Source organism: Micropterus dolomieu, linkage group LG06 (assembly GCF_021292245.1).
Source record: "Micropterus dolomieu isolate WLL.071019.BEF.003 ecotype Adirondacks linkage group LG06, ASM2129224v1, whole genome shotgun sequence".
Lineage (NCBI taxonomy): Eukaryota > Metazoa > Chordata > Actinopteri > Centrarchiformes > Centrarchidae > Micropterus > Micropterus dolomieu.
In genome coordinates this window covers 19185983-19327668 of record NC_060155.1, presented here as the reverse complement: position 1 = coordinate 19327668, position 141686 = coordinate 19185983, and the positions used below count along the sequence as shown (strand labels likewise).

At 39.9% G+C, this 141686-nt stretch overlaps 11 protein-coding genes, 1 long non-coding RNA gene and 3 other non-coding genes across 24 annotated transcripts; 7 read left to right on the top strand and 8 right to left on the bottom strand.

The window, feature by feature from the left end:
• Positions 1–16605: 16605 nt before the first annotated feature.
• Positions 16606–18172, bottom strand: LOC123973043. Its single transcript, XR_006825522.1, has 4 exons — positions 18044–18172; positions 17748–17905; positions 17465–17556; positions 16606–17056 (listed from the first exon to the last, which is right to left on the bottom strand). It is a non-coding gene; the product is annotated as an uncharacterized LOC123973043 (long non-coding RNA).
• A 13714-nt stretch (positions 18173–31886) lies between these two features.
• rab3aa (RAB3A, member RAS oncogene family, a) lies at positions 31887–41207 on the top strand. The gene is made up of 5 exons (XM_046052589.1): positions 31887–31962; positions 33980–34204; positions 35462–35580; positions 37479–37603; positions 38259–41207. Exons 1-5 carry the CDS (start codon positions 31960–31962, stop codon positions 38447–38449), a joined length of 663 nt encoding a protein of 220 aa, XP_045908545.1. The 5' UTR covers positions 31887–31959; the 3' UTR covers positions 38450–41207.
• Positions 41208–41535: 328 nt separating this feature from the next.
• Positions 41536–43483, bottom strand: LOC123973007 (transcription factor jun-D-like). The gene has a single exon (XM_046052835.1). The coding sequence runs from the start codon at positions 43233–43235 to the stop codon at positions 42300–42302; it is 936 nt and encodes a 311-aa protein (XP_045908791.1). The 5' UTR covers positions 43236–43483; the 3' UTR covers positions 41536–42299.
• A 2297-nt stretch (positions 43484–45780) lies between these two features.
• LOC123973008 (pyroglutamyl-peptidase 1-like) lies at positions 45781–50861 on the top strand. Its single transcript, XM_046052837.1, has 5 exons — positions 45781–45998; positions 46504–46556; positions 48482–48598; positions 48727–48959; positions 49753–50861. Exons 1-5 carry the CDS (start codon positions 45938–45940, stop codon positions 49964–49966), a joined length of 678 nt encoding a protein of 225 aa, XP_045908793.1. The 5' UTR covers positions 45781–45937; the 3' UTR covers positions 49967–50861.
• Positions 50862–52755: 1894 nt separating this feature from the next.
• On the top strand, positions 52756–68264 carry LOC123973005 (regulator of nonsense transcripts 1-like). The gene is made up of 24 exons (XM_046052828.1): positions 52756–53108; positions 53693–53829; positions 54616–54705; positions 55046–55213; positions 56149–56329; positions 56964–57125; positions 57373–57457; positions 57680–57778; positions 58315–58423; positions 58934–59093; positions 59321–59439; positions 59807–59971; positions 60350–60464; positions 60753–60896; positions 61021–61234; positions 61469–61586; positions 61857–62013; positions 63046–63188; positions 63363–63537; positions 63805–63886; positions 64128–64289; positions 64388–64656; positions 64956–65075; positions 65738–68264. Exons 1-23 carry the CDS (start codon positions 52944–52946, stop codon positions 65070–65072), a joined length of 3336 nt encoding a protein of 1111 aa, XP_045908784.1. The 5' UTR covers positions 52756–52943; the 3' UTR covers positions 65073–65075; positions 65738–68264.
• Positions 64804–91515, bottom strand: LOC123973009 (ubiquitin-60S ribosomal protein L40-like). 4 transcript variants are annotated; one of them, XR_006825520.1, is made up of 10 exons: positions 91448–91501; positions 90085–90477; positions 88415–88505; positions 87947–88058; positions 87174–87260; positions 86985–87087; positions 86428–86517; positions 86317–86346; positions 77545–77642; positions 64804–64891 (listed from the first exon to the last, which is right to left on the bottom strand). XR_006825520.1 is itself a non-coding variant. In XM_046052838.1 (10 exons), the coding sequence occupies exons 5-9, from the start codon at positions 88047–88049 to the stop codon at positions 86337–86339; spliced, it is 393 nt and encodes a 130-aa protein (XP_045908794.1). In that variant the 5' UTR covers positions 88050–88058; positions 88415–88505; positions 90085–90190; positions 90297–90477; positions 91448–91501; the 3' UTR covers positions 77248–77642; positions 86317–86336. The 4 variants fall into 4 exon arrangements, 3 of the variants coding, with proteins under 3 accessions (XP_045908794.1, XP_045908795.1, XP_045908796.1); XM_046052838.1 differs by lacking the exon at positions 64804–64891 and having other exon boundaries at positions 77248–77642; positions 90085–90190; positions 90297–90477; XM_046052839.1 differs by lacking the exon at positions 64804–64891 and having other exon boundaries at positions 77248–77642; positions 88415–88500.
• LOC123973006 (homer protein homolog 3-like) lies at positions 68382–84321 on the top strand. Of its 5 annotated transcripts, none has more exons than XM_046052833.1 (11): positions 68382–69088; positions 69261–69309; positions 72974–73130; positions 74982–75113; positions 75283–75387; positions 76164–76172; positions 76660–76772; positions 79471–79642; positions 82233–82340; positions 82467–82547; positions 82695–84321. In XM_046052833.1, the coding sequence occupies exons 2-11, from the start codon at positions 69287–69289 to the stop codon at positions 82878–82880; spliced, it is 1086 nt and encodes a 361-aa protein (XP_045908789.1). In that variant the 5' UTR covers positions 68382–69088; positions 69261–69286; the 3' UTR covers positions 82881–84321. The 5 variants fall into 5 exon arrangements, with proteins under 5 accessions (XP_045908789.1, XP_045908788.1, XP_045908785.1 ...); XM_046052832.1 differs by having other exon boundaries at positions 76639–76772; positions 79486–79642; XM_046052829.1 differs by having other exon boundaries at positions 76639–76772.
• trnan-guu lies at positions 90515–90588 on the bottom strand. The gene has a single exon. It is a non-coding gene; the product is annotated as a tRNA-Asn (tRNA).
• A 1627-nt stretch (positions 91516–93142) lies between the features above and the next one.
• LOC123972483 (ceramide synthase 2-like) lies at positions 93143–100165 on the bottom strand. Of its 2 annotated transcripts, none has more exons than XM_046051998.1 (11): positions 100029–100165; positions 99276–99446; positions 97530–97647; positions 97167–97285; positions 96950–97007; positions 96712–96762; positions 95825–95917; positions 95448–95576; positions 94526–94635; positions 94241–94394; positions 93143–94071 (listed from the first exon to the last, which is right to left on the bottom strand). In XM_046051998.1, exons 2-11 carry the CDS (start codon positions 99440–99442, stop codon positions 93853–93855), a joined length of 1218 nt encoding a protein of 405 aa, XP_045907954.1. In that variant the 5' UTR covers positions 99443–99446; positions 100029–100165; the 3' UTR covers positions 93143–93852. The 2 variants fall into 2 exon arrangements, with proteins under 2 accessions (XP_045907954.1, XP_045907955.1); XM_046051999.1 differs by having other exon boundaries at positions 99276–99443; positions 100029–100132.
• On the top strand, positions 93529–93601 carry trnar-ccu. The gene has a single exon. It is a non-coding gene; the product is annotated as a tRNA-Arg (tRNA).
• trnar-ccu lies at positions 96323–96395 on the top strand. The gene has a single exon. It is a non-coding gene; the product is annotated as a tRNA-Arg (tRNA).
• Positions 100166–104980: 4815 nt separating the features above from the next.
• Positions 104981–105678, bottom strand: LOC123972898 (cortexin-1). The gene has a single exon (XM_046052652.1). It carries the CDS (start codon positions 105676–105678, stop codon positions 105403–105405), a length of 276 nt encoding a protein of 91 aa, XP_045908608.1. The 3' UTR covers positions 104981–105402.
• Positions 105679–113068: 7390 nt separating this feature from the next.
• Positions 113069–122702, bottom strand: LOC123972934 (mitochondrial import inner membrane translocase subunit TIM44-like). The gene is made up of 13 exons (XM_046052708.1): positions 122575–122702; positions 120369–120473; positions 119966–120130; positions 119767–119847; positions 119228–119377; positions 118470–118603; positions 118215–118300; positions 117870–117962; positions 117540–117664; positions 116895–116945; positions 116668–116757; positions 116317–116427; positions 113069–115917 (listed from the first exon to the last, which is right to left on the bottom strand). Exons 1-13 carry the CDS (start codon positions 122602–122604, stop codon positions 115798–115800), a joined length of 1341 nt encoding a protein of 446 aa, XP_045908664.1. The 5' UTR covers positions 122605–122702; the 3' UTR covers positions 113069–115797.
• Positions 122703–124074: 1372 nt separating this feature from the next.
• LOC123972846 (ras-related protein Rab-11B) lies at positions 124075–129477 on the top strand. Its single transcript, XM_046052556.1, has 5 exons — positions 124075–124275; positions 126446–126641; positions 127293–127486; positions 127688–127768; positions 128754–129477. Exons 1-5 carry the CDS (start codon positions 124236–124238, stop codon positions 128897–128899), a joined length of 657 nt encoding a protein of 218 aa, XP_045908512.1. The 5' UTR covers positions 124075–124235; the 3' UTR covers positions 128900–129477.
• A 789-nt stretch (positions 129478–130266) lies between these two features.
• On the bottom strand, positions 130267–135083 carry LOC123973022 (E3 ubiquitin-protein ligase MARCHF2-like). Of its 2 annotated transcripts, XM_046052857.1 has the most exons (6): positions 134947–135083; positions 134654–134867; positions 133500–133778; positions 133202–133397; positions 132217–132426; positions 130267–131543 (listed from the first exon to the last, which is right to left on the bottom strand). In XM_046052857.1, exons 3-6 carry the CDS (start codon positions 133682–133684, stop codon positions 131388–131390), a joined length of 747 nt encoding a protein of 248 aa, XP_045908813.1. In that variant the 5' UTR covers positions 133685–133778; positions 134654–134867; positions 134947–135083; the 3' UTR covers positions 130267–131387. The 2 variants fall into 2 exon arrangements, with proteins under 2 accessions (XP_045908813.1, XP_045908811.1); XM_046052855.1 differs by lacking the exon at positions 134947–135083 and having other exon boundaries at positions 134654–134938.
• Between the last annotated feature and the right edge of the window lie 6603 nt (positions 135084–141686).

Below are 141686 nucleotides of genomic sequence, written 5' to 3'. Positions count from 1 at the left end.
TTGGGCTTTTTCAGAAAAGGTTTAATTACAGCTACTTTAAAGAACTGTGGTACATAGCCTGTTGATAAAGATAGATTGATCATATCTAGTATAGAAGTGCTGACTAAGGGTAAAACATCTTTAAGCAACCTAGTCGGGATGGGGTCTAAGAGGCAGGTTGATGGTTTAGATGAAGAAATTATTGAAGTTAGTTGGTAAAGATTGAGGGAAGCAAAGCAGTCTAAACATATATCTGGTTTTACAGCTGTTTCTAAGGTTCCTGAGTTTAGAGGTAAGTCGGTGCCAGCTAAGGGCAGGTCTTGTTTCTAATAGTTAGAATTTTATCATTAAAGAATGAAGTCATGAAGTCGTAACTACTGAGAGCTATGGGAATACTTGGCTCAATAGAGCTGTGACTCTCTGTCAGCCTGGCTACTGTGCTGAAAAGAAACCTGGGGTTGTTCCAATTTTCTTTTATTAATGATGTGTAGTACGCTGCTCTGGCATTACGGAGAGCCTTCCTATAAGTTTTAAGACTATCTTACCAAAGTAAATGAGAATTTTCCAGTTTGGTGGAACACCAATTTCTCTCAAGTTATTTGCTTTAATTTGCGAGTTTCAGTATTATACCATGGAGCTAACTGCCTTTGTTTTATCATCTTCTTTTTAAGAGGGGCAACAGAGTCGAGTTTCATTCGCAGCGAGCCTGCAGCACTATCAACAAGATGATCGATTTGTGAGGGACTAAAATTATCATACTCTGTTATTTTGTGACTAGATAATGTATTTAGAGCTGATGGAATCACATACTTAAATTTAGCTACAGCACTATCAGAGAGACATCTACTATAGAAATTTTTGCCCAATGGCGTGTAGTTCAGCAATACAAACTCAAAAGTTATCAAACAGTGGTCAGATAAAAAAGGGATTCTGTGGGAACACTATTAAATGTTCAATTTCAATACCATATAACAGAACAAGGTCGAGGGTGTGGTTAAAACAGTGAGTCGGTTCATGAACACTCTGAGAGAAGCCAATTGAATCTAACAGAGAGATAAACGTAGTACTGAAGCTGTCATTCTCAACGTCCACATGAATATTAAAATCCCCTACAACAATAACTTTGTCCATTTTAAGGACTAAAGTTGACAAAAACTCTGCAAATTCAGATAAGAATTCAGAGTACAGACCAGGTGCCCGGTACACTGTAACAAATGGAATTGGTTGCATTGTGTTCCAACTTGGGTGTGAAAGACTAAGAACAAAGCTTTCAAATGAGTTAAATTTAGTTTAGGTTTAGAGCCGATTAGTAGGCTACAGTCGAAGAAAGCTACAACTCCACCTCCTCGGCCTGTGCCTCGAGGAATGTGAGTATTAATATGACTGGGAGGGGTGGATTCATTTAGGCTAACATATTCTCCATCACCCAGCCAGGTTTCAGTAAGACAAAGTAAAGTAATATTATATTAATTAATTTACTAGTACACCTTTAGAGGAGAGAGATCTGATGCTCCTATTCTTTTGCACTATTGTGGTTTTAATTTTTATGAGGTTTTTATGCACAGCTCCTCTTCTGTTTACCTTTGATTTAAATAACTTCAGTGGTCGGGGGGCAGACACCATCACTAGAGGAGCCGAGAAGTGTGTTAAACAGCGACTTTGCTACCTGGTCTTAACTCTGGACTGTCATGGATTTGGCCCACTAATAAACTTGGCCAGATTTCTAGAAATGAGAGCTGCTCCTTCCCAAGTGGGATGAATGCTGTCTCTCCGATTCAGACCAGGTCTTCCCCAGAAAGTCTGCCAATGATCTACAAAGCCCACATTGTTTGCTGGACATCACCTCGACAACCAGCGGCGAAATGATGACATGCGGCTATACACGTCATCACTGGTCAGATTTGGTAGGGGTCCAGAGAAAACTATGGTGTCTGACTTTGTTTTTGCATATGTACACACTGACTCAACATTAATCTTAGTGACCTCCGATTGGCGTATACTTAGCCAGCAGTTTCAAATAAGACTCAGTGTCGCCCACTCTGGCCACAAAGAGGCACTTAACTATGGCCGCTGGCTTTGCTAACTTCACGTTTCTCAAAATTGAGCTGCCAATGATCAGAGTTGGTTTCTCAGCGGGTGTTTCGCTGAGTGGGAAAAATCTGTCAGAAATGTGTACAGGTTAGTGGTGATCTGTGGGCTTTGAATGCTTACGATGCCTCCTTTGGACACTCACCCAGCCACCCTTTCCTGGCTGCTCAGGAGATGCCGGGGGACGGCTACCAGAGGCTAACTCAGGCCGTTCCGCACAGACTACCGGGGACTGGCTAGCTACAGTAGCTAAGGACTGATCTACCAAGGTGTGGAGCCAGACTTCTAAATCACTGAGCCTTGCCTCCATGTCTACAAATAAACTACACTTGTTACACGTACCATTACCGCTAAAGGAGGCAGAGGAGTAACTGAACATCTGACACACCGAGCAGGAGAATGTAGGAGAGCGAGAGGGAGAAGGAAAAGGAAAAGCCATCACGAGCTGCTTAGCTAAAGTTGCTAACGGCTAAGCTAAAGTACAGAAAACAACTATGAGATTAAACAGCAGTCTCTAAAAGATGGAAAGAACTGTGAGTGCTTAGGCAGAATTGCTGGAAGTGTTTAGCAAACAGCTGGTCACTGTAATGAAAAATCTAACTAATTTAACTGGTATTTAGTGAAAGCAGCAAAACACGCTACCAACACACAAGCGCTGGAGACGGAAATGAGTCAACACGCTTAGTCAGTTGAGCACACGCTTTCAATTTACAAAGACAATGGGATTCATTATTCAAGAACACAACTGCGAACAATTCTGCAGAATAAACACAAGAAGATATTGGTGAATGAGGTCAAATATTCTTACTTGACATAATTCAGTGTTTAATAATCTGTTCAAAGCTGAAGAAGGTTTAGTATGTGGGAAGTTTAGAAAATGGAAACTCCAAACACTTGAACCCAACAAGGTAGATCATTATAATAACAGCCTTGTCTGCAGTTTAGTGTCACCACAACCTTCACAGAAGTAAAAAAAAAAAATGGTGTCTGACCTCAGAGTCTCCAGTCTGCAGTGTGGACTCTCCAGAAAACCACACAGCAGCAGCACATCTGAGTCCCGCAGCTTGTTGTCACTCAGCTCCAGCTCTCTCAGATGGGAGGGGTCAGACTTCAGAGCTGAGGCCAGAGAAGCACAGCTGATGTCTGACACAGTGCAGTTCTTCAATCTGAATAAAGAATACATTATGGAGATAGTGTCATTCTGCATTTCTTTCTTTCCTACCCACTTCCCTAGGTCCCTTAGTTGCTGCTCTCCAGCAGTCCACCAAATGCTCTCTGACGTTTCTCTTTCCATTCCAGACCGTGCTACTCCCATTTGCCCTCCAATCACCTCATGCCCCTTCCCTGAGCCTCCAGCCCATCTGTCCACCTGCACCTTATTCCCTCATCAGCAGTTCATGTGCAGCTTGGATTTCCATCCTTGGTTCACCCCTTTTGATTTGTTTGCCTGTTTAGACCATAGACTGTATATAAGAAGGGGACGTAGTCATTGTGACATCACCCGTTGGTTTGTGGACAGCCATTTTAAGCCTCGATTTTGGCCGATAGGGCGCCACCATGTTGATTTTTTGGAACAAGCCACACTGGACGTGACCATTTTTGGAAGAGACAGTGGAGCCAACGGCTCTGTATGGAGGTAGCTAGCTTGCTTAGCTAGGTGCATTTGTACTTCATGTTAACTGTCATTTTAACAGAGATGATAACTTTGTCTGGTGAATGACAGTCTTAAAACTAAATGTACTCATCACAGAAGTTGAACAGCCAACTCATAAGCTTTTTCAATGGCACTGGTTAAATTTACACAGTGCCGTGGGTAGGAGTCACTCTTGCTTGATTGACAGGTTGCCATGGTAATGACTTGTCAATAACATATACTCCAGCCCTGAAGCATACTCTGACTTCTTTTTGCAACGAGAGGAGTTGCCCCCTGCTGCCCGGTTGATAGAATGCAGGTTTAAGGGACTTCCACATTGGCCTCACTTCTCAGAGTGGAAGCCTCCTGCTTGATTTGGATTGCATTCCCGGTTTTGACCTTGCCTGCCAAATGACTCTGTAAGATTTTGTAGTTATTTGATCAATAAACCCCTGAACTATGTCTGCCTTGTCATCTGCATTTGAGTCCTATTCGTGTTTCCCTGTACACACCGGCCATGACAAGAAGTCCACTTATAATCAGATGTGTTCAGCTGATCTCTGACAAACTGCAGTCCCTCAATCTGAATAAAGGATAAATGATGGAGATAAAAATCCATTTCTAATCCAAGCAGATGTGTTCATGTTTTAAATATGGAGCTCAACATTACTACTAAAATGAGTAGAGGTGTTCTTGGCCGCACAATGGTGCATGCTCTGTATTTTCCCCAGAAGAATGCCCGATGATAAGACACTTTAATGGCTAAATCTAACACCGTGTACGCCAACAAAGCCAGGGAGGCTTGTTGGCATGCATTGGTAAATTTGAAGAAATGGCCGACTTCTTGTTGGGTTTAGGGCATCGCTCCAAGAGGCTTTTTAGTACATCTGGACATGATACATGTGCCACAGAAATTTCATACATGTAGGTGAAACGTGCCACGAGGACTGCTAAGTTAAAGGTCACTTCTTGTTGCCAGCAGGTGGCGCTGTGACTATGGGTGAATATTGGAATGTACATGTGTTCAGGACTTGACCCCTGGACAAAAACTCACTGCGGATCAGATTAATTCTGTAGGAGGAGTTTGTTAAAGTATGAAGTGTGTAAATGCCAAAAATGACCATTAAATCCAATATAGTCGACTTCCTGTTGGGTGTGGGACATTGCTCTAAGAGGTTTTTTTATATGTCTGCATATGTTTCTACCACAAAAAATGTCGTATGGGGGATAATGGGGATGCTCTGTATTTTCCCACATGCATGTGCGAGACCCATAAGCTACAAAATATTTCACCGTGCCTAAATTATGTGCAAAGTTTGGTGAGTTTTTGAGCATTTTTAGGTCCCCAAAAATGAGATTAATTTGCAGAAAAAAAGAGAATGATCATGAAGTCATTTTGTGTATCATACTTTTTCGACTGAAGTTCATTATGTAGTCTTCAGTGTTTGAGAATCTAGCTATTTTTTTCATTGCCCACAAGGGGGCTATAGCGCTGCAATAACCAGACTAGTTCAAATAAAAGAAATGAACAAAATTACTTGATAAAAGATTAGTCCATTATACTGAACAAGATTCAAAGATTTTATTCAGTAAAAAGAATCAAACTTCCCATCACTACCTGGTAGACTCTGGTCAGCTGATTGTTTTGTTTTGTGGTAGGCAGTGTTGTTAACAGGGGAGTTTCAGAGCCCTCTGGTGGGCAAACTATAGAATTCTCATGACATGAGTGAAGGATCTGTCTCTCCATTTCTTTTTTAACTGTTATTAAATGACTGTTATAAACAGTGATCCAGTTTTATCTGCATTAGCTCATATTGGTCGATAATATCAGCACACCGATTGGTCGGGCTCTAGAACACACAGTACAATATGACAATATTTTTTATCCAAAAAAAGGACTTAACTTATTGCATTTGCCAAATTTATGAGGGAAGAATATAATAATTTTTTGTTTTAAACAACGTATCACAAAGCGTACAAAGCTTCCCCTAAATCAACAACTCACACAAACGTTTTAAGGGAATCTTTGATTGATTTTGTTGGCACGTCAAATTACTCATATGCAGGTTTTGCTCTGGAGAACAAAGATCTGATCTCAGTGAGGATAATAAGATGATTAAAAATACCAGGTGTAAACTCAATGGCAAGACTGCATCATCTCTTCTCCGGATAATGTATCTGGATACAGAGCTGATTTAATACCAGGTGTAAATGTGGTGAGAGAGTCCTTGAACTGACCTCAGAGTCTCCAGTCTACAGTGTGGACTCTCCAGAAAACCACACAGCAGCTTCACTCCTGAATCCTGCAGCTTGTAGTTGAGATTCAGCTGCAGCTCTCTCAGATGAGAGGGGTTGGACTTCAGAGCTGAGGCCAGAGAAGCACAGCTGATCTCTGACAAACTGCAGCAACTCAATCTGAATAAAGAATAAATTAATAAATAAATAAAGTCCTTCTCCATGGCTTCTTCAGACTTCTCCCACACCCGCTGCTTTGCCTCATTCTTCAGCAATGTAAGCTTTGAACCCTCCCCACTCAGTTTCAATGCCCCCAAACTCCACAGGGATGCCAGAAAAGCTCTGCCAAAGCTGTGAGTTGAAGATCTATCGGACAGGGACCTCCTTCAAACATTCACTGTTCCCCTCTAATACCCGTTTAGGCTTGGTCTGTCCAGAGTCTTCCCACACCCCCTGAACCAACTCACCACCAGATGGTGATCAGTTTACGGCACTGCCCTTGTCTTCATTCGAGTGTCCGAAACATGTGGCCTCAGATCAGATGACATGTTCACAAAATATATCGATCTTCGGTTTAGGGTGCTCTGGTAATACATAGACTTATGAGCATCCTTGTGTTTCAACATGGTGTCCATTATGGATAATTCATGACTTAGAAAATTTAGTGCAAGAAACAAGAAAATATGAACCAAAGTACATTTACAACTTTATGGATGGAAATTATGTATGAACAGAAATTACATTCAATTGTTAATTAAACATATCAGATTTACAATAGTAACAGAAGGTCAGTGAACTGACCTCACAGTCTCCAGTCTACAGTGTGGACTCTCCAGAAAACCACACAGCAGCTTCACTCCTGAGTCCTGTAGCTTGTTGAGACTTAGCTCCATCTCTCTCAAATAGGAGGGGTTGGACTTCAGAGCTAAGGCCAGAGAAGCACAGCTGATCTCTGACAAAGTGCAGTAACTCAATCTGAATAAAGAATAAATTATGATAAATAAGATCACTTGTGCACACAAGTTTGATACAGAGGCAAGCAAAAAATTCAGTGAGTACAAAGACAAAAGAGAAACAAATACATCTAATATCCTGCCAAGATGAGGATCCATTGGGAAAACAGAACTCACAAAAGAAGTATTTTTATCAAGTGTCTATTCAGCTTATAGAATAAATCCCTGAGTTAAAAAATTCAAACATGCAATACCCTCCAACTGCTGATTCGTGTCCAAACAGATAGACATGCTAGTCACGGACTTCCACGAGGTTCTGTGCTTAGACCAACCCCATGCACAACATGTTACAACATATGTGACCAAACACACTGAAGTGAAAAGGTTAATAACACACTTTAAGCACTATGTCTCAATAGTCCAGTGGTTAAGGCATTGCCCTGCAAATCCAAAGATCAATGCTTTGATTCCCAGTCATGGCATGTTAACTTCAATAGTAACCTGGGGAAATATTTCTGTAAACACATTTCATTTTTGATGGCCTAAACCTTCATGAAAATGTACAAAACATTGAATACACGGCAGGCAGGTCAACAACCAACAGGAAGTCGGCCATTTTGAATTGTCACATTGTCACATCTGTACCAAGTTTGACAAGTTTGATAACAGTCCCACCTTGAACGCATTCATATGCCAACATTCACTCAAAGTCATATTGTTGGTTTTTCCAAATAAATACATTGCTTACATGGAATAAATTTTAATGAGTTTAGTTGCTTCTGTGTCTTCATGTTATTTCACAACAGTGGACTACATGTCACAGAAAATATACTGTATAAACACCAGGAAGTCTACCAACTGAGTGGTATAAGATTTTCAGAGAAGAGATGACTATGTTAAATTATTTTAATTTGTGGAGAGAACCTGTCATTTCTGTCATCCTAAAGGAGAGCAAGTATAAACATATATTAGACAGATTTTAAATTTAAATCATCATTACAAAATGTAAGCATCCATCATGTTCAGGAGACTATTCCTGATGTAACCCATAGTGACTAACATGTTTTGTCCAGGGCCGCAAAAGACTAATAATAATATTAGACCCTCTCTTAATAAAAACAAAACATTAGAAAGAAAAAAAAGACAATGTTGTGTTCATCAATCAAGACTCTGACAAAGCTTCTCCCAGCGTCTGCTGGGAATATTTGGTTTTGTTCTTAGAGCGACATGGCTTTCCTGAAAAGTCAATAAAATACAAAATAGTTTAACAAAATAGTTTTGTACCACACGTTTAATTCTATCGTAACACAGAGGTCTGCCTTCCTATCGTTTTGGATCTGCTTGACATATGTGGCACATATTCAGATAAAAAAGGTTTGGGGGGCAGGGATATGGAACATGGAATGACCAATACATCTAGTTTGACTTATACTTGACATATTCATTTTATAAATCTAATGTAACTTTTGTCCTTCATGAACAGAGCCGATCTCAATGAGGATAATGAGAACACATTAAAAATACCAGTTGTAAACGCAAAGGCAAGACGAATCATTTATTCTCCGTATAATGTATCTGGACACAGAGCTCATTTTAATACCAGGTGTAAATGGGTTTAACAGTCTGAACTGACCTCAGATTCTCCAGTCTACAGTGTGGACTCTCCAGAAAACCACATAGCAGCTTCACTCCTGAATCCTGCAGCTTGTTGTGGCTCAGGTCCAGCTCTCTCAGATGGGAGGGGTTGGACTTCAGAGCTGAGGCCAGAGAAGCACAGCTGATCTCTGACAAACTGCAGTCCCTCAATCTGAATAAAGAATAAATGATGGAGATAAAAATCCATTTCTAATCCGATCAGATGCGTTCAGGTTTAAAATGTGGAGGATCAAGATACAACATTCCTTTGTTTGTCATTCAGCAAAACACAGAAATATGTAAAGCATGAACAAGATTACAATTAATATGAAATCAAACATGTTGGACTAAAAATCTGTTCATTATGTCATTACATGACCTTCTTCTGTCTTTATTTGGCAACTTAGCAGGTTTATGTCATTAAAAGGAGACTTCACATTTTTTGAAGTGTGTCTTAAAGAGGTGGTATAATGCTTTTTAGCTTTTCCCTTCTCCTTTATTGAGTTATATGTCTTTTTTTGTGCATGTAACAGATTTGCAATGTGAAAAAGCCCAAAGTCCAGCCCAAAGGGAGTTCCCATCTCCCAAAGAAAGCACTGCTCTGAACCGCTTGAAAACAGCTCATTTGTAGTCCAGCCCTTCATTTCCTTTACTTGTGGAGTCACAATGAAAACGCATCATAAAGCTTGCCAAGCAACTAGCGGGGTCAGGCACACCCTCAAACCAAGCTTGTCTGAGCGGAGGCCCTTTGGCTGGACTCGCCTTTGTTTGGTTTTCCATTGTAGAAATTTTGTACCTGTACCTGCTTCCAGGTACTTTTTTTGTATCACCTCACCTCCATGGAGGTTCCAAGCGAGCTGAGGGATACTAAAATGTAACGCGAAAACAGACAGACTGCTGATTAGTCAGAGAGAATATTCACTACACAAAAAAAAAGTGTCAATATTTCAGTGTCAACCTATTTTAACCTACACAGAGTATTTACAACTATATGGAGAGTAAACCAACTCAAAGAGTAGAGTTAAAAGTCAGTGTAAAATTCAGAAGACTTGCAGTGAAAAATTCAACTCTATAGAGTGATGATTACGCACGCCTCCAGTGTGCATGAGGGATCCGATGCTGTGCTGGTTTACTGGAGTGGAGTCACCGTCTGGTAAGTAAAGTTAACATTCCCATGTTTGCAATATCGTTAAATAATTGTTTTTCATCTCAACACAGTTTCATAGATGTCGACTGAGGACATGTTGGCAACATGTACCCTTCTGTTTGATATTGTCAAGTGGCTAGGCTATATGCTAACATGTTGCTAGCAGTTCAGAAGTTCGACATGTTCACATAGGGTTAAGATGCACCAATGTAACGTTAACATGTTAACTAACGTTACATATTTTTTCTGAATGCTGATGAGGTATGAATATGTGCTGCCTCTTGTATTGTAAAATTATATAAAGTTAATTATTGTTTATAAAAATGCAAATCGCCAGCAAAGCTGATCGCCAACGTTAGTACTTTTATATTTACTCATTTGGCAGACGCTTATTATCCAAAGCGACTTACATTTGAGGAACAACATAAAAGCATCAACAGAGCATCAACTACAGATCTACAACTGACATATATACTAGTAAGAGCTCACAGTACATATCACATCAATGGGGTAGATACCTAGGGAAGGAAGTAAGAGTTAACAAAAAGTGCAATCAATACAAGATCATTGTAGGGGATAGAAGAAGAAGAGCACAGGAAGTGCATGTTAGAGGTTAGGAGTTAGAGGTGTTATAAGAGAAAGTGTTCTCGGAAGAGATGAGTTTTCAAGAGCTTCTTGAAGTTAGAGAGGGATGCCCCTGCTCTAAATGGCGTGTGGTAGTTCATTCCACCATCGTGGTGTCACAGATGAGAATAGCTGGAACTGGGATTGCTTTGTGTGAAGGGATGGCAGAGCCAGGCGGCGTTCGTTGGAGGAGCGTAGCGGCTGAGAAGGAACGTAAGTTTGTATTATGGAGTTTAGTTAGATGGGTGCAGACCCAGTAGTCACCCTGAATGCAGCATTAGTGACTTGAATTTGATTCTGGAGGCCACAGGGAGCCAGTGGAGGTCACTGAGTAATGGAGTGACATGAGTCCTTTTGGGCTGATCAAAAACCAGACGCGCTGCTGCGTTCTGAACCATTTCTAAGGGTTTCACCGCACAAGCTGGGAGACCTGCTAGGAGGGCATTGCAATAGTTGATGCGAGAGATAACCATGGCCTGTACCAGAAGATGGGTGGCGTACTGAGTGAGGTAGGGCCTGATTTTCCTTATGTTGTATAGAGCAAAGCGGCATGACTGAGAGACAGCAGCAACATGGTCTGAAAAGGACAGCTGGTCATCAATCATGACACCCAAGTTTCTCACCACCTTGGTTGGAGTGATGGTTGCGGAGTCAGTTTGTAGTTTGATGTTATGGTGGATAGATTGCTTGGCTGGAATGACCAAGAGTTCAGTCTTAGAGAGGTTTAGTTAAAGGTGGCAAGCCTTCATCCATGCAGATATGTCTGATAGACAGTCCGTGATCCGCGCCGAGACAGTGGGATCGCCTGGCGGGAAGGATAGGTAGAGTTGCGTGTCATCTGCGTAGCAGTGGTACGAGAAGCTGTGCGAGCGAATGATTGGCCCCAGTGAGGTGGTGTAAATTGAGAAGAGAAGGGGCCCAAGCACTGAGCCTTGGGGCACCCCTGTCGAGAGGCAGTGGGAGGAGGATAATTGTCCTTGCCACAAAACTTTGTAGGAACGCCCCGAGAGGTAGGATTCGAACCACAGGAGTGCTTTACACGAGATGCCCATTGCTGAGAGAGCGGATAGCAGGATCCTGTAGTTGACTGTGTCAAAGGCAGCTGATATGTCAAGCAAGATAAGAACTGAGGATTGGGCTGCAGCTTTAGCTGACCTTAGGGCTTCTGTTACAGACCGAAGAGCCACTTCAGTAGAGTGGGCACTCTTAAAACCAGACTGACATGAATCTAGGAGGTCATTCTGTGAGAGGAATTCTGAGACCTGTTTGAATACTGCCCGATTAATAGTTTTGGATAAAAAGGTAGAAGAGACACTGGTCGATAGTTCTCAACTTGAGTTGGGTCAAGTGAGGGCTTTTTGAGCAAGGGTGTAACCTGAGCCCTTTTGAAAGTGGTCGGGAAGGTTCCTGAAGCCAGAGAAGTATTTATCACATGAGTGATTGTCGGGACCACAGTAGGAGATATGGCTTGGAGGAGATTCGTAGGAATCGGGTCCAGTGGGCATGTAGTTGGACGGCTACGGGTCAAGAGTTCTGATACTTCGCTCTCTGTGAGAGGAGTAAACAAGGAGAGTGAACAACCACTGACCTGGAAGAGCAGGGGAAAAGATGTAGTAGGACTGTTACAATGGTTGAGTTTGAGTGTTTCAAAGAATTGGCTAGTTATAGCCTCCACTTTGCCTGTGAAGAAGGCAGTAAAGGTATCAGCAGACAAGTTTGTGGGTGGTGGAGGTGGAGGAGGATTTAGTAGCGCTTTAAAAGTGGAAAATAATTTCCTTGAGTCAGTGGCACTGCTTATTCTGTCATTATAGAACGCAGTTTTGGCAGCACTGATGCTTGTTGAGAAGGGGGATCGGAGCAATTGGTAGCCCTTAAGGTCGGCGGGGTCTTTGGTTTTTCGCCATTTTCTTAGCGAAACCCCCCCCCCCCTCTCTATTAATTCTTGGTTGTTATTTTTTCCCTTTGTTTAATAGAATATGCTGCTGCGTGTTTTGTTTGGCGGGGAGCAGAAGTATGTTAGGCTGTCTGAGCTAATATTCAATGCCTTCATGACAGAGGGTTAGTTGGTACATCAGGACAAAATAATACCACAACTTTTTGCTTGGTTAATGCACATTGATTCATCATTAAAACCATTTCTTCTGAACTACCTAAGTTGATCATTGTTTCTACTGTTGTAAATTACCCATTGACTTCAGCTTCAACTCAACAGCATTTTGTGAAGACATGAGGCTTACTTCATTTAGTTAATGCTTTGATTCTCATCAAAAGGAAATGGTTTTCAAAATTTGTAACAATTTCTGTAATATTCTTTTCCTTTTACTTCAGTGCACCGAAATTTAACATACCAGAAGATAGGCAGCTACATATGAAGGCGTATGACCAGTCTGACAGAAGTTGACGCAGAGGTTTTTGAAGAAATAGTGAAGGAGTCACCTGGAACCTTCCGAGTCATGTTGGGCAATGAAGAACAAAATTCACAATTGTGTTCATATTAAACTTAAAGTTTGGGATGGGAACATTAACAGTTCCTTTTAATATGCTTGTTTTTTTTTAATATTCCTTAATGCACAGATGCTTCTCTGTCGTCATCATCATCATCATGCTCAACAGCATCTGACGATACTATCCTTCTGAAGAAGCAGCCGCTGTGGAAGGAAGTCAACCTAAAAAGCCATGCCACATAAACTATGAGGCAAAAGCGGTGGGTAGTGGACACTGTTGTTAAGTCTAATCCGGACTTTATTCCATTTGATGGGAAGTGTTTTTAATCAATTCCAGTCTTACAAATGGTTAAAACATTTCTAACTGCTTATTTGATTTCTCTTTAAAGTTGATTGAAAAAATCCTAACAACAAAGCCTGGCGGTGAACACATCATGAAAGAGTATGCAAAAACCAAATCTCTGAAAGATGCCACCAGAAGACAGATGATAAACATACTTGCCGCTGAGATGACACTAACACATGGGTAAGAATCATACATGTAGGTTATGAAGAAACATTTTTATTATTTATATAGTCACTGTCTAATTGAGTGATGGTCATCATTTAATGCATACATTAGGACATTCCACCCCTAAAAGTGTCAGAGTGATGTATGCACAGGGGACAGTTGCTCTGTTTCCGTATCTGGAAGACCCATATTCACAACATGGATATGTAAGTAAAAGGGTCCTTACAACATTAAACACATAATTGCCCTTAGAAATGTTGATAGCATATTCAGTATGCATGTATTTAATTACACAGGAACATTACTACGATCCAAAGAGTGGTTCGGGATACCTTGCATGGCGGTTGAGGACCATTGAAAGAAAAACTACAGAAGAAAGAGGTGCCTCAATTAGCAAATCTTCCAAAAGTAAGTTTACTTATCAGTTGCATACAATTTTGTTGAAATGTGTAGGCAGGAGTCAATAACATTGTGTTATGTCTTAAGATGGTGGGCCAGGCCATAGTCAACCCAGACCCTTCACCGCTGACAAAGTGTTATCTGATGAGGATGTGGAAGCAGCTATTGCAATTTTGAGACACTCTGCTGATGAAGACACTGTCCGTGAGAAGATGAAAGCTACCTTCATTTATCGTCATTCAATGGTCAACGATGAAAAGAAAGCAGCAGATGTCTTCTCAGTCTTCCTGCGGTTTCTGGACACACCAGGACTGGTAAGACCTCTTCATTAGTTGAATCACTGAAATAGCCCATGCAGCATGCAGTGTCACTTATCACTCCTTTCTGTGCACTGCATTTTTGCATTACAGATAGAACAAGATTTCAGGCTCCTATTTGGCAAGGTCACTTCCAACAAATTCTTGGAAAGGTGGCCCACCAATCTCAAAGCTAAAAGTTATAAAGGAAAGCCATGGACTAGTGCCCACCACAGAGCTCTTGGATTTAACGCACAATGCTGAGTCAGCTTCTGAAGTTGAAAATGGTATGACTGGAACTGTTTTTTTTTATTTCTGTTGTTGGTTATAAAGGTAATTGTGCCAATTTAATTATGTTAACCTGATGTTTGTGGTCTGTAGGCTAGGACAGTGACATGTCTGCCATCTTGCTGCTGCTACATCTGCTACCCCCATCTGCGCAAGGACGAAAGAGGCCCGGAAAGATGTCTGCATCTCAAGCTGTAGATCACCTCGTCAGATTCCTAAAAGTATGCTAAACAGCTGTTTAAAATATACTTTCCATTAACTAATTTTCATGCAGTTTGAGATGATCTGATCTACTGTCAGAGATTGGTCACTAAATACTGCTGTTGTGTGTGTGTTGTAGGCTGGAACCAGTGTACAGCAGCATCTAGACAACATCACTCAAAGCAGGCAGCCCTACCTTCTCGCTCAGGGACCCACAAGAAGCTGCATTCACACCTTCTCCATCGTGATTGACAAGCATGCACTTCCATGTAACGCGACCGGTTCAGTGGCCCATTATGTCTTTGGTACATAATACAGTTATCCCCTGACCAACCTTTTCACTTTCCTGCAAACGTCCATTTATAACACTGACGTTGGGAAAACAAAGGAAACTCCCAGAGTTGCAGAGTTGCGAGCAAGAATTGTGCGTTGGCATCTGGTGAGATCAAACAATGAAGTGTTTTCTTTGCAAAAGTGACCAGGGTAGACCAAACAGCCTTATAAAGCACCTTAACCTTTTGAAAGCAGACACCCCCTGTACTGGGGGCGATGGTGCTCTGGGATGATAATGATTGAAACTTTTTTTTTTCACCGTTTTAACTCTGAAACCCGCCGATGTTGTTGCTCCGAGTCTAAGCACACTGTAAAATCCGATTAGTTAACCTTACTTAAAAAAAGATTGCAAACCGATTGCACTTAAAAAACTAAGTACAGTTGAATAGGTATTGCGTGTTGTATTAACAAATCCTTGTTTAGTATAGTAAACTTACTCTTGAGTTTAAGTAACAAAAAAAAAATGTGTGTGGTGTACTTGACAATTTACTTTAGATGTACTCCTGACTTAGTATGGACTACTCAGGATAACTATTCAAACAACTAAGTAGTGCCATGTGAAGTTTACTTTGTGTGTACTCTAAACACAATTATTCAAGTTGGGCTAACTAATGTGACAATTCCTGCAACTTAGAATATCTTGTTTTTAGTTAATTGAAGAGCGATTCTGATTTACTTGTTAAAACCATGCAAACCGATTGCCTTAAAAAGACCAAGTAACTCTTACTTGTGTAAATTAAGTACTTCAAACTTTCATTTTACCTTATTCCATTTACAGTAATCAAATGACATTGAGATACAATCTCAAACACCATATGCTCACCTATATGTTCTGCAAACTCACTGTACACTTGTCACACACCAGAGAATAAGTATAAAGTATCATAAAATAGAAATATTTAACACACAACTACATTATAGTTGAAATGTATTTATTCTGTGAACTTTAACCATTGGTATTTAGTTTCCGATGTTAAAATCAAAGTCTTAAAACCTTTTGAATCTGGTATAAAGTATGCATTACCTTGACATTTGTAATTTTATTCTGATTGTATTTTATCATCTTAAAAATTATTATAGTGTGCTTGGTCCAGATAAACCTTGTTATTTCAATCACTAAAATTTTGTCACAGTATTTCCAGATTTTGAGTAATATTATTGCTAACTTTTTATAACTGGATTATTTATAGGAGTATGAATTTCTGAGAAATATACTTGATTTTACGAGTGTATAAGGTACAGAGATGTTTATTGGGAAAACACAGTCGAATCTGCACCTTAGACAGCTGATAGAAATACTAATTGGTTTCAAGCAGATTAAAATGTAAGTCATTACTATAAGTGGCCAGTACCACTTGAAGACAACATTCAGACTAAAATGATCAATGTCAAGGTATTAACGCCAACCCCAGAATATGTCTTCTCATAGAACCAGAACGCGCACACACGCTTATTACACTGCCATAAAATATACAAATAAAAATATTCTTCAAATGTACAGAGTGAAAGGGTGTGAATAACGGATTCTGTTGGACTAAATGTTTGCCTATCTGCACATATATATTGGTACCAAAATTGTTCTTCAATAATCTTTCAGTAATAATTGGCTGCCAATGTATTTGGCTGCATAAAAAGACAGACCCTGACCTTTAATTCAACATAATCCTGAACAACTGCTTTACTTTTGTAATAACAATAAAGTTCAAAGACCAATCTTGGTAAAGAATCAACAGCTGACAAGTACAAGTGACTTCCAGTTAGTGTACAAAAATGACAACAGATCTCACACATGTATGAATGACCATACACCTGCAGCCTCTAAATGTAACTTGCTGATGAACCCAGTGGCTGATATAAAACAATATGAAAGGAGTGCCTTAATTTAGTTTACAATTAAAAGCAACTGCATCCACTTTCATAAACAAATGGGATTGTATGCCAAACGTCCCTCTTGATTTTTACCATTCTAACTCAACAGGAGATTATTAAGAGTTTGAAGTTTGGGTGGGAGTTTGTTTTCTCCCAGGCCAAGCATCACTCGTTGAATGAAGTTGAATGTGTTTTTCATGGCTTTAGGGTAGTCCATGTGTAGCGCATAGGACAGCCCAAACAAGAGGCAAAGTGCTGGAGGTAGGTTCAGGAGATTGTCTATTACAATAGCTCCTTCAAGAATGATAGCGGTAGACGCTGGGTCAAGATGGAGATGATTTGGAGAGAGAGGCGCATCTTCACTAATGACAATCAGCAACCCAACAGATACCTGGGCCCAGGCCTCATCACTGTCAGAATCCTGTATACAACCAGAGAAAAACAACATTACAACAGGTAAATGTTGATAGGCATTGTCAATTGTCATCAAGTGATCTGTCCTACACCCAGCTTAAGAACATGAATAAAATTAAGCTCTGATGTCTGTCTTAATGTGAGCAAGTGGGCTTAGCATTGTTGCACTCAGCAGTGTAAGACTGTGACATGGACTGCAAAAGGAGTTAGTTGAATGGCTGCTTCATCTTTTGTTTAGGGGATTTGTGTTGTTTTTTTATCTCGACTGAATCTTAAATATGCAAAAGCTCTATTTCTCTGATTTCACAGGAGCTAGGCTAGTAGCATCACCCTGCTTGCATACATTGAACTGACACAGCATGCTGCCCATCTTTGTGATATGCAGTATGTGCTCCTTTAAGATGTGAGAACTTACAAAGTAGGTGTTGTAGAAGTTACTGGGATCATCACCAAGTAGAACAGGATGCCTTGGAGAACAAGGGTACGCACTGCTGTCACATCTGGTTTCTAGAATTGGATAGAACAAATAAATTTCAAGATTACGCAACATTCAAAAGTTACAATACAAACCCAGTTTTAAAAGTGTATATGAAAAGGTGTCACCATGTACGCTTAACAGTGCAGAGAACAGTTGCCGATTGGAGTAGGTATTTGATCTAATCCACAGCAAAATCTTAACAAGTCTGTAGTCGACTGACCCTTGAATCAATTTGCTGCACAATTTCAGCCAGTTTCTCTCCAACACTTCCTTTCTTGGACTTGAAGATTGTGACAAAGCGTGGTGTATAGCGATCAACAGCACCAAAAAAGTCATTCTCCAGGATGTTGTAGCTATCCTCTTGAACTCAGCAAACACCTACAAGACACGGGAAAAAATTTGTGAGTAAACTGTGTGTAAATTTTGGAAAACCTTTTGTTACCAGTCCTAAAACCTAAATGCACACTTCATCATTCATAGGAAAAAACAAAAAAGCATATCAATATCTGTACATACTTGTCTCTCTGTAAAAAGAGCTGGCCAGCGTTCCTTCAGGGTTTTCACTGGAGGTTCAGCCTCCACAATCTCCCATCTCCGCAGAGGGAAGGTCTGGTCCATCTTAGATACAATAACAGTTCCACTGGGGTTCCGTTTTTTCATTTCTTCAACCAGGAGCTTTCTTTCAGCCTCTAGTCTATCTTCATTCTGCCCCTCAGGGAGGTCTGGTAAGTAATTGACCTCAAACCTTTTTGGTCTTTTGAGACCTTTTGATTCCATTTCCAGGGCGCCTTTTTTCCCCCGATTTATAGCAACCTCGGCACATCCAGCTTTTCTCAGTTTAGTGCGATAGTTCCCCATTTTGTATGTCAAGCTATTCTTCCAGCCAGAGCACCCATCTGGCGAGCCTGGTTCCCTCAGGCAGGGATGTTTGCTTATGAGCGCCAGTGCTACAGAATGGCATCGTTCTTCATTTGGATAGGCATCAAATTTGTAGATTGCTTCAGCAAGCTTCTCCAAAATACCACGCTTCATGTCTCTTGGTACATTCAGGTAAGTTCGGTCTTGTAAAAACTGAAGATTAGCCTGTCTCAGTCTGAATTCCACATCGACTAAGAAGTTTGGAATGTCAAAAAACTCTGGCCATTGCTCTTGTCTTACTGAGGATGATGAGCTGATGATGACGACAGAATCTCTGTATCATCTGAGACATTTGAGGCATCAGAAATGCTGGTGGTGGAATCAGGCACCAGGGTCAGTGTCACCAATGGAATGACCTTCACAGTTGCTTTTGTAGCTGGCAAGTATCCTATGTCATCAAGGTTGCAGAGGGAATAACCAAAGTCAGGGTCTTCATACATTAGACTGAAGTCATCCTGCAGCTTGCATTTTTCTTTGACTTTTATCTTCAGCTCTTCACCGTTTCTGGTTTTCCATCCAGTGACACTTTCCGTATGTCCTCCTCATTTATGATGATTCTTAGTTTATAGCTTCCCATGGTCCTAGACAGAGTGAAGATCACTTTAGTACCCATTCCACATAATGTCATTCAGAATAATATGTAATGCTTTAGTGTCACATACACGTTGCCTTTCACCCTATAGGAAGATAAGGGGAAAACATCATTCAGTTTGGACAGATGGCTGACTGTGAGAGACCCTCCCCCACAGCAGCACAACTCATAAGCACGTAAATGTTCAACATACCATGAGGTAAAAAGCCTGCAGACTAGCAGGATTTCTGTGTTGATAACAACAATATGTGTTATTTGCTGGAACTCTGGGAGACCTGAGCAACATCCAACTGAAATGATCATATCTGCACTGTACTTTACACCGTGAACACAAGCAGAAGATGCAACCAGTACTGTACTTTGCTTGGCGTTTCGCTGATGTAGTGAGTGCTGAACATTTTCAGGGAAAGATGTGATCATAACTGACCTCACTTTATCAATCTCCACAGAAGGCTTAAAGACTGATGCAGGCCATCATCTTCTGGTGTCTTACAGCCAAGGTGTGTGCAACATTCTTGAAATTAGGAGTGTCATGCACTACCTTTTTGAAAAATGTGTGCTTCCCTTCAAAACGCATTGTCCACACATCGACTAGTGGTCCAAAGGTTTTTATAATTTGAGGGTAATGTTTAATAAAATGATTTTTTAGGACAGAGTTTGAAGGCCGGAAAGGTTTGCTGCAGTAACTCTCTATGTTCTGAGATTTTGCAATCCAGAAAGTGGATTAACTCTTCAGTAAAGTGTGATGACATTACTATTTCTAATATATCTTTTAGAAGCATCAGTATCTCCCATGCTTGGTCTCCTTCTGGGATATTATGGCCTATCATCAATGGAAGCAGCCTCAGCAGAGCCCAGTTTTCGTGGTTTTCTTAGAGATTAAGGTTTTCGGAATGATCTGTGGTTGGTCAGCTTTATCTGAGAATGTGTAAGGAAACTGCCTAATAGCCTTATTCAAAGAGTCCAAAGAAACATACTTCTTGTTCATCAAATCCTGAAGACACAGTGACATTTCTGCTGGTATTATACCCTCTAAAAAGTCATGCAGAATGTCAGGTGGAAAACCATCCACAACATGAAAGTGTTTCAAGTTTTCATTCAGTGAACACCCTCTTTTTACACCATGATGTCTGGCCATATTATGGTCATGTATAACCTCTTGCACATGTCGGTCATGGTCCTCTCTTGTCCTTGGCTGGTGTAGACTTGATCTGACCTCCTTATCCTGTATGTCATCTTGCTTACACAAAAGAGATCTGCTGCAAAACTCTCCTGGAATCCTGCCAAAGTGTGAGCCCCTAACTTGTCCGCTGCTACATACAATACCTTTAACACTTTCTGCTAGCTGTTCAACATACACGCCGTGTTCCTCAAGAGTAACAAGATCCTGAATGAGAGGAGGAAGAACTTCTGCATAGCCATGTTCTTTTACAGTCTTGACCTTACATAAAAGTGCAAGTTGTATAGAGTGAAGAGCTGACCGATATTTGGAGTCAAGATTAGCAAGTACCCAATATACTGCACATAGTTTGTGTTTTTTCTTGGATGTTCCCAGTGGATTAGTAACCTTATCCAAAATATCCTTATTGCTTAACAAAGCCTGCAACATTTTCAGTGTGGGGACATATACAACAGAACTATCTCTGTCAAGACAAAACTCTACTGGCATAACGAGAGGAAATTCTTGCTGTATATAAGACGCTCTCCTGCTAGCTGTTGATAAGGATCCTCCTGCAGAGGTGAATTTCAGCAGGACATTAGTTTGTGAAACTACATTTACAACGTCACTCACTATGGAATTATCCACATCACCACAATGCTGGTGGACTTTACTAAAGTAATGGCTGTGAAAGCAAGTGGATCTGATTGACCTGCTGAATAACTTCTTGTGTCGCACTTTCTGATATATGCAGGATTGTTTGCATTTTCAAAAACAGAGCAGCAAGGTTACATTCAAGCTGACTTTCCAAGTCTTGTATGTTACCTACAGACTTTTCAAACTCACACTCAGTGCCATCCTGTGAGGAAACATCTTTCTCCACTTCAGTCAACTGATCTTGATGTTCAATGTTTGATACTATTCCGGTTTTAAAATGTGTTGTAGCACTCCCTCTGTGTACTCTGCTTTTGTGTGCATTAAATGTTGAATATACATTGCTGTGAAAATCACAGCCTTCATATGGACACAGAACTCTTTGCTTAAGTTTTAAATGGCTGCGCAAGTGTGTGAAAAACTCTGCTTCAGTGCAGGGCTCCATGTATTCACATAATTGGCAGTGAAATACAACTGTGGGTTTACTTGCTTGTCCAATGTCTGACTGACAGTGCCAAACAGATAAATGCACTTTGAGTGCATTAAAAGATTTGAAAGTGCACAAGCAATCGTTATGAAGACATGGTATTGGCTGTTGCCGAGTAAAGCCTCCATGTTTTAGGCGATAGTGTTTTAACAACTGTCTTCTTTTGTCTGTAGAAAAAATACACTGCTTACAAGTCCACTACATCTGCAAGAAATTATTTTAAGTGAAAATTTCAGGTGTAAGTTGTAAGTGTGTGTGTATATATATATATACATATATTATTTAATATCCTCCAAAATGTTATCTACTGTTATCTCACCTCCAGTGTACTGAGGCCCACACTGACAAAGAGCCCTCAAGGCAGTTGCCACAAGCACTTCTGTAAAGGACAAAGAATGTCTTAGTTAAAAGAAAGTTCCACTTACAGTGATGTGATTTGTAGATTAAAGACACATACGTGCATAATTTACAGAATATAAGACACTCTCCTGCTAGCTGTTGATAAGGATCCTCCTGCAGAGGTGAATTTCAGTCACTCACTATGGAATTATCCACATCACCACAATGCTGAGTGATAATAAGCATTACAAAAGAATGCTTGTTTTCCAATTTAAATATAAAAACATATATTTTATATATATACAAATATTGATAAATCAGTGCATTAGCAGGATTTTATTTACATTATTTGATTTCAAGACTTTTGCAAGAGTCACAAGATAAATCGGAACCTATGAGATGATGATTTGTACAGAAAAGAAGAAAGAATAATTTATACATACACGTTTCATATATAAATAGACCAGAATGTTTCATCTATTTTACACAAGTTTAGAGAAGTGAATTCATCTGAACGATTTAGCACCTTTCATTTAAACATGCAACAATGTGTTTGAGTGTAGGATTAATGTTAAAACAACTCAAAGACATGTGAAACATGACAAAGAGACACATCTGATCTATGTTTTATATTTAAGGTGTCCCTGTAACACCCTGCAACAGACACCAATTTCAGTGACAGTTGGGAGGGAGAGCAAGAGCAAGCTAAGTGGTGGTGTGGCCCTGCAGTCCCCTCTTTGATGAAGAAGTGTAAAAAATTCTTATTAATGTTAAAAGGTTAACTTAAGTTAATATTGTGACACTTGCCAACCATCATCATGTATTCTCCACGTTTTGGCTTTGCAAAAGATTAAAGAGAATCGAGTAGTAAAGTAACTTATGTTCTCCTAATTGTCCGACCAATGTGCGCGCAAACTGTGTGTAGCCTAGTTTACAAATTGCCTTGTTTTGTGTTTCCTCTACACAACAGATGCAGCAAAATTCATTAATACATTAATTTGTAACTCGAAAATTTCTGCGTTGTTGATACCCAACATTCGACCAAAATACATCCACTGTGTCAACTCGGGGGAAAACTTAAAAATTGCTATAGCTACATTTAAAACGTGAGCATTTCTACTTTCCCTGGATGGTTGGAAAGCGCCAAAACATGCCAGAACATGTACTATGCCTGTTAGCTTGTTAATGTTTAACAAAAGTTAGCTAATATTGAGGCAGCAGACAGAAACACAAATTCACACATAAATATTAACCTAACTTGCTTGAAAACTTACCTTATTGTTCCACAAGCGATGAAATCGTTAAATTTCCAGCCAATGTGTCTGCATAGTCCGACCGGCACCACTGTGGTCCTGAGCAGGGGACTGAACGTTGGTGTCTTCTTCTGAGCATGCTCACACCCAGCCCTGATTGTTCTTAGGTTGAGTTCCAAATAGTCGCCCTAAGCAAGTTAAGATAACTTCAACAAAGTTATATTCACTCAAAACAATAAGTAAATACCTTTTTTCACCATGCAATTAAACGTTACTTTGTAAAAACCAATTAAGGAGCACACATTATTGATACCCCACTACAGCTAACTCATTTATGCAAGTTATGACAGCTATTGGAATTTACAGTGCAGGCGCCACCTTGATTATTGCGCAATGTTTTTTTGCCATTTTGTGGCCAATCCGTTGGAGATAAATAGACATGCAGGGTATCAAATGAAGGGTCTGCCCCCCATCACTGTGGGATGTTCCGTTCTAAATATACAAGCCTGTAAAGCATGGGAGTGCTTTTGGTGACAGGAATGTTGATGAATACTCCCGTTTTTATCAATATTTCAATGTTTTGTCATTTGGAAATTGGTTGTATGGACTGAAAAAGTCTTTTAAAGATATCTATCAATAAAAGTCAGCATTTTAACAATAAATATTGCCAAAAAACGGAAATTCGCCTGGTATATTTGAAAAAGTTGTATGATAACTGTTGTATTTTAGTTTATTTTCATCAGATTTACAGTTACAATTGCATTCTAGGTGTATTATTGATTGGTGTATTAAGATATTCAGTGGCATTAAAAGCTAACTCTTGATGGTTTTGATGGTTTATTGCATCAACTTATAGCTTTTTATTTACCAGGCGAGGCTAAAAATTTCAGATTTTTTCTTTGTTGCATCTCCATGTACTCTGTAAAAGTAAAATAAATATATTAATAAACAATGGATTCATATTCCTTACCTTCTGACTTTTCAAAGGAGACCAGAATTATGCATCTAGGCCAAATGGTTGAGGAGTTATTCCTGATTCATTTTGGGTTTGTAATTTTAGGTGTTTCTGGACAAAGGGGTCTGTTTTCATCAGGTTATTGTAATTCATGGACTCTGTCCTGGCAAGTCTCTTAATTTTAAATGTGGCCATGTGGGATGTTTTTCTGGCTTTAGGAAGCATCTGAACAAGTGCCATGTTAGCGGTTCATTTGAGTCTGTAGAAGAAGGTGATTTTACACCTTGTCAAAATGTTCTCGACACAAGTAATGCCACTGATGTTGATGTGTCATCTGAATATTTAGAGGCTGAGTCAGAATTATCTTCAGCAAACCTTGTAAATAGTTGTGCAGCTGTAATTTCTGATTTAAAAGCAGCAGGTGTAGGCCAAAGTTTTGTGAACTCTAGTCATTTCCATGGAAGAGATTGTTCAAGATATCCATCAGCATGCTAAAGAAACTTTAGCATTATCATCATTAAGCATCTATTTAGTGATGAAAGAGAAAAATTTTTATCAGGAAAGTTGGAAATTATACAACCAGTTGAATGTGTAATTGGCTCAAGATTTGACACAAGGCGAAATAAAAAGACTGGAACATATTATAAGATAGTTGTTCAAGATAAATTCATGTATGTTCCAATTTTATCTACGTTGGAGTCAATATTTAAAAGTCAGTATATTGCAGAAAAGTTGAAAAGTTCAGCCACTGATGACTCAAGACTAAGAGATATTTGTGATGGGTCTTTATTTAAGACTCATTTTTCAACTGAAAAGCACACAGTGCAGATCCAAATGTTGTATGATGACTTTGAGGTTGCAAATCCTCTCGGTTCCAAGCGAGGTATTCATAAACTGGGTGCAATATATTTTACCATAAGAAACTTCTCTCCGAAATAGAATTCTTTTTTGGCCAACATACAGCTGTGTGCCTTATTTCATGCACAAGATCTTAAACGCTACGGTTTTAGTGAAATTCTTGCTCCAATTGTTCGAGATATTAAAGTGTTAGAGAATGATGGTATTGAGATTCCACTATATGGTGGTCGTGGTAGTTTCATACAGGTTACAGGGGATAATTTTGGCTTACATAGCTTGTTTGGTCTGGTGGAGTCTTTCAGTGCAAGGTACTGTTGCAGGTTTTGTTTAGCTGAAAAAGATGACTTTTCAAACAGAATTCTCTGAAGATTCTTCTAAAATAGTGTTAGGCACCAAAGACGCCCACACTGCTCACTGTCAAGAAATGGCTCGCAATCTATCTCTTCCTTATGTTTTTGCTGTGAAGAGTTCATGCTTATTGAATTCATTGACATATTTTAACACAACTGAGAACTTATCAGTTGATGTGATGCATGACATTTTGGAAGGGGTGGCCCAGTACGAACTAAAGCTGTTGTTTTTGTATTTTAAAGAAGAACGCATAACACTGTGGGAGCTGAATTTGAGAATACAAAGTTTTGATTATGGATTCATGGAGATAAACAATAGGCCAGTGGCTGTGAATTTAGGTGGAGAGTCTAATGATCTGGGACTGAATGCAGTTCAATCATGGTGCTTATTGAGGAATGTTCCGCTCATCTTTGGAGATTTGGTAACCTCTACTGACCAACATTGGGGACTACTTCTTTTATTACTACAAATAATTGGCATTGTATTGTATTTAAAACATTTGATTATTGAAGATCATAAACTGTTTAAGATGTTGTATCCCCAGAAAAAACTTTTACAAAAGCACCATTTTCCTATCCATATGCATTCAGAAAATTGGACCTGTGCTTCATAGCTGGTTCATGCGCTATGAAGGTAAGCATAATTTTTTCTAGAAACAACTCAAATCATTTCAAAAATATCACCAAAACACTGGCCAAAAAACACCAGAATCATATGGCATACACTTGGCGATCTTCAATAACTTTTAGTCGGTTAGACATTGGTCCAGGAAAAATGGTGTCTTTAGAAATGGTAAAAGAAGGTTCTGGAATTGCAATGTCAATTCAACTGCCCAGTAGTTTTCAAATTATGAAAGTGAATTGGGCTAAACACAATGGGTTTGTTTACCGCCCACATCTGGTTATTTGTGGCAAAGTTGAATCCGAAATGCCTCTTTTTTTTACCAGATTGAGTCAGTTGTGATAATACATGGGAAATTGTTGCTTCTCACTTCACCTTTATTTACAGTAACTTTTCAAGAGCATTTCCATGCATATGAAGTGACTTATACCATCTGCTAGGTTACAGTCGCAGTCTGAAGCGGCTTTGATTTGGATCACACTACCTTGTTTCTTACGACCCGCCCTTCTCTGCTTCTGGCTGGTAGTTCTTACCTGGGAACTGCGCGTGTGCAACTTCCAACAAAGATTTTGTACAAGAAAGATGCATCACTCTGTAGCTCAAGAGCGAAGCATACAACACATAGTGTGAAAAAAGGAGCTCACTGATGTGCAGTATGAGAAAAATATGGTGTTTTTTGAAAATGAAACCAACCCCTAAATAAGATTTTGAATCTGAAAATGAGAATAATACCACCTCTTTAAAAAAACAGCCATATGTACATTAAAGAGTTTCTAGTGGCAGTAATCATTCCTCCTGTAGATACTGAGTGTGAAGTGGTCCCTTCCTAAAACAACTACAAAATTACTTCATAAGTTTATCTGAAACTACTATGAAGCTTCAGACTCATCAGAACTCTGCCTTTGAGTTACTATCCTCCACTGCAGCTTATTAAGGAAAGACTGACAGACACTAAATACTGACTTGATAACTGTAAACTGCTGAAGCAGAAGTGGAATTTGTCATCCATCTTGTGACATTGGAGTCAGGTTATAAGGGGATTGCTTCACAACAGTATGGACAGAAGGAATGACTAAAGACACCAAAAACTCTTTAAATGTACACGTGAACAATACAATAGTATTGAGACATATGTGTAAAAATATAAGTCTGTCCTTTAAGACAGACATCTTTCTGGTGCAGACTATTTGTTTTTTATTGCAGTCTAAAGGTCTGTGGTTTCATCTTGGAATCCTGGAAATAACTTATTTGATGTTGTTTTCATAATCATTTCTGTGACTTTCAATAAATTCAATAAGTACCTGTTTACAGATTCTAATAAGCAGAACCAAAGGAACTGTGAGTTTGAGCCTCACACAGACCTTGAATCCTGCTTTGTTGTGACCTGTTAGGCTGTTGTTTATTACTTTCAGCTCTGGTTTAATGCACACCACGTTACAGCTTCTGTGTGGGTTGTCTCTGTACCAGCAGCATGAGCTTCTAATAACATGAAGATCATCACACTTCCTAATTTCACCTTCAGTGAGCTTTACACTCATAATTTTCTTTATCTTTCCTGTCTCTTTCTCTTTGCTCAATTGGTCTACAGCCTGTTGTTATCTGCTTCAGATCTCCTCTGACTTCATTCACATCTCTCACACACTCTACAGCCTCATCAGTACTGACATCACCATCGCTGACTGATAGATGACAATGTGAGTCTGTGAAAGCTGAAAAACTGTCCTGTCAAACTTTTCATTTCTCTACTTTTCCTTAAAGTCAGTGAACTGACCTCAGAGTCTCCAGTCTACAGTTTGGACTCTCCAGTCCAGTAGACAGCAGCTCCACTCCTGAATCCTGCAGTTTGTTCTTACTCAGGTCCAGCTCTCTCAGATGGGAGGGATTGGACTTCAGAGCTGAGGCCAAAACTTCACAGTGAGTCTCTGAGAGTCCACAGTCAGAAAGTCTGTCAGGACACATAAATTTCACAATCTGTTATTATGAAAGAGGAGAGTTTATATTCACTTCATGCATTTGATGACAAAACAGTTTGACATATCTTGTTCTGTTGAACGTTTCCTCTCATACAATCTTTTTATTTGTAGAGCACTTTTCAAAAACAAGTTACAAACTGCTTACCCAAAAAACAATAATACAGAAACAATACAAGATAAAAGCAAGAAAACATTGAAAAGACTAAAATACGCATTTAAGATAAATATAAAATAAGTAAAATAGAATAAAATAAAAGGGATAAAATACAGTTAAATAAGATCGGGAAAGACTCTCCTATAAAAGTGTGTTTTAAGAAGGGACTTAAAAGAGTTCACTGACTCAGCCGACCTGATTTCTTCGGGCAGGCTGTTCCAGAGCCTCGGGGCCCTGACAGAAAACGCTCTGTCCCCTACAGTTTTCAGTCGAGACTCTGGAACAGACAACAGACCTCTGCCCGAGGATCTCAAGGTACGTGCTGGTTCGTATGGGACTAAAAGGTCAGAAATATAACAAGGCGAGAGGCCATGAAGAGCTTTAAAAATGATCAATAAAAAGTTTAAAGTCAATTCTAAAACATACTGGGAGCCAGTGTAATGAAGCTAAAATAGGAGTAATGTGGTCATATTTCTTTGTTCTGGTTAAAATCCTGGCAGCTGAGTTCTGAACAGTCTGGAGTCGATCAGTAGATTTTTGGGTTAAACAAGTGAAAAGGCTGTTGCAAAAATCCAGGCATGATGAGATGAAGGCGTGTAAAATGGTCTCGGTGTCCTTAAAAGTTAACATAGATCGAATTTTTGCTATATTTCTAAGTTGATAAAAACATGATTGAATAAGCTTTGTGGTGTGCTGCTCAAAATTTAAATTACTATCAAAACAGACACCAAGGTTCTTTGCAACAGGCTTAATGTGATTTACTAGGGAACCAGCAGATGGCAGTATTTGTTTTGCCATCTGCTGGGACCCAATGACCAGGATTTCTGTTTTGTCTGAGTTCAGCTGGAGGAACTATTTGACATCCATTTTTTAACTTCACAAAGGCAGTTGTTAAGTGAACTCAGCAATCCAGGGTCTGTGGATCTGACGAGCAAGTACATTTGTGTGTCATCAGCATAAATATGAAAAGAAATACCATGTTTGTGGATAATATGTCGAAGGGGAATCAGATACAAGGAAAACAAAATGGGTCCTAAGACCGACCCCTGAGGCACACCATATTTAACTAGACAGAACAAATAGACATTGTTGTTTACAGACACGATACAGTGAGCAGCTGTTTGGACACAATTCTTTCTAGAATCTTTTCAATAAAAGGCAGTTTTGAAATTGGTCTAAAATTTTGATGGAGGGAAACAAGGTTTCTTTAAAAGTGGGGTCACGCAAGCTGTTTTAAAATTCTCAGGGACACAACCAGTAGATAGGGAGCTGTTAAAAACAGAGATCAAATGGGGCCCAACAGAATCTATTATTTTCAGTAAAAACTTTGTAGGTATTACATCAAGTGGGCTGGAGGACACTCTCATTTGTGATACTGTTTTTAAAAGCTCAGACAAGTCGATGGGATAAAACTGGTTAAAACTCTCTTGTTGCTGGTGAGGAACCTCTGAGTAAGAGGCCGCGTGGGGTAATAGAGGCTCTGATTGACACCACCTTATTGGTAAAATAAGATAAAAACAATTCACAGTCATCATTACTTCCAGCTGAGGCACAAGGAGGGGTTGGGTTTACCAGCCGATCCACAGTCTTAAACAGAAACCTGGGATTGTGTTTATGTGTAGTAATGAGTTCAGAAAAATAGTGTGTTCTCGCATCCTTAACCATGTTATTGTAGTTAATTAATAAATCCTTCAGACTGAGGTAATGGACTTGGAGACTGGATTTTTTCCATCTGCGCTTTCCTGCATTCCCTTTTTAGGCTGCGAATGCTGTCATTTATCCAGGGTTGCTTACTAGCTTTAGACGTAGGCCTAACCTTTAGAGGAGCAGTAATATTTAGTGACGACAAGCAGATATGATTGAAGTGATCGACCAGATTGTTGGTGTTGGAATCAGACAGGTGTTGGCTTTGGCTCTGAAAGAATGCGCAAAACTTTGAAACACTTTGTTCATTAAAGATGCGAGAACACACGGCGCTTGGTGAGGCGGCATGAGTAACAGGCGAATCGCAGCTAAAAACAATACATCTGTGGTCAGATATGGTCATGTCCACCAATTCCACAGAGGAAATGCTGACACCCAGGGTAAAAACCAAGTCCAGTGTATGACCACGGTTATGTGTATCCCCTTTGACATGTTGTTTGAAGTTAAAAGAAGTGGCCATATTTAAAAAGTTAGTTGCATTAACATTGTTGGGGTCATCAACATGAATATTAAAATCGACACGAAGAACAATTCTGTCATAATTTAAAATCAGAGTAGATAAAAATTCAGGAAGTTCTGATAAAAATCCTCCAGGCGGTTTTGGGGGGCGATAAATTATAACAAATATGATAGGTTGCAGCCCTCCAACTTTAAGAGTGAGAACTTCAAAGGAGTTAAATTCATCACAGCGTACTTGATGACATTTTAAATTTTTCCTATACACGCTCACTAGCCCACCACCACGACCACTGACCCTCGGTTGACTAAAACAATCATATTTAGGCGGACACAGTTCAGCTAGCTGGCTATAGTCATTCATCTGCAACCAGGATTCAGTTAAAAACATAAAATCTAGATTTGCAGACAAGATAAAATCATTAAAGATAAAAGTCTTACTTGAAAGTGATCTCACATTGAAGAGAGCCATTTTAAATGAGTTTGTTCTGGGTGCTGGAGTTGGTGCAGTTGTCCTAATCCTTAAGAGATTACTAATATTTCTGTGTGGGATGTGCACATTTCGGTTTACTGGTCTATGCGTGATGATGACAGGAATAGAAGTCTTTGGCACAGCGCTGGGAGCAGACGGCTTTACATGCCAGCAGGTGGAGACAGTTGTTTGTGGCAGTGAGCCAGAGATCTGTTCAGTGAGCGGTGGTGTTTTAGGTACTGTACGGTTTTGAGTTACTTGCATTTTACTAGTATTTCTATTTTATGCTACTTCCTACATCTACTGCACTACGATATTGAAGGAAATCTTGTACTTTTTACTCCACTACATTTATTTGACAGCTGTAGTTATTGGGTGTTTTGCGGATTAAAAATGTTCATACAAAACGCATAATGATTTTATAAAACATATATACATATAAAGCACTGTTATAGATTGATTTACCCAAAGAATTTTAAAAAGTTTCAATTATCTACACTTTGACCAACTACAACATTAAAATTCTGCTAACATGTTTATGTATCTGTAATAGCCTAATAATAATAATAATAATAATAATAATAATCCAAAAACATATGTGGTGTCCGAACAATAATGCTGCGATGATGTGTTGAGAGGAAACCCCGCTTGACACTGTTCTTGATCATAAAAGTTTATTAAATCAAAGAGTTCAGCATCAATTACAAGCTCTGCAGTAGCTTGGAGAGTGACCCAGCCCGATGACCACTCTGTCTCTCTGTACATCAAACATAGCTTATATAGGATATGTTTAGGTATCTGTTAGGTACCATAGAGGTCAAACCCACAGAAGGGTACAGTACTATCTTGAGGTAACAAAACAAGGGGTTAGAGGTCAAATTCTATAGAAGGGTTCAGTCCCTACATAACTACCAATCACTGCTCTCCCGTAGAAGGTCACTGACCCTCTGTCTTGCTGCTACAGTGCTATTTTGAACTGTTATGAGTCAAATGCATAGGTATTGGATACTACACATAATATAACACTTTGAAAAGTGGGTGGTGATGGTGCATAGATAAGATGCTTGCCTTTGGTGGGGGAGACCTTGGTTCGATTCCCACTGTAAGACATACACCGTTGCTGTAATGTAATGAAAAGTGTTAGACAGTTATGAAGACAGTTCTTCATAATTAAACATTCTCAATGTGGGACTTACTTGTAATTGATTATTTTTATCCCTTTGTGGTATTGCAACATTTACCACTACTACATTTACTATTTATTCCTACCAGTGATTCTAAATTAAAAGTAATTTATACAATGGGTGGGGGCGGGGCTTCGTGCGAATGAGCGGACCCTCTTCTCTGATTCGTCAGCCTTCCTGCCAATCATCCTTACACTCTTCTTACGCCGGGGCTGTCGGTCAAGAGGCGCACGAGCAACTGCAGGTGCGAAGCTGGGCATTGGGCTAGGCGCTGCTGCGAAGCTGAGGACAAAACACATTTCATGGTAAACCCTGCGCTTATTTGTTATAGCGGGACCGTATTAAGTCTAACAGTTGCAGCGGATAGCATGCGTTTTATTTGTCGCTTGTCATATCCTGGATTTAGACTGTAAATTTAGTCGTAAATAAGGAAGAGTAACCTTCATTTGACATAGCTGGGATGCTTAGCTAGCTGCTGCCACCACTTAATACTGGTAACGGTCTGCTGTGTTAGCGTTAAAGGTAGCGATGCTAGCCTAATTGTACGCATTTTCAATGGCTAAAAACTGAATTGAAACTGTATTTACACCATATCTTTTACAATCATTTGATCTTTATTTTAGGTGGTAAGTAGCATAACAAACATAATGCATAACAAAACACTTGTAATTATAGATTTTTCTCCAGCTAACGTGGACCAGACTGACCATTTCAGGCATCTAACTGTTAACGTTACATATTCTCACTAGCAAGCTAACGCCAGATAAGCTCTGCTGTGGATAGTGGATGGCTGGTTTGTGCTGTTTAAATTGGGAGCGTATTATGTTCAGAAAAAGCCAGAGGGCGTTACAGGCGTTGACAGTTTGGAGTTTACTACAAGGCAAATTCTGGTCAGCCATATGGTCATTCATAACTGGCTGGCCAGCGTAACGTTAGCCTTTCACAGAGGTGCCCTGCCCTCCTGGATGGGAAAAGACAGGCAGTTTAGCTGATGCTTAGCCTGCTAAGCCCCGATACTTCCGTCCTCTTATCTTTCGTGGGGCTGAGGTGTGTGTGCCTTGCCTGAACAGTATTATTGACATGAAGTGGAAACACTCAAGGCTGTGTGAGGGTATTGGCTGGTTGTATTTACATAGCCTCTTGGCGAAACGTCTGCGTGATTTTATTAACGTTACCTTGTAAAGTTATGAGACTGTTTGGGAACCATGTGTAGTGTAACCTGGCCCCATGCAGAAGACTACATTAACATTACTTAAACCCCTCACGTGTTTATATTGTATACACAAGGCTGTTTTAAAATGGAGTATAAATACAGATTGATTTTAGTCCTGTCTGTCTGAAGAATGACCTATATCTCAGTTTTCTGTGCATTAGTCTCTTGGATCCTATTCAGATGGGCTACACAATGGTCTGTTGTTAGGAGAAGAGCAAACCACCCAGAAATGGTCAGTCCAGTAAATGAGATATTTGACAGCTGCCAGGCGCTCTTCATACATGCTCTCTGTCTTGAAGAAAGTGTGAAAATGCTATTCATTACGTGAGACTCCATTCATTAGTTTCACCTGGCTTGTTTTACATCTTTTAACCATCCACAGAATTGTTGAAATATTTTATTTTAATAATTTAAGGACTTTCTGTTATTTTGTCTGCATGTGTTTAATATCTCTGTGGTTTGAAGGTGTTGAATATAGTATTGTTTATAGCTCAGGCAAGGGACACCTAAATTTGTTGTGTCAGTCTAAAAGTAGCTTCAGAGGATGTATCTAGGTGATATCAGAGGTTTGATCTTGCTTATCTCTGTGTCAGCAGTTTCCCTTCTCAAGTGTGTTTCTTGAGTGTGCTTACAATGTGGTTTGTAAATGTATTGATCTAATAAATGGTTTAGTATCTACAGACCAATTGAAACAAATTCAGTATGAATAAAAACTAATTGACAAATGGTGTGTTATCTGTTATATATTCTAAACCTGAAAAGTGATATTTTATGAAACGGGTAAAGAAGCAGGATTTTACATGTTTCTTTTTCATTTTTACCAGTTATCTGCACCAAATGTATGCCAGTGGGAGAGGGCTCGACACAATGTCATGAAAACAGTGCCTGCACAATCTGATGGAAACAAATACAACAGCTCTTCCTTTGTACATTTATATAACGTTTAGTTTTTGCAGACACTGTCAGAGAGGCTTTGATTCAACACTGTTTGTGGTGGAGTTGTATCGGTTTATATTGTGAGGGGTTTCTATTATTTGGTCCAGCCCCCATAGATAAGAACAGACTGATTCTTCTGACTGATTTAATATGCAATCTCAATCCTTTCCTAGATGGCGTCTGCAAATGCCACATACGGCCAGAAGGAGTCCTCGGACCAGAACTTTGATTATATGTTTAAAATCCTCATCATTGGTAACAGCAGCGTAGGAAAGACTTCCTTCCTTTTCCGCTATGCAGACGACTCATTCACACCAGCCTTTGTCAGCACAGTGGGCATCGACTTCAAGGTCAAGACCATCTACAGGAACGACAAGAGGATAAAGCTGCAGATCTGGGTGAGGAAGCGAACACTTACTTGCATGCACATGTGCTGAGTCTGTCAGGTACAGATTGTCTAGTGGTTCCCAGAGCAGGTTGAGGGTTGGATGAGGGTCACAAGGGAAAAAAAAAACAAACATGAGAAATAGTTTTGGGGAGACAGTGAATCACGATCAACCCCAGGATTTTTTTCTGAACTCCTTTAAAAGTTTTGAAAAGGAATTGAAAACTCATCTTGCTTTGCTTAGTGCGGCCTTTTGTTTAATCAGTGTTCTGCATCTGGCAGCGCTGTGTTATCTAGAGTCCGATACCACAGAAGAAGTAAGGGTGTAACAGGTAGAAAAGCAAATGGCACACACTTAACACATAACAGATTTCGCAATCAGTGTTGTCTCCAGTCTGATGTGTATATTTCTCTCCATAATACAGCGGTGCAGTGCACACTCAGCGTAAAATAGACGTGGTAATAATGGTAGAACTGTTTTGTGGCAGAAGTGTTTTCACAGGATTCAAACAGTCTTTGTTCATCTCAGTGATCAATATACTGAAATACAAATGCAGGTTTCAACAACAGTGACATCACTGAAACAGTATTTAAGGCTGCGACTAAAAGATTATTTTCATTATCAAGTAATCTGCTGGTTATTTTCTCAAATAATGGTTTAGTCTATAAAATGTCAGAAAATGTCCACTCCAGTATCACATAGTCTAAAGGGACGTCTTCAAATGTTTGTCCAGTCTGCAGTCAAACACAGCTGAACTAAAGCGGTCTGTGTTATCGTGTATCTCTAATGATTACCAGCTGTTGAAATGGTCACCAGAATCACTTAATCTGCTGTGCAATGGCAGTACCCTTGAAGTATACTTAACATGAGCCATAAGGCCTGACCCTGGGACCAACTGCTTATTACATGCGACACCAGAGGAATACCTAATGCTCATGGGAGTTTGGCTGAATGTTAAACCTCGGCAATCATCAGGAGGCTTATGCACAGGTGCTTGGTGACAATGATCTGCAAGACAAGAAAATATCCATCGTTCCCAATGCTCATTTAACCCTATATATACGTGAGAATGTTTACACCACAACCTGAGGAAGATGGAAACTTTGTCATGTCCATGCAACCGTGAGTGTGCAGGTGTGTGTTGTGTGTGTTTTTTTTTTTTGTTGTTTTTTTTTTCTAGTATGTTTTCATCTATCCTGCTTTGATGATGACAAATACTCAAGAATAATTCCCCATTTAAAACCATGGTGTTCGTGTGTGTTTGTTTAGGACACTGCTGGCCAGGAGCGCTACAGGACAATCACCACAGCTTACTACAGGGGAGCCATGGGCTTCATCCTTATGTATGACATCACCAACGAGGACTCCTTCAACGCCGTTCAAGACTGGTGAGGGATGCCTGACTATGCATGTCTGTGTATTCAATGGTGGTAACTCAACAACCTTTAATCTGATATCTTTAATGTTGTTCAACTTTGCTGTTTGTGACCACAATGGTGGGACTAGAGACGTTGTGGACAGGGCAACCACACGAGTGCTCAGGAGAATCAGACAGGTTTCAAACAAGTTCTAGTTATCAAGCACTTGTGAAACAAGTGTACTGACAAATGAAAGTATAATGTCTAAAATTGTCATTTTGCTTTGTTAAATAGCATGTTTTTACACTTCTGGAAGTATCAAACTTGAATCAGAAAGTAACTGAGCAAGAGATGTTTGAATCAGATGGTTTATATTTTTAATTTCATTATTAATTTCATTAACGTTCACTTTGTTTTCGTATCCAAATTTAGATAATTATAAAAATTGACTTGTTACAAACATGTCTGGTCACTTGTTTACGCTATTTTCTGTTTAGAAGCTGTTACAAGTGGCTTTGCCATTTTTCCCTATCTTGAAATGAAATTTGTCATTTGAATGTCACATTATAACCAGTTGGAATGAGAGCTGTCAGTTCTGATGGAGTACTGTGTGCCACCTCCTCTGGTGGGAGGCTTTAACACTAGACTTCATGTTGCTCAAACACACTGCGTAAACATTCAGCACCTTCTCTGTGCATTTCCCACAAACAGCATCTCCGTACTTGAGGCATTTGTAGAACGTTTTATTGTGTTTGCACTGCGTCTCCACCATGCAGGTCATTCTCCTGCGCTCTTAGAAGAAGAATAAGATACTTTATTGTCACATACATGCATCTCTGCATTTAACCCATCCCTCAAGAGCAGTGGGCAGCCGCTGTGCAGCGAACGGGGACCAACTCCAGATTTTGTGTCAGTGTCTGGTCAATGCACTGTCCGAAGAAACCGAACATGTTTTTGATGGTGGGGGAAACCGAAGCACCCGGAGGAAACCCACACAGACACGGGGAGAACATGAAAACTCCACACAGAAAGGCTGGGACAACCGGGGTCTTAAGCCACAACCTTCTTGCTGTGAGGCCACAGTACTGTCCACTGGACCACCGTGGCGCTCTGCATTGTGAAGGGCACGTCAACGGCACAATGGCTCTTTTGATGACATCCACTCAGTGCCGTTGTAGTTATATTCTAAACACAGTCTTGAATTTAAATGCAGCATACACTTTATTGACTATTGCGTTTTATAGGCCTATTTATTAATAATAATAATGTAGAATCTGAGGTGTTAAGTAGCAAAAGAATTCTAATGATCACTTCTGCTGAACAATAAACTAAAAACAAATGCTCCACAGATCAAAAAACACATGAGAGAGCAAAACACACCTGTGTCAGAGGGAAAGACTATAGACTGGTTCATAAATGTTAATAGCCTACATTTGATAAACATAGGCCCATTATCTATCGCATTAATTACTAGTGGTTTGAAAAAAGAGAGGATATCTACTGCAGAATTTGTTTTAATGATCATGCAACCAAAAGTTATCAACCTGTACAGCATTGCTGTATTGGCTAATGAAAATTAATGCACATGGCAGTGTTTATGCATTTTTAGCTCTTGCAAATGGATGGCTGTCAGAGGATGACCCATCAGATGCAGAATCAACACATCGCTCAGTCCTGAAATCTCCACTCACTGCATTGAGCAAGTCTAATGCCTATTTTGTTGTAGACAAAAGGTGTTGGCAATAGCAAAAAAATTATGTTTATCTAAACACAATAGCCCGAAAATGACTGGAAATTTTACCTGCTGGCGAATACAGGTATAAATTAATTTTTAACAATGGTGCTAAAGATAACATTAACATCTTAAACAAGATGCTGGTGAGATTCAATCAGTCAATACAGCTCAACACCCTGTACTGTGCTAACAGGTCTACCCAGATCAAGACATACTCATGGGACAACGCCCAGGTCCTCTTGGTGGGGAACAAGTGTGATATGGAGGATGAACGAGTGGTGGCTGCAGAGAGGGGCCGGCAGCTGTCAGAACAGCTGGGTAAGTCAACTAGTGTGATATCTGGTGTTTTTCAGCTATTGGTTTATCTCCCTCTCCTGGGAGCATTAGTGAAAAGTATGCTGTTTAAAATCATGAACTATTATTCATAAAGTTTGTTCAGATGGTCAGATATTGATTCAACTGTGTTCATCTCTTTCAAAGTCCTCTTCTGTAGTTCACCTACTATATGTCATCATTAGACTTTTTAGCTTGGCACATTAGATCATTTTCACTGCGTTTGAAACTGATGTTACAACAATTCAGGCTGACTATAAATCAAAGGCAGCTATGCCAATGAGCCACACTAACACGAGTCCGAACTAGTATCATGTTAGTGTTAAAAAAGCTAGGTGTTATTTTTCTGCTCTTCCTGTTGAAACATGTTTGGGGAGTGATCTGAGTGGTCAGACTGAGTCATAGCATCATTTGCAATTTGACTGTAATTAGACTTAATTTCAATCCATTTATGAAAGAGGTTTGAGTATGATCTGAAAAGTTAAACTGAGTTGTTTTTAAGACTTATGAATAGATTTCATTTAGAAATACTTACACAAATATGATGGGAAGATTAATGAGGTGGATTAACTGGATAAGCTTCATATTGGAACAATAAGCGTACCCATATCCTCTCTGCCTTTGCTGCCCCTCCTGACAGGTTTTGAATACTTTGAAGCGAGTGCTAAAGATAACATTAACGTGAAGCAGACCTTCGAGCGGCTGGTGGACATCATCTGCGAGAGGATGACGGAGAGTCTGGACAACAATGACCCGACCGTCACTGGAGCTAAACAGGGGCCACAGCTCAACGAGCAGCCTCAGAGGTCCCATCAGGATTGTGCATGCTAAACATGACCCCCCCCCCCCCCACACACACATGCACACATGCACACACTGTCCTAAAATCCACACATGCTGTATTTTCAGTTAGTCTCTCTCTTTCTTTTTCTACGCACATACACAAGAGTATTACACACAAACACTGTCATACAGAGGCACACAACCTGGCTGCTTAGATTCTCAAACCCTCTATCTACATAAAGAGCTCCGCCCACGTGACCGGTTCTCCCCAAAGATTTGTCATTTTCTGAAAAAGCATCTTAAAGTGTTTGTTCATTTCAGTAATACAGAGATTATGTGATAGTGCTAAATTAGAGGGGTGAAGGGGTACAATCCCAAGTTGTCTTTCTTTCTCACTTGCACACGAACACACACTACTTTTCTCTTCTATGACCAGTTAGGCCAGTCAAGGCTAAGACTCCAATGGGTTTTACTCTAAAAGGCCTTGTAGGTTGCCTGATTCTGGTCTGGCATCAGGACATGCGACAGCGATTTCTCAGTTAAAAAGCTATCGATCCAATGAGTGTCGCTGGGGGAATAATGATTAGCCAATCAGTACATAACAGGGTAATAGTAATAACAAGAATGGTGACTGCTATAGAGAAGATAGAGGCTGTTCTAATTTGATTGATTGAAGCTTGAAATGGAGCGTAACAAGTTGACAGCTCAGTCTGATATCAGGCAGCTGTGAAGGAGGAATGTTGGAGGAATCCAACTCACACTCAGCATTAACAACCCAAAGCTAAGTGGATGCAAATGATTTAAAATTGTTTAACTTTTAGTCCCGTTGAAAATATGTTTGTTGCTGTGGATAGAGTTGCTGGGGGGGGTTTTTTTTTTTTTTTTTTTTTTGTTTTTGTTTTTTTTTGGGTTTTTTTATGTCTTTGACTTGGTTGGGTGTGGTTTTGAGCATGTGAAATCACCAGTCCTTCCCAGTGTTGTGATTGAGTTTCTACAGATAATTACGGTCCTTAAGTTTAGTTTGACGTCCATTTAAAAGTTGTTTTTCTTTTAATTTTAGGAATGAACATAAGAATAGCAAAGGTCATGCACATCAGTTTGCTAGTCAGTTCTCATAATTATTATTATTTATATACATTGTTGGCCCTTTCCCAGATTTTAAATTTTTGTATGTCTGTTTATATGTCAGGAGCTGCATCACCTCTGGAGGTTGCTTGATTTTAAATTCTTAGTGTTGTTTTTGTTTTGTTTTTTACTGTTTTGTATTTTTAAGACATATGACAGAATAAAAGAATATGGGATATCATTCACCTCATGGGGAAGAGTGTATAAATGTTTAAAAGTTAAATATATGCATTTTATAAAAAAATTATATATATATAATTTTGGATTCCAACCTGGGCTTAAGTGAGAAGTGCATGTGGTTGATGGTTTTTAACCGATTCTGGTTGCTGGATGGTTTTTTATTTTTATGAGCTGAATTTAAACCCCGTCTGTCCTACAGTTTCAGTACTTGGAGGTAGCAAATGCAGCTCAAGGTTTCACTTGTGAAGCCCATGGCCCCTTCTCATTGTATTAACTTTCTTTCACTGTGTACTGCGTACAATGTGCAACATGCACTCACTAGAAAGGCATGTGATTCAGTGTGAGCACTGGTATACCAGAGACCTGCCATCTTTATCAACTACCAGATAAGTCTCTTATGTCGCCTATGTAGATTATATTTTCATCTTTACTTTTGGGAGGAACTGGATGTTTTTAAGCATGTGAATACTGAGTTTTATTTCTCTCTCTCTGATGCTAAGGTTAGGGAGGTTGTCTGCTCATGTACAGTACAAAACCTTCTGTATGTCATGCATTCACAGATAAGCTGAGGCATGCTAAAATATTTTCAAAATGTAACTTATTTATTTTGTATTACTTATAACTTTATTTATTTTTGAGATCATGTTCTTCCTGTAGATTATGCATCACAATCTGCACTCTACATTTTGAGATGTTCAGTAGTATCCAATGGCTTAAACTGTCCCAGCTTTTAAATGAAAATATATTTGTGTTTACAGTGAATATAAAGCTTAAGATGCTTCCTCAAGAGGAAAGTTAAACATTCCAGTGTGAGAGTCTCTTATCATGTCAACTGTGGGAAGTTTGTTTGTCTTTTGATATCAGTTATGTAACATTTAAGACTTAGTAGTCTAAAAGCAGACTGTTCTCACAGCGCAATAGCAATTATTTATCTCCATATCCAAATATCAGCAACATACAACCCTGGTGAAGGTTTCTAGCTCACATACTGTACAAGTATAGTATAGCACCCTAATATAGTATGTATAGTTTGTATAAAGGGAATCTTAATTGATCTTTCCAAAGAGATCGCGATCCTACATTTAGAGCCAAAAAGAGCCCTTGTTTGTGTCTGCATTTGTTAGACTTGCACTAACAAGCTAGTCTGATAGTGTTTTCCTACTCTGTGCAGTAGCTTCAAAAAGGGAAAATGTTTTGGAAGGAAACTGAATACTCTGAACACTTCATTAAAGTAGTAATTGTTACTGCATTTGTTCACTTTTGACATGCTTGTTGATTTTTGTTACTTTTATTTATTGTGTTTTGCTACAGCTGTAAACTTGCAGGTGACTTAGGAACACGTATCAATCCTGTTCAGCTCTCATCCTCTTCCCTGTCATAAATGACCCTTGTAAATAGGAGTTTTCTGCCCGTCAGGTATTAGTTGTGTGAATTGTGCTGTAATTCTGTAATGCCAGATTTGCTATAATGAGGAATAAATAAACAAATTCTAAAAGCTGGAGTTTTGTGTTGGTTCAATTATTCTCAAAGGTCAGTGATTTACAAGAAGTGTACATGTGATATTTCAGAAAGGTTTGGAGTAGGTTTTACTCTACCCAGCAGAGGGCATAATGCTGCAATAATGTCTTGTTTTCTACCCTCAGAGTTGTTTGACCATCTATGGTTTGGTTTTGCTTCTCTACTGCACTTAATACAACACCCACAGTGTCAACTGTATCAGAGAAGATAAATGTTAGGGCAAGAATTTATATATTAGCCTGTTCTTGCAAATGTTCATTCTAACGCTAAAGCAAGCAGAGCCTCCCCTCTTAGAATCAAAACACATGAGCTTTAGTAATGTAGTGAATTTAATAAATGTCAGGTAGAGACTTTAAAGTCCATTACACATGGATACATAGGGTTTCTCAGCACGTACACATACATTCATGGAAGTGGCGACTGGAGAACTACACAGCAGCCAACACAAGGAAAAATACAATGGTTAAAAGCAACAAGACATGCAGTGTTCATTTTTGCACAAGAAAAATAAAGGAACAACAAGACGTAAGACCATTATGTAAAATAAGAAATGTTTCAGTAAATAAAATATATATTTGTCATTGCTAAGTGCTTGTAAACAAGTAAGGCATTATATTACACGGTGGATGACAGCACTTGGTGACACCCTGGTGTTTGGTTGCACTTTTGTTGAGATTGTCCAGCTTACACACAAATAAATGCTATCCTACACCAGTCCACTGGATAGCGGTTTGCTACATGGCTTCCCAGAAATTAGGGCAACAAAATAAGTGTTTGCTGCACAACACCGCCAGATTTTCAGGAATCATGAGAGGCTGCAGCCTATGCTGCTGGTTAACTGGTCGTTTCATCCAGTAGGCTACACAGCCCTCATCGAGGCCTGTTCATCTCTACACAGTGCAGTGCAGCGCAGATTCTCAGTTCCAGGCCTTATCTGAAGTGTGCATTTACAATGGCCTCATATCAAGTCTCTGATAAGGATTGTAGGTTACAAAATGTTCCTCATAATACAGGCCTGTATGCTCAGAGCATTTTTAGAGTTGTAAAAAAACACGAAGAGCACCATTACTGGGATCTAGTAAGCCTGGACCTGGTTTGGCAAAAGCTGGCATCCGCTGCTGACATGGTTCATCACCTTCTGCTTCAGCTGGGCCACTTGCTCCCTGAGGACGCTGGCTGTGGAGGCCAGCTCGGTATTCTGCGTTTTCAGACTCTTGACCTTGTCCTCCAACCGAGAGATCCTCTCTAGTTTTCTTTTGCGGCATTTGGAAGCGGCTATCCTGTTCCGCAGCTTTTTCCTCTCCGCCTTGATGCGCTCCTGGTTGTCCATGTCAATGGGAGACAGAGGGGGGCTGTCCCCAAAGCTTTGCATGTCTGGTACCGTCTGAGGCTCGTCCTTCACCAAACCGGCAGACTGGAGTCGTGACAGAGCGGCTGCAGCAGCCGCCTGTTGCTGCGCGCTGGCCAGATGAGACGGAGGCGGCGGGAAGGGAATGGTGTCCGTGGAGTAGTTGATGGAGGAGGCTCCGAGCGGACTGGCCGCATAGCCGTTCAATGTTGTATATACAGGGAGGTCTGACGTCTGAAGCCCGGCGGACCCGACTGCATTGGATGATCCGAGTAGCTCCAATCTATCCACGGAGACGCACCCCGCCTCGCTCAGCTGGTTCTGCTTGTGCAGATCCTCCAGTGCCTTGACGAAACCTTCCGCGAACTCTTGCTCGTCGCTGGCTGACTTCGGGTAGAGGAAATGGGAGGCCGGGTTGGTGGTGGTGACCAGACCGTTAGACTGGATGATAAGGCGCTCCAGGTCCGGGGAGGTTAGTTTCAAGAGTCCCAAGTCTGGGGAGTTGAGAAGTCCATCTGTATCTCGGAGCGGGTTTGATTTGAGCTCGGAGTTCTGGTCGTCCAGGTTCAGATTAATTTCCTTCTTCATCATCGTGTTCTGGGAGTAGATGCTGGAGACCCTCGGATTATTCACCACGGTGCCTGGGTAGAGGGTTGTTTCCATTCTACACCCTCACATGAGGGAGTGTTGAGCGTTACGCATTAACGATTGCTGAACAGTCACATCCAAACATGAGGAAATCAGCTGATCCTTATTTATGTGGGATCCCGTTTCCTTATTCCCTTCTTGTGTATCAGTCACTCTATCAGTCGACCACTTGAGCGCTTATCCCTGAGGGCTCTGATGTTTCTCTACTGCGCGCGGACGATATTGTCTTTTCCCGATGGCACGACTGCTATGCGCTGCGCCAGACCTTGCTCGCTTTCTAGCCCTAAAAATTCCATTATGTCACTCCAGAGCGCGGAGATTGGCCCAAAATGACGTTGGTTTCCGGTTCAATTTGAATAAGGGGCCGAGTCGGTCTTTATTGCTATGGAGACTTTAGGTAAACTACAAACAGTGCAATGCATTGTGGTTTGATGTCATAGCATAAAAAAACGCAGGGTCGCCAAAAGAGAGCAGAGACTGGGCGGGGAAGGTGTAAGAGGCGAAGGCTACAGAAAGGAAGAACAGAGGAACAGGCCTTAGAGAAAATATTCTTTCAACTCAGCCTGAGGCAGTTTTAAAAGACTTCAAGAATAGAATAGCTTTAGACAGTGTAACATTTATTCCACAAAAGTATTAACAAAGTGTATATTGTAGCCTACAATTCCATGAAAGATACTCCATAGGATCCTTGCTATTCTCAAACTGGAATAGAATAGAATAGATAAGGGTCAGACAAACTATAATCATAATTTGGTTTTAGGCCTATATGTGTTCAAGTTTAAACTGAATTCAATTTCTTGAGATTTATAACACTAACCATGCCAATTCCAGCCAGAATCAATGGTCATATTCAACCCTCACACCAGACCGAGAGAGAGACCTGAAAGGAAGTGTTACAACATCTCAGAGTGTTCTGAAAGTGTTTCTGGGGAAATTGAGCATGGACTGGAAAAGGGAAGGAAACAGTGACAGTAGAATGAGGAAACCATGTGTTTTCTGTGATTTAAAGTGGAATGTGGAAAAGTTAACATTCTGACATGTCCATCAGTGGCTGCCGAAATACTAACACAGTGTTTTGATAGTTTTAATGGCTGTGTGGCTGGTGGATCTTGAGCTACCCTCATGCAATTCGTTTCAAAATAGGAACACATATTTTTAGTAGCCTAATCATAACAATGAAACACATAGCTGTGTTAAACACATGCAGCCATTTTATTTTTATTAAAATGAAGAAATAAATAATTTAGATTCATGCAGTAGTCTATAAATGATTGATGCACTTCAGTCCAAGAACATCCATTTTAAAGCGTCTCCTATTTAAATGGCTAGTAGAATAGAATAGAAAATAATAGGGTGTTATAGAATATAATACAATAGAGAGTAAAAGAGACAAATACAGTATACATCCAACATACATTATATAAGGCACTGAGCCTGGTCCTGTGGTGGAAACTGTAGAACATTGATTCCGCCCATTTGCCGCGAGGACGTCAGCAGACTGTCTGCATCAGCACCAAAGAGCAGAGAGGGCATCATTAGTTTCTATGGCAACACTGACATAGCAAGTGACGCAAGCGAGATAGAGAGAGAGATAGGTGAATGGGTTGAGGGAGAAGAAGGGGCTGTTAGCAACTGCAGTGCAGGTTGGGTAGGTGGTCGGAGGAGGTGTTACAGTGTGTGTGTGTGTGTGTGTGTGTGTGTGTGTGTGTGTGTGTGTGTGTGATGTGGTTCAGAGGCAGAAATCGGTGTTGATTCTATAACCAGAAGAGGCACTAACATGAATGAGCAAAAGGTTCTTCCAAGAAAAGAAAAAAAACACCCTATGGAGAGCATATTATCTTCAATATGCCAGTTTGGAGCCACATAGGGTGCAGTGTCCAGAATGTGTGAGTCATTTCGCAACCCAAGGGTGTGGACCACAGAGTGAATGAAAAAATAGAGCTGTTCCTGTAAGGCGATATTAGATTAGCTGTGACAGTAACAAATTGGCGGGGGAGGCTTGTCCTCTAAACTCAGGTAATGGAGTTTGTCAAAGGTTGTGCAAGATACAATTTGTTCTCAACCAGAGAAGTGTTCTTTGACTTTAAATCTCCTGGGAGAAGCTAACTGTGCATGCATGTTCAGCAACGCCCTGTGTCACACTCACGCTGCCACAGTGTTTACATTCACACCTGGGAGCTGCCCAGTAAAACCACTGAGCTACTCCACTGGAGCAGCTGGTTGGGAGTTAAAGGTTCATTTGTGGTCTGTCGCAACTGTTCTTAGTGATTGAGGGGAGGTTGTTGTCTATTCCACTCATAAGACAGCTTTCCTAGCCTTTAATCTGTGAATGCAGTGCAGATGTTTGGTTTTCAGTTTCAGCACACAGGTGGCTTGAATTACATTCTTTTGCATTAAAACAAAAGTATTGAAAGAATCTGTTTTCATTCTCTCCTGCCCGCTTTCCAAAACTGTCTTGTGGTGCAAGGTGAAGAACTACAAAGTATTGAGTACTCTTTTGTCCATTTTGTTTTCACTTCTAAATGTTGATTTAAAACGTATTAGTATAGGATAAAGTGCTTTGTGGGTTATGCATTCCCAAACAGTAGATGGCAGTATGATCCATCCAGATTTGGTGTGTCATTTCCTTTCAGCTCTGGGCCAGAAGAAGTCAGGCGGCAAGCATAGACAATCCTGTCATTATTGATTGGGATATTTGATCCCCTTATTATAAACCTATGACAATTCTTGTCACAACATCGTGGATAATGGCCAATAAGAAGAAAGTAATTGTAACAGGTGAGAGGTTTTGATTGGTCAGAGGAGTGGGGAGAGACAAATGTGTCTTACATGATTTCTTTATTGTCACTACTGCTCTGTTATGGTAACAGCTCATAGTTTCCTGCTTGTGTCTGGGCTGCCCAGTTGATCTTGTTAAAATGATTTAATGGCTGTGTTTGTATTATAAATATTTAATGACACTGCTAATTAATGCTCTGCAGAGAATAACGTTCATGTCAGGAGAGAAGGGCTTTGTCTGCTGGTTTAAATAAGGAAACAAAGATATGCAGCAGGAGAAGACTGAAACTCCTTAGCTGCTCAACTGTGTGTCACGCGCTGTTGCTACAATTAATGTTTAGCTTGATGCAACCTTTAGACTCCTTTTTTACATTCACCCTTATCCCTTCTGTCCATGACAGATAAGCAACCTCGCTCAGTTTTTTATATTAACTTTGCTGCATTGTGTGTCATTGCTGCAGTGAAGAGTCCTGGTTGACAATTTTTGACACTCTTTTCTCTGCAGGTTTTGAGCCTTTTGGGGAACATGCAGTGAACTCCAGCTGGGTGGCAGTACAGGTAACTAAGTAATGCTGTTTTTTGTCCATTTTTGACAAAGGTGCAAGTTAGGGACTTTGGTGTAAGGTGTTTTGGTGTTACCTAAATTTGGCAGTTAAACAGGAAATTGCAATTTATGAGTAGATTTTTTTGTGGGGAGTCACCTGACTAAGGGGTTGTCATTTAATTTCATTATTTATCGTTGGACTGTAAAGTTCTTTCAGACCGCAACTGCAGTTAAGCTCTATATATAAACTCAGCAACTGTTTTTTATGCTTTTTCAATGAACCATAAACAATCAATGAACATGCACATGTGGAATGGTCGTTGATACACTAACAGCATACAGACATAGGTAATTAAGGCCACAGTTACAAAAACTTAAAACACTAAGGACACCTTTCTACTGACTCTGAAAAACACCAAAAGAAAGATGCACAGGGTCCCTGCTCAGCTGTGTGCCTGTTGCCAGAGCAATAGATCTGTACTGTGATGTGCCTAAGAAGGCACTAAAGGGGTGCAGGAAGGACAGCTAATCATTCTCACAGTGGCAACCCCTGCACAGAACCTCAGGTCCACACAAGATACCTAATGTTACTTTTGATTTTGAGCCCCCTTTTGTTCAGGGACAAATTTTTTCCATATGTGTTTCTCACATGCCTGTGAAACTTTGTTCACTTTATGTCTTAGTGAGATCATTCGCTCTCACGGCTTCTCTTACCACTGCTATGCAGACAATACGCAACTCTACCTATCGTTCCCGCCAGACGACCCCACCATCTTGGCGCGGATCAGGGACTGTCTCTCGGACATATCTGCATGGATGAAGGCTTGCCACCTTCAACTAAACCTCTCTAAGACTGAACTCTTGGTCATTCCAGCCAAGCAATCTATCCACCATAACATCAAACTACAATTCGACTCCTCTACCATCACTCCAACCAGGGTGGTGAGAAACTTGGGTGTCATGATTGATGACCAGCTGTCCTTTTCAGAACATGTTGCTGCTGTCTCTCGGTCATGCCGCTTTGCTCTATGCAACATAAGGAAAATCAGGCCCTACCTCACTCAGTATGCCACCCAGCTTCTGGTACAGGCCATGGTTATGTCTTGCCTCGACTATTGCAATGCCCTCCTAGCAGGTCTTCCAGCTTGTGCGGTGAAACCCTTACAAATGGTTCAGAACGCAGCAGCGCGTCTGGTTTTTGATCAGCCCAAAAAGACTCATGTCACTCCATTACTGTGTGACCTCTACTGGCTCCCCGTGGCCTCCAGAATCAGATTCAAGTCACTAGTGCTTACAGAGTGACTACTGGGTCTGCACCCATCTACCTAAACTCCATAATACAAACTTACGTTCCTTCTTGGCCACTACACTGCTCTGCTATCCCCTCACACAAAGCAATCCCAGTCTCGGCTGTTCTCATCTGTGACACCACGATGGTGGAACGAGCTACCACCATCAGAGCAGGGGCGTCCCACTCTAACTTCAAGAAGCTCTTGAAAACTCATCTCTTCCGAGAACACTTCCTCTTATAACACCTCTAACTCCAAACCTCTAACATGCACTTCCTGTGCTCTTCTTCTTCTAGCCCCTTACAATTATCTTGTATTGATTGCACATTTTTTGTTAACGCTTACTTCCTTCCCTAGGTATTTACCCCATTGATGTGATATGAACTATGAGCTGTTACTAGTATTTATTGCTGCTCTTACTAGTATGTATTGTCGGTTGTAGATCTGTATTTGATGCTCTGTTGATGCTTATATGTTGTTCCTCAAATGTAAGTCACTTTGGATAAAAGCGTCTGCCAAATGAGTAAATGTAAATGTAGTAGTTGAATTTTTTTTATGGTCATGGTCATTTATGGAAAATAAAAGCAGTTGTAAAAAATCAGAGGATGTTTCGTTTTTTTGCTAAGTATATATGTTTTCTGTGCTCACAGGAACTGGAACGATTGGGGCTGGGTGAAGCAGTAGACCTTCATGTGTGTGAGGTGCCTGTTGAATACCAGGCTGTTCAGATCCTACTGCCATCTTTGTGGAAAGAGCACCAGCCACAGGTATTCAAGAAAATACACTGGAGTTTAGAAAAAAAAAAAAATTTCCACCATACTATAGCTCCATGAAATGTCGCTAAAATGCCCCAACTAACCTCTACCACCTCTGTCTTTTGGGGTCCTGTGAGCAGTTAGTGGTCCATGTCGGTGTTTCTGGGTTAGCCACCACTGTCACTCTGGAGCAGTGCGGCCACAACAAGGGTTACAAACGCCTGGACAACTGCAGCTTCTACCCAGCTTCCCAGTGTTGCATGGAGAATGGCCCCGACTGCATACTCTCAGTCCTGGACATGGATACAGTCTGCAAAAGGGTCAATGACTCTGGCCTCGGGGTCACTCTTTCTGTATCTAAGGATGCTGGGAGGTGAGTGATGTTATTTACACATACGGGAAACTTCACACATGCGCACACCCTATAGGAAAAGCACATCTGCTTTTCCTACTGTGACATGTCAGAATGTCTTCTATGAAAAAGGCCTATTTGACCTCTATTTTATAATGGAATACAAAAAGGAAATACAATAACAATACTATACTGTAGCCTGTGTCTGATTTTATTATTATATTATTGTATGAGTAAGCACATCGAGAGCATTGTACAATCCTGTGTCAATTTTCTCGTATGTGTACACATACATGGCAAATAAAGCTGATTCTGATAAATAAATAGTAAATAGTCTGTTTATGAATTGCAGTGAGAAATCACATAATTAATAGTAACAAGTCATTTATCAGTTATTACCACTGATTATATTGCAGTAAATGACAACATAATTCTCTACAATCCGCCAACTAAACATTGCATAGCTTCCTTTTTCATGCCTGTTCTGAATAAGGCCACAAGACATTTAGAAGTTTGGTTTTACATGGACAAAATATATAGAGGTCTGATTTATTTATATTAATGCAAGTATTGTCTGCTGTATTTTAGTCTGTGGAATTTGGTTTAAGTAAAGTTTCTGTCAACATCTTCCACTCTTCCGCTACACTTACCAGTAGACAAAATATTTCTCTCTTTGACATTGAATTATCGCATTTATGCACCATAATTAAGATTGTTTTATGACCAAACTCAATCAGCCAGGGGCTCCTACTGTTTTGCAAAGTATAAATGTGACTTTACATAACGTAACATCCATCCTTTGGCTCCCTGGCAGGTATCTGTGTGACTACACCTATTACACTTCTCTGCATCTGGGACAGGGTCGCTCTGCCTTCATCCATGTGCCTCCGCTAGGAAAACCCTACAGCAGCCAGGACCTGGGTAGAGCTCTTCAGGCTGTCATCCAGGAGATGCTGAAACTCCTCGAACTGGATCACAAACACAACGAGCACTGCAGTCACAAGCATGTACAGCAGCACAACCACTAATGACTGACTCCCAACTCGAGGAGACATGTGGAATAAATTCACCAAAATGGGTCGCTGACTTTAGTACGAGGTTAAATCAATGTGACTCCTGAGGCAAGTGAAAGAATAATTGATTTAGTTGCTCAAAAGATTTTAAAAACCTGTGACTAACAGTGCAGGTAGTGATGACTCAACCGTTAGCTCCAGAAATGAACGCCAATGTCAAGAACAGGAACGCTGAAGTCTGAGTTTGAAGTTTTTAAATGTAATATCAGATCCTATTGTAAGCCATGTGTTGTATCTTAAAAATATTGAACCTTTTAGAAGTTTAAAAACAACACCCTGACTACAACATTTGTTTATTTTAGACCTGGTCTAGATCTTTGCATGTGTGGATTTGAATGTGTGTGCAGCAGTAGTGGGCGTCTGTGAGTCTTACAGTAATTGTGTCCTTCTACAATTCTGCCTTTGATCTTCCATGAAGACTGTGATAATAGATGTCAATTCAACAAGTATGGTAGTATTTACATTGTGTCATGTGAAAAGGGGGATTGATGTGATTATGTTAACTTATTATCAGTAGTACTAACAAGGTAGTAGCTGCAGGTCATGTGTTGTGACACACTGTGGGAATGTTTACAGACATGCTAAATTGCATTACACTAATTTTTTAAGCCATAGGTTCCCCTCACACCTGTGAGTCTGTCCTCACTGTTTTGAAGTCTTCTTGGTACGATTTGGTTGTTGTCTTGGCATCACGCTGTCATTCCCATGTGTTGCTCGTATTTGCACCAGAGAAATGTGATGACTTTGAAATGACGTAAACCTGAACAAATTTAAAGATTTGAATTTACAATGATTTGTTAATCTCAGGGAATATATTGCACATGCAATAAATATGAAGTAATGTGATTAACTGAATGTGTCTGTCCTATGTGAGTAGTACAGCTGGCAAAGCTGTGTATAATTAAAACACAGGCTTATAGTTTTTTTTTAATTGTCAGTCTTCAGTCAGGCGAGAAACGCATTGCGGCAGTTTATGCGCTTGTCACTTACATGACAAGTTGATGTTCCAACACGAAAAGCGTATTAGCTATGCTTCTTATTACATTTATAACTTTAAAGTTTTTTTTCAATCTCCTGTGGTATAAATATTTTGACCCATAGTAGCAACACAATAATGTAACTTTTTTTTACGGGTGATTCTATTGTTAACATTGCCAAATGGGTTAAGAATTCACATTATTACTATTCACTATTTTACAAAATGTGTTTAAACTACATATCTGTGAAGCAGCAATAGTTTTTAATTGTTATAATGATGGGTGCAGTATCATTTACACCCTGAATGCATTATTTAGCATGAAAATTCCCTCTAGGAAGCAATAACATAAAAGAGCTATAATTTTTTAAGCTTTTAAAGAATTCTTTGAAGGTTTGAAATGAGTGAATAATCCTAAAAGACACTTCTTCGACCTTTCTAATGTCCATATTTTCAATAGACATGCAAATGTTATAATTTGACTTTATGTAGTAATCTCACAAGTCAGCTTTTATCCTGCCAGAGCATTTAATGATTTGTGATCACGGAGGGACCTAGATAGTGAACACTGTGTACTTTGAGACTCACATTAGAAATGTTTGTATCCCCTTTTTAATATGTCTGAAGGTTTCTCACCAAATATGCCACTTGAAAAGGTATTTGGTGGCCCGGTAGACCAATAAAGGCTCGATAAATACCTAAAAAGGCATAGCTGGGCAAGGCAAAAACACTCAAAGATTATGGTGTGAAAGATGGGAAGACTGGTAATTTCCAAACACACTGAGAATCTTTCTTACGTAACCTGCTTGTAACCTGTTTAAGAAACTATCCACTGCCTTGTGATGTGTAGAATTCCAATTAATTCTTTAATACTTTCAGATTCCTTTGACTCTGAGCGAGTTATGGTAAGTATTACATCAAGGTTTGACAGACCTGCTAAACTTGTTCTGACAGAACAAGAAAGGATCATGCTTTTACCTGAACATTTAAAATGTATTAATGTCTGCTTGACTCAATATTAAGAACTGTATTTATTTAATGTCTCAAAATAACTGGTTGGAAACTCTCATGCCAATGCACATTCACTCCTACTCTTTGGCACAGGACCTCTCTTAACCTAGCAAAGTACTGGGATTTAGGATTTCATCAGAGCTGTCTTAACCTGTTAGGAGCTCTGGGCAGAAGGGAAACGAGGACAATGTAACACTTGTGGACATAAAAGAAAACTTTTAATTTAAAATAACAATGATTGTCAAAGTTACTGACTGAAGTGAAGCGTCATAATCTAAAAACTAGCCTAAACTATGTTGTCATATATTGAATATATATATATCTATTTGTTATTTCTGTAATTCTATGCTATTTTAATGCCCAGCCTGCATAAAACCTACACAAGCCTTTAAAGGTGAATAACTCTGGATCATTTACAGTTCCTTAATCACTGAGCATTGTTGCTGTCAAATAAACTAATTAAAGAATTGAAAATAAAATATCAAAAAAGGTGTATATGCTACATATCTCTTTGACTCAGCTCCCACATTTGTTGCATCTTCATTTCTTAATGGTTAGAAAAATTTGTACCGAAAAGAGTATTCCTTTAAGATTTGCCCTTGATGCATAAAAAGCATGTTATTAATAGAGAGCTTTTATGACCAAATCAACTGTCCCACATTTCATTTTGTTCACACAGGCCTATGTTTCCTTCCCTTCCCTTGCTTCCTGCAGGTGACTTCCTGTAGGAGAGAAGTGGTAGCGAGGTAGCAGAGGAAACGAGCGGGGGAGAAGACAAACGGAATGCAGCCATAGTCGAGGATCTTTCTATCTCTCTCCCACCACCAGTGTTTGTCATTTTCTCATCAATACTCTGTCTCCGTTATTCGGTTTCTACTGGAAGAGCAACAGTTTGCGGAGTTTTCGTCGGGACGGGTTAAATACCGGTAATAAGAAGGCAAAAACATGAGTGTCGAGGCGTACGGGCCGAGCTCGCAGACTCTAACGTTCCTCGACACGGAGGAAGCCGAGCTGCTGGGAGCGGACACCCAGGGCTCCGAGTACGACTTCACCGATTTTACCCTGCCGAGCCAGACCCAAGGCCAGACCCAGAGTCAGCTAGACAGCCAGGTGCGTGTGGTTATTCGTGGCAGCTCGGTGTCAAAATATGTCTTCTACTGTATAGACAAAATGTGAATCAGCCAGTTATCGGCAGCTAACAACATCGCTGACCACCTCCGGTTAGCAGGAATGACGCTTCCATCCGTTACCATGCTTTTATCCCGCAAATATGGGCTAGCATGCTAACGAACTAGCTTTCACAGTTAGCTAGCTGACACAGCTAGCATGTTAGTGCAGGGCTGTATTGCCATACAAACCAAGAGTGCAATGGATTTTTCCAGTGTGGCCAAAAATGCCCATGTTTATATAACGTTATAAATATTAGCACTTGAATGTCCCAACGTTAAATACTTACGGTATGCATTGAGAACATACACCACGTTAGATACAGTCAGTGTGATATTGCTGTCAACAGACCGTTTATTGATGTGACAGTAATATATAATCATTGAAGGCTTTATGTATCTCGTTGGCTGTCCAGTTTATTTCCAAATCGATTCACTGTCTGTGTTCCTTCAATGTTAATTTATCTCACATAATGTTGACATTAACTGACAGTTCTTAGTTCTGGTTCCTTACACCTGTCTCCTCAGGTTAATGGCCCTGACAGCGTGCTGCAGAATGGAGACGACCCTGTGGTAAAAGCCAGTCAGTTGCTGGCAGAGTTGAACTTTGAGGAGGATGAGGAGGACACCTACTACACCAAGGATCTTCCTGTACACGCCTGCAGGTAAAGAACCAGACTAATGTGACTTGTGCCACTTTTCAAATGCCATGACTTCAATAAAAGAAATCACAGCCACAGACAGAACATATCTATACTCAATGTGCAGGTTTCTGTTCATCTTGCCTGCCTAACTTCAGTGGTTTACTGTCCCTAGTGGGGAACACACTTCTCTACAGCTACTCACTCTACAGATGGCACATAAGCCAAATTGTCAGAACATCTTGTATCATGTCCAGTGTCAACAGTGGTTAATCAGTATTATTGTTACATCATGCTAAGCATGCTAACTAACACTTTGGCTGTCTGCCATTAGTTTGGCTGTGTCTCAACTCCAGTTGAGTATCTCTGACATCCCAGATATTCTCAGTTGCTTATCTTGGTAAGATAACCACTCGGTTTGTTTCTCTAAAAATGTATGTATGTTTTTAATACTTTTTGCTGAAAATTGGGTTTGGAAACAAAGTTTGTTGGATAGAGAATGAGGGCCTTAATTTAACAGATATGCCCCCTCCTTTCCAGTATTGTATAAACTTTGATGCCCATCAGCAACATAAAGTTTGATTTGGGGTTTAGGCATGCAGCTAGATTATCCATCAATCCATCAATGGGACAGCTATAAATGCAATAAGATGGGACTGCCACCTCACTGTCATTTTAGTTGCATTAGAGATCCTGTGGTATAATCCTAAAGACAATTTATGACAAGTTATGTTTTCTTGTTTCAGTCTCTAATATTAGATTTTAAACAGACTCAAGGTCTTAAGAGTAGTGTTGTGTAATCTTTTTTAGTTACTGTGGGATTCATGATCCAGCCTGTGTGGTCTACTGCAACACCAGCAAGAAGTGGTTTTGTAATGGCCGTGGAAACACATCAGGCAGGTAAGATACAGTGACTCATCAGCTTTTGATTGACCTCCCCATCCGTTGGTGTACTTTGCTAAATGAACTAGGAGAGAATCATGTTACAGGTTCAGTATCATCATAGCGTGAGCATAGTACACTGTAATAATGAATCTTTGTTGTGTTCAGAAGCTGTTGGGTTATGGAGTTAAAAACATACTTTTAAAGAATTATGTTTACTGACACACCTATCACTTTGTATTTCTTTGGTCATCGGTTTAAATAATTTCTCCTCCAATAAAATAAGAATACACCCTCACCTTATACACTTTGCATTTCCTCCTCCTGGTGTATTAATTGTCATTCTCTTCACGTTCAGCCACATTGTAAACCACCTGGTGAGAGCAAAGTCCAAGGAGGTGACCCTGCATAAAGATGGCCCTCTGGGGGAAACAGTACTGGAGTGCTACAACTGTGGCTGCCGCAATGTCTTCCTTCTCGGCTTCATCCCTGCTAAAGCCGACTCAGTAGTGGTGTTACTGTGCAGGTAATGGCGCTTTAATGTAGCTGACCTAATGTGCATTCTGACCTTCCTGCTGATGAGGGCAATTAGATGAAATGGTATGAAAATTTCATATCACGATTATAGTGATCAAAATGATCAAGGTTATCGGTATTATCATGGTATTGTTAAAATGTGAAACATTTGAAACATATGAAAACCATATCAAATGTGCATTATATTAAATATGTTTTGTAATTATATATTAGTATATTAGTAAATGCAGTGACCCCATGGACAATTTACATAAATACCAATAAGACTTAAGAAGACAGTGATAGTATTTTCAACGTCTAGAGCGTTTCTCCTCTTGAAACAACTAATTTGATGATTGCCAGATTTTAAATGAACAAAACATGTTGGGAGACTAAACTGCACAACATGTTATCATGTGCAGCGGCGGATAGAGTCTGCAGGCACATGACGGGTACAACAGCAGAACAAGGTGTATTGTTTTTACAAGAGCAGCTAACACTGAGAACTTTACAGGCTGTTAGCAGTCAGACAGACAAACAAAAGCCAAAAGTAAACTTATCCTGCATTTGCTACAAGGCAATTTTCTTTGATCAAGTTTCCCTCAGCACAAACCAAAATACAACCAGACTTCAGACAGGCTGAAAAATCTCTACAGCACTGTCTTCCGCCATGTCAATGAATCCAAACAAACCCATGTTGCATGCTGCGCACGCACGCCTTCGTCTGGGAGACTGTTGCTAACGTTGGTGGATGCTGGACAGTATGTACTGTGAGTTTTTTCAAACCGTGGTTATCATGATAATTAAAATGTGACTGGAAAGACTGTCAGGAATTTTACCATGGTTTATTATTAGACTGGTAAGTGTTTCATCCCTAAGAGCAATCTAAGAGAATACGGAATTACAAAGTTATTGTTTGACATTTATGTTTTGGTTGTAACACAGGCAGCCATGTGCCAGCCAAAGCAGCCTGAAGGACATCAACTGGGACAGCTCACAGTGGCAGCCTCTCATCCAGGACCGCTGCTTCCTGTCCTGGCTCGTCAAAATCCCTTCAGAGCAGGAGCAACTCAGGGCTCGTCAGATCACCGCCCAGCAGATCAACAAGCTGGAGGAACTGTGGAAGGTACTGTCAATGCAAGTGTCCTTGCATATACTCACCATTGTCCTATGTAAATATTCTAAACCCACATAACTTGAATTTGAGCATGGGTAGGGCTTAATCTGTTACCTAGATATATTCATACAGTTGGGTGTGATGCAAATTGCTTTACTGCATGTTTGAGGTATTTGCTTCGGTACAGTATCAGTCTCCAGCCTTTGTATCAAGTTTTTGTTTTATAGTTTCCTGTTGTATACAAGGTCACATATACCTCGCAGTTATTTTGTGTATTTCTTTTCTATGTGCTCATGTTTTACAGCAGACATAGTATGAAGGTACTAAAACCTTAATGATGGCTCTGTTGTGTTCAAGTGTTTCAATAAGCCCTGACAGTGAGGCAGCATGAACAATACCAGGAGCCTGAAGGGAAACCGCTAAAAATGGAATTCAGCCATCATTCATTATAATATTTACATTTGTGCTCTGTCTACTGTGACTTGTCACATGTCTTTTGTGAAAAAGGCACATTGTCTGAATCTCTCTAATTTCGAATTTAGGCGATATTAGCAAATTGATAGAAAATCCTCAACACTAGTAGCACTCTGTTTTGATTTTCTGCATTTTAATCTTTCTCTCATCCTGTGTGTGTTCCTGGCAGGAAAATCCTACTGCGACCTTGGAGGACCTGGAGAAGCCTGGTGTGGATGAGGAGCCACAACATGTGCTGCTTCGCTATGAGGATGCTTACCAGTACCAGAACATTTTTGGTCCTCTTGTGAAGCTGGAGGCCGACTATGATAAGAAACTCAAAGAGTCCCAGGTAAAGAAAAAAACTGTGGAAAAACCCTTTGTTGTATTGTTGTAACAAACAAGGCTATCAAAATACTCACTAAGTAGTTTTGTGTTTTAACAAACTGATTTAGTGAAATTCAGTTTATTCTTTAAAGCTGGAGATGAAAGAAATTAAGCTGTTACAATCATGTTTATTTTGTCTGTCATAATTTTGACTTTAGAACAGTTTCTACTGCCATTTAAATATTAGATGTTTTAATGTTGTTTCCAAACAGACTCAAGACAACATTACGGTCAGGTGGGACTTAGGCCTGAATAAAAAGAGGATTGCTTATTTCTCTCTTCCCAAGACAGACTCAGGTATTTATTTGGAGTTTTGCTTCAAGTTTATCATCATTTGTAATATTATCCTGTGACAAGTGACAAAACAACATTGACATTTCAATGTCATTTAAATATTTCTATGTGTGGCTTTCACTGACAATTGTGTAACATTTAATAATAAATATAACAAATAAAATGTATCTTTGTTTTATAATGAATTTTAAATTGTGCCTCTTTTCTTATCTGCTCTCCTTCTAGACATGCGACTGATGCAGGGAGATGAAATTTGCCTCAGGTACAAGGGAGACCTGGCCCCTCCATGGAAAGGCATTGGACATGTTATCAAAGTCCCTGATAGTATCCTTGTGACTGTTACAATCGACAGACTGTGTCTAACAGGAAACCACATTTTGCCTATTTTCTGTAATTCATACATTTATAACTTACATTTAGCCAATGTTTGTCATCTTAATCTTAATTAAGTTGAGCTTCACATTAACACTGTATCAGTAAAATGAGTTTTTCATAACATCTAGTGGCAGCTGTAGGATATGCAAACTTGTGTCTTTCTCTACAGGCCCCATTGGTTTTGAAAGCAAATTCTGTATTTAAGTTTTGCTTATACAGCTTAGCACCTGTTTGTTAACTGATACAGAAGCTCTTTGTTCCTCACAAATGTGGCACTGATGTTCAGCTGGGTTTTGATCAAACAAAACAAAGTGCCGAGGCTTTACCTGTTTATAAAGCTTGAAATGTCAGCAGCCGTTTAGGTAGTAACGGATAACTAACTGGTATTGGTCATCAACACTTAAATGAAATCATTATTAAATAAAGCACATTAGTGCTCAAATATGATAACTACAGTACAACTCTTCCTTGACTTACTGTACCAGACTACGGTGATGAGATTGCCATAGAGCTACGGAGCAGTGCGGGGGCTCCAGTGGAGATCCCACACAACTTTCAGGTTGACTTTGTGTGGAAGTCCACTTCCTTTGACAGGTATTCACAAGAAAACACACTCTTGTCTCTTCCTGCAATACGTTTGAAAACAAGTCCTGAAACACAACTTTATGTATCAGTTACGATGAGCTCATCTTTAGTTGAAAATTCTTTCTTTTCTTTTTTTATGTCGGAGCATCAGTCAATCAATTGGTTAAAGTGAGAGTATACATACACATCACAATATTCCACCTTGAACTGAAAGGCTACGTTATGTATTAATCTATGCATATTCAGTGAAAGGTGACCTTTCTAAAGAGGTTTTTGTATTTCACTACAGTTTGAATCTCAAAGTCTGGTGTATGAATCTTTTTAATGTAAAATGAACCACTTTCCTGTGTGTCAAATGTAATATTTTACACACTGTGATGAAACAACTTCTTATAAAAAGCAAATTAATACATTCATGTTGTCAATGATGGTCCCCATCGGTGGAATAATTTTGACAACGGCTTTCTCCTGAATGCTAGTTTCGAACTTTATCTCCTTATTCTTGTCTTCATCGTGCAGGATGCAGAGTGCCCTGAAGACATTTGCTGTGGATGAGACTTCAGTGTCCGGTTACATCTACCACAAACTGCTGGGACATGAGGTAGAGGATGTTGTCATCAAGTGTCAGCTGCCCAAACGCTTCACCGCTCAAGGCCTGCCTGACCTTAACCACTCACAGGTGAGTTAGAGACTTGGGGGGGAAAAAATCTGTAGTGTCAGTGAGAGAGTTATACCCAACCTACCTTACAGATCACACAAAAATCATGACCGATATCTCTGCCTCTTACGCTGAGTGGTAGCTTGACACAAGGGAAAAGGAGTATAATTCTTGTATAATGACTATATGAAGCATTTTTTGGCGTTGTGCCTCCAGGGCTCACATGCATATGGTTTGTTGTGATGCAGGTGTATGCTGTGAAGACAGTGTTACAGCGTCCCCTGAGTCTGATCCAGGGTCCTCCTGGCACAGGAAAGACGGTAACCTCAGCAACCATAGTCTATCACCTGGCTAGACAGGGCAACGGGTAAGACGCATACAAATACTTTTACTCTTTGTATTACTTTGTCTGTATTTTCTAAAAAATACAGGTGCTATGATAAAAATTACCATAACTATATGTGACTATTTACATGTGCATCTCAAAAATTTTTTATTTTATTTTACTGAGAGATTAAAGGCTCAGGAAACCTTTTGCAGGTGTTTTGAGTTAATTAGCTGAACAATATTCCAATTTTTTAAGATGCACCTGTACTCTCATTCCTTTCGTTGACTGGTATTTTATTAATTCTAATAAATGTAAACATGTCTTGATCATCTGAGGGTGTTCTTAAAGATTGGCTTGGCTCTGTGTTAAGGTTCTTAAGAAAGTATTGTAACTTCTGTCCCTCCAGTCCAGTGCTGGTGTGTGCTCCCAGTAACATTGCTGTCGACCAGCTTACAGAGAAGATCCACCAGACAGGCCTCAAGGTGGTGAGGCTGTGTGCCAAGAGCAGGGAGGCCATCGACTCGCCTGTGTCCTTCCTGGCTCTGCACAACCAGACCCGTAACATGGACAGGTAACACATTACTGGCTATGATTAATAAGCCTTATAAAAAGTTACTTTTGGAATGTATTGTTTGTGTGTGCAGTTAACTGTGAGTATTAAAATAAGCAGACATGTTTTTCCTTGAATATACGGTATATATCAGTCTACAAAAAAATGTCTTTGAAAAACAAGAAGGTGTCTGTCTCAAAAATAATAAATATCTTAAATAGGAGGAGGATGTCCTGTAAGGGCATCATTGGGTTGGGTTTGGGCTAATATTAGTATAGCCAGGAAATACAAATATGATCATTAGTGGCTTGAAGTGAGTCCAAACCCCTCAGTAATACAGCCTTTACTCACGAGAACACCATTAAACTCCCATTGTATTGAAATGGTTCATACCTGCAGTATGCCAGAACTTCAGAAGCTCCAACAGCTGAAGGACGAGACTGGAGAGCTGTCCTCCTCAGATGAGAAGCGCTACAGAGCGCTGAGACGCACTGCTGAGAGGGAGCTGCTTATGGTATGAAGACTGGTGTTACTGAACAAGTGCTACTAAATATTTATTGTTGTATTGTTATTATTATTGTTTCTGTTTGTGACTTAGATGTAATGGTAATTTTGAAGTTCACAACCTTTTTTTTTTTTTTTTTTTTTTTTTTTTTTTTTTTTTTTATGAACTGAAAAGAGTTTGTGTCATGGTAATGCAAAAAAAAAAACCTTCAAAAGTAAAAGAAATAGCAATGTTTTGCAACTGGTAAGATTTCATTTTTCGTAAACATGTCTGCTTTATTCCTTTGCTCTTTCCCAGAATGCAGATGTGATCTGCTGTACCTGTGTTGGGGCGGGGGATCCTCGTCTGGCCAAGATGCAGTTCCGCTCAATCCTGATCGATGAGAGCACCCAGGCCACCGAACCAGAGTGCATGGTGCCTGTTGTCCTGGGGGCCAAACAGGTAGGAGCGTCATGAGTGGAAACACATCTGTATCATTCTGTGGCATCAGCTATTTGCTGTCATTCCCCAGTTGTGGGGTCTATGGTGTCCAATATATATTTGCATCTGTTTTTTTTCCCTGTAGTTGATTCTGGTGGGTGATCATTGCCAGCTGGGCCCTGTGGTGATGTGTAAGAAGGCAGCTAAAGCAGGTCTGTCCCAGTCTCTGTTTGAGCGTCTGGTGGTTTTGGGGATCCGGCCCATCCGTCTGCAGGTCCAGTACCGCATGCACCCAGCCCTCAGTGCCTTCCCCTCCAACATCTTCTATGAGGGCTCTCTGCAGAACGGAGTCACTGCCGGTAAGATGAAAAGAAACTATTTCTGTGATGCTCAATTACTTGGCTTTCCCTTTTTAGCCACTTAAAGCGTTTGAATCTGCCCACTAAATTCCTGCCCAGGCACAGCTAGATGCTGTGAATGTAACATGATGCTGCTCCCTTACATGCCCTTGACTGCTTACCATTATCATCATTATCATTCAACATCAGCTGCCCTCGTCCTGAGTCATATCTGTTTGTTTGCCTCTTCTACAGCGGACCGTGTGAAGAAAGGATTTGACTTCCAGTGGCCGCAGCCTGACAAGCCTATGTTCTTTTATGTCACCCAAGGCCAAGAGGAAATTGCCAGCTCTGGAACATCCTATCTCAACAGGTTTCACATTTCTTCAGAATTATGTTCACCCAGTATTTATGTTTGTCCTGCAATATATTTAGCAGTATACATGAAAATAGCTCATGATTTAATATTAATCAGTTCTTTTCTAACTCAAAATTTTTCAAGCCTTAGCTTATACACATGCTCAGGTGGCACTTTAAAGTGGTTAGGTGTAACATCACTTTCTGTACAGTATTTCAGTCAAGCATAACTAGTTTCTACCCCATGTCAAATTATATAAAATGCAATCACTGTTTTTCTCTGCAGGACTGAGGCAGCCAATGTGGAGAAAATAACCACAAGGTTACTGAAGGCTGGAGCAAAACCCGATCAGATTGGCATCATTACGCCCTATGAGGGACAGAGGTCCTACCTGGTCCAATACATGCAGTTCAGTGGCTCCCTCCATACCAAACTCTACCAGGTACAGTTCAAATATTTTTGCAGGTTAAATGTTGTATTGTGCACTGCATCAGAAAAATGGATCACAATCATTTAAACTGACATAAATAAACGGAGCGGACCAGAATCAGCTGAAATAAAGCCGATCAAAATCAGACCCTTTCTCTACTTTAATGTGTTTTGTCCACCTCGGCCTGCTGTTGTTGCCCTGCAGTGCAAGCATTTGTCACCATATGTGAGTGTGTGAATGTGACTTATTATAAGTTTGAATTCTAGTCAAGTTTGTAAAATATAGATTCACTGAGCTCCGACTCTCCAATACAGTTTTTAACAAAGAGCAGTGTACAAAACTGTTAGCAGCTTCTCAATTTTAGCGGGCGCTGACCGTCACTTTCTTTGGTTAAAATGATGGAAGTCGCTGCTTGCAGGTCATCTGCTGCTGCTAATTACCATTAATTCTGTGTGTAACTTGATGACGGGCTGAAATTAAAGTTGTCTGTCAGTATTGTGAGCCTCCTGTGAGGTGGTGTCTGTAGATTTTTGTTGTGTCAGGGAAGAACCTCCACTCTCTAACACCGCTGTATAACTGAATGTAGACTATTGTTTTTGTAGGTCCGACAGCTCCAACAGAGTGATATGTCTTCTTCTCTCTAGCTCTTAATTGTTTTGATGGAGGACCTTCAATATTTGGATGAAGTAGCTCATGAGAAATAAGGTGTGCCAAATTTAGTCGGCCACAGATGTTGTTTTAATGTGCCGAATATATATTTAATCAGCATTGCATTTATATTCTGCTGCTATATAAATATACGTATCAGATCGGACTCTGTATTGGCAGAAACACAATATTAAATGATTCCAGGGCAAAAAGAAAACCTGGATCAAGACATCCCTGATTTTATGTTTAGGCTAGGAAATGGCTCTAAAAACCTATTGCCTGTAGCCATTTACATTAAACAATATCACATTTGTGAAAAACGCACAACCAAATTATTACGATTAGTAAATATATCAGTCAGTTTTTTCCACTGATTTCTCTTCATTCTTTCTGTAGGAGGTGGAAATAGCCAGTGTGGATGCCTTTCAAGGCAGAGAGAAGGACTTCATCATCCTGTCCTGTGTGAGGGCCAATGAGCACCAGGGCATCGGCTTCCTCAACGATCCCAGGCGTCTCAATGTGGCACTCACTAGGGCCAGGTAAAACTACACAAAGTAAAATTGCACCAGTTCACTCTGCAGAACCTTTTTGAATTATTGAGTTCAGGTTCTCCCAAGTAATTATTGTGATAAGTTGATGTTATCACTGGTATTACTACGCATCCTTAATTATAACTTTTAGTCATTAAGTCATCATCTGCTTATGTCACATAGGTATGGTGTGATCATTGTGGGAAACCCCAAGGCCCTGTCTAAGCAGCCTCTGTGGAACCACCTGTTGAACTACTACAAGGAGCAGAAGGTCCTGGTCGAAGGCCCCCTTAATAACCTGAGAGAGAGCCTCATGCAGTTCAGCAAGCCCCGCAAGCTAGTCAACACCATCAACCCTGTGAGTTTAGAGTGTGTGGGTGTTTGTTTGTTTTACATACACGGTAGATATAGAATGCTGAAATCAGGGTTTCTTAACTGGGTCATGAATATGTTATTTTCCGGTGGGGCATGTGAAGGATTTAGGATGCAATTCAACATTTACTCAAGCATCTAGGACAAGTAGTAGAACGAAAACAGGGTAATAAATCAGTGTACATGCAAGAAATAATGAGGCTTATCCTAAAAACACTGGAAATAGCATTTAGCTTGTCGTTTTGTTTTGCAGGGGGGTCGATTCATGAGCACGGCCATGTATGATGCCAGGGAGGCCCTCATTCCTGGATCTGTGTATGACCGCAGCAGCAATGGTGAGAAATGTTAAACAACACATTCATTTTTATTTCGACACAATTTCTTACTAATTTCAAAAGGACATGTACTGTATCTGCTTTGGTAGTTTTGAAAACAGATTGAATGTTCTTACTAAATTTTCTCAAATCGAAAAACAAGAGCCACATGTACTGTGGTGTGTGGCAAAACTAGCTCTGCTGCATACTGCCAAATCATTTTAAAGGAAGTTAAATTAACTTGTACTTCTTTCCACAACAGGACGTACGTCCAATATGTATTTCCAGACCCATGACCAGATTGGTATGATTGGCACAGGCTCCAGTCCCATGACTTCCCTGAACATCCCCATCCCCTTCAACCTCGTGATGCCCCCCATACCTCCACCTGGGTACATGGGACAGGTCAATGGACCCACATCAGGTGAGTAAGACATAGAACTGTAGAGCTAAGTGTGTTGTTCAGTTAAAGCTGCTATAAGACGCTTGTCTCTACTGTGATACGTGACATTTTACCTCCAGGCCGTGGTGGAGGTATGAAAGGCAAGGGAGGCAGTGGAGGAGGAGGAGGAGGAGGAGGAGGAGGGACTCGAGGTGGCCGTCAAAGAAACCGCAGCAACCACAGCGGAGGCAATGGAGGAGCAGACCGCAGTCACATGAGTGGCAGCCAGGCCAGCCAGGACCTGGGCTCACAGCCCTTCTCCCAGGGACCTCTGACGCAGGGCTACATCAACATGAGCCAGCCATCACAGATGAGCCAGGCTGGGCTCTCCCAGCCCGAACTCTCACAGGTTTGTTGACTGTCAACTGTCATCCACTGTGAATAAATCTTATCAATGTAGTATTTAAGAGATTTTATGAAATGCTAAGTAGGTGAACTTTATGAAGCAAGCTGTTTGTAGTCTGTTTATTTATAGCAATTAGTACCCAGTGCCAGGGCTGTTAACACACATATTCCAAGTGTTTGTCCAGGTTTCCTCTTCATGTAGATTTCATCTTGTCTAAACTCACTTATTCCTGTTCTGCCTGGAAAGAAATGAAGGAATAACTGTTTACTGGCCTCTTTCACTTTATGTTTGTCCCATTATAGGACAGTTACCTAGGAGATGAGTTCAAGTCCCAGATTGATGTGGCTTTGTCCCAGGACTCCACCTACCAGGGGGAGCGGGCCTACCAACACGGTGTGACTGGACTGTCCCAGTACTAGACTGTAAGTAATTTACTGTTCTCTAAAAAGAAGATGACTCATTGAAATTAAAGGAATAATTTGACATATTTAAAAAAAAAAAAAAAGTTATTCACTGGAAGAGAACATTAATACAACGTGTGATCAGGCTGCTGCAACAGTGAAATTTCCCTTTGTGAACAAAAAATAACTCTGTGTGTGTGTTAGCTTAGCATAAAGACTGGAAACATAGGGAAATGGCTACCCTTGCTGTCCAAAATTAATAAAATCTGCCTACCAGCACCTCTAAAGGGCACTAATTAACACATTATATCTCATTTGTTACATTGTACAAGGTGATAATGAAGGGTTATGTGCCAGACTATTTCTTGGCTGAGAGCAGGGGCTTCTTGGAGTTTAATGTGGTTGTTGGTTGCTTCATGGTGACACAGGAATGCAGAAGTCACTGCTCCTGAAGTGTTAATAAATGAGCTTTAAAAGTGCTGGTATGCAGATTTTGTTACCAAGCTAGCCGTTTCCCTCCGTTTTTAGTTTGTGTGCTAAGCTAAGCTAATCGATTGCTAGACGTGCATGAGAGTGGTATTAATGTTCTAATCTAACTCTCTGCAAGAAAGGGAATAAGCACATTTCCTAAAGCATGGAACTATTGTAAAAGTAAATCTTTTATATTTGTCTTTGTCTTACAGGTTGCTGGAAAGGAGCTAGGCCTGTGTGAAGCTTAGTTCATTGGTATTTTAATCTGGGTAATAACAAAAAAGAACAAACATGGATACCCGTTTTCCACTGCTACAACCGAAGCACCACTGTGTGAAAGTAACAGGAGAGAGACCGTGAGAAACCAACCAATCACAAGAGTGAGAGCAAAGATGGGAATAGAGCTGGACAGGAAGCGAGCAAGAGAAGAGAGAGTGGGAGGCTGGTGGAGGAGAGAAGGCACTGCTGCTCTCACGCGAAGACATGGCGAAGGAGAAAAGCTGTCGTTGACAGAGCGGCGCAGTTAGAGAGGCGAGACCTTTGACAGGTCAAGGAAGGTGGAAGGTCCAAATGATTCTGGACGGGGGAAGGGGCAGGGGGTGACTGTGTCATCTTGTCCCTCTTGTGGCCCTGAACCCTCGTGGGCTCTCCAGGCGGTATGGTTGGGAATCTTGCTCCAAAAGTTGAGAAAGATGGAGAAGAGGTGTCTCTCACAAACGTCCTCCAAGCTAACTCAACAGGACATCTTCTGCGACTTGGAGAGAAACAGAGGGAGAGAGGAAACAAAAGGGGACACAACTCTTGAAGCAGTTGATATGGCAACTTTTTTAAACTCAAAGCTTGAATTGAGGCTCTGCATTTGGTCACAACTAAGCATCCAGGAGAGAAGAGTGTGAAAACACTGTCTGGCTATTTAAGTGAACTCAAAAGTGCTTGTGGTGTTGTGATTGAAAGGATTACATAGCCACGAATCATTCGCTTTTCTTTCTCAGCTTTGAGTTGGAAAGTTTTCAAAATAATGGCTGTTTTCATTGAGGTTCTCAGTGATGTAAGCTGCCATAGTTGGCCGTCTTTCTCAAGGTGGTCTGCAAAGAACAAGTGGTGGAATTAAAAATATAAACGTAAAAGAAAAACATCTTTGTCTCCAGATCTGAGGAGTTGGGCTCCAAAGGTCTGAACGTAAGGAGACAATTTTGTTTTTGTTCTTCTAAATGTATCTTTTTAGTAGTGAAGCTGAACACCATAGCCAGCTTGTAACTGAATGAAGCTGTCGTTCTCTTCTGCTGAACCCTGAAGCCACTAAAGCTAGCGGATAGGGACCATCTTGAGCATATGTAGCGAAACGCATCAAATAAGCCAAATCAAGAAGGCAGTAATTTCCCAAAGACCCTTCTCCAAAAGTCATACGTAAAATATCATGCATACAATGAGATTATTTATGTACACTTTAAGCACCTCAGTGTACAGTAAAGTGACGCAAGAGATCACTTTTATAAGAGAAATCATGAGCTTGAGTTTTCATCGAGTACCTGACACGACTACTCACTATGAAGAAGGATGAAAATTTCGAAGACCCCATGTTTGATCATAAATTTCAATGGGTTAGACTGGTGGAAAATGTTTTCACATTTTAGAAAGCCTACTGATTACAGATTGGGAGGTTACATGTTGTATATGCTGCGTGTGCACTGTGAAATTTGAAGACCTTTAAATTTATTAAGACACGATGATCCAAGTATAATGTTTATGTAAGTAGGACTCGAGTCCAGAGAATGCCATGTTTTCTTCCTTGTTTTCTTCTTTCTTTTGTCCTTTTTTTTTTGTCCTAAAGTCTTCAAAGAAAAGTGAAACTGTCAAAAATAGTTGTCATGTTGAGGACAGAGCAGTTAGTTTGTTCTGTGACTTAAGTAAACCTCTGTGTACTTTGTGTCTTGGTTTTAGTGATCTGTATGTGGTTTCTTGCTTTAGATGGACACTAAAGTTTCCATGCAGCAGTTTCTCATTCTCTTCCGAGGTGTACTACCTCTACTTTCCTTTAACAACTTTTGTTTTAATGTCATCGAAATGCATGAATTGAACATGTTTAATAACCTGTCACAAATGCTTGTTTGAGCAGTTGTTAAAAAGTGCTCAGACTTACAGAGAAAAGAAGCCACCTCAAGAGTTTGTTTCTAATAAGCGATTTCCCATATTCTAAAATGATGAATTACTAACCAACCCAGGTCAGATTTTGGCTGTGCCGGTGGTTCATCTTACTGTACAGGGAATCAAATTAATTTTTAAATATAAATTGTCTGTAGATTATCTGTTTTGCTCTCTGAATGTATGTTGCATCTTATCTGGATAAGATCATCATTATTAACCAGATTCATAACCATTCATTTGACATTTTTAGTCTAACTTAAAAATTGTGGTGCACTTAAAAAAAAAAAAAAAAAAAAAGAAAAGAACAAAATTACCAATAAATGACCACCACATCCTTTACCAGCACACACATTAAGTAGTTTTTACCCGCCTTATGACTAGAGGGTAACGTTTTGTTTTCGCATCTTCGTTTGGCTTATTGCTTTTTATAACAGGACTGAAATGAGAGGTTCTGTGTTGGCGACCTGACTGCGCCATTTTGTTTGACTTCCCGTTGATTGATGTTATTAATATAAAGTTATGCTCACAGAGATTCTCCTGTTTTTGATAATGTTGGAAAATTAAACTTTGCTTCTTTTTGCTCCTTCAACTTGACTTCACTGTTTTGTCTTTTTTACCCATTACTAATTTTGCAGATGGATTGACAGACTGACTTCCTCATTATTACTATACAAAGGCTCTCTTAAATCTAGACAGGAGGGCAAGTCTGATGATAGGAAACATTTTATTACAGCTGTGGTTTGTCTCCTAAGAAAGTCTTTTTAGGTCACGACTTTTCCTTCGGGACAGTATTTCATTAAGCTTTTCAACTGGCAGCGCTGAGCAGACCTATAAGATCCAGTCTACTGTATGCACACATGCACGCTCGTTTGGCTGCAGGCAGGTTGACACAGTTTCCCAGCCTCATGCAGCTGTAGCGGGGTGCTCGGAGCCTGTAGAGCCAGCAGGTGGTACCCTACCGTCGGCTGTGTCCTGACTGCTGAACGCGAGCAGACGGCTGGATGAAGAGCAGAGAGCTCTGACCACCGGGACGAGGTTGGCAAGAGAAAAAAAAGCGCTGCTGCTGCTGCTTCTTCTCTGGACGTAGATGGACACACGCCGGACCGCTGTCACTTCACTCACCGAGGTCAGCAGCTCTGCCTCATCCAGGTTTTGACTCTCCGGGCTCCGCAGAGGTTATCTGTGGACTCCGGTGGCCCGGACAGGACGGTACGGACACTCTGCGCGGCTGCATTAGGCTGTGCGTGGCGCCTTGCGGTTAAACCCCCTCCCCTCCCCCCTGGAGAATAAAGCAGGAGTAAAGCATCTGGTAGCTCAGACTGGAAAAAAAAGAAGAGACCAGGACAGCAACGGCAGCTTCAGCGTGGAATAATTGTTGGATACAGCACAGACTCTCCGTGGGTTTATACCGACATGGGGTGAGTGCGGCCGGGCTTGTGTTGCCTAGATGATTTAATTGGGCTTAAAGTGAAATTGAGAGCAAAGAGTTTGTTGGTAAATCATCGCTTTTTCTTATCAAATTTGAACCGAGGACAAATACTTGTTGGGTTAATGGACGCACTGCTTCAACTCTCTGTCCTCTTTTTGTAGAAAAGAAGCCTCGGTCACCTTGTAAGATGTTTCCTCACCACAGAGAAAGGTAAGGACATGTTGAGCCCAAGGATGAACATTTGTTCCTATATGACATTTTGATTTCTTGTACTCGTGACCCCTCCACATAAGTAAGTAAAAACCCTGTGCTGTTGGTTTAAGAAAGAGGGAATGTCAGACTTAACTTGAAGTTAAATAATTATAAAATTGAGTTTAAAAATGATTGCAAGAACAGGGACACAGATCAGTTCTCTTAAGAAGCAATATTGAGGTTTCTTTTTCACCCTCCCACTAACACAGATTCTGCAGGGTGATTTCAGACTTGATGAATATTTTAAATTAGGATGCTTTTATTGCAGTTGTAACTAAAACATTACCACTGAGTGGTTGTACAGAGAATCATAGCAGGCATTAGAGCATGAAACTGCTCATTTCTTTACAATTGAATATGTGTGTAATAACAAAGAGAAATCCGATATTGCCGTACAAAGTTTTCTTGCATAAGTTCACAAATGTTTAAAAATGTTAAACATCTGTGAATAATAGATTTAGAAAGATTAGACCTGAGGGAGACCGGTTAAACCCAGTAGCCTAAAGCAGATTGTGGATACTGTTGTAATTGTGGTAGGAATTAGTGGGGTCATTCATCCTGAGGTCCAGCCCTGACCTCCATCCAATCACCACCAGGCTTTGTTATGCTTACAGACCCCCATTAAGCCCTGTAGGCCTCATCCATCTGCTGAGGATGAAGGTCGAGTAGCTGAACATCCTCGAGAAGTGCGAGGGCAGAGCAGTTAACAGAACACACACACACACACAGAAACATGTACTGTTTTACACCAGCGGAGTGTGTCTCAACGACAGTTTTCACACACAGGAAGGAGCGAGTGTTGACAGATACACTCACACTTGCAGCCAACGATACTCTGTTCAAAGTGTCTTGACTGTGTAACACGTAACGCCACCATAGGAGGTTGCATGTTTGATTCCTTGTTGGTCAGGGGTGAAGCTGAACACGTCAGATGTCACACATTTAACAGGAGAGCACAGACGCCAAGCCTCAGGCAAGGTCGGAGCTCTGCAGTAATGGGATAATTTTACAGTTGAGTGTGTGAAACCTTTCTCCACTGCCCTTTGGGACTGCTCGATGGAGCGAGAGACGCCTTAATGTGCATCTTATTTGTTGTTCAGCGTCACAGTTGTTGATCTCATTGGTTGTAATATGGGCCTGTATAAACACGTGAGGTCGAAGTTCATGTATGAAGCTGTGATTTCCAAGGCAACAATCAAACAATTAGTCAGTTGTTAGTTTGCATGTATTTTGATGATAAATGAATTGTTTAAGTTAATTTCCAAGCAAAAATGTAGAACATAACTAGTTTTAAGCTTCGCAATTGTGCAGATAGACAAGAGAAGCAATTTGAAAAGGTCATCTTGTGTTTTAGGAAATTGAAGGAGCTTTGCAAAGTCTGACAACATTTTGGGTCAGGGTTCAAAATATTTGAAATTTTTTTTTTTTTAACTGGGGTTATGGAGTTTGAAAGATGATGGCATTCAACAGGCAGGGAAGGTCTTTATATTTGAAGCTTGACTCGTACTAGGGAGTACAAGTTAGGATATCTCGACCTCTGCTGCCTGAAAACTCAGGGGATTTTCAAATTCAGCAGGGTTCATCCTTTCAGGATCATGAGCGCTGAGATATTTCAGTCTGGATCAAAGTGGGGGACTGACCAATCGACCAACACTCACTGCCATCCCTAGAGCCTCAGGGATAGCAGTGTTGCTGCAGAATAAATCGTTGACAAGGTCACAGATCAATGCCAGTGTGATAGCTGAATAACCTCAGTAAAAGAAAATCAACAGCTGAAAAGACTGGACTGACTATCTTACTGTCTATCCCATCATACCAAATACATACCAGACATACAGGAATGAGATGTTTACTGTGAACATCCCTCTGAAATGTCTTTAAATCATGGCAGAAAGATTATAAACCCAATGCTGATGGGTGTTTTTTGGTGCAGACAATACAGACATCATTGATTAGACTCTCAAAAATAAAAGACACGACAACTGGACAGCTACTGTTGACCACTCTTATCTTAGCTGGTCGTCTCCAGCTGATCAAAATGTTGCTTTAAAGAGGTGCCAAGTTTAAGTATGAAATGGTAAAAACCAGGACACGTCTTCTATGCGGTATTGTAAATTGCAGGGGCTTTTCCCAATAGAACTGTAGTATGTTGGCCATTCATTGTACATTTATATCTGACCCCATTAGTGACACACAAATCCAGTAATGGTCTCTCTATGTGTTTCTCACTATAGGAGATGATGATAAAAAAGAAACATTATATGGACTTGTACATACACTTTGTTTCAAGGACTGACTATAAAAGTGTTGATAGGACCGGTGGCATTTTGACGGCCGACCCACTCCAGCCTGATAATAACCCGCGCTGCAATTCTCCTACTCATCTCACAGTAATCCTCCCTGTTGTCAGTGGCTCTCCTGCTGCAGCCACTGATACCCTGATACAAGGTCTGACTGGGACAAGACAGCAGCCTGCTTGAAGATGGGAGCTCTGGCTTTCTAGCGGTATAAATTCAACTGTCATGTGAGAAGAACCTAACCCTTCACACAGTGTAATTAACCATCTGATGCCAGTGAAGAAGATGCCAAGTTGACATACAATTAATTCGTCATGCCAAAACAAGGAAGCAGCAGAACTTAAAGCCACATAAACTATTTTAAAGGATAACACCTTTGTAATTCCATAAGGTAGGGTGTCTTGCGCGAGACGGATTAAAACAAGAATGATAGTGCCACCAGCAGGTCAACATGTGTATTCAGCCTACTTTGGTTTATGAACAAATGCCTACAAGCTAAATGACATTCCCAATTAGCCTCTGCTGTACTTTGTGGTTCAGTGCTAATTAGCAGATGTTATTACGCTAAAATGCCAAAGTAAAGATGGTGAACATGGTTACCATACCTGGTGCTAATGCTAATATTAGCAATTACCATAAAGCCCTGCTGTATGAAAGTACAGCCTCACCGGGGCTAGCATGGCTGTAGACTCCTTTTTTCTTTCTTTTTGTCTTGTCTTGGCTGAGTCTTGTTTTTGCGTTTGCATTGGTTTAAATAGGAATTTGTATCAAGTAGGAAACATACTGATTTGACAGCTACACTGTGGCTTCAGTGACTTTCAGAGTGAACATTTGTTGCATATTTAGACTTGACACATAGCTTTTAGTTTTATATTTTGTCATATGTAGCCTTCTCTGCTTTTTTTCTGTTAAAGTGGAGGAATACAACATGCTGTAAATGTACTGGCTGGACTTCCTTTGACACCAGCTGAAGAGGAACAAGGGAGTTAAAAAGAGAGGAAGACCTTTAGCAGTGTTGCTCTTCATACCACATAACAGTGGCAACCCCAACAACAGTACCGACTTTGTTGCTTTGATATATTTACCTCGTATCCAGGATACATTTCGGCAAATACTGGCAGGAGCAGAGCAGAGGGTGGAGGGTGATTTGAACAGAGCTGTATGGTAATGGATATTACTGGAAGACGTTGAACTCTTGACTCACAGTTAAGATGACATTCAGTCACTTTTAAACCCTTGTTAAGAGACCTGAAGTCTGTGAAAGGGTTTGCACTTTGACATTTCCTTCTAGTATCTCATCGTCTTCCCTGTGCTTCCTCCTCCAGGGAGCAGCCAATCTTCAGCGCCCGGGCCCATGTTTTCCAGATTGACCCGACTACCAAGAGGAACTGGATTCCCGCCAGCAAACATGCTGTCACCGTGTCCTTCTTCTACGACGCCAACCGTAATGTGTACCGCATCATTAGTGTTGGGGGGACCAAGGTGAGGGGGAGGTAAAGGGTAATAATGCTGATCATGTTGATGGTAGACAAAGACAGCTATTTCTGAGGGATTTTCTAAAAGTGGTGTTATTCTGTGTGACTGCAGTGAAGACGGTGGCCTTGGCATCAAAAAAGGCTATTCACTATTTGTAACACAGCCACTGGCCAAACAAAACGGGACAAACAGCAGCATCGCATTAATTTTCCTCTTTACCAACCATCCTCCACAGAAAATCTGAAAGGTTAAGAAAATATGTAGTGAACTAAAACCAGAGTGGGTGTCAAAAACTCAGCAGCCAGAGCGTCTTTCTCACACGAGTAAGAGGCCACATCCATCACTGGGGCGTGGGGGGTTTATCTGATCTCTTCTTAGCACCTCTGGTCTGACCCACATTCCTGCCTCCCAGTAGGCTATCCGGGGTGGCAGTTGGTCGGTCAGCAGCCCAATCCTGCCAGGACTGGTGTCTGGCTCCAGAATAATCTTCACTGCTGTTGCCACCGTCCAACATGTTATGTCAAACATGTCACTGCAGAAATGGAGGCTGTAGAGTTCATGTAATCATTTGTTGGAGGGAAAAGAAGGGCGAAAAAGCTTTCTCCTAAGCTGCCGTTGCCCCGCAATTCTGGGATTTTAAATCAGTTCCATTATTGTACGGCTGGAGATGACGTAAAAAGGTTTATAAATAGGTCCGCTCTAATATTTTTTTCTCTCCTGTGCTCAGGGGGAAAGAGGTGGCTTTGGCCACTTCTGACTGAGGTCACGAACCTGGTGGATGTGCTGCGTTGTCCTTCTCTTTGACAGAAATATGATTTGGCTCTGCTTTGAATTTACTTTGAATAATAAGAGCTTGTGATGTGGCAGAACTCTGGTTTTTCATCATGTTCAAAACAGTCATTTTCAATAGAACAAACATGTCTCAAGGGGAAAGTGCCTGAAAATAGGTGATTGCCAAGAAGCCCAGTGGAAAGTTAATGCATTACAAATGTCACAGTAAGCACAGATGTTTTCCTGAGTTCTTCACTCGTCCAGCAAACACGTGAAACATGAAGTTATCCAAGTGTTGACAAGGTTTATGTCAGTGCTAAATAAAATAAATAAAAATGACAGAAAAGCACTAATAGAAAAATTAATAATTGAACGACTCCAGAAGGAGTATTTTATATTTTAAAAAGGCAAATGTTCATACAAAATTATAAAAAAATGTAAAACGGTTTAAAATTTTGGTTTATTTTAAATACATAAAATATTTAAGGTTATTCAATCAATACAACTTTTGTCTGATGAGAATCAGGAATTTTGATTTCACACCCTTTCATATGTTGAAATGGAAAAAAGTGGCAAATCGGAGCAGAGACAGGCATTTCGCCAATTTTACATATTATTGGGCTTGTAAAAGCAGTATGATGTCTTCTGTGGATCTGAAAGAGCTTTGTCATGTCTGAGAAAATAGCCCTTGTGATGATGCCATGGACTTTGACACTACAAACTGAAAGGTTTCTCCCAAACTGGGGTTGTGGAGTTTGCAAGATGTGGGCATTTAGGAGGCAGGAAGGGTCTAACAAAAAGATGGTATTTGTTGCACTAGACTCCAGTGTTTTAAGGACTTGAGGATATTTTGGTTTCTGTTACTCTGTGTCCCCCCTAGGTTTAGTCTAATACTAAATCACTGGAGTACCCCTTGAACTACAATCTACAAACTAAATTAAATATTCCACAGTTCATATACATATTTACAGTCATCTATTTATTTGACTTTGTGCATTTATTCTATTCCTGCACAAGAATCAATATCAGCTGCCTCAAATTTCTGTCGCCTGAAGGGACGATCATCTGTTACCTCTGCATTTGCAGGCGATCATCAACTGCACCATCACACCCAGCATGACATTTACCAAGACGTCACAGAAGTTTGGTCAGTGGGCCGACAGCAGGGCCAACACTGTGTATGGTCTTGGTTTTGCTACAGAGCAGCAGCTGCATCAGGTAAACTTACCCAAAGTCAACAGAGATTAAAGTGCTGATAAATACTTCAGGAAATATTCTTTATTTATTAAAACTTCTTACTTGTTGTTCATTGCCGGAGGCTGATTAGTGCTCCATTATTAATGTTTCATTACCTGAAATTGTTTGTGACTTGTCCTATTTTGAAAAGTTTGCAGATAAGTTTAAGGAGGTGAAAGATGCAGCTCGTCTGGCACGAGAAAAGTCGCAGGATAAAGAACTGGCCAACACTGCGCTTACCATCGCTGCTCCTCAGGTGAGCTCTATCCTTACAGAAAATAATACATGAAAGTGGAGCAAGCCTCTGCAGGTATCAGGCAGGTAGTGGAAATGTGAAAACTTTATCAGGATCCACAGAAATATCCAGTGATGCTTTTTTGGGGGTTGTTCTCTTCATTTTAGGATTGAAGAGAACACTGTGAGCACAGGCCAAGGTTAGATGAATGCACCTCTGTTACTTTGCAGCAGTTCAGCTATTAGACATGGCTGCTGTGATTAAATCAAAGGAAGGATAGAGAGAGGAAAGAAAGGCAAAAGAAAGATGAGCTGGGTCACCTGTCTCGGAGGAAAGAGAAAGTGAGGAAAACTAGGACGGTGGTAAAATTATCCCCGTGCCGCTCAGCGGTGCACTGCATCCGCATTTCCTGCCCACTGCTACAGAGAAGCCTCTGACTCAAACACTGTAATGATGAAAATGTAATCAGCTCATGACTTTTTTGATCAATAGAGAATAATTATCCATCAGTTACATCTGCTTGGTCATGGGGAACGTGCCCATTTCCTTTTAATTCTACGGCTGAATAGATTCCAACTGATGTCTCTCACTCCATGTCTTTAACGATTTAATGAACACTTTGGAGAAGCCAAAGCTCCAGAAAATTGCCACCTGCGTCAAATAATAGCACTTTATTCTTGCTAAGTAAAGCTGCATAACTGCTATGATATTTTTGAAAAGGTCATTATGTATACGGTGAGTGTTGTGATGACACGTTTGTTTGTTTTTTTTCTCCACCTGATGGATTTCCTCTGAAGTTCTCACAGGTGAGTCGGTCATTGTTGTTTTGTCCTCTGACTCCACAGAACAGTGTTATTTAGCACCACACAATACATTATCTTTGGGAGTACTTTAAAGCACAAGAAATATTTGTGCAAATACACTCTGAAAATCTGTCTTTTCCTTTCTGTCTGTCCCTGAATTTCAAATGCATTTTAACCTGCTGTGAGGGGCTGATAGCTCTTAATTTTGCAGACCAAAACAGACACCACAACTATCTCAATAATCCAGCTCACATCACTACGAGTCCATCAAGACCTGAGACAGCAAACTGCTGCAAAGCTTTACTTTTTTTTTAAACTTTCTTTATTGGACTTTGATGTGAGTGGGATTGTTAAGATCTGAAAGTAGTGCTCATGAAAGAAGCCACCTCTCTCTTCTCTAAATAATCTATCTGGCATTGAGATGCTGTGTGTGTTATTCGGAGAGTCCATTTACTTATGTGTTCCTCAGGACCTCTCGGATGAACTCCAGTCTCCACCGGTGATGTGTGTGAACGGGCCTGAGGACAAGCTGTTCCGCAGCCAGAGCGCGGACATTACCCTGTCTTCTGAGAAGGAGCGCATTAAAAAGATGCTCTCTGAAGGGTAACTGAGTTGTGTGCGCACACAAAAACACAGACAGACACACACACACACACACAGACACACATCAAGAGAATGACAAACACATTCTTCAATCTCACCTTCTTTTCAAACAGTTAAATACTGTGATAAGAATCCCTTTGTGAAAGAATCTTCTTTCAATCTGGTGATTGTGCGTCTACCCAACTTCTGTCTGTTCTGCTGCACACAAAGTTCAAACGTGATGTGACAGATTTGAAACAAGATGAGAAACTCCAAAGTCAGCTGTCACTTTATCCGGAGCTCACAAACGTGTGCAGAGCTGAGCTTATAGGTTCCTTATTGACCATGAAAATGGTCATTTTGAGCTTTCAGCTACATTTTATGGCCTCAATTATTGGATGAAACTGAGCAAACTTTCAGTGAAAGCTCCGGAATCTGTTCAGTAAATGGACCGTGAGCTAAAAAAAATTTGTAAACTACTTTAATTATTTTTTACAGTATAAAATCATTAAAGGAATAGTTTGACATTTGTGGAAACACACTTATTCGCTTTCCTGCAGAGAGTTAGATGGGAAGAACGATGGCACTCTCATGTCTGTGTGATAAATATGAAGCTACAGCCAGCAGCTGGTTAGCATAGCTTAGCATAAAGACTGGGAACAGGGGGAAACAGCTAGCCTGGCTCTGTCCAAAGGGAACAAAATCCACCTACCAGGGTTTCTAATTAAGATGTTACATCTTGTTTGTTTAGTCAGTACGAGTGTAAAAGTGACAGGTTTGTGGATTTGGTTACCTTTGGATGGAACCTTTATGCAAGACTAAGGTAGGTGTCTCCTGGCTCCAGCTTCATATTGAACGGACAGAAAGTGATCTTGATCTCTCTCTCTCTCTCTGCAAAAAAAAAAGAAAATAATTGTATTTCCCAAAATGTCGACTTATGCCTTTAAAAGACAGACAATACATTTAGATTAGTTCAGGCCATGCTGCCATGTCTCCACTAGCAGCTTAATTGTAAAGGTATTAAAGTATTTTGTCAGAATAATAAAGCCCTTTTGAGACATTTACAACATTATTGTTAGTAAGTCATTTAGTGATAGTCATACAGTCAGCTTAACAAACAAATGAATCATTTTCATGAAGGTGTTGTTTTCACATTGCAGTAAAATATATATTTTGCACACAGTAATTCTAATCAGCTAAACTCCACGATACAGATTCCATTTAATCTAGTACTATTGATTGTACTTGCGCAGGTAATCTATTACCTTTTAACTCCCACCTTCGCTGCAGTGTCATCATGGTTTTCAGGTTAGATACAGTTTGACGTCATTCAATTTGTCAAGCTCTCCAGGAACTGAAGAGGCCATTACTGAGGCATTGACTCATACAAAACATCAAATAAGGCTTGTAAACATCTCTTCATTTAGCCCTTTGAGCCTCACATAATGCTTTTATGTCCTACAGTCCAATTATTACGACAGAAAGCTGCTCCTCAATGGTTACCATGGTGAACTGTAAGCATTGGACAACCTTGAGCTTTCTAGATGCAGAGGGACAGAGCAAAGGTGAAGGATCAGGGATGAAGCGAGAAGCTGACTGATCTTTTCTGCAGATTGCACCAAAACTGATTGAAATTGATAACATTTAATGATTTCATATGTCTGTTATATGATTTGTAGAATGAAGTGACATGTTAACTGGAGGCCTGTTTATACAATGAAATTGTCCCAAGTAAGATTCAGATTTAAAGCGCACAGCTTATGATGCTTTATGCTCACAATGTTTTATCTGGAACAAAGGTCAGCAGGATAGTAACATTGTAAAAAAGGAAAGTGAAATACTAAACAAACATCTTGTCTTCTTTGTTCCCTGATGCTTACAAATGAAATCAAATGTGATGATCCAGATTAGTTGGGGACGTGTCAGTGCTAAAATTTCCTTAAAAAGGTAGACCTTCACTGTCACATTCAGTCTTTTGACAAAAGACTTCAAACCCTCCAGGATTAGAGGATTACTGTCGGAACAGTTTGGTCTTGTTGTGTGCTCTCTGGGCATTTTAATAAAGACCTTCACACTGGGCTGTAGGTGGGCTGCAGTTCTCCGTGTATCCTTCTTAATGCTGTTATAGCGGCTTGCTGTTTGTATTAAACAGGCCAACAGTGTGTCCTCATGTTCCAACCTCTGGACAGCAGCAAATTGCGGTTGTTACTCCGCAGCCAGCTATAGTATTCAGTTAACATTTACCTTGTATTGCAATCTTTTACATAAGTTTTAACAGATGGCTTTTTAGGCAGGCTTTCATTCCAGTCAAGCACTACATAAATCAGTTTCACCAGTATTTGTTCTGAATGCTTTGTATGTAAAGGAATTCTAATCAGTGAAATCTATCATTGTATTGTTTGGTTGGAATAAAAACCTGCCTATCTTTAGTTTACAATGTCAAATTTGAACTACACATAAAAACTTTATCTAAAAAGCACTGTTGTATCTACTTTAGCAAGAGAACATGATAATAGTTATTCTTCTCTCTGAACAGTCTTTTCGATCTACTGTATTCTATTTAAAACAATTGTAAATGTTTTTTGTAGCACTTTCAGGACTTCTCATCTATATTGGCTTAAAATATGTATAATATTTATGTGCCACATAAGCCATATTATCACAAGGCTTATATGTACAGTATTATATGCGTCATATAATATATATCACTGGTTTACAGTTCTGTGTCTTTCAGGTCTATTTGTGAGATGAACCTGGAAGCCGAGCTTTTTACTCTGCAGGACAGCAACTCCAAATTGGTGGCAGCGCTGCACGAGGCTAATGCAAATGTGGAGCAGTGGAAGAAACAGCTAGCAGCGTATCAGGAGGAGACAGACAGACTCAGAGACCAGGTGAGCCTCTGCTGTATTTAGTCTGACACTCGGGTACGGAGGTGCTAGGTATAAGTGTGTTTTCCCTGAACACTGAATCGGTCAGTTAGCTAGTACAGCTTCATGTCAGCCATCTCCAAAACAACAAGCAAACAATGACCCTGAAATTACTCAGAACAAAACATTTGAATGTCAAAATCGCAACATGGCAGTACTGGCACTTATTTTTTACCACTTCAAGCTTTAATGATGCTGCCCTCACATCCTCCTCATACACGCCTACTTGTAATTTTAAAAGTAATTGATTGTATCTCATCACAAATTAAATTAGCTTTACTTTGAAATAACCACATGGTTGCTTAATCCAGGTTTTGTATATTCTTGGCAGCTCAAAGGTAAACCTAAAAAGAGCTTGGTGTCATACATTCAATTTGGGTGGAGTAGTGAAGTAGTTTAATTTTTTTTTTTTTTTTATGTCAGGTTAGTTCATTTTAACTTTGCAATCCTATATAACCTGTCCTGTAAACATAATTAAGGGTGCCTAAGTAACTGAGGATCAGATTTACAAATCCAAAACTACTACTTTGTTAACAGTTTTGATTGCTATTGATTAGTTTTGATTGATATCAAATGGTTTAGAAAGCCCAGGTCCACCGTTCAAATCGGGTTTTAGCCTTGTGATAGACTTGCCCAGGAAGTACCAAGCCTCTTGCCCAGTGCATGCTGTCCTGGATAAGCGGTTTAGGGGAGTGGCTGGATGGTTGATGGGTGGATTAGCTGTTGCATGAAAAGCTTTGTGGGAAAGTTGACCTCAAAGCTGCCTATTTCATGTATAACAGACATATTTACAGTGCTCCTAATACCACCACACAACTAGTTAATGAGAAGTTAAATCAGGTAATTCATTAGTTGTCCTTTTGCCTTCTTGTGCAGCCACGTCCTTGTTCATTCTGTAGTAACCTGCAGGGCAGAAGATGATGGTTAAGGTCGGACCTAATTATCAATGCTGGAGCGGTGGAGCTCTGTAACAGCACTGAGATTATTGCTGAAGGAAAGCCTTTGCCCAAACAAGGGCAAGGCATGGATGGCGGGACTCGTTGCACGTCTTTCTGCGCCCTGCAGGCGTTTTTCCTCCAAGGCTTTAATCAAGGAGTTCTCTGCAGGTTGAACCACAAGGGAGTTGGGTCTAAATGCACTGGGCCTCAAGAGGGTTTTACACTTAAATGACCTTTTAGGTCCCCCCCTCACTCATCAATAAAAGGTATTTTCGCATTTGCTGTTAGCTGATTCCTCGGGGAACGACCTCGCCTCAGGCTGACAATTACAAAACTCTCTGATTCAAAGCTTTAATGACTTTGATCCCTTTCCATTATAGTCCGGGTTTACAGTATTGATCACCGCTTTTTAATTCTCTACCAATCATCTGGTATTTAGAAGCAGTTTTGTTCCACATCAACAAATAAATCCATACAAGTAAGAGAACTCTGTCTTTGGACTGAGCTTGTTCCCTCTATCTGAGAAAGGGGACCAGGTGGCTGAAAATGGTTCATATCTCAGGGGTGGTGTGAGAGGGAGAGGGGTTTGTAGGACAGCAATATCCTACTTTCAATGCCCCAGTTAGGAAAAAATGAAAAATCACCAGAGGGAGCTGGCATCCACTCGTTTTTCCACTCGTGCTTTCTACCGCTCCTCATAGTCTCAACCATACATGTACAAGAATCCAGCGAGGGCGTTTTAGAGGCATCTTTCTGTGTTTTTTCTGATCCATGTGGCCAAGATGACAATGCAGCAAGGATTTGATTCCTGGTCACCCAATAATGGTGACATGACTCACTCATTTGCCTGTTGATGAATCCTAATTGTAGATGACGTTGTAGCATGTTTTAACTTATAGTGACAGTTAAATATTAAGTTATGATGTCCCTCACCATGTTTTGTGTGTGTACACTAAGATCACTGACGCTGTCTTCAAGAAGCTTTAAAGTAATTACAGAACAAACGCATTTATAATAATTATGTGAATGGTTTGCACATATTTGTATGACACGCTATTATTTAGATGTATTAGACATGGATCTCCACACTGCAGCAGGCCACATACAATTTAACATTCAGCTAATTGATAGACCAGAAGATAGTTACAAAGTGCGTAACAAACACAAGAGCAACTTATAGAATTAATAAAACACAAATGAGAGTTAACAGAAAATTAGTCTTGACGTTTTTAAAAGTTTAGCTGGGATTGGATGATCTAATAGTGAGATGGAACCAATTACCAACTTTGGTGGCATATACAGCAAATGCTCTACCCCCCCTCATTTTGAGTCGAGCTCTGGAAAAACCCAGTAAACACTTGGTTAGTTAGGCCTGAGAGACTTTTAGTTACTATATGGGCGTAATTCAGAAATGTACTTTGGGTGGGAGATGGGTGCTGACTTTAAAGTTTACACAAATGACACAAATTTTTAAGAAAATTGAATGCTGTGGGGATGTGGGAGAGACCAAATGTCCACTTAAAGATTTTTGTGTGAAGTCATGTCCCACATGCTGAACATGAACATTTAAATCTGTCTGTGTGTGTGTGTGCGCGCGTGCGTGTGTGCGATGGAAGGTGGCTGAATTAGAGGCCCATGGAGGCCAAGGCCCCAGTGATCTGCTGAAGGATGAGCTGACCCAGTCCCTTGAGGAGCTAGAGTCCCTGCTGAAGGCCAAAGATGAGGTTGGTACTTATTGTTCCCATTTTATCATCAGCTGGAGTCAGAGGTGGGAAGCTGCAATGTTCATCACAGGTGCTGATGAACAATTCAGCTACTCATACTCAAGTGAAGCTTTCACTCTCCTCCAGGAAATCCACATTTTGCAAAGCAAGAAAGCAGAGTACCACGAGATGGAGCACGAGAGGGATGAGGCCATCCACAGATTACGGGTAGGCGTGAGTTATTACGGAACAGTGATATGCTTTGATATATGAAGTAGTTATAGTGAAATAATCAGTGGTTAAATTTACAGAAGCATTAGGTTTTCTTTAAATTTCCCCCTCTTGTCGCCTTCCTTTGCCTCCTCTTCTCTGTAGGAGATTGAGATGCGTAATTCAGATCTGGAGCGACGCATCCAGAACTCAGAGCAGAACCTGAATAACTCTCTGGAGGAACGGGATCGCATGGACTCTGAAATCCAGAGGGCCATCGAAATTCTGGACATCAAGATCTTTGACCTTAATGACCTTCGCCAGAGCCTGGTTAAACTCATCGACAAATAAGAGGGGAATGGAACAGATGACAAGGTTACATTTTGTTGCGGCAAGTGCAGCAAGGGGGAGTGAACAAAACAAGATGGAGCTGGTCCCTGTCTTCTTCAAACACAAGAACCACCTCGGCCGCAGTGAGGTTGCTCCATGTCTGTGTTTGCAGCAGTGGCTGTGCTGTACTCAACAATATTCTGTAGGTGTTGGCCCTAAGCAGCACCATACACGCGGTTTCACTTGTCCAGTGTAATGTAACGCTTCATGTGGCTTTCAAGGGTAACATTCAATGCAATAAACCAACCTTAAGGTAAGTGCTTCACAGTGCTAGAGATTTAGTATTGAGAATTGGTGCTTGTAGTTTTTCATAAGTATGAACAAACTGGCGATGCAGTGTCAAAATGATAAGAGGCCTTGTTTTGTTTTGTTTTGTTTTTTCAACTGACAGGTGATAATTCTTTACAACAAAGGGAGTCCATGCAAACAGGGAAAGGGGCAGTGTATTCAGTGGACAGTGAATGTAAATAAAAAAGTGCACAAGACAAAATTACTTTTAAGAGATTAGCCTATTTAACAGCCCGCATACAACATCATTATTATTGAATTACCAGTTAACAAAGTTTTACATGCGCAGATGTAAGTGCGTATGGTCTCGTAGTTACCCACACATAATGTAGCAGCTGTAAAGTGTAAAGTGAAGGACAGTGTTTCTAGTTGGTGCTTTTCCACAGGAATAAGCAATGACATATATTCAAGGTCAGTAAAACAGTATGCTAATAGAGTTTTATATTTGTTTAAGGCATGAACACACTACTTCACCTTAAACATTAGATCTGAATAATGACACCAAAGATCAAATGTTAAGTCATTGATAAGGTCTGTCAGCAGCTTGTCTATTATCACATCTTCACTTGAGCTCGTACGAAACCTTTAAATCTAAGATAAGTTAACGTAATCCATAAGTACATTTTATTAGATAAGATACATTAATTGATTACATTTAGGATGAATAAGTATTTTCCACATGATATAAATCAATAATGCTACAGTTATTAAGTAAACAATAGAAATTTAAGTTGTCAGTATTACAGATAAGTTTAACTGGCGCGTCCCAGTTTTAATAATCGCCTTGCGCAACATCTCTTAACAAACCACTGACTTAGTAACTTATTGATGATAGATGCATTCAAGGAAATGAGAAACATTTTCTGCCTTCTGTCATTTTTCAGCACGTTACCTTTTAGCTGTGGACGATATGCCATACGCCTTCACAGAGTCTTTTATCACACAGACTGTATTGTTCAACATAGTCTATAATGCTGTGTTTGTTTTCTTTTTTCAAGCCTTATTATTCTATTTTAAGGATGGTTGTTGATAAATCATGCCAGGTACATGTCTCAGACTTTGAGCTGACATGACGGTTTGGGAATAAAAGAAAAGGATACAGTCACTAATGCTATGTACTTGTTTCTTGTTTTTATTAACTTTATTTGTAACATAGTATAAATCCACATGTTTCAGTAAGTTAATAAGTTTGATTTATATGAACCTTTACTATCAAGGAACATTCAAGAGTGATTCATTGACCAAACTACAAAATCCAAATTTTAAAGCCCATACTCTGATACTACTTCAGTCCAATTATTGCCTTTGTTTTATTTCTTTGTCACTTTCTTTGCCACTTAACCCTTACCCCAAATTGTTCCAGTGAGGAATGCTCAGAAAACCTGCTGAAACACAGGAGCTATTAAAGTCCAGGGCCTGTATTCATAAAGATTCTAAGAATCCTCTCAGAAAACTCTTAATTTAGCTTAAAAACTTTTACGTAGGAGTCTTAGTTTAAGAGCGATCAGGGACTGATTTGAGAGCAACTCTGAGCAAGGAAAAGACAAAAACTTTCATCTTAGTGAGGAGGCGGGGTTGACCCCTTTGCTACATAAGACACAATCTTTTAAAGGCTGTGATTGGTTGGTTGTCCAAGAAGGAAAAAAAGAGTGATTTTAAGTATAGGTTCTATTCTAAGCCTTCACTTTGGAAATTACATGCGTAATATTTCCTATTTGACCGTTCTCATACACACACACACACACATTATATATGTGTATATAAATCCTGTTTTTTATTTACCATGTTGTTATTTTCCTATAAGGTATTTGATTGGCTTAGATTGATAAAAATTGTTCTAGTCTTTCCAATTACACTGATTGCTGGCATGTCTATTTAAGTGGCGGTTTGAATGTTGGTTTTAATGTATCAAACATGGAATCAAAACCAAGAAGGGCGAGAAAGCCCAACTGGACAGAGGAACAGTGTTTTCTGTTAGCCCAGTTAGTGGATGAACAACAAGGCCATTCTAAAAGGAAAATTCAGGCCGGGTGTCACAGCACAGGGCAAGAAGCAGACGTGGGAGCGTATAGCACAAACTATTAACGGTTCATTCCCCCTGCTTGTGCGCACCAGTGAAGACTGCTATATTCATAAATGCAGTTTTTTAAGCCTGCAAGGTGGGAATGTCCAGTGGAAACGAAATGAACTGCGACACAATAAGAGGTTCTGAAAGTGCTGTGTAATTGTTTGTGTGATCACTCTGCTTACAGAAGGTTGTGACAGTAATGTAGTGATTACTTTCATTTCTGGCGCTATGGCATTCCTGCGCTGTGTCAGAGATGTCAGTGCGTCTCTAATAAGATCAGTCACAAACATGATCCCTGCACGATCTAATCTATAGCATCTGATTAACTCACTATCATCCATTGTCTGCAATCACATTTCTCCCTCTTCGTCTTTCTGCCTCTACTAAAGAAACTCTTAAGCCTCTTAAAAGTCCTCGTCTGTGCTCCTAACAATTTTGACCTTAAGACCTCTTTTAAGGGTTAAGATACTTTCTTAATTACTTTTTTCTTTACTAGGATTTTTTCTTTAATATAAAGAGTTAACGTCCACATTTCTAAGAATTTTCTTAGAATTTTGTCACTAGGAGCTACTCTTTGCATTAAGATTTTTTATGAATACAGGCCCAGGAGTTTATAGCTGAATAAATAATTTTTCATTGAGGTGAAAAGGTGCCACAATCACATTTAAAGAGGTTACTTCCCCAAACAAAAGAGGAGGGAAGACTAATCATGTCTGCATGCGTGCTGACTCAGCAGGGATGTTGCTACACAGACTGCCTAAGAGCCTTACTGCTTTATAATCTGTTATATATATATTTTTTTGAATTGTCCCCTGCCACCTAAATTTTGTTTCCCTTTACATAAATAAAATAATTTCCACCATACATTGGTGCAGAAAAATTTACCAGAATGCAGGAAATTAATTTTCATATAATTAATCATTGAAGATTTCTTAAAAATAGTGTTAAATTCTGTCTTGTCTCAATCTCGTGAACTAACTGTATCCTCACACCCGTAGTAAACACATGTAGCCACTGGATCCACAGAACAAATCCACTCGCCTGAATTTGACTCGATGAAGTCACAAGTACCTGTAAGTAAAAAAGCATCTATTAATCAATCCTGTTACAATGTTTTATTGGCAATACTGATTATTTATTCAAGCTGTCTACCTAATCTTCTTCTTGGGTCTGAGGTCAGTGGTGTGTCCACACTTCTTCTTACGGCAGTTGACAGCTCGTGGATGTAAACGAGCGTAGCACCTGCGATGAGAGGAACAGACCCTCCAATCAAAACAAACATCATACATGTTGTGAATGTCTTCATTCTTTTTTTTATTCTTTTATAAGCACACAACTCATACAAATCAGTTTGTTCAGTCTTTCTTCCTCCAACTTTTACTATTGTGAAAAAAGGCAGTAGTCCCTGTTTCATTTGACTATAGTTTAAATGGTTGAGTGAAGGCCTTAATGACCCACTGACCATACAAACCACTTCTACAAATCTACAATGTGATTTATATGGTTAGGTGGTTAGTTGTCAGTTTTTTTGAGCCTTTAACAATATTTTTGGGAATTGGGAAAAGTCTAACAAATCTCACTCTTTTAACACATTTTGATATGTAATGTATAAACTTTTCTTTGGCCGGAAGCTCTGGACTATTCTCCTCTCCTATTTGTCTTTGAGAATGAGCTCAATCTCATCAAGAAGACTGTGTTGTTAAACATACTTGCGGCAGATCATCTTGTTACAGTTGTACTTTTGAGCCAGCAGTTTCAGAGAGGGCTCAATGACGCCCCCTCTCAGACGCAGGACAAGGTGAAGAGTGGACTCTGGGGAAGGAAAGAACCAGGCAAGTAATCAACAAAAAGCCTGCCTATAATATTAGTTCAATTAGCAGTGGGAGTTAAAGCTATACCCTTCTGGATGTTATAGTCTGACAGGGTGCGTCCATCCTCCAGCTGTTTCCCAGCAAAGATGAGACGCTGCTGATCAGGGGGGATACCTCGAAAAAATGAAAGTCACAACTGTGAGCTGGTGCTTGTGCCAGGCATGGAAAGTTATGCAACGTTTACAGCTGCCAATTAAAGAGCAAACCAGCGGACGGTGGGGTGTTACCAATACTTGTAAGTCTATAATAAGTTTTTAATTGATGAGGAGGTTATATATTGTAGATATTAACGCACCCTTTATTTCCTGTACAACTACTATGTAACTGCTCTTCTGTGAAGTTAATATAATTATAGTATCCTCAATATTTGTAATAAAGTAAACTTCCTGCATTTTAATTGGTGTGGTGAGTTTAAAAAGCTTTGGGAGACCAATAAGATCTTAAGAGATTTTCTGTGTAAATATCTCCCTGGAACATGAGCTGCTTCTTTACCAGAAAATAAAAACTTGAAAGAGTAGCCTACATGTTTATTGGTGTGTATTTTACAAACAAAGCCACACATTACAGACTATCAGATAACTGATGGGATCATGGTGCTTGGTTCAACAATCTGGCGCAGTGTATGAACAAATAATAATAAAATATACAATCACAGGTAAAATCAGTTTTTATGACAGCTGGGTAATTGATTTAAGTGTCCCTCCCATGCAATAGATGATAGTAGTAGTAATGAACTATGGGACCATAAAGTTATCGTAGTTATTTTCCCCTCACATCTGTTCACACTAAAGAGTACCTACCTTCTTTGTCTTGGATTTTGGCTTTGACATTCTCAATAGTGTAAGTGGACTCCACCTCGAGGGTGATGGTTTTACCCGTGAGTGTTTTCACAAAAATCTGCATCTTTGCTCACTAGAAAGAAGCCAGAAAATGCGACAGTCAGACAAAGATGGACCACCAAATGCATAGAAATCACACTAAAAGCCAACTGAGACAAACTTTTGAAACACACTGATAGGACTTTTCATTAACTTTCAAAAACAAGTTACTTCCTTAATATTTAACTACGAAAGTACCTATATTACAGTAGTTTAGACAGTAAGTCACCATTTTCAACAGTTTGCCAGCAGATTAACAACGACATTAAACAACAAAAAAGAAAACAAATAAGCTACATATATATAAATAGCCTACCAATTGTACACAGAGTTAACTACAACAGTTAAACAATGTTTTATCTAATATTATCAGCATTTTCCCAAACTGACCTTTCCTTATGAAATCTGCTCTTACGCTGAGGGTTCGATACCATTCACCAGCAGATAGATGACAGAGGAACCTGGTAAGCCCAGTCCTGTGCTTCAGAAGGGAAACAAGCTCATCCATTTTTATACAAGGTACAAGGTACATTTGTTTTAAGATGACGACATGCCATGGTATAGGTACACATATTATATCTTGGGGCGTTGTTCAACCAAACGCAAGACATGTTGTGACAAGTCCTTGGCCACAACATGACTGAGGACTTCATAATACTACACAAGGTTGTATAACAAAAAGAAAATTTGTAGTCCCCTCATGCTACAGGCACAGAACTTAACAGAAAATTAAATGTGTATAAAAATAACAATATCTACAGTTTGCCTATTAATAAACAAAGGCCTACTATACATACACATATGAGCCTACACCTCGATTATTCTGCGGTGCATTTTTTTAAAAATTGGGTCTGGGGTGAATATAAATACAGCAACAAGATGATGGTTTCATTTTCATATAATAAAAGTCTGAAACTGTGTCCATCTTGACTGCGTTTGAGCACCAAGCATCCATGGAAACACATAGTCCGCCTCCTCTCATCTTGCATTGACTAGTGCTTGATAAGGGATACTGATGATGGGTCAGTCTCTTATTTCCGTTGCTTGGCCAACGTGTGTCCCATTTTGTCCAGACCTGACCTTTAGTAACAGCCTTAAGTTCAAGCTGGGTCAGCGTTTCTATTCAGGTGTTGCACAAATGATGGCCTACCATCGCGCATTTTATTTTGTGTATTTCAGATCATGTCTCATAACAGGGATGAATATGGAAAGTTTTTATTTTCTAGAAAAAGTCATCTGTGCATTATGGAGGGGGGATATGTTTTATGGCTGGTGGAATAATTTGTATCCCACTATAACTTTTTCTGGGAAAATGGAAATGTCTCCATATTCATCCCTGTTATTAGACATCATGTGAAATATACACAAAATAAAATACATGATGCTAGGCCATCATCTGTTGTTTATAAAGGGGGATACATATTTTGGTAGACTGTATGTCCAGCCTTGTAGCACAAGTACTGTCAACGCTTTCTGTGTATGAAAAGTGCTTTTTAAATGCTATTATTAAATGATTATGATAATAATTTACCCTTTAAGGAGAGGGATTCTTAACAATTTCCAGTAATATCCAAATGCTATCAAAACGTGGATTACAAGGACAAAATATTGTCTACTATTCTGCATTCAGTTCAGTGTACATTTAGAGTGAAGTAGATGTAATTGAGCAATGTGTTAAACTCATTACAGTAATCTTTATTTTTTTACAACCTGTCTGTCACAGTTGGCCAAGTGAACGACTCTGTAGTCACTTATAACTAATCTTCAGACTATGGCGAAATTAATGTTTGCTTTATGAGGGGAAATACATTGTCGTCTTGTTTAGACATTCTCAATTCAGTGCATTGAATAATACTAAGTTCGATAACACGTAACATTAGCCTCCAACAGAATAAAAGCATTTATTTTGATATATGAGCCGTGTGTTAACTTGCTTTGTAAAACCTCGCTGATAGAACAACAATACTAAAACGACAGATTAAACACTCCACGTGTTATATATGTCATTTATTTGGTGAAGTTGAAGGTCCGAGGGAACACTTTCTATCAGGGATAACTACCTAGACACCACACCGGCTCTCTTTCCTCTCCTTTGAGCGTGGATCGTCTCATGGTCCGCTGCTCTTTAATCCAAAACCCCGTCTTCCTTTTCCAAAGACTGTATTTCTGTCATATGTAATACCATAGACTGCATTAAAAAAATACATGTTTCGGCAACAAAACGGAAAAAGCTGATGAAAAACAAAAATGTTGCGAAGTTTGAAGAAGCTACCGGATGCTGCATCTACGTCCGCTGCCGGGTGCCATATCCGCTCGTCTGCCGCGTCTGCACAGCTGGAGGAGGGCTGGTGTTTAGATCACAGGCGCTGACATGTTGTAGATTTATTTGGGTTGGCTATTTTATGTGTTTAGATAATACATGTTCAGACGGCTGATATCAAAATTCATAGAATCTGTAACAAAATAGGGAAAGAAAACATAAACACATGTCGTCCCTGGGTGGGCTCGAACCACCAACCTTTCGGTTAACAGCCGAACGCGCTAACCGATTGCGCCACAGAGACAACTGTACATAAAATTTATACATAAACTTATAAAATATTTCAGTACAGTCCGACCCCCTGGCGATCATGTTACCTTCCGCTGCAGTAGCGCCCCCTTGTGGCAGCCACGATGCAAAAATTGCGTCAACTTAACTCGCATTTCCCTTTTCCACCGCTAGGTGGCTAATGAGTCCATCCATCGTTTACCTCTTATCCTGTGTACAGGGTCGCGGGGGGAGCCTATCCCAGCTGACATTGGGCGAAAGGCGGCGTACACCCTGGACAGGTCGCCAGTCCATCACAGGGCCACACATAGAGCGACTTACACTCAAAGTCACACCTAAGGACAATTTAGAGACACCAATTAACCTAGCCTGCATGTCTTTGGATGGTGGGAGGAAGCCGGCGTACACAGAAAGGCCGGGGCAACCGGGGTTTGAACCCACGACCTTCTTGCTGTGACAGTGCTAACCACTGCACCGCCGCGCCGCCCTCGTGGCTAATGAGTGCGAAGCTATAAATGTGAAAATGTTATTTGAAAACGATAAAACCATTAAAGACATTAGACGATAGCAGCTAACAAGACGCGAGGAGACATTGGGCAGAGGCTCTAAATCGTTACGTGGAGCCTAACATTAAACAGTGTACTTTCTATATCGGAAAACAAATGCTAAGGTAACCAACTGCATCATAAATTAAGTGCTGCTACAAGCAAACATGTTCAGTACTCAAGCTAGCTAGATTAGTGACAGTCAGTGTTGGGCAGAAACGTGTTACTGTAATATTACTTTTTCCAGTAACTAGTAGTGTAACTACTTACTTTTCTGAAACAGTAACATTATGACTAGTTACTAAGGCAAATAACGCTGCGTTAACTTACTCGTTACTGAACGCACCATCCTTGACGTGAATCGACTGTCGTCGTCGATTCACGCTGTCGATTTGTGCTACCTATCAAGATGTGCTACCTAGTGGTTCTGCGCATGCGTATGACCCACAAGCGTGGTTTGTTTCCACGCCCATAAATCTGTGCAACTTTGCAGTTGGGAATGCCGTCGAGAAAGTAGTTGATCGTCAGTAACATCCTGGTAACATAAAAAGAAAAATCATTATTAGTCTATCAGAATACACTACCCCTGATATCTTAAATAAAAATGGCATAATATAGCATTTCAACATGCTGATGGTGAAGGGGGATGGTAGTGAAAGCAGTATTTCCCATAATTTAGATTATTATCAACGCTGACCGCAACATATTGATTTTGTAATTTTTTTTACTAGGCGTTTTTAAAATACTATTTGACTGAGGAGCTGTATTGAGAAGCATATATTCGTGCAGCACCTTCTCGCACGCTCCCTCTTTCTCTCTCTCCTGAACACTACTGCACAAACCTGTCCAAAGTAGAATACCCCCCCTCCCCCGCTGTCATTCTGTGGGAAACACCGGTAAGTAACTAGTAACGTAACGAGAAACGTAACTTGTTACTTTTATCACTCAATAATAAGTAAAGTAATAATATTACTTTTTTAAGGAGTAATAAGTAACTAGTAATATATTACAATTTCTGAGCAACTTGCCCAACACTGCCAGTTAATAAACACTACGTGGAGCTAGAAAATTGATCACGTGTTTTACTGGAAAAGGCGTTGCTTCACGCTTATTCACGTAACGTTAGTGTAACTTTAGTTACATTTCATCAGACAAATAGTACGTTTATCTAACCTACCTCTTAACGTTACCTAAATTGAGATTTATTATATTAATCTTATTATAATTAATAAGTTTATAATAATCTTATTATAATTAATAAGTTTAGTCTTACAACATATTTTTATTCTTTGGCGTTCTAGTCAGTCTAGAGACATTCACGCTTATCTGTCCCGATTGCTTCATATTTCCATCCATCCATCGTCAACCGCTTATCCTGCGTTCAGGGTCGCGGGGCTTCATATTTCTATTGTTTAATTATTGCTGTATGATTCTCTCTCTCCCCTTTTTAAAACCTCATTGATCTGCTTTTGTCGTTGCATTACATTGTACATCACTTTATTCAACAGTGGTTGTTTATAAATGTGCTTTATAAATAAATTAACTTGACTTGACTTAATGACATATTTATATGTTACACACATCCATTACAGGTTACCACAAACGTTTCAGGATGGTACCCAGACTACATTTCATCCTAGTTCTAGTCACCAGATGTCACTGTGGTACCACAGTCCATGTGTGGTAAGAAGCTGTACAGCATAATTTCAGTATCTGAGTATTGCACTATTTCATGTAAATGCCCATTATAAAAACAGATCTATAACACATGCAAAATAGCCTTAACGTAAAACATTAACACAATTACAACCACATTACAATCACAACAATTACAATTCTAAAACAATGAACAAACTTATGAAACACAAAAGATTAACGGTTTACCTTTTAGTTGTAAACTGACACAGAACCTGTCTAATGATGGATGTGAGGTTCATGATTTAAAAGAGTTGGGGGTGACTTATGAGTATAATTCTACCGAATCAAAAACTATTTCAATGTCTTAAATCATCACATGAGACAAAGTAAAATTATGACTTTATTCCCTGCATTAAAATATCTACTGCATGTAACAACTTCATTATTTTACAATAAAAGACAAGCACTTCTGTCTATACTTGGTGTCACATCAACTACCTAATATTTGTTTTGATATTGGGCTATTACAATCTGTTTTTTTTGTTTTCAAACATACGCTTGGTGAATTCAATGACAAACAGTGTAAACAGTTTGCAGTGTTAACTGCAATGAATAAAAACATCAGGCAGGCATCAAACACCTTCATGATTCCCTGATTTTACTTCACACACACTACATCCCAATCCAGAGGCGATGAACTGAAAAAGGTTTGCAGCGTCAATGTCACTGCCACTGCAGGAATTATACAGTCGTGCGATTCTGCATGCTCAGCAGCCCCAGTGGCCTAATGGATAAGGCACTGGCCTCCTAAGCCAGGGATTGTGGGTTCGAGTCCCATCTGGGGTGTGTAGCAGAGTGGCGCAGCGGAAGCGTGCTGGGCCCATAACCCAGAGGTCGATAGATCGAAACTATCCTCTGCTATAACATTTTACAATGACTAATTAAACTCTCGCCACTTGTCTAAAAGTGAAGCACAGCAGTATGGGCATACAGGAACTGTAGTAAAGAGAATAATATCACTTGATTTGTAAACATTGGCTTGTTTTTGTTTTGACACAGAAAAACTGGGACTTTGTGTGACAAAATTCATCAAGACTTCACTGAGCTTTACGCATTCTGCCAGATACAGATGCCCTGTGGTTGGTCAAGTTATTTAGGACACAACTGTTGGTCAGTAAAGACAGTTTGGAGTTCATGGTGTCTTTACTTTTCTCCCAACTGCAATCTCCTCTTTCATCCACATTTTCCTCTCCTCCTTTGTCGTCCTCTTCCTCTTCAACCTCACTCTCTTCATCACTGCGTTCATCTTTTTCCAGCTGGAGACAGAAGCAGACACAGGGTTTAAACATGTATGACAAAGATGAGAAACTATTTTAATCTTGGACGTTGAAACACATTTAGGAATTGTCTTTCCATAAGAAAGCCACTATGCAAGGATTGTTAATGTTAGTTAGAGTTTATTTCAACTTTACAGCTGGTTCTCACCTTGCCTTTCAGGAATTTATAGACCATGCGTAGGATTAAACCAGCCCAGTAGATGTGAAGAGCCTGCAGCACCATCAGCAGGACGTTGAAAAAGTAGTAGCCGGCAAAAGGTTCAAACGCTTCCATGGACAGTACAAGGGTGGTATGGAGGATTCTGTAAATAATCAAATAATTGAAGCAATGTTGAAAAAAGTGTTTCTGACAATGGACTTATGAGTCTTCCATGCTACATTAAGTACAGTAGTTAAACATTTTATCCACAAAAAGAGTAGGAGTAAACCTCACTTGCTGGGGAAAATCACCAGTCGAGTCACAAGGAAGACCACAGCAAACACAACAAACAGTGTGTCACACGTTTTCCTCCATCCAGTGCCGTAGTTGAACATCTTGGCAGACTGCAAAAAGATCAAATGATTGAATTGTTCAAACAAATACAAACCATAATTGGAACTAAATGTGAAGCGACCTCGCCACAGTGAACAAAACATTAGTGAAACATTATGCAAAAAGAGTCAATGAGCCAAGATCAGGATAATATATAAACGTGTCTTCAACAAGGGAAAAGTAAACAAGAGCATTTGTGCTTGATGTCAGCTGATGAGCCCGTAACATGAGCAGACTTCCACACAGTGCAGGCCACGGCTATGTACTGTATATTTTAAATGTTCACATGTGTTTGCCGTTGTGTCCTTTCCTTTAGAATCCAGCACAACTTGGGTTTTATCGAATTTTCTTTTTCGTTTTTCATGTAAACAAAACTTACCTCTGGCTGCTGAAGTGCTTTAAGCTATCAGGACTCAGTCACAGGATCTGTCTGCTGAAATAAGTTAAGTATCCTGCAGGCTACTACGCAGATATCAGTCCAGATACTTGTTTTCTAAGAACAGCCTCAAGCACAGTGTGAAGCTTTGGCTGTTCACAAAGACAGTGTTTCTCACTTTGTTAGGGCTACAGAGGCAGGAAAGTGACCAATGTGAAGGTGAATCAATCTTGACGTGCCCTGAAGAGATTCATTAAATGTGTAAGGTCCCATTTGCCAGTTTGACTACGGCCCTAGAGTCTGAATAGATGACATGGGACTCTTAATGTAAATATTGTTGTTGAGTCACCAAGGTTACGTTGAAAGCAGCATTGCCCAGGGATTTGCAAAAACAAGTCTAATTTATCCTTTTAGCACAGTGGGAGAGTTTGTGAGATTCAAAGTTACCTCGAGCAGGATGTCAGAGGAGTCATGAAGCAGCATGACCAAGGTGCCGACGCGAATGTAGTTGGCACAGTAGGAGAAACTGAGCAGGAAGATGGTGGCCAAATGGTGGATCACCTGCTCTTTAAAATCCTGGCAAACCAAACATATGTAGAATATCTGTCCTTTGTATGTCAAAAGATGAATTTAAAGTACTGCTCTTATAGTCACTTATTAACTATGTGTTAGTTGAAGTTCCTCATTAAAGCAGAAGTGCAAGCCATCAAATACAAAATATGACCAGGCTGAAGCAAATGTAAGACCTTGCATCAAAAGAGCAAATGTGTTGTGTGCTATGAGGCAGATGAGAATCACGAATGAATAAATGTTGAGGTCCTCACCTTCCTCTTGATGTCCACAGAGATCCGGAGGAGCAAAGAGCCATAAAAGCCCAACTCTAACATGTAGTACCAGTAGTGAGCTCTCTCCATGGGCTGTGGACAAAACAGTACTCAAAAGTCAGTAGAAAGGGAATCTAAAACAACTGGACATTTACTGGTGGCACCAAAAGGAACTCTCTATGGAAGGATATCAGTTTCAAATATGAATATTTGCTGTTTTTAATGGAGTTTTCACTCATAGTAAACTGAATATCTTTGGGTTTTTATTTTTGATTGGACAAAACAAAACTTTTGAAGACTTTACCTTGGGCTTTGTGAAATTGTGATTGTCATTGTCCATCACTTTCTTAGGCTGCAGTGTAGGCTACATTTTAATTCACACACAGACTACCATCCCTTTCCATAGACAATGAAATCAAAAAGGACTGCAGTGTCAGCGTCAGCGTCACTCCCACTAAATGAATAATAGACAGTGGTGCGACACAGCATAACGTAGCAGCCCCAGTGGCCTAATGGATAAGGCACTGGCCTCCTAAGCCAGGGATTGTGGGTTCAAGTCCCATCTGGGGTGTGTAGCAGAGTGGCGCAGCGGAAGCGTGCTGGGCCCATAACCCAGAGGTCGATAGATCGAAACTATCCTCTGCTATGTTGGCTTTTCACAGTGATTAAACTCATTGTGAAGGAAACATATTAGGCCATCACTGTGTGCTTGTTTTACGTTTCCTCCTTAAATCAAATTGAATCTGTTTCTTTCAAACTGAGATTTCACTCGGACTACCCCTAAGAACAGATCACATTTAACAGATTCCGCTTGAAACAAGGATATATGTTATAATATAGGAGGTCAGACACTGGTTATCTGAAACAGTGAGAACTAATGTTTTCACCTGAACTGGATACTGCCTCCAACATGCCCTGCAGTCCCAGAACCACGGTCTCTGTAGAGAAAAGATAAATACTGTTTTAAGAATAAAGCCGCACCAGTAGAAATGCACAACATAATGAATTACATGAATTGTGATATTAATAAGCTTTGATTCGCTGACAAGTTGAATTTCTTAGCAAGAATAGTAGTGTTTTGTTACTATGATATTACTATAAAAAGGGTTTTAAACTCATACTTACATCAATCAAGCAAGTCAGTCCGGCCATGAAGGCTGTGAGGTAGAAAAAAAACCTCCAACTGTGAAATAAAAGACTTGACATCAGATATTTTGAACGCTTGAACAAAAGGTCCTTTAAAATCACAAGGGGTTTTTGCAGTGGGTGGTGAAGGAAGTGTTCTTGAGGGAAGTCACCTGTAAATTGAACAATGAAAGGGTTTTGGAGAGAGAGCACTTACGCGGCTTCACCAAACTTCTTGGTTTGACAGGGCCTGTCTTGGTTCCTGCGAAGTCTGAACCAGGTCTCAATCTGCCTCTGGGTTTTGCCACACAGCGACATCAAACTAACAATTTCACTCTGAAACAACAATGGAAGGGAGAAATCGATGACGTGGGGAGGGATGGTGCTGCATTGATTGCAGATGGTTCGGTTTTTTGCAGTGTTTTTCCAGGAACCAGGAAATGTTACCATCACCACACTCATATTCCTCTGCGTTTTTCACACACATCAAGAGGAAGCAAATGCTTAAAGTGAACATTTGAGAAATTTAAAAACCCATCATCTTGATCCTTTTTCAGTGTTCTTAGATTTTTAGACTAACTTGTGTTGGCTGTCTGCTCCTCTGGGTGTAAAACGACTCCAGCTTCGGGGACAGCGCAGCAGTCACTTGTAATCTATTCTTCACCCCCAAACATCTGGCCATGGGTGGGGCAAAAAACCTGAGGGCAATGAAAAACAAAGAACATCTTGATGATATAACATCCAGTGTGGGACAGTCAGGGTGCAAGCCTGCGGTTGTTTAGCCATACTTAGTGTACATATTAAGCCATTTAACAGTCAGTCCAAACTAACAAATAAACACTTTAGAAGGATAACTGAATGCTATAGTGTATATACATCGTATTTGTTACGGCAGGTAACAAAGCAGTGTGTGCCTATACATCCTCAATATATGTACGTATAGTATTACCACTATGCCTGACACATTTGTATTTAACCTCTTGATGCCTGAATTTATTTACAATAAAAAATAAATTAGGTATGATGCAAAGAAAGAAACTTAGGATTACAGCACAAGAAACATTCCCGAGAGGTGTGAAGAAGTGGAAACAGGATACATGTAAGAAAAAGTATACACAGTGTGCTAAAATGTACTGTATTTGCAAAACCAATAGTGCAGTTTTCTGATATTCCAGATCACAGTGAAACAGTAAATTCAGTGTAATTGGAATAATATGAGCAGAACATATAAACATATACCTAATATAATAAATAAGAGATAAGATAATAAAGCAGCATAGTATTGGAATCATGTAATGACATTTATGACACATTTAAACTAAGTTCAAAGAGCCTTTTCATTTCACAAACTCTTCACTCCTGTGAACAGTGAACAAACTGGAGATTTAATCAACCATCAAAATTCCTCTCTGTGTGTGTGTGTGTGTGTGTGTGTGTGTGTGTGTGTGTGTGTGTGTGTGTGTGTGTGTGTGTGTGTGTGTGTGTTTAAAAAGTGCCTACGAGGAGGCTTGTTTGCACTCATAACAAGCCCACTGCAACGGTCACTTGGTCTTTACTACCTACAGTTTCTCTTACACATTTTTGCAAGTCAGGCATGTGTTTCCTTAGGTTTTGTAAATTAAGTTCAAACTGAAAATCATCATCTGATGAAAAAGCCTTCCAAGCAAACTGAATTTGGTCTAATTTCAAATAACTAAAAGACTGTGGGGACTGGACTCTTTGTATCACAGTTCTCTGTGTTTTATATCAAACTCACTCTCCCATACACATCACTGTGTACTTTATGATCTATGGTGACAGCAGCATTGATATATTTTTATTTACAAAGCTAAACTGTCCCTCACCACAGCTATTATGATTTTTGCCCCACTAGAAAGAGTGGGATTGATTTTCCTAAACTTGTATCTGTTGTCCCTTGTCTGTTTTCAACATGCTCTATTTTATTATTTGTAACCTTATAATGGCATGCTATCTTGTTCTCTCTCCTGTTAATGTCAAGGGACTTCCTGGTTAAATAAAGAATAAAAAAGTAAAAACTGCAATCCTCTATTTAGGCAAGACCATTTCTATTTCTCTCCCCCTCTCTCAACATCAAAAAATACTGGCTTTTTCAATTGTGATAAAAATAAAAAAAACTTAAGATGATTGTGTTCCTTGAAGGAGGAATGTAGGTAGCCTATCATTTCAGGTCAGGCTGTAGGCTATAAGTGTTTCATTGTCAAAGCAACACACCAATGCAGAGACAACAATGGCCCTTCCTTTAAAGCCTACAAAAACAACCCATCACCCTGATCTTCACAGAACAAAGAGAGCTGTTGTGTTTTACCTCTCAAACACGTAGCGCAGGGCGACAAAGCCCAACGCGAGGGGCAGAGCTATGAGAAGGTCCTGGGGCTGAGGTCGATCAGAGTCCGCCAGCTGGTCCATGTCTCTCCAGGCCACACCTGGAGGGAGCCAGTACTCCTGCCGCCAAACGTCAGGCAGTGTTTCCATTCTGCTGCGGATGGACAGGCAGTGGCGAAGAAGAAAAAAACACGGTGAAGATGGCACAGCCCAAGTGAATCTCTTGTTTGTTTGTGTCTTTGTGTGTTAGCAGGCCACAGTAGGCAGGACGGCACGTGAGAGCGAGAGATAAAAAGAGGAGGCTACGACACAGATTATGAACAATAGTGTAATGGGCTATCTGCCACATCTGATCTTGGGCTCAACAACAAAAATGGCATCAAATGATGCATTACCAAGTTACAGTAAAGCTATAAACAATATATTAAGTTTAACATCCTTTAGGGATGTTAAACTTAGCCAACAATGCCATAAAAAAAAACATATAAGTTGTTTACAAAGCTAGGAAACAACAAATGCCCTTCAATAAAAGTAGGCCGACACAAATACCAGAATAAAATAAATTCCACAAACATACAGGTCTATATGGGGAACATATAACTGTTAGGCTATACTATATCTTGTCTAAGTTGACACTGAAAAACAAACAGCGCAGCTAGAAATAGGCTTTTCAGAATGTAACACACCAAGCTGTGGTCAAACTGTTGAAAGAAATGCACTTAGAACAGAAGCTCACCTGGTGGCAGCTCTGTGGAAATGATGAACTGACCAATCCCGAGGACAGAAGGATAAAATCCACCTTAAACTGCTAATTTGTTTCAGCCTTTTATTTGACTGGTGATGCCCCTACGTACTGTTCAACCCTCAAGCCAGAAAATAAGCGAATCGTTCACTGGACACACTTCAGGTGTCAAGTTAGCCGGGACAAAGAGAGGCTGCGGCTGCTAATTTCAGAATAATAGCCTTTTGGAGAGACCGTTGCAAGTTGTGGCCTAATTGAGTTTGCAAATAAACCTGTCAGTATTTCTTTTCTAAAAGCACTTTTCCCGAAGACGCAAAACACAAACAATCAAGTGCAAATAACTTATGGGCAATCACTTTAATTGTTATTAACCCATGTTGCTCCACAGTTCTGTACAGAATCCACAACAATTATTGCTGAAGGTTAACGTAGGTGTACCTTTATTCTGAAGGCTTCCGGTATTCTCTGTGTTTTTCTAACTAATCTAAGGATGTAACTTGATGGTTGAGCCGTGCGGCTAATGAAACACCTGGGGCGTCTCTTGCTCAAAGCGACGGTCCATAACCCATTAACTCAGCATGGGTAACAAAGGAAACACTGGGCGTTAGTCTGCTGTTATACAGTTTACAATCTGAAGAGGTTTAGGCTTGAAATTGGCGTTTAATTAGCGCTGTAACGTACTGTAAACATGCATGTGTAGATTAAATGATAGTGTAGGCTTACTTTTAAAAATGGATAAATTATACCCACTAAGGAGTTATGCCACTATAGCCTGCTGTGACCATAGACTGTATATAAAGGCTGTGACCAGGAGAAAAGTGTCTAATGCAAGTTAAGGTTAGAAAACTAGATGTTGCTGCATTGTAACTGACACCCTTCTCCAGTTAAGCTTTTAGCGTTAACCTGTAATTTCTACTTGTGGTCACATTGGCAGCTTGTCAGCAAAATGGCCATAGTCTTTAAACTTAAGTTCACATGATGTGCAGTAACTTATGTATTATATTATTATTAGAGAAATGCTTGATTAAACCTACTGCCTCAGTTTGTGTCTCTCGTGTTATTGCACTCAAAAGATTATGCATGAGTAGCACAGCCACCCTGATAGATAAACCATTATATCTCATTACATTTCTTTATATTTGACCAGACACTGTACCTACTAACTTGTAGCAAACATAAAATGACTTGAGACACCTTTGAGAGGAAATGCAAGTGTACCTAATTGCATTTCCTCATAGTCCATTTTAGGTTATAGTCCACTCATGACAGACTTTTCCTGGGTTACCACTCTCTAGGAAAGCCTCTGATGACACCCACAGCAACAAACCCGGACACTTCCAGGACATCATAATTAGAAGGTAAACACAACTGTCATCCCAGTATGTGCACAGCCCGACACTCAAGTTCACAAACTTTACATTGAGGAAATGTGTGGGCTCAGTGTTTGACTGCTGTATCACAAATTCTAATGACACACACCACCTTAAAACACACACACACACACACACAAACACAGGCACACGCTTCTTCCAAACACATGCCAACACACACAGACACACACTCCAGTCCTCCTCACGCCATCATCCACTTAAATGGTATTGTCATGAAGCAGGTCGTCTGCTGCTGATTAACTTTTTTGTCATGCACATCAGTCCGGACCACAGCTGTGTTATGTGACAAGTATAGGTGTATTTTTCAGTCATGTACATGTAAAGTGTGTGAAAATGGACTTTGTGTGCACTGGGAGAGAGAGTTTCATGTGCATTTTACCATAGACAAACACAATTTGCATGTGTGTGTGGGCTGTGCTTAAATTGTGTTTGAATGCGCGCGCGTGTGTGTGTGTGTGTGTGTGTGTGTGTGTGTGTGTGTGTATTGTAAATCCAAGTGTGTTTCTGTGCATTTCTGTGGGATGGAGTCACATTACAAGAAAAATAGCATATACACACTCAGGAAGGTATTTGCATATTGTATGCACCTGCCTGGTGAGACACAGATGTCTTCTGCAAATACAGGAGAGTGAGAGTTAATCAAAGTAACAGACTTTTTACTCTATTTATTTTACTGTACTTTATTAAGGTACAGGTTTTCTTAATGTCTTTTTAAATAAGAAAGTAAAATGTGTATATTTCTGTTTTTGATTATTGCTATGCAACACACTTCTAATAATTAAAGTAACATTTAACAGTAACATTTATGTACGCCCTCAACAACAGTAATATTGTGACATGTTGGAAAAGTTACATATTAGAACAATTTCTGCAATGCATGTCAGGTCTGAGGTCATGTCTTTCTGTAATACAGCCTTATTTTCATATCTGCATGCATGCACGTGTGTGTGTGTGTGTGTGTGTACAGTATGTGAGAGGTTGATGGGAACTGAATGCCTTTGTTGTTTTATCAAGGAAGTAAATTGTCAGAACCCACTGAAGCAAAATCTGTCCTGTTAATTGCTGGACTAATGAGGTGGGGGTGTTACATCGTGTTTCCAATGATCTGTTGGAGCTTGTTGAACTGTAAACTGTAGAAGGAGTTTTTTTTTTATTAACAAAAGTCTGGCTGTGCACTGTTTGTGCTAGGTTTATGACCACAGATAACTTGCCCTGACTAATTTCCTCACTTATACCCTTTTTACTGACGTCAGAAAACAACATTAACATTATAATTAAGTTCTGTTCTATGTAGAAATACAAATAAATAATTAGCTATTTGAAATATGTTGATTAATACAGTATTGAAAGCTTGTTGCAGTTCAGGCAGATTGAAATGGTATAACTGAGGTTAACACTCAGAACAGAACAGAACAGAGCATGCTAACATGCTGAAGCTTAGCAGGTTTAATGTTTACTATGTACACCATCTTAGTTTAGCGTGTTAGCATGTTACATTAGCTAATTAGCACTGAACTGGTACAGTACACCTGAGGCGGATGAGAATGTCATTAGTTTTGCAGGTATTTGATTATAAACCAGAGTGTTGGACCCATGAAAATTATGACCTAGATAAAAAGTCACCAAATTTATTACAATTCATCCTGAAGGGGGCACATGAGTGTCTGAACCAAATGTATCCATCCCTACAATAGCTGTTGAGACATTTCACTCAGAACCACAGATGTCAGCCATTCCATTAGCATTTTTTATAAGTAATAAACTTTGAGCTAGCTAATACTAGATAATATCAGAGCAACGCTCCGATGAAAGTGCTGTGGAAATGGATTCTGTATATATAGTTAATCATTTATCCAGCGTAATGAGTTTTAAATTAAGGATTACTTATTACATAGGATGTGTAGGAACCCATTTGAGCACTGATTGATCCCCACAGTGATCAGTGGACTCGCACTTGTAGTTCTCCAGAGTCACAGCGAACCAGATGGCTAAGTTCCTGAGTGGAAGTGCTCACAAACTGAAGAAAAAGTCAGGGCGATCAACCAGGGAGGACAAAGCTGAAAAGGGAAATCAGTTTTGAATGATTAATGAGTCCCATGTCATTCTTACCTAAATGGCTTTAAATATTCCAAACTCTTGTTTAGTACCTTTTCTCTTCTTAGTGTGATGACCGTTGAAAACGCCTTCTAATGATAGAGAAGTTGGCTTTTATGTATGTATATTTCTCTTGTTCAATCAAGCAGAGTACTGTGATGAGGCTCTATGGTGGATTTCAGTCACTCAGCGTAGGGATATTTCATCCTGGGGGCGGAGGTAGTGGAGGGTGGGCTGACTCTGTGAGGGTCTCTTGTAAATGAACTGACTGTGTCTCTTTACAAGCCTCCAATTGATTATTGGATTGATTTCATTTGCTCTAAATCTTGCTAATATTGATTTTAAGGCAGCAGTGAGGACGGCCTTTTCTCAGTTAAAAGTTTCTGTGTGCTGCATTTGCGTGTGTACTGAATGTCTGTAAAGTAATGAAACTTTCTAAAATCAAGATGGAAGCTTTTATTTCTTAAAAAAAACTGAATGCCACTTTTTAAGAAACATTAGGAAAATATCTAATTTTAATAAGCAAGAGTCTACATCCAGGAAGTTGGACCATAAACAACAGTTTGGTATTAATAAACAGTCTTTTGTTCATCATTAAGGAAACAAATCAACTTTTTCACAAATCAGTAAAATATCATACCTAATGTTTGTTATAAAGAGCTGTTCATAGCCACATTTCAAAGGACAGTATAATAAGGGCAGAACCAATATTACAAAACAAGTGGCTAAAGGAGCAGTAACATCTATAGTATGAAATAGATATTAGCTTTTTTCACATTCCTACAGGCACTGTTGAACAGATTTGGCTGGTGCACTGGACGGGACCTAAAGGCAAAAAGGATTAGGCTGAGGAAATTGGTGTACATGCATTTCATAATCATAACTTTATATGACACATATTCAGTCAGCGCTGTGAACCTCCGCACTAATACTCATAAGCCTCTTAAAGGGACGGCGAATTGCAAAAACCCAAATAAAATGTGTTATGCATTATAAACTTTATGGGATAAATTTGAAATTTAGGACAGTGAATTTTGAAGAAAATAGAGTAATACAAAACACAGCTAAAGCTCAATTTCAGGAGCTAAGTGATTCCCTCAAATTATAGAGGCTTTGGTTAATTAAAAATAATCTTACCTGAGGATCACCTTAGAGGTGGTACAAATGCCTCGCATGGTTCACATTAAAAATAAATAAAAATAGGTTTCCAGTTCCAGAGATAAAATGACATCTTCTAAATGTTTAAAAAGCTCAGATGCAAAAGGAAAACTGACATTTTTACATTTTTAACAGTAAATCAACATAAAAAGTTGGCAGTCTTGTCTCTAAATCTGTAGTAACAGCACGTAGTAGTTCTGTCTAAATTACTTCCATGTCTGCCCTAAACTCAATTAATTTTCTCTTTTATTCAATCAGGACTTCTCTTGCAGCTGCTCTCTTCAGCCCTGGGATTTGTAAAAACATTACAGAATTACAAAACGGCATGATAAACGTAATGCTGCGATAGTGATCACTGTCTTCCTGCAGTGTTTGTCACTCTAAAAGCTGCAGCGTAACATTGTACACAGCATAAGTCTCCAATAATACTGATTACTGTTAATTAAAAATGGATGCAAGACTTCTGGTGTATCTGCTCATTTTCTCTCTGCCCTGCTGTGTTTAATCCTTATACAGGTACTGTTTAATGGTTTTTAAGCTGTTATCTTGACAGCTTGGATTACCCCAACAAAACAACATACTGCAGTTTCTTTAATTTTCAGGAGCTGAAACTTTGGAAATATAAGCTTCAAGCAGGGCATGCACCAAACAGCACCAATCATCACCAATCACCTCAAAAGAACCTTTACACATCCATCTCCTCGTCCTCCAATCATCCCTCGTCTTTACACCAATGCATAATCAAACTGCCCTCTGTCCAGCCCCTCCTTATGGTCCGTCCATGATGATGCCGGCATGCTGCTGTAGGGATCTAACAAGATACGGATGCAGCGAACAACGAGAAAGAGCAGCAGCAGTACCAGGAGGCCAACGAAACACAGGGCCGTTCCATGCTCGGGTTGCCCTGCCATGGGCTGCAGCACCACTGGGCCCCTGGGGAACCCGGGCGGAGCAGGGGAGGAGAGCTCATAGTCCACAACCCAGTAGTTGGAGTCACTCATCTTGGAAGTGAGGGAATGTGAAGGTTGAAATCGTTCACTTTTGAAGTTGTATTTTGCAGTCAGAAGCTCTGAGGAATGGCATGGCACTGCAGGGTCATGTTTGTTATTGGGTGTGACGTCTAAAGCCAGATGGAGATCACATAGTGAAATCTTGGAGATGTCAACAGATTGAACTGAACCCCAGTGTTTCCCGCAAGCAGGGCAAAGATATGTGTTAGTTCCAGCAGAAATAAGGGGCAAATCAGCAGTGCTAATTAATAAGCCCTCTGGTTAAGTGAGCAGCAAGTTGAGGCATGCTCAGTGAGGTTTAATTAGACTGATTGGTGTCCACGTGTCCCGCTCTTGTTCTCCTGCAAAGGCTCAGTTGCTCTAAAGAGAAACACAAAAGCTGAGGTGAGTTTGTCAATATTTTAAGTGTCATCCAATTGCAACCCTGAAGGGGCATTTATTGTGATTAAAAAGTGAAGTATAAATCTCAGTTGAGTGGCTGAAGATGTTCCATAGATCAGTCAAAGTGCAGGATGTAAATGATCCGTGTCGTGGTGGTTCAGAGAACGTTTTTGTATTGAATCACTTGAATGGTTTGGCCGTCATGCAGTGAGTTGTTCATTTACTCAAAGAGCTTCTGTTTTATTATATTTTCAGCTTTATCCGGAGTCACCAGGAACCTCTTCATAAGATACCTAAGAGAAAAAACAGTAAAGATAAGAACATGAGTAAGTGAGTTTCCAGCATGCAGAGGTTCTGAATGGAGGGAGAAGCTGGATAATTCAGGGGGTTCAGAGCTCAACAGGGGCCTTGGAACATGTCAAAGATCATAGTTTTTAAGTGTTTCAGAGCCCCAAGTGAGGTGGGGCTGCCAGCACATGTTGTAAGTGAAAAACAAAGTCTCACTTTAAAACCTTGCCTATCTTTTAATCTTTCTTGTGAGAAAAATAGCTGAAACAAGGCAAAAGCACTACCCTTCTCCCCCAAACTCAGGTACAGCATAGTATAAGATAAATAAATCAGACACTCATGAGAGAAGAGATAAAATGTGGAGAAATCCCTCAGAGAGTTGCTGCACTCTTGCACAGAAACACTCCATAACCCCTTTAATGGGCTGTGGAGTGGAGAGACATTTCCTGTGGTAGGTCGCACTCCTCAGTCAGCAGATTCTATTCCAGGAGGCTTGGTCTCCACCCCTTACCAACCCGTCGATCCTTGCAAAGACACATTGATAGCTGCCCTGCTCTCCGAATGATGGGACTAAAGGGCCAAGCAAAGCCTTAATAGGAGACATGAAGACATAATGAAAGAAACTGCCTGCCTCAGAATCAGTTATCAAATGGCCTGCGGTTACATCAAGCCGGACAGCTTAGGTAGCTGCATGTATAGAAGGAAGCTAAATTAAGACTCAATAGTCAATGAAGAGCCATAAAGTAAGCATGAAGTTTACACAACAGGACAACACATTAGTCAGAGTCAGTAAGTGCAAGCCACTTATAACAAGGCTGCTAATGAAGACTTCATAACCTTGCTTTTCCTGCACAGATGATTTTCTGTAGTTTTAGGACATGAAGACATGAAACAAAACAATACAAGACTGGAGATTTGTTTTCTCTTAAATCCTTTTGAGGTGCTTTATCCCATGACACACCTTCCTCACAAGTGTTGTGGACCCCAGTTTGGAAGTACAATGTCAACAATTGTCACAGAATCACAGTTTTACATTTAAAGCAGCAATAAAATAGGGTTAAAAAAAACTTTACAAAAGCTTGCCAATGATTTCTGACGACAGGAGGACATGCAGTGACATATGGCATCCCTCATGGCTCTAATACCTGTAATACCTCCCTTTTATACCTGTGGATTATGACAGCAGCTTTGAAAATGTCAAGGACTTCTTCAAATAAAAAGAGTGAAATGATGTTGTCTAACACAAACCCTGAATGCAGGACTACCAGGTTAAACAAAGCCAAGTAGCTCTGTCATGTAACTATTCTGATTGTATGCCATCTATAAATGTTAGATGAATAGCCTCATGTAGCATTTTAACATGGTTGCCTCTGCCTTTCTTTGTCCCAACTGGGAGTGGTCTCTGATTAGCCTACATCCTCAAAAGACTTTCTGTAGTTTGATGTTTATTCTTCTGGTAAAAAAGCAACATTTCTTGAAGAGAGAAATAAGTGAAATTAGTTTAAAGACATAGAAAGACAGGTAATTTAAAATTGTCTAAATGCTCTTAAAATAAATTAGAGAGAAGCAGATTATTTTATTTAACCATCACTTTTTAAAACGTAAACTAATCCACTATATTATGATTTAAGTGACAGCCTTGGGTGAATCAGCATTTCTATTGTGAAGGTTTGGTCCAAGAACTTAGAATAAAGTTGCCCTGATACCTTATTTGAAATCAGTATGTGATAGAAAAAACAATCCTGTGGGTAAACTTTTAACATTAATATTGCTTTATGGTGATGCTGTTTCCACTGTATGACATGTTAGCAGGACAGGTGGATCACATAAATAAGGGACATGATGTTTCTTTCTTTTAAAACATCACCTTGTTATAAATTTTTCACAGAATAGTTATCCCAATGTAATGTGACATGAAGTTACACAACAGGACAAAGTTACAGTCTGCATAGGAGACTGTAAACACGTGATTCATGAAGTGATTCATAAAATACCCTATGACCGGCAAGACACTCACAGCTCCACACTGACCCCTGCATACTAAAGTTCACTTTTAACAAACACATAATTTCAGTGACAAACAGGAGGATCAGATTAGAGAACTTACTTTCCGGCTGATATCACAGGTGAAGACGTGATCAGAAACACTGCGTGAGGATGCAGCAGCAACACCGTGGACGGGGTGAATGTCACATCCTACAGCAGCTTCTCTGCTTTGTCGAGAGCTTTAAAGCCCGCTCAGTTTGAGGGATCCGCCCTACCGCCCTCCCTCCCTGCCTGCCCACTTATGACTGTCCCTGCACACATAATCTTTTCGTTTGGATGAGTAAAGCGCCGATAGCCGCGTGTCTTCTGCATTATATAAGAGAAGCGCGTCGGGCGCGGACACTGAGGGGCCACTGCAGCCATGCAGCCAATTGGAAGTATAAAGTCGTATTATTTGTACGGAGGTTGAGAGGCTTGGGCAAAGACATAATGGCAATGAGTTTTGTTTTGTTTTTGTTTTCGAGGTTTGTTTACGAGTTTTCGATCAGTTTTGTTGTTGTTTACTCCAAAATAACCCCTCTCCTATTTTCTTAGATAATGATTCCGTATTAATAAAAATTAACTTTTGCACTTTGACACATGGAGGCCTACGGGTTGACAGGTGAGGAGGCATGAACAGTTGAAAAATGTCCATATATTAAGGCTGATTCCAGTATTTCTGGACCCATATAATTCTTCACCAGAAGGTTAGTCCTGGAAGTGTGGAGGTGGCTTTGAAACAGCATGATCAATTAAACTTAGCTTCATTTTAAGGGTCCATAATTTCCTAGAAAGTGAAAAAACTATGTAATCTGGTATTAATAATAGGGTTATAGATAGAAACAACGTTCTGAGACATTATAGTAGATGTGTTTTTTAGGAATTTCCTAAAAAGTATAATTGCTCCAATTAAATAAACTTGACTAAAATATAATTACACTATCAAACTATGAAAAGTACACAGTAGGCTGTATTCTTGGTGCCTTTAGGGTTGGGGGGACATTGAATCATGACCTCAATATTTTAAGCATGACCCCTCGCCACCCTCCAGTTTTGTTGAGTGGGTTGTAGTATTTTTTTATACAAATCAATTTAGTATTAATGTAAACAGAACAGATTAGAATCTGAAGGTTAAACTAAATGAGATCCGAACGATACACTCCACAAAATTATCAGGTAATAATGTATGTAACACCTTTAACCTTTTCAAAGCCCTTCAATTTCAGTTTATATTGATTCCCCTCAACTGGTGGGTTTAGGAGGCTCCCCCAGGTTGCGTGTCGAAGTGTCCTTGGGCAAGATACTGAACCCCGAGTTGCCCCTGGCGGCTATTCCGCCGTGTATGAGTGAGTGTGAATGTTAGTTTCCGTTTGAGCACTTAGGCTCAGTGTATGAATGTGTGTGACTGGTGAATGCAGATGTAGTGTAAAAGCGCTTTGAGTGGTCGAAAAGACTAGAAAGGCGCTATACAAGTACGGAGCATTTACATTTACATCATTGATAACAAAATAATAAAGCGTGGGCTACTTTACAAAGGAAGTCCCATAGATTGCATGTGGTTGGACTCATTACTATTACACTTGGGTGGGTTGTTTAAATTTATTTTGTTACATATCAGACTGCATTGCAAGTTTTGCTGAACTACAAGAAATTACATGATCAAGATGTGGAAAATAACAAATGGAGCAACCTGATAGCACCTGTTGCTAAGCTCCAGATGCTCACTGTGAGAAGTAATTAATTGACACAATTAAAACTGTACAAACACTAGGACAGACTGCAGTACTTACACATCGCCCCTCCCCGAGGCCGCATAGATCTCCCTGTAGGTTTAATTAATAGTCAGTGGACTGTAATACTGTCCTGAAGGGGCGCATAATGAAATCACACTAAGCAATGCTCCAGCAGGTCACCCAGTGGGGTCTCCACCCTGCAAGGTTAAGAAATCCAACATTTCCTATCTTTATTGTTACAGATGGCACATCGGGAGGTCAAGCTGTGACTCAGGTATCTGGACCCCATGACAGCAGGTGTCATTTTAGGCTGCAGCCACATCTCACCTCCTTCACCAGGACTGGCAGACACCTAACCATGGTCCAAACTCTAAACTTGATCTTTTGTAAGATTATTATAAATTATTATATATCTTTTGCTATTATTTAGTCACAATCATAGCGCCACCTACTGGCAACAGGAAATGTTTCTATACTTTGATGAACTTCTCTTAGCAAAATCAAAACATAGTTGGTACAACTCCTTGGGGATTACAGGGCTTGGTAATAAGTGATAAGTGAATTAATCTCTTGTGATAACTGTACCAAGTTCAGTCTCTTTTGTTTGAGGAGTTCCCCAGGAATTTTTGTCAACATGAAACAAGATAGAGGGAAAGAAGTCAGTGCCTTAGTAAATGTAAATGCTCCATATCAGTATAGCGCCTTTCTAGTCTTTTCGACCACTCAAAGCGCTTTTAAATTACATCACATTCACCATGCACACCCATTCATTCACTGAGCCTAAGTGGTCAAACAGAAACTAGCATTCACACATATTCATATATTGGCCTAACTAACATTCACCAGAGGCAATTCGGGGTTCAGTATCTTGCCCAGGGACACTTCGACACGCACCCTGGAGGAGCCGGGGATTGAATTGATCCGATTAACTGGCAACCCGCTCAAACTCCTGAGCCACAGTCGCTCATATAGTGAAACAATATTTTTTTAAAATTTAAATCAGTTTATCCATTGTGATCAATCATTACATAACAGTTTTTATAAAGCACAGAAATATCATGCATCAGCTTTTCCTGCTCCAAAAATGTTTAGCAATTATCGTTAAACAGATGACATTTATATTTAAGGGAATAGTTTGATATTTTGGGAAACACACTTTCGCTTTCTTGCAGAGAGAAGATAGCACTTGTTCAGCTGTCCACTAAATATGTAGCTGGAGCCAGCAGCCGGTTATCTCAGCTTTGCATAAAGACTGGAATCAGGCGAAGACTGCTGGCCTGACTGTCCAAAGGTGTTTGTTTAAAAGACAAAGACCCCGGTGTAAAAACATCAAGTTATACAGTGGTTAATTGTCGTGGAAATTATATTCTTGGTGTGGGGTTGAGCAAAGAATTGAGTTACAACAAGCCGTTGTCTTTGAAGAATTTATTTAACAAAAGACAATAAACAGAGAAGTACTTAAACACATATACAGCTGGTCCAAAGTCCTGCCCCCTATGGTGGCATCAGGCGTCTGGCCCCGAGCAAAGGGATGCATCATCATTTACACAGTCTAGGTTTCTATGTTTTGAACAGAGATCCTCTCTCAGCCTTGAATGAACATTCCAGGAGAGGAGAGGAACAACAAGAGAAGGAAACACCAAAACAATCTCATAGCTCTGACCTAAACCCTAGTAAATGTGGACAGACTAACATAAGGAGAGGAAAGGTTAAGAATAAAAAACACAATACACTTATATCTACTGTATAAGCCATAACAAGAATAGTAATAAAAATAAAAATATTTAAAAATCATACCTAAAAGATTAAATGTGAGAGGACACAATTTTCTGCCATAACATTAATGTGTTGGACTATTTCATGGCTGGGTGCAGTGACTTTCTGCGGTTTTCCTAGCCACCTCACAGTGATGAATACGCATGCTAAAATGCCAAATTATTCCTTTAAGAGAATACTGTACAAACACACCCGATATATTACATTAATATGTTTCACAAGCACGATTTTGATAGTGGGACCAATCATATATTTCCAAGCAATCATTGCCCTAAGTTGCATGATTTCGTGCATAGTTAAAAAAATAAAGTCTCAGGCACTCAGTCCTTTTTTACACTCAAGAGCGATTAAATGTTGTTTATTATGCAAACCAAAACAACCACAAAGGTAAATGAAAGTATCAAAATAAGCAATATGAGTTTCATGACCTTTAAATACTGACTAATCTCTGCTTACATAATAGCCTGACATTGCTGCATACACTACACTGAAAGCCTTTTCATAATGTAGGCTAGAGAGCAGCTTGGTGTATACAGTACAGCGTAGTGTGCAACTAAGAACATACTGTAATAGCTAAAGAAGTAGATAAAAGAAAGCACTGCACTGCCTCCGAGGCTTTCTCTACTCCCAGGCTGTTGTGTTGGTGGATCCAACCCCATTCATTGAGATACAATAAGAGTGTTCATTGCTCCGGGGACAAAACATGGACGTTTTCCAGAAGGATGCTCTTACTGTATCCTGTGGTTTTACTGTTAACTTGTGCTACACATTAAAAGAAAATAAACTGTATGTGAAAATGTGCTGGAGAAACCTGATAATGACACTATTAATTGGCAAGGATTAACTTTTATTTTGCTTTAAGAGCTTATGTTTGTTCACACAGAGACAGCAACTCTCAGTAGGTTTCAATCGCAGTCAAGAGAAGTGAGTGGACTTTGGAGGACTGGGTTGGTTAGTAGGGCATCCCTAGTCGTTCATCACAACAGACAGCCGTGGGATGAGGTCCCCTAAATATTGGCTCTGTATGTGAATCTACAGGCATGCATTATTTAAAGCCTGATATATCATCCCTATACTACCAAATCCATCGGTTTATAAACCAGTGTCAATGGCCAGATCCATGGACATCTATCAAAGCATGTCAGTTTTGAAATGAGAAAACAAATTGCACACATACACAACATGCAGAGTTTTAATCTCACTTGTGAGAACAAACACACACAAAGCATACAAAGCTGCTGACTCCGAGAAAGCTTGGACGAAGCAAATCATAACACACTGTTTATTCTGCAGACAGACGTATTACTGGATAAAAACAGAAAAACTCATGAATAGATTTTGTTTGGTCAACTCAAAAATGAAATAATTATGAATATAAAGTTGAAGGATGGAGTATGGAGTTTCTCAAAATCATGGCAAAAAAATCATTTTTCTCAGGCAAATCTTTTCATTGCATAAACTATTGTTAACAATATCTATTTTTTAGACACACTAACAAGTTAGGAAGCAGAGGGCGGACTCTGTTGTCATGTGTAAACCAAACTACTCAAATATAAAGAGCTGTTAGAATTTAAATTTATTTTGATTGAAAATAATCTTAAATGGCTGGAGCATATTTGTGCCCTGACTTAATATAGACTAATACAAGACTAAAACCGTCCCGCTAGTGGCCTCTCAAGGTTGTAACGATCATTACAGCACACAATGTGAAAGTGTTGTATAGAACAAACATAGTGGTGATTTGTCGAGCCTTAGGAGTAGTGGAGCAAGAATAAAGTTTCTCCTTAGGGCGAGGCTAGAAGAAAGGTTATATGGTCATAAATATAAAAGATTTGTCCCCTTAGACATCTGTGCAAACCTTAATTTTTAGTGGTGAAAAACAGTATTTTGTGTGCCAACATGACATTTTGGCTGATAAGAGGCTCTAGAGGAAAGTTCATGAACAAAATAATACTTGAGCACGGTGCGACCATCAGGGGTGGTCATGAATTCGAGTAAGTAACACCATCTCGCTTGCTTTGGCCTTCAGGAGCTCAGTTTCTCTTCAAAACTTGTGAACGCTTTGTGTGAAGGAAAGACAATTGCAGTACAATCATAATGTGTTCAATCTTCGGTGATATGTGAGAAGAGACAGAGTCACAGTATCAATGTCAAAATCAGTCAACACAACAATACAGTAATGTACTTCAAGTTTTCATCCTCATCTCTAACCCTTGTAGAGTCACATACATAAAAGCAAACCAAATATTTTAATACAACAAAAAGCTGAAAAGTCTGCAACATGAGATGGCAAATGATCCTCAAACAATAAAGCTGCCATGATGACATGTTTGAATGTGGTCTCGCCCAAGCTTACAAAGAAGAAGCAGGATTTGACATTTAATATACTTACAAAGCGTTAAGAGACGTAGATACAATACATTTCTACTTATTGAGGATGTACAGAATATACAGGGACCGGGAGCCCAATGCACTGCTGCATTTCAAAACAAACTGCAAATACAAACAAGGATTTTCTCTCCAGTTGTGTGTGATTTGTCAGGTTATAGTGCATCGGGCGTGCTGAGCTACAGTACATATGACAGGATGGACCCCAACTACACAGATCATCACATCCTATAATGTATGGTTTTATCTTCATCTTACTTGTTGTACATGTATTTAAGTTCTATAATTTTTCTGTCGCAAAAGCCAGTAGGAACCAAGCAGAAACCACCACAGCTGAATTTTGAAGCCAGTGCTAGAATTCTTTAATGTGCATTTCTTTTAATGGTCAATGGTAATTTGGCCTAGAAAACTTCAACCAATTTCTCTCTTAAAAGATGTAAGACAGTGTCTCAGTGGTTAATTTCAGCATCTCTTATCTGTGTTTTTAACTGACTAGTGTTGTACTCGATTTAGTATTACACTTCTATAAAGTTTGTCGAATCACAGTTTAAAACGCATGGTTGATTTTGAAGCAGCAGATGTTTAGATATTATGACTTTTATTTTACTTTTAGTATGAGTCAATCTCTAAAAGAATGCAACTCAATGTTAGACCTGTCCTGCCAGGTGGACGCTGATTTCGTTGCGAAGTTCGTACCACAAGTTTTCTGATGAAAGTCTTAAACCCCAATCTGAGGTAACTCTGTTGAAATAATCTGGCATATTTGTATGCAGTTTTCACAGGCTGAGTAGACTCCTTGTAAACTATAAACTGATCTTCAAGTGTAAAATTGTTGAAGTGCCCCTTTAACTTGGGGCATGGGACCTGTTTGCCTTGATTTACAAGGTATCTCATGCTGTACCGCTCAGCTATGTTAGTTGCTGCAACAAGGCTCGAATTTTAATTTACCGTTTACATTATTTGACAATAACAGTGGTGAACATCATACCAAGCTTCAAATGTCCCTCTCGACACCAATGGGTAAAGTCACAGGCGCCATGTCCATTTTTTTTGTGCCACCAGGCCCGGCATGGATGGACTGTGCCACTGGATGAAACAATGAGGGAAATGGCACAGGCTCCTCTTTTATCCAGTTGGTGAAAAAGTTGGTTCCATCAATTCCAAAATGATTGTAAATATTCACACTCCACCTGGAAACCCAAACACTGAGCTAACCAGTGCAAGACACTACACATGTATACTGTTGGATGCACAGTTCTCTATGGAAATATCATATGACGGTGGTTAATCTCTATGTTCATGTATATTTCTGCACCTGAATCCTAGGTAGCGATTGGAAATGTGAGTGTGTGCAAATAGTCTCTGGCATAACACAGGAGCATGGGTGCGCTGCTCTCAGATGTTGATTTGTGTGAGTCAGCACATGCAGGTGTTCCAGGCACATCCTTCAATCTTCTGCCCTTCTTCTCGGTTTGGATGTCCCATAGCCGCCTTTTCCCCTGCGTTCCTCCTCCTCCTCCTAGAGGACCTGCTCAGTGCTAGAGGCGGAGATATCCAGGAGTCTCCAGGCTGCGTTGGGGTTCAGCTCCTCCTGGTCACGACACAACGCCCAAACATACATCATCCTCATCACCTTCCCCTGTCAAGGGAAAAGAGCAGCGGGTCAGTCCTAAAGAGACAGTTTGGAGGCGTCTTCTAGACTTAAGTTCAAATTTCAGAATCAGAACGGTGAACCATAACTCATTAAATGTCATTGTGATGTGATTGTGTGATGCAACTTGCTAGACTAGGCACAATATGTTAATATTCATATGGAATATTTTTCACTGTATTACTGTGAATAAGTTGCATGAAGAACAAGCCAGTCCTAATGCTGAATCAACCCTGTGAAATCCATAGTAATAAAGCCTGAGTGTCAATGGGACACATGTTATAAAGTCCTGATCTAATTTCAGCCAATGGAGTTGTTCACTTCCTTGAAATGACTCTGATTATATCAAGTTCATTATGCTGGTGCAGTAATTAGGGGTTTACTGACCGGATCTCCTTCCACAATGTCTCCTTTGGGGCTGCGGATCACCATGACGACCTGAGCCTGGAAGGTGATGATCAGCACCGGGCCCTGGTCCATCATCTTACCCATTGCTAGCTACAACACAGGGAAAGACAACGAACACACTTGTTAACAAGAGTTTCTGCAGCAGTTTGATTTTGTAAAAGACTTGTAAACAGTTATTAATGTGTGCTTGTGTGCATATATATGAAGCGAATGCTCAGAGAGAAAAGGCTGAATGGTGAGAAGGAAAAGTGAAGAAAAGGTAACAGCAAATATTGCTTAGGTAATCTGTGAACACAGTACAGTATAACACGTGTGTGTGAAAGCACTTACATCTATGTTATCAATGTCAAGGATCTTGGACTGAAAGAGCAGTCCCAGCGCTCTGGCCTGCTGGATGGGGTGAGCCAACTGACTGTACGTCTGAGGACAGGTACAAGAAAACACACATTTGACTTGAAAATGTGATCACAGAAAGTGCTCCACCATGTTCCATCATGTTCCAAGATGTTTAAGGATATAGGGAATTGGTGGCGAAAATGCAGCAGCATTGAACTTACAGCTTCATAGCACCAGTCTTTTAATACATCCAGCTCTCCCCGGATCATAGCCTGCAGAAAGGATGGTAACACTGTGTTACTCATGACTGCTTAAAGGTGTATTTCACAAGTCACCTATAAGTCATCATAATAATAATAATAATAATAATAATAATAATGACTTATGCTTCAGTCAAACCTCTATCAGAGGCAGTTTTAAAAATAGAAAGCAGACAAAATTTTACACTGGCATGGTAAGGTCTAGCCTAAATCACAACAGATTTTCATTTCATTAAACCACATTCAGTGCCATTCTTTTTCATTATTATATGCTTGTAGTGTATATAAAACTGCATCATCATCTCTTGTTCTATAACCATGGAGGACACATTGCTTTGAGTGCTTCCTGCAATCATTAATTTGAATTATGTCTTTAACTGCTCAGCTTGCTTAAAACTTGCTTTTAAAAATCTGACAGCTCCAGTATGACTTCATTGATTCTAACAGGAGAAGTCACACATTTATTTACTGAATCTGATTTAAAAGTTCATATTAATGAAGCACCCCTTCTTATCCTCCTTAGCAGTGTACCTTCAGGTATTGAGCAAAGAGAAGAGTGTGAACGAAGCAGCCAGAGTCATGGACAAGCTGGAGGAGTCTGTTTACCTCCAGTATGTTAGGGATTATGTCTTTCTCACACTGTTTGAGAAAGGAGTCTTTGTCAAAGGTGGGGTCTGCCTTCACGATCTCTGTCAGCACCTCAGACATTTCTGTCTTAGAGAAAAGACCACCTGGAAAACAAATCAACAGCAGAATCAACAAAAGAACTTGGTAATGGCATTCCTTTATATTAGCACCTTCTTCCTTCCACAGTCAATAAGTAATGCTGGGTATACACTGACTTCCCTCTTTCATTGTCTTAAACTCTGTTCTCATTGCCTCCTCATTCTAAAATACGAATCTGCAACACCGATAACAGCTATGGCGGAGCATTACCTAGGAAGTCGGTGACTTTTTCAGTCATAGCTCTGGAAGCTCTGACGAGGGCGTTGTCGCTTTCATCATATTTCATCTTCATCTCAAAGAACCCTGTAGGAGATAAGATGAAAAGAAAAGAATGTGTTTTTCAGTCATAATGGAGGATAAAACTTGCACCAGTGAGGCCACATGGGGCTTTGTCAAGTTAATCACTTGTTACCTGAACAGGTGGTTTATTATGTAATCTACCCTAAAGAATCTGGTGAAACCTGCTGACTTTAAAAGAAATTACACACTTGCATACTGTAGGTGATCTATTATATAACACTAATTACCCGGTCTCTGATCACAGGATTTTCTTACTGTTAAAAACTACGTTATTGTCCTTGAAGTCCTTCCACTGCTGGAACCACTTTGAATCCTTGTGGAGAACGACACCCATGGCCTCTCTGCATCACAAAACACGAGGAAATCACTTCCATCATCACAGGTCTTTACAACAAGTGCGGTTATGGATTAAATAGGGAACATACACCGTCCAAGTGAAGATATATCCTTACAGAATAGGGGGGAAGAGGGGAGGGGGTGGGGCAAGTTGGAGTTCCAAAAGTTACTCACTCGTCCGCCTCGAACACTCTGGAGTCGCTGTCTGCTCCTTTGGAGGAGCAATCGCTTCTCTTCCTCAGCTGAGAGGGCGCTCTGTAAGGGCCGGCATCACCAACATCTATCTCCTTCTTCATGGTCTCCACACCCTACAGGGATGACACACAGTTTTATTATAACTGGGGTATTACAGTACATGTATTTACCAATCAGCGCAGGACTTTTGGTTCAGTACACCTCCTGAACTGAATCACAGAGTCCAGGTGTTAAATTTGAAAGTAAGTTTCATCTGAATGCTTCGGTTGTGTGACTAAACTAATGTTTGACCATGCTAATCTGGCTCTAGAAATCCAAAACTAGAAGACCCTCTGATATCCACTGCTTGAGATCACTGTGGTTTCTCAGTTAATTATATTTCTCTGGAAACAGCTATATTCCCAAGTAGAGAACACTCAAAAATATTTAAGTGAAGGAGCATGACTCCTCCTATTATGTTACCTTCACATGAACATACTGACCTATGTTTGAGTGACTTATTTTGTACAGCACAAATTAAGGCTCATGAACCACCTCTTACTGTTAAGATTTTTCCCCACTGTATCACAAAATGATAAATCATGAGTCAAAATCACAGCAAGTATCAAACCATGAATTTTAGTAGGGAGCTGGGTGATAACAACAATGTAAAAATGAAGATGATGCTCCCACAGTGATGCTGTCATTTTGAGGGAGAAACCTTAGATACTTGTGACTATTATGTTCTCTCTTCTGACCTGTGAGATAGCCTTGAAAGCACCAGTTCTGCCCAGTTTTTCTCCTCCTTTGGAGACAGACTCTGCTGAGTGCATGGCTGTCCTGGCTGCCTCCTCCACACCTTCCTTGATCTTCTTCCCGATGTCAGTACGACTCACCTCCTCAAGACCCTAACACCATTACATGCACACACAAACAAACACAAAGACAGGTGCAATTAGTCAGCCAATATAGTTAAATATACAGTATTTCACTTTTCCAGAAACCAAGACAACTTAACTTTATTTTCCATTTAAGGCCTTATTTTAAAAAAAAATACATTTTACAAAACATGTGTAACTGAGATTTAGGGAAAACCCGTAGCAGCTAATTAGACAAAATTTACAAACTGGAACTATTCATCACAGATATGATAACTCCAGTTTGAGAGGGTTTTATATGTATCAGTTTTTAGAAAGTTCAGACATCAAGATTGAACGGTTTTAATGAGGCCAACATGAACCCATGATGAAGAAGTGAGTGTTTTCTTGGTAAAACTGAGGAAGTGCTGATCCCGTACCTCCTTGACGGTGTCTGAGAGGGAGCCAAATGTCTTCTTAAACAACTCTGAAGTCTTCACTGTCTCAGCCTCTATAGATTTCTAATGCAGGAAATAAAAAAATCCTGGTTGATGCAGATAAATTACATTTTTACACAAACAAATGACTCTGACTGTCTATATAAACCCATGGAAGCTCCAAACCAAATAATGTCCTTACATATTTCCTTCGGGCTTGTTGAAGAGCATCAGACTCCTCAAGCCTCTTGGCCTCTTCTCTGAACTTCTTTATGTTGTCTTTCATTTCCTGATTCTTACTGAACTCCTGACGCAGGCCCTCCACAAACTCTCCCAGGAAACCTTTACGTCCTGAAGAATATCGCACCTTATAAGTCAAACAGAAAGTGGGACTTTAGTTGGACAGACAGACCATTCACATATTTCCACTGGGAAGTCCTTCTTTATCTGTCCGTGAAATTGAAAGAAGGAGTCCCTTGCTGCCAGATCAGTAAAAACATTTATCAACTTTTTATCTTAAACAAATTCTTACTGATCATTTTCCTTAATGTAATCGACAATGAGAATGTGTCATTTTAAGATGAATAGGAGTTGTCACTGTATACCTGCACAGCTGTAGCTGGGCTCCACTGTAACCCGTAAACATCTCCTCTCCACACCGAGGAGACCAGAGGCCGGGAGCAGAGGGCCAGGGCACGTCTGCCAACCAGCTGCAATTATAGAGAAAGTCACTATCAGTAATCGACAATATGTATGAATGACAAGTGGTTAATGGGATACTAATGAGCCATGCCCCCACAATAATGAGCAAGGATATAAAACAGGAAAGAGGAGTCATTCTTTTGTGATGCTGCTCGTAAGAACCCAATTTACTACTTGTTTTGGTCATTTGCAGGGCGGTAATTAGCAGCTAGGTGTCTTGGCTAAAACTGGGTTATATTTAACAGGTTAGTTATGTTAGACAACATCACCAGGTTACCTGTAACAGTAAACATAACTGCATCACCATAGTACCTCCAACTGGAGGGATGACAACCATTATTTCAAAAGATATTCCCTCATTTGGTGTTTTGATGATGGTGGTTAAGAGCACTGTCTAACACGCTGGTTGAAAATCACCTACAAACGTTTAACTGAGTTGAGATCAATCCATTCAGTGATTCCTCATGCCCTGTGGATGGGGGCATTTTCATCCAGTGATCCTTCCCTCTAAGGACACAAGCGGACCAAAACAATGGCAGACACATGCGACCCACAGTACAACAGAGCCACTGGAGCCCTCACTGTAGGGGACAAGCATTGAGATCACTGAACAGTCTTTTGTTACTGAAGCTCCACTCATCTGTGCCCTTTGAAAGTCATTTAGATGTTTTCATCTTGCAATCTTGATCCAAAACCCAGCGTTTAATTATTTCTTGCAGTACATCTGTTTGTTTTTGTTATGCTTCTCAGTTCATATATTCAGGTTTCTCCTTTAATTTGTCACCTTCCTGTATCTCCATGGGTAGTAGATTTAATTATGGGTGGTAACATTTCTGTGACTGTAATCCTGTGTGTGTTGCTGTAACACTAAATTCTGTGACCCCAAATATGAATTTTACCTGTATTGTGACTGCTCATGTTTTTTGTGTCAAGTATGTTTTATTAAAGGAGGGTTTGAAGATGAGGATGCATTCTATATTTCTATATACAAGGCAAGAGAATGCAACAGATAATATCAAACATAACCACCATAAACACAATCTGTACCAGAGAAAGCTGTTATCACACCATAGGATAGTTGCCACTGTGCTCTTTTGAAAACAGATATGGAATCTGAAGTTATGATTAAGGCAGGATCATGTTCAATATGGATATTGAGAATATCAGGGAATTGTTTTATTGTTTTTTTCCCAATACCTCTTAATCCAGGGACATTTCTTGCATTAATCACACTGCGAGGAGATTCCTGATTACATCTTGTGAAACTCTGATTTTGAATAGTGGAATCTGAAAGTGAATGAGACACTGCAAATGTTTTTAACACACTATTTTGATGAGTGTGTTACCTGAAATGGTGACGCCATAGTATCACAAGGGAGTTAAATATTTTGATAGCAGTGACAACAAAATAGCATCTGTCTGTAACGCACTAAACCTAACCTGATCAACCAACCCAACCCTTTGGTCTTTCCCAGATAGTTGATCCTCTAGTGTCACATAATCTGAAGGGTTTACGTGAACCAAAATCAAACAAATCAAAATTTCAGCCCAGAGCACTATGTGTCGTAACAGCTGTCCAGATAAAGTATGTGATTGACTAGGAGGAAACCGTTTGCACTGACAAGATAACAGAAATGCTTCGTCAGGTCAAAGAATCTGATTGGTCACAGAATTCTGTGTAACACCGGTATTAATAAAGAAGACAAGAAATTATACCACCGTTTTTAAACCTGTAGTGTTTTACCAGCGGAAACGATGCGTCAGTACTTCGCTACATGTTTGGAGTCTAAAGGCGTTACTTTTTAACCAGATGGTACCGGTTTTAAGCCCGACATCTTTCAACCTACAAGCCTAAAACAAAATGTTAATTCCAGACGTTGATAGGTAAAACAAGAACATTGAGAACCCTGCGGAACCCTCATCTGATGCAACAAGGCCTTCTAACGCACATCTTGAGCTGCTGCTGCATAAAAAAACACCCTATAAAATCCACTTCACATGACCATACACGAAAAGACTAATTACAATGCCGCGTGCGCCTATTCCCTTCACCAACTTATCTGCAGGAGACTTGAGAGCTACAATGAAGGACATGAATGATTGTCTAACCTCGTAGCACCGACACACGGAGGCTGCCATCTTGATCTTGAAATGCGCGGAGCAGCACGTGGATCCTTGGTACAGCAGCTGACCTTCCGCTCAACCAATAGGCGCAGAGCTGGGGGGCGGGGGGCGGGGGGCGGGGCCAGCTGTCAGCACGACTTGAAAGTGGAAATCTACCCTTTTTATATACAGTCTATGAATCTACCTTATAAACCTTATAAATTGTGCTTTTATAATAATACTGTACAATGTCATCAGCAAACTCAACTGTCTCCCTCAACAAGAAATCAGCGCAGTTAAGACTTAAATTTGTGCTATCACTAGTTGACAGTTTAATTTTGCTTTAATTTGAATAATAACACTTAATAATAATTTTATTATTAACAATAATTATAAATTAGACCCAATATATCAGAATAAATCCCCATTGGTACTCCCTGTTACATGTCCTTATTCTCTTTATTCTAGACTTGCTCCAGAGTTGGATTTCAAACACTGTCACTACTATGATTACGAATTATCTTAAAATATGACATGTGTTATTGTCTATTTTAGTTTGTATTTTGAAAAAAAGTCTTATTTTATTAAGATACTGTGTAATTTTTATTATTATTATATTAGATATGTCTGCCCTGTCTGTGAGGAAATATGGCCTATATACCTTATAATAAATAATACTATGGAGCATTTGTTCATATAGCCTACACAGTCAGACTCTCATCCAAAATCCAACTACAGTAAGTCTATGTATGTAGTCATTAGATGGGCCTACTACATAAACTTTTGAAACAAAAAAGTGTCCTGTTTCTTTTTTTTTTAAATATCGTTTTATGGTTATCTTTATAGGCTAATACAAAATTTATGACATTGCAAGCACATGGGCAGGCTCGGAGATGCCATTTAACATATCAAATATATATATATATATATATATATATATATATATATATATATATGTATGTATACAAACAAACAGAATAAACGTACATTCATGCCAATAAAGCTAATTTGAATTTGCACAAAATCAGTACACTTCTTAGGACTTGCTGGCTATAATATAAACAAGTCCAGGCATTCATATTTGTTTTTATAATGAGACCATCCCTCATAATTTTCAACTTGCTCTGTGATTTGAGTATTGCTTATAATTTCTTTCCAGTCTTGTAGTCAGTCTCTATAGTGCAAAATATAGGCCTATCCACCAGAGCATTTGTCTATTGTTTACCTCTTAAACATGGTTTATCAAAACACGATTCACTGGCTGATAAAACGGAGGTAACACCGTTGTATCTGAAATACCAATTTTATTATTTTACACACACGACAATTACGTTGACATCCTTTGTGGTCTGACCCTGTTTCTCTTTTCATTCAGAAGTAAATGACTGTGTACGTCTTGACTGTGGGTTCCATCTGAGCGCTGTCTGCTGGCATGCCAATAAAGATCGCCCCCCTGAGGAAGGTATTTGAAGTGCAGGGACTCCTCCCCTCCCTCTGCAGAGTTGGGAGCTCTCTCCTTCTGCGGCCAGCTCGCCTTGACAGCCAAAACTGGCGCAGAGTCTCAGCACAAACCTTTACCATATTTTTCTGGCATATAACGACTGTTCATACCCATACTTTTCACACATCCTCTTCCGGAGACAAGCGTTGGAGCGGCCTCGTCTAGAATGGGGAACCGAGACGATGAATACGATTTCTTGTTCAAAGGTAAAAAAAAAAAAAAAAAAGAAAAAAAGATGACTGCATTCCCCCTTTACACAGGCTTTCAGCGACGAAGCTGTGCTTTATACATGCCTGTAAATGTCTTATTGTGTATTTTTAGCTGACCAGATATCTGAATCTTTTAAGGAAGCATATGTTTTCTGCCAGGATGATAATCGGTTGGTGTTATTGCAACATAACGCTGTCATTGTAACATTACAGCGCCTGCAGCTATATTTATAGGTATAGGATGCAACACCCTATCCGCTTCTCAGCCATTGTATTAAACTTTCATCAACTCATAGAGCAGGTTTGGTGGTTTGAGTGGGTCGTTTCCTCATTTAGGCTACTGAATGGTATATGATGATTTTCTACTCATTCCAACTCGTGAGGTTGATTAAAGGCCTCTACCTCTCCTGATCAATAAGCTTCATCTTCAAATGAGGACAGTTACTCAGCCGGCTCTCTCTGAAAATGCTGCAACTCATAACTTTGTGTGTTAGCGTTCTTATGGCAATCAATAGGCCTGATCAATTGTCACCGAGATGGAAGCAGAGCCAGACTCAGGTCTGTTTATCTTTAGTGCTCAGTTGGATCCAGAATGCCTTCCTTTGATCGTGCTATCAGCTCCTGTGGGCACATTAACATCCTGGGCCTGAGGAAGCCAAAGGGCCATTTAGATGTAACAAAGTATCCTCTGTGGGATGAATAGGGCATCTGCCGGAGGCGAGCGCTCTTTCTCCTTCTCTCCCTCCCTCTCTGTCTCTCTCTCTCTGCCCGAGCCATCGTCTGTGTACCCGGCCGAAACAGGAAGGGCAAGGCGGCCTGAAACTGTCGATTCAGGTTTTGATGAAGCCTGTTATCAGCTTCCTGCAGCCCGATGTCGACGGGGACAAAGTTCGGCTCTATTTCCTTTTGTCGAGGGAGACAGAAAATTAAAAAAAGGCTCCACCTCTGCTGCTGCGAGCAGCTGGCCACCTCGGCCCGGTCCATGAGCCTTAATCAATCACTTTCCTCTGATGTCTCACAGCCTAAAGACAAGAAGGCCTGTTATTTAATCAATCCACACACACACACACACACACAGTGACTCTGTAGTTAACTTGTGGTTCATTCAGACGTTTTCAAAATAAAAGGTCTCACCTCTATATAGTTATTTCTGTAGATGGCTCTTGTGATAGAAAGAAAGTTTTAAATGATTGTTGCTAAACCCTGCACTTCAAATTTAAACCTACCTCTCAGGGACATGTCAGCAGGTCATTTAATGAATATCACCACCCTCGGGGTGTTTTGGCCGGACTGAACTCTTGATTTGAAAGGTCAAGCGTATGCAGTCTATTAAAGATGCAGAGTGAAAAGCAAACCCCTCATTTATTCACTTGGGGGTATTCTGCTCAGTGAAAAAATGGCTCGCAAAATCCTTCCCCTGTGCTCCATTAGTTAGCTGTTGTGGTTCTGCAGAGAACCATCGCCGACTAAAGCACCTCTTTATTTATTGGATAATCCCTCATGCACTTCAAGGCTTTAATTCTTGTTGGAATTATTAGATGGGTGGGTGATGGGATAAATCAAGCAACCTCTTCATGGTGGTTGGCTACTAACGGTGACACCAAAAACAGGCTGTGCATTTGGTTATTATCAGTGAGGAGCGCTCAGGCACAGCCTAAGAGTAAGATGGACACTATCACATTACAGTTTATTGTAGCGTAGTGTTCAATACAGTACACACGAATTATCAAACAATTTGTCGTACCTTTTGCTCTGGATATTGATATTCTATTGTCACCTTGTCCATTTTTGGTAGGCCTATATTGTAAAGCCATGCAACTGTGTTTGTAAAATTATAAATTTCATTAAGAGTTGTAATAAAAATGGTAAAAAGCAGATTCTCAAGCACTATTGAGTTGCAACACTAAAGTCGTGTATTGACTCAAACCTTGTACATATTTATTACACTCCTATTTTACAGTACTTCCCATAAATCACACATAAACATGAAGCCCCTGGGTTTTATCGAAGTCAACGTTTAGAGGCACTGCTTTATGCAATATCAACATTTCTCGACTCTATTAATATTCAGCCCGTCCCCAACCTCGCGCACCACACGTAGTGCAAACACGCTTGTCTCATCTTTTCCTTCCTTCCCTCCCTTTCTCACCCCTCTTTCCCTCCACAGTTGTCTTAATTGGGGACTCGGGCGTGGGGAAGAGCAACCTTCTCTCTCGATTCACACGAAATGAGTTCAACCTAGAGAGTAAGAGTACCATTGGGGTGGAGTTCGCCACGCGCAGCATTCAGGTGGACGGCAAGACGATAAAGGCTCAGATCTGGGATACAGCAGGACAGGAGCGCTACAGAGCCATCACCTCGGCGTGAGTCCATTTCGTCCCGCCTGTCATCTGAAACCCCTCAGTGTGGGGAAATGCATCAGCTGTGCAGTCACAATTGACACTTTATCTTTCAGACTACATCACTTAAAATGAGATGGAGGTTTGGATAGGTTGTGCAACTTTTAGTTAGAGGTGGATGGCACTTTGGTTAGTAGGAGTACTGCTCAATTAGAGGAGATATCTTCTTGAGTTACACACAGAAACCCAGGCATCTGATAAATGTCAGTGTAAAATCAGAGTATCTGCAGGCTTCAGAAAGCAAACTTTTACTTTGACCTTTATATCTGAAATATAGAATTGTACAATATGAGTCCAGTTCAAGTGAACATTCTATAACAGCTGAAAAATATACATTGGCTGAATGACACACTGGGTACATAGTTGTTAACATGATAATATGACATCCATCAATGTTTAGTTAAGTAAACAGAATGCAGATTAAACAAGCTACTGTATATTCTGAACTAGTCAGTGTAGGAGCAACAGAAATATATTTGTTATGGATTTGCTAGGAATATTTTTAAGACTAAACCACAAACAAAGACATTTTTTAAGGACCTGCTGACACCCTGATGCTTCCCCTCATATCTAGTGAAATGTGTTGTTACCTTTCTGTCTTTGTTCCTGTAACAGATACTACAGAGGAGCGGTCGGGGCGCTCTTAGTGTATGACATAGCCAAACACCTGACCTACGAGAATGTGGAGCGCTGGCTGAAGGAGCTGAGGGACCACGCCGACAACAACATTGTCATCATGCTGGTTGGCAACAAGAGTGACCTGCGCCACCTCAGGGCCGTGCCCACAGATGAGGCTCGGGCCTTTGCAGGTACTGAAACTCACAAAAAGGCTAAATATTGGAGTATAGGGAGGGATTTTGAAACTTTTTTATTTTGTCTATTATGTTTATTGTTTAACCTGAACTGTGTTGTGGCAAGAAATGAATGTGGGAAAAAACAAAACATATCTTGTTTTCCTCTTTCCGTTTGTGATATTAACATTAATTTCTGCTTTCTTTCTTACGCTTCAGAGAAGAACAATCTGTCATTCATAGAAACTTCAGCCTTGGACTCAACAAACGTTGAAGAAGCCTTCAAGAATATCCTCACAGGTAAGGAGGTGAACAGAGGTCAGAGCGACACTGTTAATATAGTTGAATAATTAGACATTAAAGCACCTTTAGAATGTTGACTTATCTTTTCATACTGCTGTAATGATTAATCAATTCGATTAGTTGTCAACAAATAAATGAATTGGCAACTATTTTGATAACCGTTTAATCAGTTTGTTAATTTTTTAAGATAAAGTTATCATTCTCTGATTCCAGCTTCTTAAGTGTAAATATTTTCTGTTTTTTTACCTCTAGGACAGTAAACTGATTATCTTTGGGTTGTGGACAAAACAAAACTTGATCTTGGGTTTTGGGAAACACTGATCGACATTTTATGGAAAAACAACTAATTGATTAATCGAGAAAATGATCGACAGATTAATCAATGATGAAAGTACTCATAAGTTGCAGTCCTGTCAATCATTCCCAAATCATGGTCTAATAACAGACCATTACTATGTAATTCTAATCTGAATCGGTGTTGCTTATAAGACTTTACTATTCAAGCTTTAAGACGTGTGCAGGCACTAAATCTTTGTGTCAAATAAGATCTGTTTTGAATTAGTGGCTGACATTAACACAGTGAGAAAAAAAGGTAATTTCTGACAGTGAAAGTCTTGAACTTTGCTTGTGTAACTTCCTCTTACATTGGGAAGTTCGTTTTATTTGCCTTTTGATCTGTCTTGTGTAAAATTGTAACTCAAGTATCAACAGTATCTTAATTTTAAAGTATCTCAGCCCTGTTTTCACCTTTGGCACTCGGTATCATTTTGGGGTTTTCTCTAACATCTTTGTACTGGTGTGCCAAATAAGGGCGATGAATAGCTGCGACTCCCACATCAACCAGGTTGTTTCACTGTTACAGGTACCTGAGGTGGTTAGAAAGGTTATCCTGTAAGGTAATCTTTGCCAGTCCACCCAAAAGGAGCAAAGTATTGAGGGGCAAAATGGCTGATCTGTTTCCATTCCATCTTTTCAAAAACAGAAATCTACCGCATCGTCTCGCAGAAACAGATTGCTGAGCGGTCTGCCCACGACGAGTCCCCAGGAAACAATGTGGTGGACATCAGCGTGCCACCCACCACGGACGGCCAGAGGGGGAGCAAACTGCAGTGCTGTCAGAACCTGTAACCCATGGCAACTGTCCCTCCTCACCTGGGTCGATTATTAATTGAAATCCACAGTGTTGGTATGCTTCCACCCGCCTGGGGTGCAATATTGTCTGAATCTGCACTTTTTAGATCAGTGGAGTCAGTTCCGTTATGCCACAAACGATCAATCCCAGTAAGAGGTGTTGAGGAATTGATTTCAAATTATAATCTGACCTAGGTACAATCTGCTACATCCTGCATCCCGCAAAAAACAGGACTGATGGTACCACGTACTGTAAGTACCTACCACAGTTACCCATAGTGTAGCAGAATAGTTTTGCCTGAGACCTTGTAAGCGTAGACATCCCCCTGGTAGGCGGCTGTTGCCACATGTTGGGAGGACTGGGTTTGAATCCTGCCTGTTCCAGTCGTACCTGCAGTCCTGTTTTTGGCTCTCCTCCCCCTCGTTCAGTCTTCATCTCAAAAGTGGTTGTGACGCTGCTGATGCTTATTTCATTTTTGTGTAAAATATATTCTTTTTTTGTTTGTTTTGATTTTGATAGCCTGTCTGCTCACATACATTATATTAATGCCATGAAATTAAATTTTACAATATTATATTCTGTGTCCCCCCTTTTTTTTTTGCGGCACATACACACTGTACGCCAACTGATGTTTTTCTTTTATGTCTTACATGATCAGATTGTGGATGCATCAATGCATTAGCAGCATTTTAATATTGTTTCAGGTCATGGGGGAGCTAGTTTTACCTACTTTATTTGAACTTTTTTTGTGGAATACTGGATCATTATATCGCTTAGGATATCAAATAGTTAATTTAATGAAACCATCTGAGAAGCTTAGAGGGGAAACCATTCTCTGGTGGAGCTGGTAACAGCTCATCTTAAACTTGATATGGGGCCCCTACCAGCTACTGCTTTTGTAATTTACTGCCAGCCAAAACGAATCCAGCAATGTCTGTATGCATTACCAATGTCTTGTGTTTTATAAACATATCACATTTTTAGGTCAAACTTCAATCTGAAAAGCAACTGTTAACTACTGTTGTAAAATAAGTGTAGCCAGGTTTCCCTCTGACATGTAGTGGAGCAGGAGCATAAAACAATACTCAAATGAAAAGTACCTGAAATTGTATTTAAGTACAGTACTTGCCTAAATGTCATATTAATAGTATACACTGTGAATGTCCTACAGATATTGAAATGTTAAAGGTCTCCCAGTACAAATGTATGAAATGGGAAAATAATTCAAACTATTTAGACAAGACCATGATATCTCAGGACATGACCCCCCACAGTGATAGATCTTTATATTTCCAAAGACTACATAAAGGTGACTAGAAGCTGAAATACCTAAAACCACCAGACAAGTCACACTTCGCACTGATTTAGTCCAAGAGTCCCTCATTTTTTATTGCACAATAACCCAACTTTCCCAGGGGATGCAGCAGGAAGACTACAATAGCACAAAATACTTTGTTTAGCATTATGCTGCATACATTGATTGACATCTCAGAACACATTTCTCTTTTGCACCTTTATTTTTTGTACCAGCCTGCTCTGATACATCTGTGTTTTATATATGACAAAAAGTCTGTAACTCACTATTCAGAACACTGTATCTCTTCTATTTAAAATTGCATCTCTTGTGATGTAGGACGTAACTACTGGTCATTGCTAGGCAGCTCAATTAATGAATGCATTTACAAGTGGAGCAGGGCTAATGCACTTAGACAAATAGAGAGACGTCATCCAATTGTAAACACTTTTCCACACGATCAATACTATTTCCTTATACATTACTGCACTGCCGTTTAACGACTGCAGTTAGTGTTATCCCATATACTACAATCTTCACTAACCCCGTAACATGTGTGATAAATACGTGATACCTTAGCTGTTGTCTGTGCAGGACCATTATCAATGACAAAGCTTTATCAGGAAACTTTAAAAGGGTTCCGATTATAGACAAGAACATCGGTATGAGCGACAGACTTTGTCAATCATGTTTTTAGGTTATCATCCTCTGCCGGGCTATTGGCTGCCCATTGTTCAAATATGGCTAAATACATTGTGAAGGGGCATGGGGGAATTATAGGTAGTGAATATGTTTCATATTATACTGTAGTAGCATGCTGAATCTGTTATATCCTGCTACATTAGCCTGTGTCTTAGTATTTCATAAGTTTATGTCACGAACATACAGTCGGGCTGGTTAGTCCATTGTCCATGTGTTCAGTCATACACATCCCAGCACTCGCTGTCCTGCGAAAACTCTGTGTTTCAACATCAACCGTGACTCCGGAATGAGTTCCCAAAACCACTTTTGTGGTCCGTCGATACTGTAGTAGTTTACATCAAGTGCTTCAACAAAAGAAAACAGAAGGAGAAAGCAGCTCCCCCCCTCTTAGAATGGTCCGTATGAAGTGCAAAAATTCATTAATATGATTAATTTTGTTTTTAGAGAGTGTTTCAGAGGGCCTTTTGTTTTTTTTTTTAATTCTGCACTCATACGATGGTCTCATCAGTCATTTTCTTGGTCGACTTGGTCGGCACAGAACGTTGGGTGGTGTGCGCCCCTTTCATGTCGGGCATGAGCAGGCGCACTTTCTGATTGGTCCTCCTCCACTCCGAGTACAACTGACAGTGATACCGAAATGACACCTGAGATTGAATGGAAGGAGAGTGGGAGGGGGAGATACAGGAGGTGACAGCGGAGGAGAAGACAGACATCAATATAACTGACATCGAGATACTTGAGACAGAGTAGTTCGGATACAGGACAGGAACAATATGCTGACTGAAGCTGCAACTGCTGCACGACACGACGCTCACAAGCTGTGAGCCAAAGGGTTAATCCTTATTTGTCATTTATGATGATTCTTTTGTGGAAGATTAAAGGATTAGGTTTCTGAAGAAGGTTTCAGATGTACAATATATCCTATATTTTAAATAATATGATCCAGTTAAGGAAAAGAAGCTTATTCTTAAGAGTAAAAGACAGCTTATTCTTACCATTCTCAGTGAGTTATGCATGTATGAACTATCTGGTTAGTTTTTAAACAAATGATCTGTGCCAGAGATTAAGAAGTTACATATGCCCTCAATCCACCCTTTGACTTTCTTCAAGTGCTATTCAACAGTGACATAATTTTAACAACAATCAACAGCAGAACATAAATCTGTGGGTTTGGTTTTCTTTGTATTGTGTCTGTGCCAGTTTACACTTGTTTTCCAAATCTAAGTGGGAAACCAACATGTGGGTGTGAAGATGCCAGAGAGATAAACATGTTTCCTCATAATTACAGGAGAATATCTTCAGTAATACATTAGTTACCAGTGTCCAGAGGATGTAGATGGTGAAGAGCGCGATGGTGAGGGCAATGAGGCCAACAGCCTCAAGTCTGCTCTTCAGTTGCAGGTGGTCTTGGGCTCCCCTCAGGCACAGCCAGCCGGAGATGGCTGCCAGGGGTGTGATGAGAAGGAAGCAGGCCATGTCGCATAACAGCGTGCGCTTCTCACTGCGAGGGCCTGGGTCCTTCAGCCACTGAGCAAGGGCAAAATGAAGAGGTCGTTGGTCCAACTGAAAATCAGCTTTCCACAGTATCACCCTAACCATTGTTTATTTGTGTGACGCATCTTAGAACAGATTCGTTTTAACAAAGGGAACTCACAAAACTACTTCTTGAAAGCGTGGAAACTATTTTTGATATTGGTTGACGAGACTTAAATGTCTGCTTTGTATGTTTGCTGCTATGGTATGCCCTTAATCTAAGCAAACATTGATTTTGTACTCTTGATACTCTCATAGCCCTCCATCTGTTTTTTTTTTATTGTTATGAGGAAATGGGAAAATAAAGTAATTTTTAAAAAGTCAAGGGCAACTGGACTTGGTTGAAGATACTAGAAGACGTTTCGTCTCTCATCCAAAGGACTTCTTCAGTTCTGAAGAACCTTCTTTGGATAACTATGACCTGGATGATTGAAAATCTTCACAGACATAATTTAAAAAAAGAGATTTTAAAAAGGGGTGAGTTTCCTCAATAACTAATATGAATGCACAGATGCTACTGAAAACTAGTCCTATGAATAGAGAGCTCTAATTACAAGGTCAGGCAATCATCTCATATCCTGAGGATGCTACTTGTTGGAACACACACTGCAGGTCTTAAAATGAATCTCACAGACACTTACAAAAAATATTTCAAATACCAGTACAAGGCGAAAGTCTTCCTTACTCTAGACAAATAAGTCTTGCTCATTTCCACCTCTTTTTGTACCTACAATAAAAGCGTTTATCCTTGCAGTAAAAACCCTCTAACCTGAGTGAGTGGTTGTGGTCGTCTTTCAATAGTGAATTCTGTGTGACAGAGTTCACAGTAGCTGGTGTTGGAGGAGGACAGCCACTTCTCCAAGCAGCTCTTATGCACTTTACCCAGGGTGCCAGTGCAGTCACAGGGTGAGAGCAGCGTCTCCCCTCCAGCTCCCTCATGACAAATCCGACACATGCCCACATCACTGAGAAGCAAAGCAGAGAAAACAACAATGTGATGATCAACCAAAGTACAGTGTAATTACAGCATATTCATTAGGGCCTAAGTGATTTCCTCCCCCTTTTACCTCTGCAAGCTCACTGCTTTGACAACAGTGGAGAGTGGGCGGCCATCTTTAGCCGTAACCTTGGCAATGTATTGGGCCTGGGCGGTAGAATCAGACTCCTCCGAATCCTTGGAGGCATCAGATTCGGCGTTCCCGGAGTAATCACAAAGGGAGCCGGGGAGGTGGCAGCACCCTGACGAAGACATGGCTTAGCTGAGGGTGATGGCAACGAAGATGATGGTGGAGGCGACTCTGGTCTGATCAAAACCCAATATCCTACACCTCTCCTCCTTTTTCCACCTACAGAGCAAATGCATGATGGATTATGAACAGGTGACAAAGTATGGGTGATTTCAAATAGAAGTACAGCATCATGTTATTCTTACAAGCCTCTCAAGATCTCAAGATTCTTTACAGGGCTCAGTGATGCCATGTGGATGCAGGAGACATCCCACTGACAAAATTAGGACCAGCTAAATTTCTCAAAAGCTGGGCACATAAATACTCACATATTTACCAAAATCATCATCATCATAACAAAGGCAGGTTGTGAGGCCAAGTTATGCTCAAGCCCCACGGAAAACTAAAATAAAGATTGTTAAAAATGCCAAATATGTCCTGATACAGGGAAATGTGTTTTTAGGAACAAACCGTGTACCCATTCCATTATCTACTGATACCACTATATTCTTGATTCCTTTAAGAAAATAAAATTATAATATTACATAACTGTGGCAATATATTTGTGTATTTAAAGGCCTGGACGATTAAGCAAAATAAATCAAACTGGGTTCACGTCATTGCGATTTACGCCTTTCTTTAAAGAAAAACATCGGGCATCTTAACACTGTTGTCAATAACATTATATTAACTAGACTCCAAGAAAAAAAACCTCGAACTGTGAGTGCATGAGCATTTTCTATTTATTTTTAATGAGTAGCTAACATTTGAAATTTCACAGCTAGCTGATTTTTCTCCGAGGTGTACATGATTGATACTGTTATCGTTAATGTAACGTTACAACCGCCGCCAGAAAAGGCATAATTGATCTCAGTACAAGAAAACAGTGTAAAGTAGTTGAACAGATGTCAAACAACAAGCTGATATGTGATGTTGTTATACAGAAACGCTGGTAAACAAGGTGAAATACAAGACCTTAGCGTAAATTTACTCACCCGACGGCCTCCCTTTTCTCGCTTGGCCTTGGCCTTGGCCCTGCGTTAACCAGACACAGGCTAGTTGAGCTAACTGGACAACCCTAGCTACAAACTATGACATTGACATCTAACCAAAAGCTGTTGATATGAAGGGATACAAAAGACGGCCACATGCGCTGCATCCCCTCCATGTCGTGTAGTGTATCTCCTTAGGGTGGTTTTGTCTGAAAAACTGAAAAGAAACGGCTGTTTCTGTCAGGATTACCAGACACGGCTAACGTGGCTAACAGACTAGCAACGGGCAAACCTACCTCAGCATCCCTCAGCTGTGCACTGGTCATGTGACACAATGATGCCTTCACAGTCATTAGTGATCGTGTAATAACGGACACTTCACACACCCATCAGTGGCAAATAGGACTTGTTCACTTGTAAGAAGCACTTGTATATTTCTATTGCCAAATGTGCTGGTAACGAGGTCAGAAAACATGGAACGAACGAAAAAACGAACGAAAGTCCATCCATCCATCCGTTGTCACGGATTTACATTTACTCATTTGGCAGACACTTTTATCCAAAGCGACTTACATTTGAGGAACAACATATAAGCATCAACAGAGCATCAAATACAGATCTACAACTGACAGTACATACTAATAAGAGCAGCAATAAATACTAGTAAGAGCTCATAGTACATATCACATCAATGGGGTAAACACCTAGGGAAGGAAGTAAGCTTAAAAAAAGTGCAATTAATACAAGATAATTGTAAGGGGATAGAAGAAGAAGAGCACAGGAAGTGCATGTTAGAGATTAGGAGTTAGAGGTGTTATAAGAGGAAGTGTTCTCGGGAAGAGATGAGTTTTCAAGAGCTTCTTGAAGTTAGAGAGGGACGCCCCTGCTCTGATGGCGTGTGGTAGCTCGTTCCACCATCACAGATGAGAACAGCAGAACTGGGATTGCTTTGTGTGAAGGGATGGCAGAGTCTGGCGACGTTAGTTGGAGGAGCGTAGTGGCCGAGAAGGAACTAAGTTTGTATTATGGAGTTTAGGTCGATGGGTGCAGACCCAGTAGTCACTCTGTAAGCACTAGTGACTTGAATCTGATTCCGGATGATGAAAGTAATGCATGTAATCACTTCATTTTGTCCAGTTATTTCACTTAAACATCAGTTAGCCCAAGAGCGTAATGTAACAGGAATAGCAGGAATAAAATATTAAAAACACCTGTTCTATATACATTTTAGTTACTCCTAACGTTTTGATGTCTGTGATCAATCACACAAATAACGTTACTGCTTCCGACCTTTAAAAGAGCAGTTTACGAGGACGCCTGAATGCAGCGTACGGTACAAACAACAACAACAACAAAAAGTGTTTCTAAGATTGTGTCGACATTCTGTTGCTAAAATGTTTAAGTGACTTTTTATGTGTCAATATAGGTCTGATTTCAATAAGGAAACGACCGTTATCCTCTATCGAGAAAACATCTGTACTAAGTTATGTCAAAATAAAACCGCTAGGTGGCAGGATTTAATCAACCCTCTCAGGGTGTCGCAGACAGGACGGTTGGGACAGCTGCTCTACAGGTGAGGTACAGGACTTCCAGGGGTTCATTAGACATTAGTACAATGGCAAAATGCAACAGTGACAGTTTGAATGTTCAACATAGGTTTCTATGAATATGATGCTACTTCATACTTCCACTCCACTACATTTAATATTGTACTTTTACTCCACTACTCTTATGGCAGCTATTTGTATTTCCTTTGCAGATTAAGATTTTGAAAACTATGAGCATATAAAATATGATTCATTCCTTTTCAGTGAGTTTCATGACCCAACAGCAGTCTAGATAAAGTCCATAAAATCACCTCAACCAACCAACAAAATTGATTATCAACACCAGTGATGATAATCAAGGGCATAGTAGGGTCATGTCCCAACCAATATCCAATGATTACTGAATTGTCCCTGTAATTTTGATTAAAATAATGAAATGTAACCACTGTTGTATTGAAGTGTTACAATTACAATAACAAAACAATCAAGAATTGGGCTACACTGTTCAACATTGTTACTGTACATTAACCAACTGTATATATAACCTAATCTGTATACATTGTTTTACTCTACTTACCACAATGGAGACTGCTGTTCATGGTGAACATGCACCCTTGGATTTACTCTCTACATTCTCTAACTCTGCCCACTTCTCTTCTATATGTTTTTAACATATTCACATTATTATACTGTAGCCTATAATATCCATATGATAACGCATTCAAGTCCAATGCATTTTTTAAATTTTGAAAGATTATGTCCTCCCCTCTTATATGCCTCACAGTAGACCACTGCCTACCTTTTTAAGACCCTCAACTTTATTCCTAAAAATCTCCCTCTGGCCAATGTTTTTATTGTCCCCACCAACAGTGACATGAAAGATACACCCTTGATAATCCAATAATATCACACATAATATAACACTAGGAGAGGCCTTATAGTTTTGCTGCCTTTAATTTAGTAATTTATCTAAATACTTTTTCACTGATCGACAGAGTTACAGCTGTGACTGCTTGGCAGGCGAGTATTGACTTTTTTTTTCTCTTTTGGCCAGACTAGTTTATACAGAGGTTCAAGCAACACGTTTTTGTAAAGCAGGTTCAACAACACATCATCAAACATAACAGATTCCAAGAGCAGTTGCACTAGGCCTGTTTGATTCACACAATGTTCACAAGTCAGATGATATGATGGATGGATAAAAGGCCACCTTCCTGCCACCTTCCTTTGTACAATGTGTTGTATTTGCATGTAGGCATGGCTGATCCTGTTGCTACCATATATACTTTGTTGAACTGGCAGAATCACATCAGCAAATAAGAACTCTCAAAGGCCTGCTTCTTGTTAACGTACAGATTGAGTGGCATTTTACTGAGTCAATAGTAGTGGAAAATGTTTTTAATTAGCTAAGGTGATTGACTCATTTGACACTTCAAAAGTGAAAAGTCTACTAGACCTAGATGTTCACTGGGTCCCTACCATCGTCATGCTTTCGTTCTGTCACTTTTGGACCAAAACTGAGTATTATGTTAATAGTTATACAGAAATAAAATTCCAATTTAAGTCTGCATTATACAGAAAAAGTTCACCTTCATGTATTTTGAGATGTCCCTTTACTGTGACCTAAAATAGCAACCTCTGTCTGTAATATTTAACTATTAGTTAAACAATATCTATTTTTGTCAAATCGACCTGCGTTGCCCTCTACCCCTGCCTCTTCCTTTTCATTCCCTTTGAACCCAAACACTGATAAAGAAGGGGTGCACTCACTGTGAGTGTGATCTGGGTGTGATTACCAAGAATGGGGATCATCACACACACACACACACACACACACACACACACACGCACGCACACACACACACAGCTACCTCAGTTTCTTATTAGTTATCCCACCGTGTGTTCAGTCAAAGTCCAACAGAAACACTACCACTCCGCATGGGATATCATGAGACATGTGTTAGTGGACTTTAACATTGCCAGACACACAACTGCGCACGCAAGTCATTTACACATCACACATTTGGGATGTTTGAGCAGTCAGCCACCATGTGAAAAGATAAGAATAAAATATATTTATATAATACAGTATTTTTGAAACATTTAGCTGTAAAATTCAGGTAATGTTTGTGTGTGTGTGTGTGTGTGTGTGTGTGTGTGTGTGTGTGTGTGTGTGTGTGTGTGTGTGTTGGTTTTCCTTGCGTTTTGGCTTTGGAAACTGGATTCATGATCCATTGAGTTTCTGAGTCTGGTAGCCACAGGTTGAAACCGCGTGGACAACATATCTTGGACACAAATAAACTGTTAATTTATAGTAATTACATTTGTTTTGCATTTCAGTTAGATGTAGGTCACAATTGGAAGTTTTGTGAAGGATTAGATTGGCACACACCTACAAAATAGTAACATACAGTACATACAACATACATTATATCTACAGTACCACCAAGAGAAACTGAGAGGGAGTGAGACAGCCACTGTCTGAAACAGAGAGGCAGACAGATGGAAATAAACACACAGATTGCATAACTTATTCACAGCGTTTGGCCTTCAATAACAGTATAATTCAAAAGCTGCAGTTTCGTCTCGTGACCCTTTAAACTGTCAGCAGGAGTCCTCATGAGCACCAGTGGAAAGCAATTATTCAGTTTCTCTCATTTAACTTGACTGCGCTGCCTTTCTCACACTACAAATGCATCCATGCAAATCCATGTCTAACTGTCCAAGGCCTTGGGATCATTTCATTTTAATATATTCTTCAGTAACCTACTTTGAGAAATGCACACTGCACTCTGGTAATTCCACTCTCACTATCGCTACTGATGTTAAAATGTTTAGTTACTGTCCATAAAATTGGTCCATTCTGTGACTGTTGAGGGTGGTTTTGACTTATTTCCTCTCTTATTTCTCATCCACTCAACTGCCAATCAATACTGCATTGGAATTTCACGTAATTTTATTCAGGATCATTCTGACAATTACCATGCTTATTTATCATTAGAGCTTTATTTTGATGTTTTGAAGATTTAAAGATACTTATGGACCAGCAAATTACATACAGTACAGTAAAGAGGCCATTCTATAAACTGTGATAAACCTCTGTTTATCACATGAAGGAATTGAAAAAAAGGATTTGTTCCTGAAAAATGCTTTTAGTTTACAAATAAGTTCCACTGCATTGATAACAAATCCAAGAACTGAAGAAACAAGATGGCTAGTCCTACGAAACTCCTGTTTATGTAGGGGTCAAACTCTCACTGCAATTGTATTTTTAAAAATATCAGGCAGCATTTTTTTTTTCTTTCCAAGAAAATACAGGGATGGAGATGAACCATGATCTGGAAAAACAAACAGTTTCAGTAAATAGTGCACTTAAATGTTAATGTTTGATTTGAACGGCAAACACCTTTACTTTAAAGGGCAACTTAGTTTTTCAAACTGGACCCTATTTATCCATGTCTTTCTATCTATGTGACTAATTGGGACAACATTATTGGAAATTGGTCCAGTATTGCATTAGTGTGGTTGACAGCAGCAAAGCATGGGCTGCAATGTAATCCATGTCAAAGTATGTCCACAAATCTACTTGTTCTTGCCACTGACAGGCTCAGATTATTATTATTGTGTCTGACAGTATTATGGAAAGGAGCCTTACAGAGATAGACCTCTTTTTAAAGACTATGATCCTGTTTGGTTAAGTAGAATCAGGGCTATGTTGCTTTTGTCAAAGTCACCAGACTCCGCTGAAAAGAATAGTAATTTTACCTCTGTAGCCTACTTCTGCCTCGATTAGTTGGTTTGTGTCATTGTGTGACTTGGGTTTTTTCAAACCTTTAAAACACCAAAGTCACACAATAACACAAACAAACAAAAACATCAAAATCCCACAACAACACAAACAAACTATTCGACCAAGGCAGCAGTGGACCAGCAACAGCTGTGTTCTGCAAGGTTAAATTACTGTTTATCAAAGGAGTCTGGTGGCTTTGACAAAAGAACTATAGTGACTGTTTCTGGTTAAACAAAAAGGATCTTGAGACTTAATAACAATCTGAGCCTATCCCAATTAGACAGATAGACACAAAAACATGAGAAAATATGGCCATGTTGAAAAATACTAAAGTTAACCTTTATTTCAGCAAACGTGTTTTTTTCCTCCTGCAAAATCTTTATTCAAGGCCTAACCCATTCATTTCATCTGAGTATAGTATTATGTAATACACAAGAGGTACACCACGCCCTTTCATCTGACACCAGATCACTCTTTCAGCATCCATCCTAAATCTCTGAGTCATGAGATGTACATAACCACTCTAATGCAGGACATGACATTATTGGTTTTGACCCCACAAATGTGACTAGTGAAACCACGCACATGACTCCAACTTGTCATACTGTGCTCTCAATTACAAAACGGTATGGCTTCGTTCAGCTCCATTATTGAATCACTAGCTGACTATTCTGAGTGTGGTCAGCTGATTACGTAGCAGCTTTCAGAAATAAAAAATCCAATTTCGTTTAAGACTGTCACATTGGGGAAAGAGAATTAAACTGCATGTTCCCAGTTCCATGCTGAGTGCTATCAAAATTAAAGTCACATTTAAAGATTTTGGCCCAGGTGATCTTGGCCAAATTCTTAGTCAAGGGGAAAAGGTAAGAGTTCAAGGAGTATGTTTGCAGCCAAACTGGCAATGATAGAATTGGCAGCGTATTTTTTCACACTGGATTTGAAACTGAGGTTAAAGAGCTGACTTCCAGCTTTAAGGGTGTGAAGTTGAATACCCTCAGCTTTACTTGTGTTCATATCCACAGTGTGTAAGAAGGGTAGTTGATAAAGACAGTCTTGTCAAGGTAGGCTATATGCAATTATATATCACATATATGGTAAATTCAATTGAGAAACCCTACTAAATAAGTCAAGTCAAAGATTATTATAACCCGATATCACAAAGTATGTCTCAAGGGGCTGTACATAAAATAACCATGGTGGGTTAAAATCAAGGGGATGATAGGCGAAACATCCTCAAGCATCTTCAACCAAGTTCAGTTGTTCTGCATTTTAACCTTCCTTGGATAACTATGACCTGGACGACTGAGCATCTTCACAGACAACAATAACAACATTACCAAAATATATACCAAAGTACAACATGACATAAAATACATGTAAAACTATATAAACAAAAATTTTAAAATTATTAAAACACATAAAAGTGAGGTAAAATACAACAATACACAATATGCACATAACTCTTATGTACATTCATACCTGGACACAAATGAAAAAACACACAGTATACAAAAATATTTAACATATAGTACATATACTTAGCCATGGACATATAAGCAGGATAACTGTAGTTTAATACTAAGGCAGACTAAATGAGGTTGAAGGCTGATGAAAATACATGTGTTTTGAGTTCACTTTTGAATGAGTCATCCGAGCTAGCCTCTTGAATTTGGAAAGGAAGAAGATTCCAGAGAAGAAG

Bases quoted from the DNA above. Each gene is read 5' to 3' on its own strand.
- LOC123973006 (XM_046052829.1), top strand. From the start codon at position 69,287: ATGTTTCCTCACCACAGAGAAAG. The intron at 75,114-75,282 runs GTAAACTTACCC...TATTTTGAAAAG, and splicing joins CAGAGCAGCAGCTGCATCAG to TTTGCAGATAAGTTTAAGGA. The intron at 82,548-82,694 runs GTAGGCGTGAGT...TCTTCTCTGTAG, and splicing joins AGGCCATCCACAGATTACGG to GAGATTGAGATGCGTAATTC.
- LOC123973005 (XM_046052828.1), top strand. From the start codon at position 52,944: ATGAGTGTCGAGGCGTACGGGCCGAGCTCGCAGACTCTAACGTTCCTC. The intron at 59,094-59,320 runs GTGAGTTAGAGA...GTTGTGATGCAG, and splicing joins CTGACCTTAACCACTCACAG to GTGTATGCTGTGAAGACAGT. The intron at 63,538-63,804 runs GTGAGTTTAGAG...TTTGTTTTGCAG, and splicing joins TAGTCAACACCATCAACCCT to GGGGGTCGATTCATGAGCAC.
- rab3aa (XM_046052589.1), top strand. The intron at 35,581-37,478 runs GTGAGGGATGCC...CTGTGCTAACAG, and splicing joins TTCAACGCCGTTCAAGACTG to GTCTACCCAGATCAAGACAT. The intron at 37,604-38,258 runs GTAAGTCAACTA...CCCTCCTGACAG, and splicing joins GCAGCTGTCAGAACAGCTGG to GTTTTGAATACTTTGAAGCG.
- LOC123972934 (XM_046052708.1), bottom strand. From the start codon at position 122,604: ATGGCAGCCTCCGTGTGTCGGTGCTACGAG. The intron at 119,848-119,965 runs GTAAGGACATTA...TTCCTGCATTAG, and splicing joins AACAAGCCCGAAGGAAATAT to AAATCTATAGAGGCTGAGAC. The intron at 115,918-116,316 runs GTCAGTAAACCC...TTCCCTTGACAG, and splicing joins ACATTGTGGAAGGAGATCCG to GGGAAGGTGATGAGGATGAT.
- LOC123973022 (XM_046052857.1), bottom strand. From the start codon at position 133,684: ATGTCTTCGTCAGGGTGCTGCCACCTCCCCGGCTCCCTTTGTGATTAC. The intron at 133,398-133,499 runs GTAAAAGGGGGA...TTTGCTTCTCAG, and splicing joins AAAGCAGTGAGCTTGCAGAG to TGATGTGGGCATGTGTCGGA. The intron at 132,427-133,201 runs GTTAGAGGGTTT...GCCCTTGCTCAG, and splicing joins GACCACAACCACTCACTCAG to TGGCTGAAGGACCCAGGCCC.
- LOC123973009 (XM_046052840.1), bottom strand. From the start codon at position 88,049: ATGCAGATTTTTGTGAAAACACTCACGGGTAAAACCATCACCCTCGAG. The intron at 87,088-87,173 runs GTATAGCTTTAA...TTCCTTCCCCAG, and splicing joins AGACTATAACATCCAGAAGG to AGTCCACTCTTCACCTTGTC. The intron at 86,518-86,984 runs GTATGTTTAACA...CTCTCATCGCAG, and splicing joins AACAAGATGATCTGCCGCAA to GTGCTACGCTCGTTTACATC.
- LOC123972483 (XM_046051998.1), bottom strand. From the start codon at position 99,442: ATGGAAACACTGCCTGACGTTTGGCGGCAGGAGTACTGGCTCCCTCCA. The intron at 95,918-96,711 runs GTGAAAACATTA...TTTTGTCCACAG, and splicing joins GGAGGCAGTATCCAGTTCAG to CCCATGGAGAGAGCTCACTA. The intron at 94,395-94,525 runs GTGAGGTTTACT...GATTATTTACAG, and splicing joins CTGGTGATTTTCCCCAGCAA to AATCCTCCATACCACCCTTG.
- LOC123972846 (XM_046052556.1), top strand. From the start codon at position 124,236: ATGGGGAACCGAGACGATGAATACGATTTCTTGTTCAAAG. The intron at 127,487-127,687 runs GTACTGAAACTC...CTTACGCTTCAG, and splicing joins TGAGGCTCGGGCCTTTGCAG to AGAAGAACAATCTGTCATTC. The intron at 127,769-128,753 runs GTAAGGAGGTGA...TTTCAAAAACAG, and splicing joins CTTCAAGAATATCCTCACAG to AAATCTACCGCATCGTCTCG.
- LOC123973008 (XM_046052837.1), top strand. From the start codon at position 45,938: ATGACAATTCTTGTCACAACATCGTGGATAATGGCCAATAAGAAGAAA. The intron at 45,999-46,503 runs GTGAGAGGTTTT...TTTTCTCTGCAG, and splicing joins GAAGAAAGTAATTGTAACAG to GTTTTGAGCCTTTTGGGGAA. The intron at 48,960-49,752 runs GTGAGTGATGTT...GCTCCCTGGCAG, and splicing joins GTATCTAAGGATGCTGGGAG to GTATCTGTGTGACTACACCT.
- LOC123972898 (XM_046052652.1), bottom strand. From the start codon at position 105,678: ATGAGTGACTCCAACTACTGGGTTGTGGACTATGAGCTCTCCTCCCCT.
- LOC123973007 (XM_046052835.1), bottom strand. From the start codon at position 43,235: ATGGAAACAACCCTCTACCCAGGCACCGTGGTGAATAATCCGAGGGTC.